Genomic DNA, 106,245 nt, shown 5'->3' on the forward strand with positions numbered 1-106,245 from the left:
GTTTCAAGGTTTGATTTTCTTGCTTGAAAAATGCAGTGCATTTTATTTGTTTTGATGTTAAGAACTGTTTTCGTATTTTGCACCATCTTGTCTAGTATTATAGTATTATACGCCCGCCAGTGTTTAGAATCCTCGTGAATTTGTTTCTAGATAAATTAATTTACCGTGAAATAACGTCAAAGTTTTAGTCTCTATGGTGTTGTTTTCGTGATATAACTTTTTTTTTAACAAAAAGAAATAGCGAGGTACAATGAAATAATTTAACAATAGTCATAATAATTGATATTAATTACCATCGTCAAAATGTCAAATAATATCATCCTTTTTAATCTTAGATATTTTATATTACATCATAACGTGCGTTTTTCATATTTATACGTACATTTTTTTTTATTCATTTCGCCCAAGTTAAGGTGACAACCACGAGTCAGTATTTGATACATCGGTCGTTTAATAAACAGTTAATTGTTACATCTAATTATTTTAGTATATTTCGTGTTGGTCCCGTGTTCTATGGGAGATAGGCATTGTGAAACATCCATAAAAACCCCTAATCATCTCCTCGACAATAAACCGCGGGCTACCCCAGCGTGAAGTATAGTGCATACCTCAGTTATCTACTTACTGCACGTGTAACACTTTGCTGTGTTTGTAATAAATGTGTTGATTTAATCCTAATAAATGACGATGGCGTACCATTATTACTCATTATTAGCGAGTTATTGTCATCGAGTGTAACGAAACCTTTTAATTGGAAATCGATCGGAACTTAAAAACCGCGGGTTTGTGTTTAACGGATTTCTGTATGGCGTGGTTGACTTTTTAACATCATTTTTACACAGCCGGTCTTAATACTTTTCAAAATAATAAAAATCAAAACAATATTCAGTGTGATCTTAGAAAAATTTAAAACACTTGTTAAAAATAATACATCGAAATCTATACACCCATATATCTCTACCCGCAATACCATGGAGTATTGGTGATAGTAAAACATATTATTATATTAAGTTTTTCGTGAGAAAATTTAGTAATTAATCGTTCGAATTTAATTATAGTGTGATATAATAATATAATATTTATATTATACAAACCTATTTACGTTATTTTTGATAAACATATTAGTAAAATATTATAATGTTCTTTAAATACTATATTTAACGTATATATTATGTGTAAAGAACATAATATTAATAATAATTGTTATTTGTTACACAATTGAAACAAAATAATTATCGTTGTCGTTTCGTAAAAGTACTCATTCTATGTATTTTTTATTTTCTTCCACTCAATATTATTATGATGTATTTATTTTTTTTTTCGATACATCGTGAAGTTTTTTAAACACAGGTGGGGGACATTGTTTTACTATTCTCGTGTTATATTATATAGTTATGAATAATTTAATTTAGTTATTAATGTATTGTACGAGGTTACCATTTTTTCCAGATGATAATTTGATGGACTAAATATTTTTCCATTTGATTAGTTGTGGTTATATTAATTTAAATGGCAATAAATTATTACTACGCTGTATATATTATACATATAGGTACTTATAATTTACTATGTATTATACTTTTATACTTTGTTGGTTTTCTAATCATTCCATTGTGATTTAGTATTTATCGTTATTTTTATCGTGTATTTTATAAATGTTATATTATTTTATAATACAAATATTACGTAGGTATATTATTATATTATACATAAATATTTTTATATTATACGTATTACTATGTTATGGTCCGTTCAAACAGGGTTAGCTGCATAGTTATGCACGTGCATTGTTTTATTACGACGTTTTAATATGAAGAATTGGATAATTAAGCAGTTTACGTGTATACCGACATTATGTTAATATTATAATACTGTACATATTTAACTTTTTTATTTTCCAAAATTGTTTTTAATTTATAATAATAATACGTCTTGTCGGTGACTAAATGTTCTTGTCCGTCAATATAATATATTGTAATCATAATATTATTATTATGAAGTTTAGGTTTTTTTTTTATATATATATTATATATTGTTTTTTTCGTTAAACAAACCAAAGTTACCATCAAAACGATTTACCATCGAATAAGTAATTAGATAGATACACAATGCGTTATTGTGTAATTAGTTTTCTGTATTGTATAATTGACGTTCGATGTTACAACGCGTTTGCTTGTTACATTTAACGCCCGCGTATAATGCTGTTGTATATTGACAGCAGAATACGAGCATAAAGTCTGTGTTAGTATTTCGTCCTAGTCTTTAGATCAAAATTATTGTTTAAATGTTTTATTACCAAACATATTTTATACTATGTTATTAAATTCAATAGCGTGTACTTAATACTTATCATATAATATATTATTATATTTAAAAAAAAAAACGTTTGTACTTTTTTTTGCTACCAATTATTATTATATATAGATACCTATATATAATATACTATATGTCTTAACAAATAAAATAATATACCTATGTTTAATTTTTTGTTTATGGTACTTACCTTAACAAATACAAAATTCAAAACATCGATTTTTATTTATCTTTTTTTAAATAGATCTACTCTATTATGAATTGCTTTATAAAATTATAAGTAATATTATTATTTCCAATATACAATAATAAATCGTTAATCATTTGGATAATGATTTTATCAGAATTTGCAGTAATTCTGTATACTTACAATACAATTGTTGGATTAAGTACTAGACATAACACTGCATAGTGTATAAGTTAAATAATACATTTAATTCTGAATAATTAAATTAATAAATAATGAATAATTCAATTTATATTATTGACACATAAGGTTTGTCTTCGTTTTATTATAGTAACTGTAAGAATATCTAAATTTTACATAAGGACACCGTTTAGTCGTAAGAAAGTAAAAGCTGCATCACTTGTTTAGAAACTTTAAGTTGGTGATATATTTTTGGGTTACAATTTATGTGATAATGGAAAAAATATGACGTTAAAAAAACTAAATCTTGCAAGTTCGGAGTTATGGACAGATGCGAGTATAATGAGACGAGGTACGTAATTATAAAATAAACTCATAGTCATAACACTCATAACTACAATAAAATAATTCTAAAAAAAGGTTCGGTGAATATAACATAAATTTACCCGAAATGATTTATATATTAAAATAATAAGAATATGAATGTTTGATTTCACATTATTGAGTACTATTGAGTTATCGAATTTTCAAGGGACAAAAATATTATAGATACGTTTTAAATAATACATGTTTTTAGACATAGTTTTCTTATGTCTATATATTGGCATTGTTTCATATGAAAACTTATTATAAGTAAGGCAGCGCAACGTAAAATATTTTAAGGTCAAATCATCTCAACAAATCCTAGAAGGTCCCCCAAAATCTATAAATACATTACGCCAAACGACGGACATTAAATGCAATTTGTGTACACTTACAGTATATATCATACGTCATAATATTCTAAATAACTTCTTACGCTATACAAAATATAATATAATATCTATGTGGTAATGTTATGTTAAACCATATAATTTAGTGAATATCAAAAAAACATTTACGTCTAAATCATGTGTAATGTGTTTGTATCATGGGTATTAAATAAAAAATTGGGTTATTGATATTGAACTTTTTTCGATTTTTAATTTAATTGAATTGGTTGAGATATCGTTGAAGTAGTAAACAGTAGTCGGGGTAACTATATTGGTACAGCATTAGCAACAACACCATTAGTATTATTATTATTATTATTATTATTATTATTAGTAGTAGTAGTAGTAGTAGTAGTAGTAGGTAAAAGTAGTAAACTGCAGTATCAATTAATTCCTGATGTAAATTAATACATTATTTCAATAATATTTCTTATAAAAAAAAAAAAGGTAAATACTTGTAACACACTTTACATAGCATATATATATATATATATATATATTAAATTAATCATATATTTTATAAGAATAAATTATGTATATGATTAGGTAGAGGATACTTTAACATACTATACCATACACAATAATAAACATATAAATATGATAAGTAACCTAATATTAAGATAAACTTAAGGTCTAGGTGAGTTTATTATGTGTATAGGTAAGTGGCCTAGTTATATAAGTGCCAATGTTATTAAATATTTACTGATCTTTATTAAAATATATAACACGACTTAATACTAGCTGCACTTATATAGCTATTTATTAAAAATACAATTATAACCAAATCGAGTTAAAATATTATTATAGTCTCCAATTATTCATAGGCTATTCGTAGACTTTGTTATTGATATTTTTTTCGGAGTTATAGAAACCAAAAGGTTTTCAAGAGGATTCGAATAACACGACTAATATCTTACACTGTCGATTGAAAATCGAGCATAAGTTTAAGCCGAGAATATTAATAGTTTGAGAGTATAAATAACTAATTATTATTGGTAAAAAGTTAATCTCGTGTGGCGGATATTTTCATAAATGTATAAATAGAGATTACAGTAAGTTCTGATATGTATGTAGATTAATTATTATAGATTGAAACCATCTAGAAAAATATTGATAATTGTATTTGCAAAAGTAGAAGATGTATTTTTAATTATTAAAACCCTGTAAGGCGTGTTGATTTGAACAATTTAAATAGGTCTCAATACCACATAGTATATTCACCATACTTTGTAGGTTACTACGTAACCAGAAGATGTCAGTAGGTCAAATATTTACCGTAATTGTGGCGAGTTTTCAGGAATAAATCCTCAAACCAATTAACCTACAATTAATTATTCAAGGAATTATATTTTATTATCCGAATATCATAATAGGATAATATTAAATTAATGAATCCAAAAATAAATATAAATTTTAAACAATTAGCAATAAAAACAATGGTGATTTCTTTGCTTTGAATTCAACGAGAATTAACTGTTTACGAAAAAACGATTCTGAGTGAAGGAAACGGATATATCTGCAGCATATTTTTTTTTAAGGATAATGGATAGTTAATCATGTTATATTTTATCTATATTATTGTATGCATTTTCTTAATTCAGGAAGTTGAGCTAAGTTTTGCCAATAACAAAGTATATAACAGCAATATTTTTATTAACTTATAAGTTAATACCGATGTACTATAAAGATTGTTTGTAAATAGTTTCGTTGTATAAATAACTTAAAATTAGTCTTAAATATAATATATTTTGATAATTTCATCGTTTATATAGAGTATGATAATTTAACGACCAACAATAAAATGTTACGACGCATACCAGTACCTATAGTTTAGCTTTTATCTCAGAATGGCATTACCAAAAAGTCCTAGTTTCGTGTTCAAACATTCGTCTATTGATTACTATTTTTTCTTAAGTAATTTACAAAGTGTCTGATTTTTAAAATTTTCTATTTGCTTTATTGCTTTTTATTGTTTAAAAATATGTATATGTATTGGTTTATTCTCACTCTATCGAATCAAAATCGATAAAGTTCGTTAAAGTATACTGAAAAATAAATGTATAAATTCGACATTTATGTTGTTGAAAATTGGAAATATATTATGTTTTCATAATCGAATTCAAGTCATTAATGCATTATAATAATCATTCAAACGATTTATATTTTTTCGATAATAAATTATTAAAACAGCCTGTTTTCGAGCGTGCTGTATTCGTTATCGATTTTTAATTCTCTATAGCCAACTTTAAGCACCACCATACCGCCGCTCAAATACAATCGCTCCAGTAAATACAACAGCATTATGTAATCTATTCGAATCAGTAGAGTTTCTAATCAATAATGTTCCTTTTACAGACAATAGTCTGTTCTGTTTGTTCTTATACAGAATCCCGTTAACGGTGGGATATAATTTGTTAAAAATATTTCCAAGTATAATGTAAGACAGTTTATTACAATAATATTTTGTTTTTAAATAACGACTGGCATATTAAGTTGGAAAAATTATGGCTATATTTTGTACTAACTTACGTTTGTGTATGGCGTCTTACATTAAACAACATGTTATTATTACATGAATTTAATATTACATAATTATTATTTGATCACCATATATTCTGTATAATGTTTAAGTACATCCATATTTTATATTATATCATAGGTACATATTTCATAATACTTCATATTATTACGTGCAAGAATTTAAAACTTTATTAGTTTTTTTTTTTGTTTCAACCGACTTTTTCTAAATAAAAAAATATATCAGAATTTAATAAGTGTATTTAATCGATTGTACCAATTATGATATATTACTTATATTATTACGTTTACATAGAGTTTGGTTAGCTATCATAGTATACAAACCAACCTCATGTTAAAAAAAAAAATAATTTAATAAGGTATTTAATGAAAATGTAAGTAATTTTAATTTGATCAAATTGATATAAATAAATATGAATTGTTCCAATCTATAGTTATGCTTATTATATACGAAACCAAAATTGTATTTCACATAAATATTAAGTATAAAAAAATTAAAGCAACCTTACAACTTTTGTGGATTTTAATAATATGATATAATATATAAATTAATAATTATGTATTTTAAGTTATGTTTTTCGTTCCATTGAATTGAATTTAAAATTATTAAATAATGATTTTCTTATGCTATTTAAAGAGCGTCTGTAGGGATTCAAGCTTTTTTTTTTTGAAATTAGATCCACCTTTTTACTGTTAATTTTAAAACGTCCATTTTTTTTAAAGATCTTATTGTTTATAATATATATAAATTAAAATTCAAACGAGTTTAGTTTCAAAATTATAAAAAAAAAATTTTAAATAAACAAACTTTATGGACTATAATTATAAAAGTTAATAGAGATATAATACGGGGACTATGATTGTTTGAAAATTATTGTAATTACTATAATAATTATTTTAAGTATTATAGTATGTTAGTCTTTTATAATTTATAAAAATTGCCCGAGTATTTAATAATTAAGAATTCAGAACTAAAGTTAATAATTCAGAAATTCAGTCGAAAAATCTTATTTTAAAAATAAAAATTAATATGTACTCCTTAAACGGTTTAGAAAATCTAAGTAGCCAAGTAAGTATCTGATACTGTGATCTTTAAGTATACTAAAAAAATCCAAAAATAAATTTTAATAAATGCATTATCAAACGAAAAAATGGGTGAGAATTTTTTAATGATGACTCTGTATAGATCAGAGTAATAATAAATTCTACTTAAACCTGTTTATTTACATACAATTAGTATACTTTACGTTATTACGTTTCCTACGTATTAATACTGACGTCAGATTCGTTTAATATTATGTTAATATTTATTATTATATTTTGGTCAATTATCTACCTGTACTAGCTATAACTGATATTAAACTTATACTATGTTTAACTTTTTAGTATTTATAATTCACGTAACATAGTTATTACTGTATTATTAACTTGGATATAAGAAACTTATATTTAAGTGTAATTATTATTATTAAATATAAATAACCCTTGTATATCTGTATAAAAGTTAATTAAAAATTAAATAATACTCAGTATCAAATAATACAAGCTACTGTGTTATATGACGTAGAATTCACATTAATTTACTTTAATACAAAGTCTGTTTTAAAATTAATAATTTATTGATTATACAAAGTCAGTGTGTGTGTGCTGTTTTTTTTGTGTTTGTAATAATCATTCTTAGAGCAGTTGAAATGCTTTAATTTATAATTCCAAGGATAGTTTCTAATAGAAAATTGAATCTAGTTGGTACTCAATAACCTAATCAAAAGTAAAAATGCCTAGTACTTTCAAAATAACTGGAAAAATAGTTATTTTTATGCATTAAAACCAGATTTTAATAAAATCAATTTTGATTGTTGTAGCTTAAAAATAATTAACTGTAGAGATATGTAATTATGACTATAACCAAAAAAATCTAAATTTTATAAGTGTTCATAAATACAATTTTTTTTTTTTTGATATTTGAAATTTAAATTTAAACGAAGAATTACGATTCTTATATAGTTAGACTGTTGTAATTCAAAAATCTTATTCGTGACTTGAAACTTTTACATATATCATTATGTTTATATACATAATGACATTTTCAAAACATTTAGATTAATTTTAAGCTATTGTCTGTGTATAACACGAATCTATTCATACCGTTCTACTAAGTTGGTATTGATTCAAAATGCAATAATGATGATGTATAATATGAATATTCATACTAATATAATTATTAATAATATAATAAATGTAATTTTCAGCCAAAAATAGTCCATCCTAAATTATTATTTATTATTAATAGCAAAATAAAATCACTATTATAGCAATTTGAATTTTGAATATATATTATAAAATAATAAATATACTTTGTAATATAGTCTGACAGTACCGTATTGTTTTCGCATGCATTGATTTATCATTGAATACAAATTTAACACATACATTATTAGAGTGACTTTTTGAAAAATATTCGTATACTTTATTTCGTTATCTTATTCTTAGAAGATAAAGTTTTCAATCTGCATACAAATGTCGGTTGCAGTGTGATTTCCATATTTTTTTTTATTATTATTACAATTTGTTTTGGTTATTACAATATTTTACAGATATTTATATTGTAATATAAAATTAGCCTATTTAATATTTAAATATTCTTGAAAAAAGAATACTATCATTTTAATATTTTATTGTGTGTAAAGTAAGGGGCATCATTAATTTATTTCAAGATTTTGTTGATATAAGTATTGTTTTATATTATACATGACGCGGTGTTAATTAAATACTTAATGTTTCTATGGTAAACTTTGCTGTTTAAGTTAACTTTATAAGACAATGATAATTTATTTAAAGTGAATTTAGAAACTAGAAATTATATAGTTTGAACTCTAAAGCTACAACTCTGAGAACTTTACGGTTGCCGAACACTTTTTTGTATTCAAATAATATAATAATGGTAAAATATTGGTTAACACAAGACGATTCATTAGTTACGAGTCAGTGATTATATTTCAGAAGGTTATTACTTTATTTTGTTTCCTGCAATTATCGTGAAAATAATTAAGTCTTTTTGAAATTTTTTGAAAGCTTTATGAACCTTCTTTCAAACTGATACTCATAACGTTAATGGCAAAATATCAATTTTAGGCAATAATTAGGCTATACGATAATTATTATACCAGATTTATAAAATTCAATACCTACAGTCTATGTATTGTATCATATATAACAATGGCAATATTTTACTTTTATGTTATTATTTAGATGGTATTTAACACATCGATACATTTCTTGCAATTACAGCGTTCGTGTAATGTTAATAAGTAGACAATTGATTTTGTTTTGCTAAAAATGTATTAAAGAATTTATGGGTGTTTAATATGTAGAAAAATAAAGTACTCTTTAAAAATGTTTAAGTTTTATACTTTTATATATATTGTGAGTTTCTAATATTAATTATTCAATAATAACTTAAATTATAGAATTACTATTATAAGTATTGCATTTATAAATAACAATTTAATTTTGTGTAAGTACTTTTAATTCAAATAGCATGTTATCTTATTGTAGTATTTTTTTATTGCCTATTATACCGCCACCTATCGTGCAAGATTAAATTTACGAAATGTCGTAAAATCACCCTTTTTGCCCAGGTATTAGAGAACTATTAATTTTCTTTGATAAAAGTATTAGTTTTATTATTTATAGATTATTCAGAAAAATAAACTGTTTGATTAGGTACGATTTACGATAGAAATAAAATAATATTACGTTTTTTTAAATACATGTTTGATGATGTTTTATTTATTTTATATTTTGTACGTGAAAAAAATCGAAAAGGTTATGTTATTTAAAAATCAAAAAATAAATAAATCAAACAACGAAAGGCTGTCGGATTTTTTATTTTTTATTTTCACCTCTGTAAGTTAGTATATATAATATAAACTCATTTTCTGCAGGGATTTTCGCGCGCATATCAAAAGCACACCCTTTGTGGTGTATCCCGAGGGAGGTCGCAGCTTGGCGCCGGATGTATTTGGACTTTCAGTTAGCGCGGTGACGGCAACTGAGTCGTTCGATGGCGTTTGGCACGTGAAACTTACGTCAAAATAAAACGTTACAGTTTACTTTGGTAAAATTATTTTGAAATAATAAAACAAAATTGTACTAGTGTCGTAGATATAAAAAAAAATTCGTCATTTTCCCTGTAAGTACTAAATTTTGTATATATTTAAATAATTTAGATTAGATTTAAATTTAAAAAAATATTAGGTTTATACATTTAAATTAGATGCTAAACAGAAAGTTATCTATACGTACTAGTTTTACAGCAGTGTGTTTTTTATTTATATCTAAAGACACTTTGTATAGAATATAAAATACTTCAATAATAAACTTTGATGGTGATTTTTGGATCAAGTATAAATAGTTCCTCTATTTGTCAAAAGTATGACAGTTCCTCTATTTGTCAAAAGTATGACATCTCAGTCATTTTCAAAATAAATGAGGGAAAAACGGAAATGGTTTTGCAAAACCAGATTTTGTATTTTTGTTATTGAATAATTAATAATTGTTGAGAACTTTTTTTTCAACAAACAATTTTCACTAACTTATTATATTCTTCATTTATTTTTTATAATTTTCAAGATATTTTAGCTGTTTTTGTGCTATATATAAATATAAATAAATTATAGTTAAAATTGTTGACAACATTTTTGTTTGCTAGTAAAAAAACTTGAAATTGAACTATGAATTAAAATATTTGTAGTAATGTGTATTAAAGTAAAAAGTAAGTCACACATTTTTTTGCTTTGAAGTTCACGAATTTTAATAATTCAACAAAATCAACAAAATTTTAACGACATTTTAAAATTTATATTTTTTAGTTTATAACTAATTTTAATGTGTTACAGTTTTAATTTTAACACTTAAGGTTCAAATAATGAATACGAGATTTCATATAAGCTTTTAACTGGAATTTTAAAATAAAGTTTAGTTTTAATTCATATAAGGTACATCTTTTTATGAGTGTGAAATTTAAATTTTGGCAAACTGGATAATCACATGTAAAATAACGATTTTTATTATTTTGTTGTTATGTTTTAATTTATATTATATTCTATAAAAAATTAATTATCAATATAAATAATGTTATAAGTTATGAGTTATAACTAACATCTGAAAATAAATTATTTATTTATAACATATATTTTCGATAATGATTAACGTGCTTAAATCAATATTAGAATGTACAATCCATATTGTAACTAAGTAGCGTAAAATATATTGGTGTAGCAGTCTTGGAATATTGATTAAATTAGGAATGGTTTTTAATTTTTTTAATTATAATAAATCTCACTGTTCTATAATGTATTAACAATTGTATAACAGATAATGTATATCGTTTAATATAATTTGTAGTTATATTTGGTTAAGTTGGGTTTTATACATTTTATTTTGTTTATATATTTAAGGTAAAAATAAAAATTTATGAAGCTATAAGTTATTTGTTGAGTGAAATTAAATTATTTGATAATGTCTTACAAAAAAAATATTTTTAGTTAAGTTATGAATAAAAAATTTGCAATTTAGGTACGAATTAAAAAAAGATCCATTATAAATATTATAAATATATAAAAAATAAAAATGCGCCTGCATATTTACGAAATTTATAGTGTTTTAGTTATTTGTAGTGATAATATCTAAATATAATATCTCTGTGGCTATAATTTTTATATTCGTAATTAATTATTAATTATATAAAGTTGATTGCGGAATTTAATTAACCTCTGGTTATATCTTAATTGAAGAACGATTGTAATATTACGTAATATCCAAGAAAATATCGTCAACTTGATACATAATCTAAAATGAAGGTTACCGTGTCCTCAGATAAAACACCAAACTTATTTACACAAACAGAGCTGTCACATATCATACAACAAAATTATTTCGACAATAGAAATTAGCATTATAACAGCTAGGCCACGGTGTCAAGCAAGCATAATATGTAGTGATACTAATAATTCAACTGGCATTTAAAATATATTGTTATACGTGATATGATAGAATATTAGGCATATCTTAATATGGTAAGAACAATTATTGATCTGATTGGAAATAATTTGTGACTTTTTTTGTGATAACTTAAAGTTTTTGTTACGTTTTTAAATATTTTTAAAAGAATTTTAAGAATAAACCTGAAATGTAAATGTAATTTTTATCAAATAAAATATCACTAAAAATATTGATTTATGATATTTTTTATAATATATTGATTGTTACTCGGTACAAAAATAGTTCAAAGTTGATCATGAAATCTGAAATAGGAATAATAATATTTAAGCACCTTAATTAAATTAATGTATTTCGATTAATTTAACATTATAAATAGAAAATAAAATAAATTTTGCAAGCAATTTTAAAAATCACTATTAATATTAATTGAAGGAATAGCTTAAAAGAATGGTGAATTTGAATAAATATTATTGACCCAAAAAAGTGTTGTTGAAATTCGAATGCTTAGAAAAAAAAAATATTGCCTATGCAGTTTTCAAATTTTTAAATCGTTATAAGTTCAATTTATCAGGAATTTCGTATTAGACTCATATTTTTTCACCAAGCCTTAAAATTGTCATCAATATGAAAAAAAAAATGATGACTATTGTCAAAATTCAAACTTTAAGCGTTCATAAAAAATAATGTGGATTTATGCTTAACTTTTTTTTTTTTAATTTACATACAAGAACAACTTGTGAGGAACCTTTTGTTAAATTTTTAAGCTCTATTCGTTTTTAAATTATCACAAAACGTCACTCAAGACACGAAATTAAAGATTGAAGTTTTTTGAATGCTCAAAAAGGTGATTATAGATACAAAAATAATAACACGCGCATCGTTGTAAAACCAATACTTTCATGTGAGATGTGACAGTGTGTACGAGTGTCTTTTATATTCCTATTGGTCCTTTAGTAGGCTGACTAATTTGTTCCAATAATTTCGAAAAACGGTTGTTATTTATTTTACACTAAATCTTGGTGTATGTATAACCTTTTTTCTAGTTACCAATGTTAATATTTTTGAATAAATAAATGAATATCACTGTAACATAATAATCCACGGTAGTTTTTGGCTTATCTACTAAATAATAATAAAACAGAATTTGAAATATTTGTTTTAAAGTTTTTTTTAAAGTCCAAGATAGCCTATTTATAGAGATGATTTATGTGAATATTTGTAAAACCGCGTATAACTCATTTACATTTAAAGTATTCAAATATTATACTTTTTAAAGTTTAGGCAAGAGACGGGTAAAAGAATTTATTATTATATAGCGAGTACAAGAATAAACACAGTGAGCCACCTCTATATACCCTAACTAATAGTCAAGCTTACAAATCTGTTCAGAATTATACGTTTAACAAACGATAATTTATGCGAGATATCGATTCCAGTATAATACTTACCGAATTTCTATTGAATTTCTATTTATGATGATACTATTAAATATTACTTTTATTTTTATTGTGAATTCTACATTTATACTGATTGTTAGATACACATACAACTACTGAATACACATATAAAATATTGATTTTTCTATCAAAATTATACTTCATTTACGTTTTTTGATGTAAGTTAATATTTCTTATAAATTCTACGTAAGCTAGGTTATATAAACGCTGCATCGGATTTATTACTTGTATAATTATTATTTATAAAGCATATTACATGGTGGTGGCGTGCACAGTTGCAACAAAATATATAGTATTATTATAATATTGTACGCACATCGTAAACTTATTATACAATATAATATTATCGTATTATAATCGGTCGTAAAGTTTGTTTGTATTTGTTCAATATAATCTACTTTCGATTCACTCTTAAATACGCGCGTAGCTCTAGATTGATTACGTATGTAGTTAATTCGTCGATTTTGGTTTATAAATGAGTAACAATTTTATTTAAACGCATTTAAACATTACACTTGGTATGATAAAATAGTAAATACTACTTATGTTGCAGTTATACGTTTTTTTTAATGCCTGTTATCACACAAAAATATTCCCCGAGTATAGGACGTTTAGGTCTTCAGATAATGGCGCAAGTATCATAAAAAATAATATCAAACTATACTATATACTTTGAAGCTCTATTAGACAATTGAAGTATTACAGTAAAGCGTCGATCAAGATATGCTTAATATTTTTATGAAATAATTGGCATATCCTATTGCACTTTTTAACACTGTGTAACAATTCTGGTTGATGTCAAGGATTATCTTCGTATATGTATAGACAAAAGAGATTAATAAATAATTTAATATTATGAATTATAAATTTTATAAAAACGATAATACTTCTGTATCTAATTATGCTTATCCTTAAACAATATGATAACGATTTTATATTCTGTATAATTTAAAAATTTTATTAAATTAAATTTAATGTAATGACAAATTCAATACGTATGAAATACATTTCACTAGAACAGTGTATTTTGGTAGGCTATGATGATGACCTATATATTATATACATGCTGGTACTTGAACAGGCGTGTCGAAATTACTAATGTTATATTTTTGTTTACCTTAAAAAATTCACCTTAGATATTTCATTATTTGGGAATAATAAATGAACCCATTGTATATTTTTTTGAAGAAAATAATAATACATATAATACAATTTATGTGCTTTATACGACATCTTACGTCAATGCACGCACACAGAATCATCATTAAATATTAATTCATTCAGAAAAAAAGAGTGAGCAGTTTATTAATATTATTATTCTATACAGTTGTTATTATTCCAAAGAATTTCGTAGTTTGTCACAAAAACGTAAAATCACTATACAGTATACACTATATAGTATATATATATATATATATATAACACAAGTAACATGTACATTGTATAAGTGTGGTATGTTAAAAGTCTGGAAAATAGAAGATTTTTTTAAATTGAAAATTGAACAATGGAAGGACTGCCTAAATTATTCCGGGGTTTCCGTGGCAATTTGGTGCTGAGCTGGTAGCTGGTATTATAATATATTTTGCTCTGTATTACAGAAAGTAATCAAAACATACACGAGTATATTTGAATAAAATAACCCCGAATATTCGATTATAATAAAGATTTATTTTATCCGGCAGGTATAATATGTAGTAGCTACTATATGATGTACTGTCTTGATTAAAAACAAAAAAAAATTATTATGATTATACACGTAATTTAAAAACGTGTTCCTAATAATTACTACACAAATAAACCATTAAAACGTACGAGATTGGCTAATTAATTATTTTTTGTAATGTTTTTGTCAACAATAATTGAAACGCCTAGAAACCTAATGTTTTGATTAAATATTTGTTTAAGTACTATTTTCAAACGTTTCACTCGCGATTGAGTGTCGATTTGTATTTAAAATAATTTAAAATTTTTAAAATAAGTGATTATTAATTTGTTTTTATACATCGACCATAAAATTATTTCATTTTATCGTTTAAATAATAATAATAAAAAAAAAAATAATAATAATATCAATTAATAAAAACTGATTAGAAGACATAATTATATAATTGAATTTAGTTATTAAACATATATTGTAATATATTTTTATATACTTTATGAGAGAAAATTAAAATGCTTACAAACGGAAAAAAAATAAAATACTTTTATTATACTATATTTTCAAATGTTAACTATTAAAATTGAATATTTAATATTTACAATATAATATCTCCGCTATTTTAACGATTTTCAAATTGTGGTTAAAGATAAACAATAATGCCATTATATTATAACACTATAGGCTTTAAGTTTATGCATAACCACATCTATATATTTTTAATTATTTTTATTTACAATAAAGTCAAATAAATATTGATAAATATTTTAAAATGTATTACAATACAAATAATGACTGTGTGAAACGGGTTTTTTTTATTATTTATTGTTTGGATATTAATACGCCATTTAAATTTTAATTACTAAACCTTTTTTACTTTCGTTGTATTAATCAACTGCTTATATATATTATTATTCATAACATATTGCTATTATACGATATCAGCACGCAGCAACTGTTGCAAACAATTTGTACGATGTATACCTACACGTAATTCATCGTTGTATGAAAAATATAATTATATGAACATGAATAGTTATATTTTAAAGTTAATAATAATATAAATTGTAATAGCAAATTCATCAAAATAATATTTAGTGAAAATTATATACCTAACATGAAAGTGAGTTATATAAATACTGTTGCCTGAAATATTTTTTGAAAAAAATAAAACGTTTTTATTTCAATATATATTGTAAGTACAGCAGACTCTGTTTATATTGTTTATAAGATTCACTTTAGGACCAGCACAAAGTGAGCCTTATAAGCAAATGAATCTTATAGATGAAGTGGGGAAAAAAAACAAAATTTTAATTCATTATTTATGAATTTTATTTTACTATTTATATATTTTTTTATTTTAATCTACTTTAATACACATTAGTGGCATATTACATATTATTTATTAGTGAATAAATGAAAAATGAAAAAATGAAAATATTAATATTATTATACAAATTATTATACTTTAATAAAGAATTATAAATTATGTATGTACATTGTACATACTTATTATTTATGAAAAAAATTTGTAATTTTGGCTTGTTTTAAACTATGTTATTTATTTTTTATTTGTTGTACAATAATTAAACAGTATATACACATTATAACGCATGAATTAAAACTAGTTATAACAATATAACTAACAAAAATATGTAATTTTGAAAACAAATTTATTTCTAAATGTTATAATAATTATTTTTCAACATGTTTTACGATTTGAGTCTCGTAATCATAAACGAAGTGGTGAGACTTATAAGTTTATAACCCAATTTTTTATAATACATTTGGATACGTCAGGTCCATTTCAGACAATTTTGAATCTAATAAGTGATTGAATCTTTGGTGAGTCTTATAATAATATTTACTTGATCAAAAAAAAAAATCAGCTTGAAAATTGAATGCAAGGTTTTTAAATAGTTATTTATAAATTAAAAATGTTAATGATATATCATAAATATAGTTTTTATTTATATGTATCTAATGTTAAAACGTTGACAAAATTCATTAAAAAAACATTTGGAAATAATATTTTTGCTAAAAATTTATAAAATTTTTAATTTGTTTAGTCAAGAATTGAAAATTTAATATAAGTTTGTCATAAATAGATCATATTTTAAACAAAAAATCTTAAAAATATATAAACACAATTTTTTTTAAAGAGATTTGAATTTCAAATTTAGTCTATAATGACGACATTATAGAATTTGACGAGGTTCATTCAACATATAGATAGAAGTACAGTACGGCTAAGTGGTAATATTGTTTATTTACTTACATTATAAAAGTTCAACCTATACACAATACTGTTGGTATTATATATTTATATTATATTTCATTTTATTTTCTAATTATTCAACTAATAAAAAAATATTATCCTATTTTGTAATTGTCAATTAGTGTTTTTTGTGAATAAATAATTAAAATTTGCGTTAATAGCTTTTGCTACTGTAAGAAACATCTGACCGTTTTTAGTCTGAAAATTAGGAGCGTAACACGATGTTTGTATAATATACGTAATGATGTTATACAATGTATATAATAGCTAAAGTTTGGGGTTATTTTTATTTTATTTTTTTATTTGAGATTTTCATTTTATGTAATACGTTTTTGTTGTGGTTGACCGTTATATAGCTAATTAAATTTTCGGTCGACCAATGGCACTTGGACAACAAATCAACTATCTATTGATTATATATTTTTACAAAATGTTTCGATTTAACTGATGATATTTACACAATATACCTAATATACACGATAAAACAAAAATAATAAACATAAACAAGAGATGCTGTTAAAATGAAAAGCAATTAGTGCATCAAGCTTAACTGTAGAGTTACGTCATAGAACTTTTATGATATTGATTCAAAAGAAGAAAATATTTATGTTTATATTTTTACTAACAATTGAAAGATTTGAATAAATGTACCTATATGTATAAAACGCAGTCCTTAGAGTTAAATTTCGTGAATGTTATGATATATTTTATACTGCCTTGATTTGATTGCTGCCTATACTATATAGACCAATAGAATACTACTGAAACATTCAAAAATAATTAAGTATAAGCTAATCAAGAAGCGTAATAATATAACATTAGACATATGGATTTACAACAATAGTATTTCAAATGAAGGACATCCAAGGAATCCATAAGTCAATATCAATAAATCCCTCAACTACAAGTAGCACCTAGAGCGTGAGAAAAATCAAATCAAAACTAATATCTACTTAATTTTGAGCTAGAACTAATTAGAGTTCTAAAACATCTGTTTTTTTATCTTTACAATTACTTTGTTGTATATCTTAGCAAACGGAGCAAGGAGTGCTCATTATACAAAATTGAACATTTAATAAAAATGTCATCAAACTATATACGGATAATAACAGGAACAATCAAGTTCTCGTAAATCCGGTGACTACAAATCCTCGCCAATATAGCTCCACTAGTTCCGCGAAGAAACGAGAGTATAGAACTTTGTTTGATAATATACAAAATACTTGATATCTCCCATCGTTAAGGATATTATGAAACACTCTTTGAGTTTTTTGAAATCTAAACACCCCATTTGAATCATTGAATGAAAAGTAGAAAGAAGGAACAAATAACAATAGAAATCATCAAATATACAGACATTTTTTTTTTTTTGGTATAGATGATCCAAATATTAAATTTACCGGCTATAAATTGCCAAGAGTACTTTTGAAACTATAATCCCAAGATGTATATATTGTTCGTGTATTAATCAAACTTGATACAAACACTATTATTATATAGTATTGTAATTATCTAGATTTATTTTATTATCGTCCTCATTCACGCAAATAACGTAAAACAAATTTTTATAAAACATCAAGAATATATAATACCTTAAATATTATTCTTACTTAATGTATAGTGTAGCTATGATAAATAATTACTATGCATATTATACTACGCGTAGATCATGATTACTAAATAATCTCCGCGGTAATGCAATTTTAATACAAATTTAAATTGTTTTAAATGCTAATACTAATTGAAGTGTAAATGTATATATAATGTATGGCAAGTTAATTATTTAAAATTTAAATAAAAAAAAAAACTCGAATATACACAAATCTAATAAAAAAGGAACATTTAATTTTGAATTACTTATAGGTATTTATTGAGGACTTATAAAATAATAATTTTTTTTCTAAAAATACTATTTAGTTTAACAGTCTTTTGTAATTGATATATGTTTGAAACAATATGCAACGAGTCATGAAAACTCGGCAACACAAAAACTATACAAAAATAATAGTTAATTATACATAAAGATCATTAAACGTAATAATATACCTTCGTGCTATTGCCATACACATAATTTTTTCTAAAGGTATAAAATAATTTTATTTTTAACTAACCAAAACATTTGACCTATTTTAATTTTATTTATCATACTGTTGTTTTTTTGGACCGACTTAATAATTAGTGGTATTTTGGGTCAATTCATTGAAGTTTAAAAAATAAATGAATACCATTATTTATTCTTCTAAAAGACTTTATGATTTTAATTATACAATTACATAGCATTAAAATATTGTAGGTACATATATTTTCTAGTTTTCAGCCATGTAAAGTGAAGAATTTTCGTGAACATTTTCGTTTGACGGTGAAGTATACAATTTGTAGTTTGACATTTTTAAATACAATTTCGGTACATGCGCTTGTATAGAATATTCGTATTTATTCATATAATGTTTCGTAAACGGTTACATTAAATGTGGCTATAACAATATTGTTATTATGTTCACGCAACAATGATTGACGATGTATAGATATTATATCAAATATCATCGAAGCAATTATGATACGTATGCTATTATTACAATATATAATATTACATTGTAATGCAAACTTGTATGTGTTAAACTTTGGATTTAATACAATAATTTATATGGTTTGATCTATTAGCTTAACAATGAAGTGTTTTAGTTTTGTATCTGAAGACAGTTTTGGGCTTTTGGCAGTAGAAAAAACAATTAAATCTTTAACATGAGGGTGGTTTTTGGTAGCAAATTTTATTTATGTTGTGTATGGATGTATTTAGAAACAATTAGTTTAATCAACCATAATTACTTTCAAAGTTAAATAAATATGTTTGATGTGTTACTTGAGAATGTGGAAAATTTTTTTGTTTATCGCAACTATCAATCCGTCATAGGTATATTATTATTTCATATTCTATTCAGTGATGCTACAAAAATGAGATAATACTGATAGCTTTTGTTTTTATTTTACGCACTTTTTACACTTAGTGAGAACAATGCATTCAAATTGATCAACATTCAATGAACTACTGACGTAGTGTTTTACATTTAATTTGCATGCTCAGGATAATACCATGAGCACTCGATGTGCATCATCCGCATTGCCGATTTTTTACGTAATACGTATAGTACCAGTGGAGTTTTGGTGCACACTATTACTGTCAAATCTTAAACGGCATAAGCAAAATATATAAATACCGCTACTGAGCTCCATAAATAAACTATCGATATAATATGTAGTTAGTATTCATTGTTCAAAAGTAGAATAATCGCAGTTTTTTTTTTTGATAATTGGAAAAAACTAACAAGAAACGACAAAAAATTATATATATTTTACACACCACTTTTCGATAATACTAATTATAACGTATATAAGTTATAAGTTTATTACTTTTGGTATTTTCTATACACAGTGAAATTTTAAGATATATAACGAACATAATTAGGTACATAATTTTGTAGTATACGTTTGGTACTTAGAATTTATTTATTAGTTGTTAATAATAATTAATAAAATTATATTATAATTATATAATTATATAATGTACAGCATGATTTTGGCTGATTTAATGTATCTAATATGATTACTATTCTTAGAAAAAGATCTTGTTCATCCACCTGTCTCGATCGCTCTAATTAGTTTTTTTTTATTCTTTGATCTATCTTTGAATTTAAATTAAACAATTCATTCTCAGTGACCAACGAATTTGACACTAAAAACATACTGTATAGCGTGTATAAAGTATCAACGCGTAATAATAGTGGTTGAGATTAAAATATTAAATAGAGTATTGCATCAATGTACACGACAATATAATATTAAAGTTACCGCAAGAATACAGGAATATAAGAGAAAAAAGGAATCAAATGAACTGAGAATTTGAAATAGAAGATTTTTATAATGTATAAATAATTTTCAGATGGAATTCATATTAAAATATACATATTAAATATTCAAAAAGCTAATGTAAATATAATCAGTATAGGATAATAGGTATGACTGTATTAGTATTGTTCATGAATATGAGTATCGAGTAGGTAGTAAGAAGATAATGTATAATATAATTATCTTATTAGGATTTTTTCTCTTCTTTTATATTTGAATAACTGCATTAACTATATACATATATACCTGAGTACCGAAAGTCACGTTTATAATATTATTATAAAAAATAATTAACGAATAGGAGTTATGAAATCTAATGGTTATAGCTTAATAATTAAATTACATGCGTTTAGTTTACACGAGTATACATAATTTCGAGTAGTCGTTAGAGTGTACCTACCTATTTAAGTGTTAAATCAAATTTTGGTTGAATAAATAATCTTATAGTTTATCTATTATATAGCGATTAGTTAATATACATTTGATAACATTCGTAATTTAAAAGGAAAATATCTTCTACTATAATTTATTCATGACGATTAATGACATAATTATAATTTGTTTTATTGCTTAAATAGGTATGTCTAATTTGGTTTAGTGAAGAGTAAGAATAATAAATCCACCATTATAATTATTATCATAAAAGTTTAAGATGCACGCAAATACACGTGACATTCCTTTGAGTTTTAACGATATCCATTAGACTACAAGAATATAATATAAAGGACAACTATATAATTACTGTAATATATTTATGATATATTTGTGTATTCAGTGCACTATAGTTATTAAAAATTATTTTTAAATCTAACTTTCATAAAATATTTCTAATTTTCCAAGATAATTTTATAACATAAATAATATCAAATCAGGCGCAAAATTAGGTTTATTAATAATTAATAACAGACATACAATCCGTGCTGTCTCCGTATTTTATATTTTTATCTGACAACTAATATTTAAAAGTCAGGGTAGTGACTAGTGGATATTAAATGATAAATTAAAATGCAATCAATGTTAAACCTAAGGTTAGAGTATTAAATACATACCAAATACCAATACTTAACTGATATAATTATTATTCACAGTCATAAGTATTGAAATTTGAGCACAATTATCAAGCCAAACATGTTTCTTCTTCATAGAAAAAAAAATTATAAATTCATGTATCATGCGGTTGGTTTACCGCAAAATACGAAATCAATATCGGATAAATTTCTTATTCTTCCACACTGCAGTGTACCTGTGTACCGAAAGTCACGTTTATAATTTTTTAGTATTGAAACTTAATTTAGTACGTTTTCGTAGGACGCTGTGACCCATAACACGTTTGTGATCATATAGATATCGATTATTAATTCATATTTTTGAATATGTCATAAGCGATTTTATAAATTAACAAAATGCTACATCTTGGTAATACACATTTTTTAAAATTGACTAAACAATAGTGTGTAATGTAAATTATTTGTTTGAGATAAATAAACCCGCACAGAAAATTTAATTTATAAATAAAATAATTGTCGAAAATGTATAAAACGCAAATTAATTTGTTTGTGTGTTATTGTACATTAACTATGCAAGCTTATATTATACACTATTACTTATTACTAAATACATATATTAGAACAAATTACCTGTTGTTGTCTTATTTTTCTTTTTCTTATAACAGGTATATTTCTATTTAATTTTGTTTATTAACCTCTTATATTTAATTTAAGTATATTATCTGTTATTCTTATTACAAATCGGGTTTTTGCACGCCTTATTCAAATTTCTCGTTCATTATATACGCATCAAACATTTAAATGTAATTTACAAAACTCAGACACCCTTTTATGTATTATTATAAAATGTAGTTCAGAGGTACTTACACTGTAGAACTTGCGCAAGTCAAACACGACTGCAGAAATATTAGAATTACATCAAATTATAATTTTCCACTAAATTTAGAATATCAAAATTTAAAATGCAATATGGTGATTGTGGAAAATAAACTTTGAAATATAAACTCTAAATTTGTGCTTTAAATTAAGAGTATCTAAAATTGACTTCTCTTATCTTATTTTAAGATAATTCTTCTTTGAAGACTATGAAAAATAATTTGGTCAAATAATGTATTACACCTGATATAAAATAATATTTTATTAATACAATAACAGATATCGAACATTATTTTCATAAATAATTAATATGTATATAAAAAAATTATTGTAATTTAAATAAACTCATTTATTTAAACTTTATAACTATTATGTTTATAAAATACAAATTGTATATCTATTATTTATTAAATTGAAAATAAATAGAACCAACTTGAGGGTGTATTTTTGTACTTATAGCTAGAAATCTTGTAAAAATAACTTTAAAAAATACACTTTTAAAATGTAGCTGCCTAGGAAACTGTCGACTTTTATGTTCCCTTTGACATACTGTGTGAAATACAAACGTTATACAGTCCTTGAATTCGTGATTCATAATATAGCGGTTAATATATTATATTCACATCACCGATGATCCGTTTGTTATGAAAACACTCGCAGTGGGCGCAGTTGACGAAGAATACAGTCTCGCCACACGATATGAATAGGTATTTCTAAACCGGTTGCCGCAAGCTAAAAGAACAACAATAAAAAAATATATAATATAATATATTGCAATACAAACGATATTTGATTATAATATGACCTCTAGTAATATATTATAATACTCATATAATGCTTGTTCTTAATTCCGTCTATAATGATTTTAGTTATGACGACGGTCGATGTATTAAATTTTTCCATCGCTCTCCTCAAGTTGGCTTCACGTCGGGTGAAGATATGTGTAGATAAAACAATACATATCAGTCGGATTTAGAGGGTATGTGGAACGTGGAACTACACAGTAGTATAAACATCGATCCGAAATTCCCGAAAAACATCAACATTCTTGTAAGACCTCATTAAAAAACGTATTTTTTTGAGTCTAAGTTTCTTTATAATTAGGTACTTGAGTAAAAAACGATAAACATGGGTATTTTAAATTCTGAGCGGAGCAATGAATGTATTGATTTTACAATGATGGTTGTTTTTGTTATGTGTCTGTGTGTACTCGATAAATAGTTCATAAACTGCTTAAATTTTCAACGTGAGGATGGTTTCTGGAAAAACAAACAAAAAATCAAGGAAAACGGAAATTTTACACTAAATCAGTTTTCGACTGAACTGATTTCTTTGTTTATTGTAATTTAAAAACAAATAACTGTAGAAACTTGAAATAGTCACCGAGTATTTGTTTTATCAATTTATCTCTATGGTAAAATTTTAAAAATACTTTGACTTTTTTTGAGCTATTTAGAGACAATTTAAATTTTTTCTCTTTATTTTTATTTTATTTTTTTTATTTTTATAAATGTTGATCAAAAATGTATGAATGTTTGAAAATGCGATACAAGGTTCAAAACAAGTGGATAATTTTCCATTTAAAATATATTGAAAATTTATTGTCACAAATTTGTTTATTTAAACATTTAAATTTTGAAGTTTGAATACATTTTTTATTTAACTTATGGGATAGGTATAAAATTTTTTATAAATTAATTAACTTAATATTACAAATATTAAATTCAATAAAATTTCAAAAATTACAAATTTTATTGTAGTTAAATATTTATAAAAAATGTTTGTTTATACCTATTTAAGATTTGAAAATTTTATACAGGTTTCTTTATACGTTTTGCAATAAATATTAAAATAAATATGAAAATTAAAAAATATACGAATACAATTATTTTTTATAGATATTTTAAGTTTAAATTTGTACAAAATAACATATTTTAAAGATGAATGTTATTATTTTATTATAAAACAAAAATATTATTCATGGGGTCTTAAAACTTTTACATGTATTATGTTATTATTAAATTTTACTACACGCAATGGCATTTTTTATTTATTTTAAAATATTACCTATTAATTAATACTTTAAACCTATTTTTACTGTTTTATGGTATTTTCAGAAAGATGTTTTTCAATTTTGAGTCGATGTAAATGGATAAAATTTAGTATAAATACTTATTATATTTATAATAATCAAATACTTATAATATTATAGTATTTAATATAATATTTTTGGAAAAAAACAAATGTTATACTAAAAATAAAATTAATGACCTTAATAGATATACCGTGAAATGTACTTAAAGATATGGACAAACACTTTGACACACTGTAGACTTCACTCAGAATCATTTTTTGTATACAATAGTCTATATATTAATAAATTCAAATTTAACACATCCATAACACTATAACAGTGGCCCACTCTACAACTAATGCAAGCAGAGTGGTACCCACTTGCCTGTATTTGTTGTGATTGTTTTTATTAGTTTTTAACATTTAGCTATTGATTATAATAGTGGTTGTAGCGATACTTCCTACTGCCACAAATATATATATATAGTAGCAATATGTATTGTTATATTAGATTTAAATAGCTATTCTAGTACCTACTCTATTTTAAATTTAAAAAACGGTATAGTAATATTGTTAATAATATAGAATTATTAACTTTTATGTGTGTAGTATACTCAAATATTTTATATCGACAAATAAATCTTTCATATTAACAGCCAAAAGATCTGTAATTTTTTTCATTGGTGGGAGGTTTTGAGTAAGAAGAACTAATCTACTAACTTCCAGTTCTTTAGAGGAATCAGAGAAAATTTCAAAGAAATCTTTAAGGCATACTCTTTTCTAAATTATTCAAGTTGTATAAAGGCAGCTAGGTTATGACATTTTCTAAGAAGTTACCTAATTGTTGTACAAAATGACAGGCCTATCCGATCGACCATTTTATACTATAATATACTCAGGAGACATATTCAGAAAATTAATTTTTTAAATTTTCCGATTCAGTTACTTAAGTGCTGATGACTTTATTTTTTTGATTATAATAAATAATAATATTATACGTAATCAATAAAAGATCAAAAAAAAAAAATTTTAAATAATAATTAATGATTTACCCTCACATACCTAATAATTAATATTATACAAAATAAGGATAAACAAACGTGATTAATTTACCATTTAGTCGCAATCGTTTGGACGCCAAAATATAGAAATAATTTGAGTTATTTATATAACTTTATAGTTTTATAACTGATTATTTATAATTTTATTGAGTGCTTATCAATAAAATTTAATAAATATTTCATAATATAAGTAGGCATAACTTTTATTAAATAAATACATAAATCCATTTTCGGTAAAAATATTTTCCCCGTGGATTTGGCTTCATTAACATTTAATTTTAATTTTAATTTTATTTATGTATATATACATACAGGGGCTGAACCTAATATAAAAATGTATACAAATTAATAATTTTATAATACTTATACGACAATAAAAATTCCATATTATGAAACTCAACTGCTATACCAAAACTATAAAATAATTTGTGTGATTGCTTTTATGTGTCGTTGTCAGCTATCTTGTTTTTGATTAATGCTTATATTCTGAAATAGCAAACAAGAATACACTGAATTTCCATTTTTATTTTATAACCTATAAATTGGTATTATATTTATGTGTCATTGCCAGTTAGTTATCTTGTATTCAACTATTGTTTATATTTTAAGATAGCAAACAAAAAATATAATTAATTTATACTCCATACCGATTGTTAAAAGTATGAAACAATCAAAAAATCTTAGCAACACCCTTACACAAATTTCATTTTTGGCACAAATAATACTAACGCTATTGCAATTGAAATGACGAAATATTTTTTGAAGAATATTTATTTATATATATTTTTTTACTGAGGAATTAGGAAATTGAAAGCGTTTTAAAATTTTTGGATTTAAAAAAAAAAATTGATTTTAATGTCTTTGGATTAAGCATGGTTCGAACGTGCGATGACTCGTTGTACTATACAAACCGATTACCTCGACTGATGCTTAGGTGTACAGTATATATAATAAACAAAGGCGTAGGACCGCAGGGTAGGCGCCTAATAATATATTATTACACTACCGCGGAATTTCGGACGGGTAATTTTCAGAAATTGTACTCCGCCGACCAATACTGCCTGAACCCCAACAAGAATAATTAACAAAAGTGGCATTGTAATTTATGATTGTTGGGGAAGAGGGGTAGAGGTGTAACGAATGAAATGTCGAAATTACATATAACCTATCCACATATACAAACGGGACACACACACATGTTGTGAATGGCGAGTAGGGGTGGTCATGCGCTTAGGTTACTAAGCGCAACTTAACCTGGCAAAAGGACGTCACGGGAGTCACGCGTGTGTTAACGCGTACAGAATGCCAAAATACCTCGAGCGGTGTACAACCATCATGAAGAAAATAATAAGTTGATAAAATAGATAAGTGTTCCTATTTTTAAAAGTCTACATTATTAAATTGTATTTTTCTGTGGATATTCCTTCGGTTTTTCAAAAAGTATCTTCGTAGCGTAATTATTAATATAGCAGTTTTATATCAATTTAATTGATATAAAATATATAAAATTGATTTATTAGTGGCATGCTTTGAAGAGAAAATGTTATACCAATAAAAATAAATTATAATTTATACCTAATAATACTATAAAACAATTGTATTTTTAACAGACATAAAATTAATGTAATTAAATATATATTAGGTATATCAATGACATGATTTTTATGTAACATACTGACTAGTTCATACTCAAAAATAAAAATAATATATATTTATTTCTAATAAAAATATGTATCTTATGCTATTTGTCTTACAAAGAACTAATCAAATACAATTCGAACAATTTAATTTAAACGGGATAACATTTTAACAGATTTACTTTACTGCTAGCGAAAGGCCACTCATACACTCGTACACATTTATTTATTACATCTGACGATGGCTTCAATATTTCATGTACTTGAATTTTAATTTTCGTTATAGCGAAAAACTAGCTTAAACACGACCTTGAGCTACGAAGGATTAAATGTCGTTCGTTAATATGTTTTAAACCTAAACCACTAACCACAATCTGTTAAAACCACTATGAATTATAATAGATCAACGAAATAATTAAAATAAAAACAACGTTACAAAAATATAATTAATTATCTCATTAATTACCTCCGACGTCTTATCATATTATGCATTATAATATGTGTTGTATAAGGTTGTATGATTTTTCCCTCAACTGGATATTAAAAACTATAATATATTGATTGTTGTTTAAAATTTTATGAAAATAGTCCACTATCATCCTAAGTGCCTTCGTAGTAATTCAATATATTAGAGTATATTCAAGTATAAACCACAAAATATAATGTACAAATTTTATTGTTTAGAAATTTTAACTAATTAAACAACCTAACCTAAACTAACTAATAACTTTAAATTGTAATAATCATAAATCATACAAGAGAGCTGTGTAGATAGTACCCTATGTAAAATAATGGGTTTTTAAACGAAGTTAGTAGTTACATATTATTATTTTTAGAGTTTGTATATAGCTGAAAAATTTCTATGAATGTTGGAATGTTGATCTTGCAAGTGATATTATATACTTTACACAAGGGTGTAGGTTAAGGAATAAGGATTCGTGCTATGTACTATAGTATTACTATAATACGATAATTTAAATACGTTTTTGATTGTTGCATCAGGGTTTAAACATAAACGTACTTATTATTAATAACATGACTATAATAATATAAGCGATGAATACCTGTAAACCGGCTTATATCCGGTGCTAATATATTATAGCACCTTTATATATTAATATACCTCTCTATAATACTAGTGTGGTCCGATTAAGGTGATTGAAAATCTGTACGGAAATCTGTATGCATTTCACTGATGGTTCATTAATTTTCTAAATTCTAAATTTTCTCCCACAAGTATCTAGAACGTTTGGGGGTAAAATTTTAAAATTCTTAATAAAATAATCGGGGAGGGGTTTGATCATTAAAGATTAAAACTAGGGGTTAAGATTTTAAAATTATTATTAAAATGTTTAATGACCTTGGTTTACTATTGAGTTCAAATATGATAAATCCAAAACCGTGAGATACTCAATGACAAGGTTCACTCAAAATATACTGTAAATATAGCAGAGCTGTTACTGGTTAATTTCTTGATGACCTTTTTATTTTAAACTGATTATTTTACTGAGAATATTCATTTTTACTTCTCAAAAAGTGCCTAATGGATCCAATTTTCTAAAAAAACCTTCTCTCGAAGATATTAACCAAAGTAACTTTTCTACTAGAAAAAGTGTCTTCAGACACAAAAATTAACAAGTAAACACACATCATTGTAAAATCAATATATTCTTAGCTCTGCTCAGAACCTAAAAATGTTAGTAAATGTTTACATTGTTATTTATTTGCATTTAATTGTTATGAAGATTATATCTATATATTTATTTATTGATTTTAGAACAAATAATTCCGTGTTTTGCGTCACTTGTATATTTATATTTTTAACTGAATTAATCGGAACCTAATGGTTTATATTTTTCGCCGAAAGAAAATAATTTTCCTGGTGTTCTACTTAAATACGTATACCAACGTATTTCGGGATTATAGTCGTCTATTATTATTATAATAAGCCTAATGAGTTGTTTACTAATCTCCCGTCAGTATACCTCATACACGTTTTGAAGGATTTATATACGTATATATACCATCACATCCAAGTAAAGTATATAGATTCTAGTGGCTTATGCAGCGTTACTTATATCTTTGATTTAGTAGATTTAAAACGAAATACATTGAAATGACTGCATAATATATACTGCAGAAGTGCGAAATATTCATATACAATTTCTATAAACTTTTATAACTTAAAGTTTTATCCGTCATACTTTTCACACGATGTATTTCGTTAACAGCTTTTCCTAATCTACAAGGATAAATAAATATAATATATATACATCATATATATATATAATACCATTGCATAAGGTGACAAATTGTCATGAATTTGCAATGTCACAAAAACAGATAAACTCACACGTATTTTATTATTAAGTGCATGTCGTACTCGTCTGAGTTGTCTCTGTCTATTGCTAACATACAACAGAATATCTTATATATCAAGAAAAATATATTTTACGCTGTTAAGTTTGGTATTCGAATTAGTTAACCATTCGATAAATTGAAATATACTTTTTATTATTATTGCTATAATTTATACATATACAATATGTCGAGGAAAAATATTCGATTTTGAATTCCCGATTTTTCAGGAATGCGTATGTATTTACAAACCACTATTATAGTAAGTTTTGTATAAGTGCATTAATATATAGTGTGCTAATAATCTAACTTTTGGAGAGGCATTATAACATTTAATATTACTAAGCAAAATATTTAAAATGTGTTTAGTGCTATATAACAAAATAAACTATTACGATGTGAAACATTTCAGTAAAAATGTATTTGTAAATTTAACGAAACATCTATTCGAAAGTAACGAAGTATAGAAAAATAGCTTTTACTCTAAATGTCGTAAAATATATAAAATATAATTTTACAATCAATAAAATTCCCTTTAAAGAAATATATTTTATAATATTACATTTACGAGGGGGGTTATTTTTATATGTGGTTGTAGCAAAGAATAAAGCTTTCAATAGAATTCTTTTTTGATGTTTTTACACGTTTTTTTTTTTATTTTATTATATTATTGAAAGAAATACCATTTAATCGAAAAACACACACTTATCTATGTAATAATATAATAGTTATAGTAATTTGAAAATACATTACCAATGCATGTTTTTTTTTTTTTGTAGAAATTAAAGTGGGATTGCAAAGTTTTATAAAAAACAATTAATAGTTCAAATGTTATAAATTATTATCTTTGAGAATATTAAACACACTTTTTTTTTTTTTTTTTTGAAAGGGAGTTTATAACAAAAGATATTACAGTTAATAATTTCATATTTAAACTGTGATATTTTATATGACCTCCCCATCAAAAAAATATAATAATAACAATATTGATAAGCACATTATATAATTAATTCATAGTTTGATACTATTTATACGGCGTTAAATGGTTAAAAATAAACATAGATATGATACATAATATACTCATATGAACAAATGTAAGTTAATTTGTTTAAGAATTTAGACATATTCGAAAATTCTTTACATTTTAATATATAACTTTTCTTCAAAAGTTGTATAATTTATTATGATGAAACAAAATCGTTGAAGCAATTGTTGTAAAGGTTAATGTTTGATATTATTTTATTAAGTAACAATATAAATGACAAATTTAAGATTTGATTAACAGTAATTTAAATTTCGCGAGATGAATTCATCTAATATTATTTATATAATTTGTGTTTGAAAGTACACAATTGTATTACTTATATATTTAAGTCTTGTGTAAATAAAGTTTTAGAAGTTATAGAAACAAAATCGGGCAAGTAGTCAGTAAGAAATATTGACCAAAATTGCAGTTAAAATCCCATCATATCATAAAGTATCAAAATAATATAAATAGTTATTAATTTTAAAAATGTGCTTTTACTAACTGCTTTATCATCAACTATTAGTATATTAACGTAACATTGTAATATTTTGAATAAAAGGAAGAAAATGCGTAATAATTAAGTTTGTTGTATTATCATTATTATCGGATACTGATAGTAAATAACTAACATGATTATGTAATATTATACGTGAAATAAATTTAAATGCACAGATTCAATATTAGGTTTATTCATATAAATGACCCTTACTTCTTGTAGCCTTTGAATTGTACCCAAATATTTCGTATACGTGTATGTTTCTCTAGTGTTATTTTCACATTTCAAATATTAATTCTCCTTCGTCAAAATATATTCTCTTGTCATCATTGTATGACGTACATCACTTCAACACCAGTCTTCTATTATTTATTTTATGTTTATATTTTAACTTTATATACGTTCATTTTTTTTTTGTAAACAACATTTAACTCAAGACATCCGTCATTTTTCCCAACTGATAGGTGTTTTATTGAAGTAAACATCATTTATAATTTAATATAAATATGTATAGACAGTATTGAGAAAATGTAAATATATTTTATGCAGTATCTGTTTAATAATAAATATATTTTAAATAAGTATATGTCTACGTTACGTGTTTATAATTATACATACTTATTATAACACACATTTTCCTTAATCATTTTATAATGACCTATATAAATTATAAACTAATTAAATGATTTAAGTACATAGACAATTAAAAATGTATTTAATAATAGGTACTTTTCATGACAAATTCATAGGAGATTGTACGTGGCTATAAGGCGTTGAGACGACACTTAGATATAAATAAATAAATAATAATAATAATAAATACAAATACGAGCAATAAAAATTAAACATTGTTCTTTGTGAAAAATCACTAAAAATATTCTCAAAGCCAAACAGCAAACTACCCCTCTTGATAGACCAAATGAAGTGCTAACTATCTCAAACAATGATAAGTTGACCTTGTCTGAGATAATTATTCAAAAATATTTACACAAACTACAAATATATGTCCCAAATCTGATTACTAAGTGATACATACTTGCTTCCTTAGTCGATTACTTATGTTTCTCTTAGCAAAATATACTACCCCAGATGAACTGAAACACATAATCAACAAACTAAAATTAAGTGACTCACTTTGATACAATTTAATTACAAACAAGAGTATAGTAAGTATAGTATACTTACCCAATTATAAATTTAGTTGGTTAGGCAGTTTAGTACTTTTTAGATTTATTTATAATTTCACTATGAAGTTTTCTCACTTTCCTTTAATTAGTAAATTGTTCATAGTTATACTAATATAAAAACTATATAAACACAAAATTCTGCCATAGCCTTATAGAATTATAAGTCTACTACCAATTTTAGAGGAAATTATTTTAAAAATGTAATCTTCAAAAGAATTAGACCATTAATATATATTATCCAAAAGTGTAAGACCCCGCATACTGATCAGTAGTTCATGACAAATCATTCAACAAGTGAACTAATAGCATATATGTAGACATACAAAATGTAAACCTCATTTAAAATTAAAGAATATTGTTCTAGAGCTTTTTTAGACGTGGCCCAAGCATCCGATAGCATTTTGAACGATGGCTTGCTCTAAAAAATTAAATTTATTCCTTCCAACAGCTTACTTATCTAATCTGAATTTATTTCTTTTATCCAAAATGTGTAATTTGATAAGACGAATTAATCAGTTTTTAGCTATAGTATTAGAGTAATGTATAGCATACATAAATAAATGATATTACCGTGTTAGTAATTTAATTTTCAGTACATTGGATTTTAACATTATTTTAATTTTTGAGTTATAAGTATTTAATAATACTCATTACCATGAGTTTAATAATAGGTAAGTACATTCTAATACTAAGCCTAACAGCACAAAACTGGTTGTGGCAAACACAAATTTGCTATTGTAACTACGTTTATAAAGACGGAGAAAACACAGCGGGTGTGGCAGGTCTTCTTAACGATTTTGTGTAATAATATATGTTCATTGTATTGTTCATTTTAAATCCCGTTTGATAATTTACTGACTAAACGATACTTATTATCATTACAATTATAATTTAGTCTTTAGTATATTATCGAATGACGAATGAATCGTCTGAAAGATAGAATAAAAAAATGTTATGTCAGCTACATACAATAATAAATACAATGTTCATGAAATAAATGTATTATAAAACAATGCATCGTTTGTACATTATAAATTTATGATAAATACCTCTCTACGGTTTAATATCTATTTCGTATCATAGTTTAAAATACGTTTTGGGAAATTCATACAATTTTTGGAATATATCGTTGAATATAAATGTTATATTTTTAACTAAAATATTTAATTGAATGTATCTGATCTATCTTTTTTTTTTCAGTGTTTATGTAGATGGCCTACTTCAAGTGCTGAAAATAAAGAAGTCGATTATTTTTAATAAATATTCTTAATTGGATAACAATCAACTACAGTATGGATTACATAAGAGAATTTGACATAAGGTTAGACAAAGAAATGTTTTACGCAGGAGAAATTTTAGAAGGCCACGTGGTTCTAGACACAATTGAAAATTTCAAATTGAAAAGTAAGTTGAATAAAAAATCTAACATAGAAATACATCAAATAGATTTAAAATGAATAAAAAAAAAATTAAATAATAATCTTATAAACTATAACTTTATAATAACATAAAATTAAAATCAAGATGTATTATATCTTATATTATATTATTTTTGTATTTTATAATATAAGTACCTACTTCTATAATAATAGTTATAATAGATACATGTATAATACAGTTCCATGCATGATCCGTGAGTCAAAAAAATTTTATTTTTTTAAAGCTAAAAATAATCAATGAAATATGCATTATGACACTTCTTTATTGAATCGTATTTAATAAAATATATTTAATTGCTTTACTAAATTTGAATTACGTTGATACTTAGATTTATTTTTGATTGAATAAAATATTATTTTAATTTTTTTTTCATCTGAAAGACATTTTGGGGTATTATTTTATAATAACAAGTTTGAAATGTTTGATGTCAAGATTATTAGATTTATAGACGTAAATGTGTATAGATAGAGTGAAAAAGAAAGAAATTGATAATGTTTTAATAAAAGTAAATTATTTACATTGCGCTCATATATATTATTTAACTTTTATCACATATTATGTTGTTAATGTTTGTTGTTAAAATATTATTTGACCATTGATCGAGATGATCTAACATATAATAATTTATCTATTGTAATATATAACAAAATATTTTATTTATAAAAACCAATACTCACATATTATAAATAATTTAGATGCATAATAATTCGTTTTATAATCTAAAATAATTATACATTTAAAAAATGTATATTTAATGGAAGGAGAATATACTACTGAATTTATGACAACTAAAATGTGACTGGTTTTAATCTAATATTATTATGTAAAAGTAATTGTATTACTGAAATCAATTAGTAAAATATTTGAGTTAACCATTTTAATTTATTTCATGAAATGTATATGTCACGAAATTAAAGTGAAGAACTAAAGAGTGGCCATTTTTTATTCTGAATTAAATGTATGTTTTCCGGCAAACAAAATTCAACTAAACAAAAGAGGATATGTCATGATTTTAAAACAAAAATATTATTATGGTACCTACCTACTATTATTTATAAAAGTTTATGTCTTGTTGATAAATGTACAATAATTAATAACATTTTTTGATTTTTGTGTAGTTGAAATAATTAATATTAAATACCTACTATAGTAGGTATACCCACTTCTTGGTTATTATTAGTCATTATAATATATTTTAAAATATATATAATCTATTGGTTTTAACACCAAGTCGACAACTAAGAAGTTCTATTTAGATCACTATTAAATAACAAATTTGCAAAATGTGTTGGTTTAGAACATTTTAGATATCTTTAAGTCGTTAAATAGTGGACTATAATAGTTGTTTACGAGCCTGAACCATAGATCATCCATTAATAACTAAATGCATAATACATATTACCTATATATCAAAAATACAGATTTAGAAGTTTATAGCTCAGAGACAACTAGCAATTATTTCGTTTTACCTATGTAATACACGCACTTCAAACTAAACATTTTATAAAAATAATTATCTTTTAAATGTGCTACTATAAAAATATTGTAATGCCTATATTTTGCTAACTTCTCTATAGTTTCAAACAGTCGTGTACGATAGCAATCACAGCAGCAAGTACCTACCAACTGCTTTTTGGTTTAAACGCTCGTGATTTATGAGTTTAAGCCGAAACACCCATGCTATATTATTCATATTCAATATATTAAATATAGGTATATATATCACAGGCAATCTGAAAACTTGATAGATACACGTAATTTTGTTGTAATCACTCCTCCACTGAACGGGTGTATATAATACTGCGAATAATTTATGTTATAGTGTGCGTTACACTGCCAAAAGTGTGAATTAAGGCACTATATAATAGTTAATGACAATATTTCCCATACACAGAAATACAGAATATAGTTGATTTATGTGATATCGGCACGAAAATAATGTTTATGAAAAGGATTCTCAACCAATATATTATAAGCTAGTACTCGTGTTGTGTAAGCCAATAACATCGTCGTTTCCGAGCTTTGTCAGCCATTACTGGTACAAAAGGCTTGTGTGCCGAAAATTTCGATATTATTTTATATTATATTATATACATACGGTCGCGCGCATGTACATTGTACTTACTGTACGGTATAGTGGTATTACGTTCATAATATGAATTTAGCCCGAAAATCGGGTCACAGCGTGCACAATCACTATACGTCAATCTTATATTGTACTTTATGTACTAAATATTATTAATCTATCAAAACGTCAAAAGTAAAACTATATTATAATTATGGTTGAAACGAGTACGTATTTAAGCACCGAGTACAATATTGACGAATGAATGAAAAATGAAGATTACTGAAATAAGACATTTTATGACTAAACGGATCATCCGCAATAGTAAACTGAAGCCTATACATGCAGGTACCGTACCTGTTGTAGTCTGTACGGTTGGTCGTTTTTGAAAATTACTTCAAAATCATTCAATTATCCTTATTAGTGTTAACTTTATACACATATAACTATACAAGCCACGATCATTTGGTTGGAAGTCGAGTTACAATGGTCGCTGACAATTATATTTTATATCTACTTTATTTAATCATATTTGTTTAATAAGTACCTACAAATATAATATTAAAGTCAGCCGTAAACATTTATACGATAATTATAATAACTCACATATTTTTTTTGTTTATTATTAATTATGGAATTAATGTTTATCTTGGTCACGAAAATTATAAGTATATATTTTTTTACGAGAAATTTCGTCAGGCAAACATGCTTTTGCAAACATTTTATTCTCATTAGATGGTTTGATTTTGGTTTTGTATTAGTTAACATTAAGTATTTTTTTCTTGGTCAACAACTGGCTGACATAGTTACAAATGTGATAATAATCCTCTTGCCTTCACGTTTTAAGTGGTGTGTAAGGATTAAGGACATTTCCTCTTCTGTTCATTGTCACGACATTATCTTTTTCAAAATCAACTTAGTCGACATAATATAACATGCTATGTGGGACACTATTATGTCATTATACTGCGCGTATATATGTGACGTTGAAACAGGGATTGTCCACACTTATTGCTGACTTAATCACATCGATCATTCCAACACACAATTCGAGTACCTTATCTACGTTATACGCTATTCTCACCATCCTTTAGATATCTTTAACAGTGTGTAGAATCTAATTTGCCGATTTTGGAGCTAAATTACTAATAAGTAAAATAACTATTAGGTACATTTAAGTACTTTTATATATTTTGAAATCACTAATAAACTCGAAAATTAGAGAGCTTTTAAAGTGTTGGAAATACATTTTGTTCTACATATTTCGAAAAGCATAATATCAATACCAAACACCTCGACTAATGTATTATGACTTTCATAGTAGCACTTCCAAAATTTCCAATATTATATACTAGCCGTAAAAACACTGTTATCTCTTACCCTATTATTTATTATATAATGAATATTATTCAGCGACGTGATTTGGAATGATTGAAAACGGGTTTAAAAAACAATTATAAAGAGCATGGTAGGACAGAGGATTGTGTCTATGCAGATATAGGTCAGTATTAATAATCATAAAATTAATTTATTTTGGTTCCATTGCCCGCTGGCTCGAAATCTCAATACTTGGATTAATACCTACTATTACCAAATAACACTATTACATACGAATAAAAATTTACATAATACGTTTTATCGTCGAGTACATAGTCATTATTTTTATTTGGATAAAAGCACACTAAACGATTAATTTACCTTTTGATTATACGATTTGAATTTTTTTTTTTATGTATATATAAATAAATATATACTCATAATTACACGAACTCTTGGTCAATTGCCTCTAGACCATACTCGTGCACTCATATACTAACCTAATCATGTAGGAAGAACCTGAAATTATTATAATTTTTAATGAATGATTTTTTTTTTCATTTGATTTAAATTATATTTCATTGTTATGACAATATGTTAGTAATTAATATTTTCCATTAAAAATTTATAAATTAAATTATTTTATAGCTAAAAAAATCATTTTAATTTATACATCACATATTCGTTCAAAAGGAAACAATGATTGTTTGTTTAAACATTTTTATTGATAAATGCAGTTTGTAGCTCTAATTTTATAAATACAATTTTCTTTAGTTTCCTCAGAGTATGAAAGTTGCAGTCTACACTTTTACAGAGCCAAACTATTATCAGAACTAGTTTTAATAAACATCGAATACAAATTAAAATTCAAGAAACAAAATTGAAAAAAATCGTTATTACATAATAATGGTTTGTCAAAATAATTTTTATTTGTATGACCCGTTTTTATAATATTGTGTAAATAATATGGTTTAAAATAATTTGCTCTCTTTTATATTCCGAAACTATCGTATTATTATATAAACTGAACAAAAGAAATTATACATAATTTTATACATTCTTTTTTTTTAAACATTCAAAGCCTAAGTTTGAATAAAGTCCGGTATTCAAGAATAATGATTTTAATGATTTTTTTTGTAATTCAAAAATATTTTTGTAGTGATTTTAAAGTTGTACGTACTATTATATTTTGTATGCACAATGATGTTTTTAAAACATTTAGATAAATTGTATGATTTTGGTCATTTATAATTAACGAGTATAATATTATAATATAATTTACTGTATAACTAATAGTAAAATAAATTCTTATAATAATTATTAATATAAATATAATATTCATATGCCAACGGGCGATAACTGACAACTTGTCTCCGCTCAAATCTTTATTTAAATGCAATGTTATGTATTATTTAATTCAAGTTTAACATGTCCGTTACAGTGACCTATCTAACAGCAGAACGGTAAGCTACTTTCTCCCTTTTTTATAATTTAATCTTATAAAGTTTTCAGCATAAAATTTGATTATCGTTCAAATCCTTATCTGAGTAGCAAGTCAGCCTTTGGCTGTTTTTACAGCTTAACCTATAGGCTTAACTTCATACCTCCCAACCAATGACGTTACGAGGCTTTGACACAAATGAAGCAGAGTTGATGGAATCCATTAAATAATTTTTTTTTTTATAATGAAATCTTATCATTTGAAGTATAATAAAATGTCGTTTTATGAAAGTCCTTAAAGCGTCGGATTCAAATAATGTTGAATCGCCGGTACATTTATGTTTCTGATTTTTATCTTTTTAAGCTTATCGTAAAAGTTATACAAATACAGTGTAAGAAACAATTCAAGTTAAATAATTCTCATCCAGTTATACAAAATAATATTTATATAAACATGATAAATACGAAACACGTTTTAAAATTTCGTTGGGTAGGTAAACCCTAGAATCGACTGTTAAGAGTCCAGAACTATTATTTCGCTTATTCATTAGCATATTATTTATTTATTAGTAACTTGTGAGCTAGAGATGAATTTTTTAAAATAATAGGGGTACGTAATGTAATTTTTTAATATTTATTATAGCTAATAAAATTTGATATTTGAACTTGATTATAACACGGTTATTAACAAACATATATAGGTACTTCCTGAGATAAACATATCTAATTATCTGACTATTTAATAGGTATACAATTAGTAATTTAGTTTAAAATATTCTGATATTAATTTTAATTGTTTTGTGATAATTAGGTAATTACGTGCGTAGGTATTAGTCGGTCAACTATAAAATAAATAACGTGATATACGACTATTACAACTATTTCAATATACACTTATACACTTTTAATATAATTTAAAAACGAACGATATAATATGGAAATCAACCATCATACACTAAAATGATCGTTTATGATATTACATCTAGACTCTTGATATATCTTTTAGATTATTTTTACACGACTTGAACTAACTTTATAATTACAAATAAAATGTTATCAAAAACGAATTTCACTCAGTTTTCTAAGTAAACAAACACTATAACAGTGAGAAATATATATTAAAATTATATCGGCAAATCAATATTCCAATCACGGCGATAGTGTATAGAGAGGAAACTAAACTTGGGGGAATTTCGTAAAGAAGAAAACAGTTACCGAGTTTTATATATGTATGTACTTTCGGGATGGTGCGATATTATATTCACCCCAGAGGCAATCGCATGGATTTATTATTATTTTTTTATATTTTCGTGCGTGTCGTCAGTCGTCACTTCTTCAATTCTCACCGCGTCGTACAGCACGACCGGGGAGTGAATGAGGATATTATATGCTGGGTTTTATATATGCAATGCGCGTGCAGAGCACGAATAAACAAAGTGAAAAATAAACAATATTATCACCGGTCGTCGATGATGAAAATAAATGTCTTCCGGACATGATGGTTTATTCAGCATAGTCTCCTTACATCACAAATTCATAGTTACTTAAACGGAATTTTTTAAATGTGCGCGAGCAGATGAACTAAGACTAAATATAAGAGTTAAAAAGGTCTACCAGCTAGCTATTACTATCCTATAACTTAATAACGTCACCAGTTCCTATCCCACGTCGCTATCATTATATCGTCCAGAAAATTATCTGTATAGTTACGTTGTAAATTTAATCGCTTCACACTGGACACAATGAAATTAGAAATGATCCTATAGCGGCTGTAGCTCGTATAATAATATACCTACTGCACTGTCACTATAAGACGTGTCCGCATAATTGGAGATAATAGATTTTTATGTATCTACCTATTACCTAATAAACTGACCGATTAATTATTAATACACATTATTGCCTTATAATTGAATTTTTGCTTTGCTCGTCATGTACATCTATACTAGCTTTTTATAATAAATAATTATTAGTAACTAATTAAATCTTGTATAACTTACAGTGAATTTTATATTGACATTTACTAAATACAATATCCTACTCTTATATCATTTCTCTACTACATGAAAAATGTTTTATTTTTCTCGATTTAAATAAAGCCTATAAATTATAATAACACAGTTGGTAAAGTTTTTTTTATTATTACTATATGTTTTAAATCTCATAAACATTATACGAATAATATATATACTATATAGCGATTAAAATTGCTTACATTTTATTCTGATAGATACATCAACACAATAAAGTAAAGTGTAATTTTTTTTATTAAAAGTAGAGTGTGATATAAATTAAACCATTTTATATCATTTTTTAAATTAATATAAATAAACATTTTCAAGAGTTATTTATGAGAAAACAATTTATTTATTAGTTTTATAATGTTATTTTTTTAAATTTAATAATTTCAATTTAAACGAAAACGGACATAGATAAAATACCTAAGTACTTTATAATATTGTAGTATTGTATACATTTATATAATTTTTAATTAAATCTTTTTTCCCGAGGAAGATTCTTCTTGTTCTCATGTAAATTAACAAAATTGTGAACCTATAAAATACAGAATTTAAAGAAATAAATTACATATTTTGTACTCTGTTGGTTATCTGCTTTAAAATATTAAAATGCGTATTTAATAAAAACTATATACCATTATAATTAACAAATTCCAAGTATAAATTGCAAATACTTGACAAAGTAAATGTAAAAGTAATATTTCACAAATTTCATTCAATTTTAGGTACAAAAATGTATCATGTAGCCACAATATATGTACGTATTTATATAATTGTGAATATATTATTATGAAAACTTACTAAAAGATTTAAGTTAAAAAATAGGTATGTGTCATGTAATACATATAGTTTGTATTTATTAATGAATTATATCGATTCACAACGTTATTTATAGTCTGCTATTTATAATATTCATAAATCATATTTGAATACTTATACCTAAAACCTATATCCATAGTTGATATACCTATTTTCAATATTATGCGCTTATTTCAACATTTGAATATTACATAAAAACCATTAATTGACACGTGTCATTAATCGATTTTTATTAAGTTTTCAAAATGTCATTAACTCATAATATATTTTATAGATTAGTCAATTAATTTTCGATTTGAATTATTAATTTGAAGTTTGGTGCTAACGTGTATTATAAGAATACATGAATTATTGAAATCATTTTATAATATGTATATAAAATTACAAACACATTCACTAATGGACGTAGCCCATTCGGCTCCCGTTTTAAAAAAAGGTAAATTCCTAAACGGCTCCCATCAAAAAAGATTTTACGAACAGGTAATTACCCAAACGGCTCCGGTTTTTTACAACACAAATTCTTTCCCAGTTCATACAGCTTAGGACTGTCTCAAAAGAGATGTGGTTAAAAATGTATTGGTGAACACTAAGTAAATTATAAAAAAAATGTATGAAAATTATATAAAAGCACATATTATTGTGAGTTACATTTTAAAGTTAAAAAAATATAAAAAAGCATATTAACTTATTGCGTTATTGTGAATTAAATTAAGAATAAGTTTAAAAAAAATGTAAAACGTGTGTATATATAAATATATAAAAAAAAAAATCAAAAATTTAAATTATTGATAAATTTTTTTGGCACAATTTTTTTATAAACTCAATGCGTGTTATTTTGTTTAATGAAAACTCGTCGATTATTTGCGCAATGGGCTCATGTTTTTTTTTTCATAAAATTCGTTTACTTATACCAAAGACTTAGAAAGACTCAAATTAGTTTACCGGTATTACCGTTAGCAGTTTGGGAATTTTCCTGTTTGTAAATTTTTTTTCGATGAGAGCCGTTTTGGAATAAGCAAACAACGGACGGGAGCCATTTGAGATGCGTCGTCATTAATCACTGCTGGAGACAATGTTATTATTTATTACAATATAACATTATATTAGATCTATATATTATTGTAATCGTAATTTATTTTCGAGATATTGTGTGAGTTTAAAAAAAAATATTATCAAACAAAAATATACAAAATAAATAAAAGTTCAACTGTGGACTTAATTACAAAATATTGTTCTCGTCGCGTTAACACACACACACACACACACACACACACACACAAAATATTTATACATGATTTAACTGTGCACAATATGAAATAGTATTTTCAAACTTTTCAGAGCTCGTTGGCATTATGCCATTTAATGATAAAGCTCCCAAAATTGCTTGTGCAAATTGTGGTTCCCTAGAACGAGGACACGCATATCCAAAACGTGTAGAGCTTTCTTATTATAAACAATATAAGCCAACGACAATACAAACCACTGGAGTCTGCGCTTTGCGCATATTATATTATAGGTAATGGGTTTATTTCCTTTTTTCTATTATCGACCTCAATACCCTTTAATATATATATAGGTTATATATAGTTCAAAAACAAAATCTCGGTACGTTTATTTGTTGATAATAATATGTGATAAAAATAGACATTACTTTTTGAATATAATATAAACTGGAGTGCAATGATAAGAAATTTGCGCATTTGATTACTTGTTATAGGTAACCATAGCAATTATAAAAAAATATTAAGTTATATCACTACAATATTACAATAATGAAAATAAAAAAAAAAATTCATACATATGTGTAATAGTGTGTAAATTAGTCAATACTGGAGGATTAGTCGATTATTTCTGATAATTTCTGTTTTATTATTATTATATTATCATTATTTTAATAGCTCTATATGCTCTTAATAATATACGATATGCAAAAGTCTAGTCTATTCAATGGATATTTTTTTTTGAATTACAATCAAATAATTAAAACTGCAGTTAGGCAAAAAATATGACTACCATGTATTCTATTGTTTCTAAATTTCTGTAAGAAATACTTAAAATAGGCCTAGTAAGGTTTTGATATTATTATAATTGCAAACTAAAAACATTTTTACCTTCAAAATAATCTTAAAAAAATAGTGAAAGTTAAATAGATTAAGTAATTATATTATATATTTATATGTACAATATATTTTAGGTATATGTAATATGTATCATTTAAAAAAATAAATTATCGATTTCAGTCGTAACAACAAAAAAATATAAAAACTAAAAACTAAATTAAAAAACTACATATAAATTAATGATATATTTTTTTGGAGACATATGTTTTTTAATAATGTAAGCCATATAAATGCTAATATGAATATATATTTATCATAGTGTTATTTAAGTCTGATGTCGAGGATATTATCATTTTATTATAAATCTACAGTGATATTATTAAATTGTTTGATATTGGTTATTTTTTTGATATTATAATAAGCAAAATTACAATTATCATTTAGCGTAGTTTTAATAATTAAAAATTGTAATGTATTAACTACTAATTTTCATCTTATATTTTGATATACCTATACATATTATATTATAAATAGTAATACACTTTTTTAAAGTTTAGACACCTGGAGACGGATGTCTATAAAGACGAACACTGTGAGACACCTTGCAGTATACAATTATATTGAAAAAAATTAGAACAATTTTTCACACAAAATAAATATGGTTCAACCGTAAAATGTCTAAACATTTAGCCAAAATACGAAATGTACACATTATATATTATACTATGTTTATTTTGTAAGTTTTGTGGCGTTGGTTATTCTATATATAATATTATATAGTCGTTGGCCTATTGTTAAAACCAGCGCAGTATTTGAAGGGGATTCTAGGCCATCAACATTATTTACATTATACACTTATAGGTCATGAACTCATGGCCTATTCGTTTCAAAGCGGGTATGGGTCACTCTGTGTAAACAAAAACTAACCGTATTTTGGTTTCATCCTGCAGTGCTGTATTTAAGAGCGAAAACACCACAGCTGTACGCTGTACGTTATACGTATTGGTACATACACCGTATCGTCCTGTCACTTTTAAAATTTTAAACCGCAAACGCCATTTTAAATACACTTGAAACATTACAAATTCTAAAAACTAAATAAAAAATATTATTTGCATACATTTACAAGCTAATATATAATATTATAGAAAACAAATATGGTTCTTACACCATTTATTATAGCTCATAATTACTCTAACCTATTATTGTAATTTATTATTTTGAAAATTCAATCAGTCTTTTACGAATAATCAATAAAATTAATAATAACTATCAATAACCATAGACATTTATGGCTGAGACATTCAATATATTAAACTATCTCTTGCTTAAAAATTTTAGTTCATAAAGTTATATAAAGCGCTTCCACTGTATAATAAAATTGAAAAATGTAAGTATTGGTAAGTAGTAAGTGTGTAAGTAAAACGTTTTAACTTATATAATATCGTTTAAATATACGTATTTAAAAATTCATCAACTTATGTCAGTTATGACTTATGAACTATATATAATGTATATTATTTAGTCGTTATAAGAGCTTTCTTAAAACGGCAATATCGTAAAAATATGGAATAAACTCAAACTAATACCGCCAACCGTAACTGCAGGACTTCATAGCGTATACCGCATTTACATAGAGATTTTTCTAATGTTAATGTCCTTAGTGTATGCATGTCCCACCTGCGTTTTAGTGAACATAATAATACATACCTAGGTATAGTAGAGTAAGAGTAACTACTACGAAGTACTAAAATCTTGCACGTTTCAACTTCTATATACATACTTTATAAAACTTCACAAACATAAAAAAATTAATATGATAAATACTACGAACGTTCAATTAAAATACACGTTACAATCATTTTTTTTCATAATTAAAAAATATAATATCTTACTGTAAAACATAGGTAACCAAAATAATAATCTTTAGAATCGTTCGACTATTGTAATTAGTTACGTTGATTTCCCAATTTAAAAATTAAATTTGTTTTAAAATACCACTGATTTTATTTGTAACTCTTCAAAAGTACACCTTTTAGGACCCATCCAACATAATGGATAAATCATTTATTATTACCTTTGTAATTAAATAAATAAATGTAGTAATATGATAAATACAATATTATTCGCACCACAAAAAAAAAAAAAAAATACAGAAAAATAATATGTGAAAAAAGTTATTATTTTAAAGGAAACAAGTTGGTAAGAATAATTGAATACTACGTGTATACAAGATGTTGCTAGTTCATAGTGTCATGGGATAATGTCCAATTGCGCTGTGGACGCAACAAGATTATTGTATTCAATAAAAAAATATGCGCAGTTAGATCTGATCGATGATCAGCTTAGATAATTAAGCAAAACTTTGGAACAATATAACTTTAGCCCCAAATTAATTGGCGTGAGATGTTTTATATTTAGTAAGAATAATATATATTATTAGTCATAAATTATAGTTGTATGTTATCATGATTGAAACTTGTCATCGTGTGACATCAATAATATGTAAGAATAAAGTGATACATTTTTATTTTGATAATACGTCACGTCCTTGAAACAGGAGGTATATAAATATTCGATGAACAAATATAAAACAGAAAAAATGTGTCATGAAATTCCAGAAGTTATACCTGCAGTAGAATATAAAATATTAATTAAAACAAACAATATGACGACATTTAGTCACACATACAATAATAAACAAAGTGATATATTTTATCGATTGTTAATTAAAATGAATTTATTTGCATTGGTTATCAGCTTGAATTTGTATACAGTCGCAAATTAGTTCCTCGTCGAAACATACCATTTCAGTGGTTTCCAATGTCAGAATTGTTTCTGCGAATAACAATTTACCTAGGCCGAGAGAATATACATAGCGTATAATAGCAATACGACCGTCATCGTCACAGAGTAGTCTCACAGACCATTACAGTGATAGCGATATTGCTACGGGCAGGGTTGTTTTACGCATACAATACATCCATCCGCGGTTGAATAGGCATTACAAAGAGGAATTGAATTACAAGTATATAAAAATAATAAAGATAAGTACAAGGTGATAATTTTATCACTATTTCTTTTTTTCGGATGATTTGTTGTTGAAAAAATTTTAATTTCAAATTTAATGTCATAACAATATAAAACTTTTGAAAGAAAAATACTTGTAAGTATAATTTATACGACTTATATATTTATTCAATAATCATTTATTATTTTATGTTAATATTTTTTTATCTTTATAATTATTCAAAATTTTATTTTCTTAATTGATAACTTAAACTTTTGATTTTCTATCTCAGAGTAAATATTTTCGTGTAAATTTCGATGTGTAAAATCACATTATAAACTATTAATTTAATTAGTTAAAAGTATTTTAATTTTAGATGAAGTAGGGTGGAACCCATGAAATGTTGGTCTACTATTCCCCTCATTGAAACTTTAAATACTTCTAAGTTTTAATTAACTTATTATACTAACGATAAATAGGAAGTAGTGAAAATATAATCTTTTTCAAAGCATGTTGTTCATAAGTAAAGACTCCAAATTATGTACAACTATAAAAAAATTTCAAAAACTCATACCTCTATATTCTGAGAAAATTACTATATCAATAGCAATATAAAATATCCATCAATGTTTTTTCTTCAGTTTTGTATTTATACAAATTTTGATTTTTTAAATTTTAAATATTGATACTTATAGAGCATATTTTTATATACTAAGACTAATATAATTTAAAGAGTATACTTTATTAAAACACACTTTTTTTTCAAATGATAACCACTTTTTTTAATAATTGAAAATTGTTAGCCTTTTAGTTATTTTTAAAATATGTTTGTGAAGGTATAAATCGAAATTCTAACTTTATTTTTATTATTAAATTATTAAATTGTAAAATATAGAAGTATATGATTACATTTTAAGAAGATTACGGGAGAAGATTAATATTTATATATTTTTTAAATACGAGTAGTCATACTAAACGAATAATAAGCTAAATAACGCATCTAATTTACGTAAAATAATTTTTAAAAACTTTATGCATTTTAATTACTCAAAACCTATTTTTTAGCAATCGATTTATAAAATATCAAAATTTAAATAAACATGTGATTACAGAAAAAAAGTAGCGAACAAGTATGTACTCTGTATAGTGTATATAGAGGAGGCACACTGTCAACGAGATAATATTAAACGAAAGAAATTAACGATGTGTTCGCGATGACTGGCGTTTAAACAGATGCCACTGCGCAATCTTTTACGGCCACCGAGTCATATTTTAAAATAAACGACCTTGCTGCAGCTGAGATATTATTATTATTATTATTAATATTGATCACCGTTGGCGTCGATTATTATGATAAAAAAAAATCGCATGTAACGTTTGTTGGTAAATATTAAATAATATAATATATTATGCAGGTACAGTGGAAAGACGGAAATGACAGTGTACGTTTTGACAATAAAAAATTCGCGACTCGAATAAATCTATAGATATTTCGAAACGAAAACTTAAACGACAATCACATAATTTCGATATGATTTTTCATAACAGTAAATAACTCTGATAATCGAATTTTTTGTGATCGGAATAATCATAAAATAATTATAATATACTCGCAACAGTATGCCGCGCGTGATGTTCCTTTTACAATACTATATAACAACGATGTAACTGCACTTCAAAGAGTCGTCGATGACATTGCAATAATTTATATTATTATTATATTTATCGACAAATTACATCATATTATTTTCGTTGTTGTTATAATTACTATTATTATGATCGGGTGACGTGTATGATAATTTGTGTCAGTGGCACGGTAATATTACTAGACATTCACTACATTATTGTTTTCATCATTATCGTAGTTGTTATCGGATAATATTTTTCTCCTCCTATCATGCCATTAAAATTTAGAAAAAATTAACTTAAGATTATATATTTATGAAAAATCCAAAAGATCATTTAGTTTTAAATGTTATTCTACGGTCGGTTGCAACGTACGTGTAATACATTTTTGAGAACACGACAAAATAGTATAATACGGTTTACCGGAAAATGGATACACGACAGTGGTGTAGCTAAATTGCCTATCTATAACGCCGTGTGATCAAATTATGACTTTTATTGAGCCATCGATGATGACAGGGTGGATCGTTGCACATTTATTCCATAAAATGACGACATAGAAATAACGGAATATTAGATCCAAAATATGGTGCCAACTCTTGGGCCACTTGGTTCACTGAATTTCACTTCTTGTAAAACTATTATCCTACACAAACTTTTTATTGATAAATATAATATTATACCTTTAACTACGGCAACATTAATTCCATTTGCTGACTTAAAATCAGTTTGTGTTTGTGTACTTATAATATAATATTTTGTGTAAATTTGCGTATGGAATTATTTCTGTCGGTCATTGAATTGCTGTTAATAGAACGGATAAAAATGAAAAACGGTTTTCGTTTCATGAAATTTATGAATATTCATCACAAAGAATTATTGATTTAATTTAACTAACAAAATAGGTTTAATAAATATTATGTTTTATAATCCCAGCGATATTGATAATCATTATTACCGTTATTCATTTACATTAAAATTAAAACACAATCGCTAACAAATCAGATTATTCATAAAATAATTTACATTATAAAGAAACGTGTATTATATAGATATAAATAAATTAAATTAATACTCAGAATAAATGTACAAGCTAATCAATTTTATCCGTGTAGTGAAAAACATTTAAATTAATTTTAAATTTTAATAATATAATATTAATTATAAATTTTAATTAATATTGTTATATACGAATACGTTACTGCTATTATGGTTGTCTATTTATATGCTATTACAATACAATATATATTTATATTTTAAATGCACATTTGAGGGGGAAAAGTAAAATAATAATCTAACTATTATAATTGTCAAAATTTGCCGGTTCTATATTGTGTTATATAAGTAATTAAAAAAAAAAAAATATTTCACTCACCCCAAAATAATACTTTATCTACTATTTATATATTTGTTCGCATATTTATTAATAATGATAACAATGTACAAAACCGAGGTACACGGTACCCTACATGAAATTAAAAATGTTGAGTGTATTTTTTTCGTAGTATAAGATTAGGTGTGCTTAAAAAGAGACTTTTTCACCGTATGAAAATGAATATAATACGTAGAATAATACGAAGATACGTTTAATTGCATGGGAAGCGATTTATATGTTGTCGTATGCACGAAAATTCGAAGGTAATCAAACATCGAATTATTCATAATAATCGTAAGTAGGTATCTTTGAATTGAAGTGATTTTCTCTGGTTCCCCTTCACGCAATGACTTAAAATTGGAAGAGAATGTATTATCTGCTATAAAATTAATTTCAACTGTACTATAGCTATAGTAGACAGTTGTTATACTAGTTGAACGATACATAAGTGAATAATAGTTGCTTAGTATTAGCTTAAAATTCATAAATCACTCCTGTGAAATGGAAATTATAAAGAAGAAAAAAATACTATAAAAACCGAGCACTTTTTTTTTTTATTATACATTTATATATTTTCTTCACCAGTAGGTAGGTTATACATGCCTAAGTGTATTCACAGTGTTTATTTTATGATGTTTGCGCATAAAGACCGTTAACACTATACATAATATATATTGTGCCCTTTACAAACAGCGCGGGAGAAAAATTTGAATAGTTTAGTTTGTACTCAACGTTCTTTTTCATCTCACAAAGCTCTCGCAGGCCGTGCAACCCGAAAAACAAACAATCAGTAAATACTCGCGCGATTAATTTTATATTCATGAACGTTTTTTATTTTCTAATACTATAATCATAAGATGACGTACCGTTGTTTTGAATACCGAAGTACGAATAATTTTCGGCGTACGCATTTATTTTAAACGCGATGATGAACGTTCCTGATGTCCTGTCGTCTATTTCTGTAAAAGTGTTCAAAACGTGTTTTTAAAATATTTTTTTTTTTATATTCATAATTTATTAGCTCATTTTATGTGTCACGAAATACGATTATTAGTTGTTGCTAAATAAGTATACAAAATAAAATAATAATAATTCAATAAAAATTACATAATTAACTGAATAGTTAAAAGTAGAGTTACTTAAGCGCATTGAAAAAAATATATATTTTTTTTTAACTAAATTAAAAATTAAATTACATTTTCAGTTGTATGTCTAAAAGGATCATATTTTAGAAAGGTAAATCGATCGTTCCCTCACTATTCAATTGAATTAGTGAGTAGGTGTGGCCTCTAAGCCAAATTTTGGCTTTTATCAAAATTAAAAAGTACCTATTTTAAAAACATAGTACTATACAAAAATACAATGTATATACCTAGTTAATCAATGACATATCATTATGGCTCGTAATTAAATTAACGATAAACTATTTTGTATAATATTTGTCTAGCTCTAAATGAGAAATCATAATATTATAATAAATAATACTACGTTATATGATGTTTAGTTAATTTTTATCAACAAACGACAAACAACAAATCTAATAATTGTCTCCAATCACTAATACGATGTCTGTATATTATATTTTCTCGGTGAACATAATTCAAATTTATGATACATGAAGTACAGTAAAAATACAATGTTGATTTACTCTATAACACTTTATATGTTACCTGTCAGTGTTACAATCTTGGTACTTTTTCGTATAAAATCTATTACCTGCGTATTTTTTTGTTATTATTACAATTTGTAAAAATACAGTTTTTAATAACTGAACTCAATTAAATATGAAAAAAAACTTCGGATAGAAAACAGTACTAAACATAAAAAACATTAATATTTCTGAAGTTACAGATTATAACAACGTTATTGAAATGTTTGCAAAAATGAAAAAAATAAGAAAAAAATTAGTAACCGCTCTGTAACATAGCAGTGATAAATCATTGCTTAATAAAAACAATTCTGAGTGAAGTCAATCGGTCAGCCTATACTACTAAAAATATTTTATGATATATTTATATTTTTGAGTGATTTATTTTACTATTATTAATATTAGAATTCGGTAAGTAAATTAATTTTTGCTGAAAACATTACATTTGAAAATTTCACTGTGTTTATAAAATAAATACCCTGAAATATATTTTTAAATTAGGCACATTAATTTTTTAATTCCAGTATAAATTACTTATAAGAAATATAGTATTACATTTTTAAGCCTTAGCTAAAAAAAATAACAAAAAACTACAAAACAATTTTCGTGATCTTGACAAATGTTAACAAAATTTAAACTTTAAATGCTTATAAAAAAATTATGCCTACATATTTCCGATATTTTTAAACATTTATAATAACATCATACCACAATAATCTAGAATTCTGAATAAACTTATACCATCAATTATATATACCAATAGAGATGAAATTAATTATTCAGTACACGTGCATATACTGACAATAGTTGTATAAATTAACATTTCCAATATCGTGTTATTTTATTGGACTTACATAAGAAGTAACATACTCTAAGGATGTTTTCAAAATAAGTTTGGATAATTCAATAACGTTGTCGACTTGTCGTGACTAATGACAACTATATAATATGTAATCAGTGTAATTTAACTTAGCCTCTAAATAGAAATTGAACACCCATGCATTGTGTACTTATAATATTATGTCACTCATGTTATTATGGAAGACAAAAAACTTCGATTGAATAATGTAATGTATAGTGTCACTGATAAGACATTATGTATGTATTTATTTACAGATATATTTCGTAGATTACGAGTAGGTAAATTTATTTCAAAATTGTACATTTACTTGTGCTTTCGCTTATATTATAGTCTTATAGACACTGTCTTTTCGGTTTACCATTAATTAATGAATTTTGTGTATGGTCTTCTTTCAATTTTGGTTTACCAAATTTTTCTGAACTATTTTTATATACAATTATAATAACATAATATAAATAACTTTAATCGTCCATGGTAAAATAAATATTTTTATAACATAATATAAGAATATCTGAAATCACATAAATTCAAAATTTAAAGTTGGAGAGTAGTATATATTTATGATATGAGTAATGATAGACAAAAATACCATAATATATTGAAAATGAATGAAATCAATAACGTTAAAGAAGGTATTCTTTTATAATTTGCCCCCACACTAACATGTTCAGTGGGGCACATTATTTTCTTAAAGATTAAATAAAAATAAATTAAAAAATTATAATATAATTAAATTTAATGATTTGAAAAATATTGGGAACTATATTACAATTTTAAAATGATATCAACCAGTTACCTGCCTAAGCCTAATGAATTAAATCACATCAATTATACATATCAGCATAAGCTGAATATATTAGTGATTTATACAATCTTATATTAGCTTTCATATTTCAGACTATGGTATGAGTACGAGAAAAATATTTCAATAAGTATAACGCACAATAAACTTCTAATTTTCGGTTGACCGAGTTTTCGAGTACACCACATACTCACATACTCGTATGAAAAAACAATTTAACGAAATTCATCAAAATAAATGATAATATATATTATTGTGTAAGACATTTTACCTTAGTTTAATTATAATTTTTAATTTACTTTGTATTATTGTATCGCAAACCTTTTAAATTTATCGAATAAATTAACTCCCCAAACATATGCAAGGTTTATACAAAGTACCTTTAAACTTTATATGATGTGCATAATACCATAACAGATTAACCATTAAAATACCTATTATATAGGAAAAGGTATTTTTGACGACTAATAATATGATTTTTGTTGTTCGACTCATCTCATTTATCGGAAACCTATACATTAATCTAGTATTGATGTATTTATATAAAAAATATTAAAAACATGCAAAATATAGTTAAAAATTCTTCTGTTTAAACAATAATATTAATTTACTTTTTTTCACTTGCAGTTGAAAATTAGGATTTAAAAAAAATATCTGTATTGTTTTATACCGTATGAATTATATAATACAATTTGTATATCAAATATGTATTGTATCACTCAAACAATGTTGATAGAAATAAAATAGTTTTTTTTTTTTCATTTTAAGTTCAACTTGGTGATATTTTTATATTTTACATTCAGACAAAATAGACATTTTTATAGTAATGAGGGTACGTGTGGGAAAATTCAGTAACCTTGATTTTAAATTGAATATTACCATATTTTTTATCATCATTACAATTTTAAATATTGTTTTACATAATAATATTATCTGGTTTCCCTGATCTCGTTAAACACACCCTCTACAAGGCCATCGAATAAACTATTATGCATATTTTATTTTACAATCTAATAAAATAAATCAAGTCTACGCACAATCATATAACTTGTATAGCAAGTGTATAATATTATATATTTTAATAGCTAGTAGGAATAAAGGATCTTAACTCATGTAGCTATTGAGATTAAACTATATTATAGTAGTGTAATGAAATCGGTGTAAAAAATATTGTTAATAATATAATTCGCTCTTAAAGTTAATCTCAGATAAATATTTTAAAAATATAATCTTTCTTTTTCAAATTTCTCAATACGGTTTTAAGAATTACCACAAAAAATAAAAATAATAGTAACAAAACAAAATGCTTTGAAGCGCCTAATCTATTTGAAGATTGAACAAATTCACGATTTGTTTTTAAAATCATTATATATTATATATATATATATATATATTTTAGGTACATAATATATAGGAATTATATTCTGTTTTCAACACACTAAATCGTTTCTTAAAGTACTTATATTTATTTTGAAAAAAATATCCAAAAGGGTGTTCAAGTAAAAATATCACTTGGTTTACCTTCATCCGGAAATTGAAAATCACTGTATGTTCTTACGACAAAAGACAATTTATAAGATTGTGTACCTACTATTTATCAAGTGAGACTACAATGACGTCACAATGACTTTCTTTTTTTTATTTTTTCACTGACACTTCTTTTTGGTATAATATAGTTCCACGTGTTAAGGTTTTATATTAATTTGGTTTATATGAAATATATTGAATTGAAATACAACTTTAATAAATTTCATGTAATAAAAAAAATAACAATTTATGTTATTTATGTTGTATTATATATTATGAACTATATATATATATAGTGTTTTTTACTGGAGAAATTATTTGAATGAAATTAAACTCATTATTATGCATAAATCAGAATAATTAGTTATACATTTCATGATAGCAAACTATTTGATTATATATTACTTCGTTGTTAATTACACAGTATTATGTATCACCTATATTACAAATAAAATTTTAAAATATTTTCTAGAAGTTTTTAATTGTCCAAATCAATTACTTACTAATTCTTTTATAACTTCTAATATTAAATTATAATTTACAATATAGGTAATTAGATAAGTATGTGATATCGCCAATAATTGAGTTGTTATATTATAATAAATTATGATTGACGAAAATTTTCTACTCAAAATAGATGCTGTTTCCTATACTTTTATGTAAATTAAATTTATATTACATCTTTATTATTTTGTTTTTATCACAAATAAACGGCAATCACTAATAAAACTTAAATGTATTATTTATAAAATATGAAAATTAAAATAACAGGCATTTGGATTGAGAATTTCACCTAACCATATAGTAGGAACTACTTTATAAAGAAATATAGTTATTTACTTGATCGGAAATCTGTAAAATAAAGTGTAATCATTTATCACAATAGCTATGAGTTTAGCTTTGACACAACTTTGTTTTAACCACGAACTTAATACATTCGTTCACCTACTATAATATTATAATTAATAAACATCATGGGCGGCCTAATCTAAAATTAAAATTAAAGTCAATTTTATATAAAAATTAAAATATCTAGTGAAATGTATTGCTGATATCATAGACACAGGTGTGTGTTGTGTCATCTATTTAAAAATCAATATTTCGTTTTTATTAGTTTACCCGAAACTAAACTTAGCAGTTAAAGCGGATTTGCTCTAGTTTTTAAAGGATAGGTTAAGTAATTTAATGTTCTACAATCTTTTGCTATTCGTTTTATTATATAACACCAGCAGCATTCCACGTTTAAATTTCAAACTAAAAAGTTGCGATTTTCTGCAAGCAAATAAATGCAAAGTTTTAACGATAACTTTTTCGTACGCTTCTTCTTTTTTTTCTTTTTGTTTGTTTTGATTTTAAAATTATATTTTCAGTTCTTTTAAAATATCTATAAAAATGTTGATATTTTCCAGACCTAACCGTGGGTAAGGTACTTAGATACGACATACCTATTGTTACGAGTACCTATTTAATAAAATCACTCATTTACCGTTGACTACGTAATATATAAACTATGATGGTAGATGATTATCAAAAATAGTTTATTTACTGTTTCGGTGTCACCGTACATGTAAATAAAAACGTTTTAAATAATATAAAATAATTTAAAATACCTATAGTGAATGAATGAATTAATAATATTTTAGACTTATAAGGTTTAACAGTACAAGAACTTCTTAAACAGTTATCCTTGTATGATAACGTCGTTCCAATCGTTCCATACTACCGGTACTATATCAATAGATATACACATTGGTATTTGGTTAAACTCTATTTTAAATACGAACTCGTATTAAGTCAAAATTTAAAATTATATCTATAAAAAAAAACCATACAGGTACTTCACTGATAGTAAAAAAAAAAAAATCACGAATAATTAACTTAAAATAATAAAGATAATGCTTACGTCAACGAAGCTTATTTTTATATATAGCTTTAAAACAATATGCGAATAAGCTCATTATAATGCGCTTACGGCAGTTGAAAACAATATAAATCGTGAAAGACATCATTTATCGACACCGAGGAAATTACAGACCGGTTGAAAAATTAGATCACGTTTTATACTTATTTAAAAGACCGTAACGTATAAATAATAGTTGCAGCAGGTAAATCGTACATGATATTACAGATTATTACTTCCTGTTTTATACATTTATAACGATCAGTGTTTTTAGTTTTATTAAATGTCAACGTTTTTAATTGCAATAAAATGTAATTATTGTACATGTGATTATTATATTGTAGGTGAAATGTATAATGTATTTAAGTAATTATTACGTTTGACAATTACTTAATAATAATTATATTTTCCACAACATAACACCTGCAGTACATCATCGTTATACCTTATACGCTAAATATAGTGACTAAACAATAATATATCAGGTTTTTTCTATGTTTATGTTACGGTTAACGTGTTCTTTTTAATTTTTATACACAGATTCCGTTTAAAGAAAGTGTAGTACAGTAGGGTGGCAGGCTAACTTCCCATAAGCCATTCATCCTAGTACTTTTAATATTAAATACATTTATTCTTATTAATTTAAATCAAATTGTTAGCTTCTTACTTGTGTACTGCAAGTTAGTTTACTATATATCTATACTCTCGTATATAATTATATGTATACCTTATTATATTTTATCAATTATTATAATATTTTAATATAAATAGTTTGTCAATTAATAAAATTCAAATGTAAATAACATATAATACAACTTTTATAGAATTGCCTATGTCAGGTTGGCAGCAACTATATAATAATAATATTGTACAAATGTGCATCACAATTCACTATAATATAGTATAATAAATTAATAGACGAAGTATATTGTAATTAAATGTTATGTATGGAAAATAAATATTTTAGTGTATATAATATACTACATACTATTTAGATACCTATCTCAATAACTCAAAATGTACAGCATTGTAGCGTTATTCGTATCAATACATCGTGCAACAAAAACTTCACAAATAAATAACCTAACGCCATAACTATAGTATGTGTTACGTGAATAACTAGTATAATAAATATTATTATAGATTAGATCATAAGATATCAAATATTATTTGTATTTAGCAATCAATTCAAGAAATATTAATGAAAATTCACCACACATATCCGTTGAGATATACAATTTTATATACAGGGCGATTCTTTTATCATAAAACATTCATTACTTCAAAAAGTATTCATGTTTTTGAAAATATTATTTTACATAGTTTAAAGTTGTTAAAAAAACGTTTTTATTAAACAATTATAATGAGCGTTTTATGATAAAAAAATCACCCTGTATTTAATAATAATAATAATTATTTTTTTAGAATTTCAAGCAAGTTTAAACACTGAATAATATAAAAACTGTTATAAATTATAATGAGTATTAACTAGGTATTATTAGAACTTGATTTTAAAACGTTTAACATGCCTGATGCTACATCAAGCCAATAGTATTGATTTAGGCAAAAACAGGCCCCGTTATATCCGATAATTTTCACTCGTATTAAAATAATTAAGACTATAAAGGTTTTCAGTCAGTCAAATTTAGTCAGATTGAATTAATCATTTCTAGAAAAAATCGGTTAGTTCGATCATTACATTTTTAATCAGAATCTGTTTTCTTTTAAACATATTATAAAAAGTTTGAGTGGCGTCTAACGCGGTATATATGAGCTATTAATTTTAATGTTGTAAATCGACTATTTTAGCTGTGTAGCTTGAGTACCTTAAGAAAATAAATCTATTTATTACGAGCACAAAAAAAAAATGTATAACAATTTAAAACCCATATTTCAACTAAGTGATAAAAATGCGTATTATTCGACTCTACACAACTTCATAAATACAATACGTTTAGATACCGAGTACTATACATACATTTATAAATAGTCCTATAACTTGAAAACGTACAAAATCAAATATTAACCCATTAAATACCATTTAAATACATGCCACTTGTTATACTGATAGGTTTGCAATAAACTATATCGATTTATTTTCTATGTTTCGAGTATAAAGATAAATGACGTGTAAAATTATTTTTATTAGATCTATGTTATTTCATTATTCGTATAATGTATATATCCACTAAGCCCCTAACTAGTTAACACAAATCTACTGTACAATTATATATTTTAATAAAAAAACACACATTTGGGAAATATTATTTTATAATTATTATTATATAATAATGCAATTAACCTATCATAAATCGTACAGATTATTGAAAAAAATTGCTAAATAATTTTATTATGTTAATTAGGTTATGCCTTAAGCGATTGGGTACCAAGTACAGAATACTGTATACTGTGTAGTATTGTATTGTGATGTAGAATTCTGATCACTGTTCAGTCATTTATAGATTATTCACGTATATCTCTTTTAATCTTTAATAATGTATATTTTAAATGTTGGTGCATAGAATTGTTTATATATTTATTAAGCCATAATTTTAGATACTTAGATTTTTAATATAATTTAAGAAGTGTTTTCTTTTTACTTCTTGTTTTCAAATAAGTATTTCTCTACTTATTTTAAACTGTTAATGACGTATTCACACAAGGCAGTTGAAAGTTCACTCGGACTTCATTCTGAGAACCAAATTTAGTTATTTTAAATTTTAGTCAACGCCCGAAGGATGGTTGGTAAGTAACCAAGTGTACAAGCACTTAATTTCTCATAAAGCAGGCAACCCGATATTTACAAGACAAAAATGACGATCAGGAACGAAGGCAATTTATTTACTTGGGACACACATGAATAGAGTTTAGTTATCGGTGGGGAAGAAGGGAACTCTCTGTTGACTGGATCAGCCTGTTGCAATGATCAACAGAGCTGCCATATAAATTGGACAAATATGTAAAAATTGACGATGGTGATGAATGATGATCAGTGTTGATAATAATTAGCCTTGGAGACCTAGGCGGCCTCTTTCATACCATAGCGTATGCTGGTGGACTTACGCAACGACAACGAGAACCAATCCATCCTGATATTAGGCGACGAAATATCAACTATCAGATGTTTTCAAACGATAACCACAATGTCAGTGTGTCTCAATGACAATGATGATTTGTATAGGTTGTTTTAGCATGTAAAAAAAGTTAAATAAATCACACAAATTACACATACATGGTGGAAAATAAAACTCACGGACTTGTTACTGGCAATATATAATTGTTAATTATTTTTTATTATTAATTTTATTTCAACAGTTTGTTAGTAAATAATAATTAAAATATTCAGATAATAATTGCATTAGAACTCACTTCCACAATAATCTTGATTGAAGTAATAATAATAATCAACTTCGTATTGTCGAGCCGATAAACCAATACGAAAAACAAAAATGCAATGCTTGAAGTAGAAAAAAAATTAATGTTTGAATGATTTTTACGACAAGACTGCTCATTAGCATATCGCATATGTTAGTGTTTAATGTTTATGTTGTTCCAAGTGGTGGGTCTTTTGACACGAACAGTTAAGCATATTATTTTTATGAAAATTTAAAGTTGTTTCGAGTTATTAAACTTTATATACCTATTAAGGATAATTGTACTTAGTAATGTTTTTACATCAATTATAATTTAACTACTAAAATACATACAAAATTCGAATAAGTAAAATTTAATCATATTTTATCAACGAGGTTTCTATAGTAACATAATTATATTATGTTTCAAATGGAAGGTACCTACTACTGTAACGTAAATTTGGTCGGAAAAATAATAGTAGTTGCCAATCCAAAAATATAGCGATATTAACAGAATCGTATTCACTAAAAAAAAGATTATATAGATATAGGATTCTCCTTAAATTGCATATAAAATCCAATTATTTGAAAATATTATTTTTAGAATATTTATTTATGTAAATTTACTAAAAATTTAAAAACCAGTACCTATTTAAATTAGTTAATTATGAAAATATGAAAAATTGGGTCAATCGTACTTATCAAAAATATATAGGTATAGTTCATTAATCACATTCCATTACTTGCGATTAAATTATAATATAGTATTATATGTCATGTTAGGACTGTCCTATGATTTCATAATAGGATGTTATGTTTACCATGGTAAACACAATGTTATAGGCATTAGTTTAGACAATATTTTCATTCTGTACAAATCTGCAGCACGTCCAATATTTTAACAACAACAACAACAACAACAACAACAACAATAACGTGAACCTTGTGTATAATGATAATTAATAATTGTAGAATAATATTACCATCATGTTTTTCTGTTGCAAATGGCGATGGTCTTAATGTACCCAGTTTGAAAAAAACTAGGTATAAACCTTAGGTTAGATTTATTAAAAATAAACACATTAGTATGCGTCTTAAATTCAAGTCTATTTAAAATAATATTCTGTTAACTGTAAAATTATTAATTAACACGACATCGTCAAAAGTTTCTCCCATCTGCCTTACGTAGACTAAAATCCCGTGCACTCGAGTAACTTTATTGTACATAAAATGTTTTATCTAATTCCCTTATATAGTTATATATCTTCCCAATCATTTAACTAAATTTATCTATACAAAAGTTTTTGTATTAATAACGCGACCAATCCTGTTTATACGATACCTAAATATTTTATGCTAACTTTTTTTTAAATTTTGGTTTCATTATGTAATCGTATTACTACGCGGCAAATATGGTAACTTTGATGATAGACAATTTTTAAAATTTTAATTAAATTAATTTCCCAAACAACAGACCTAGGTTACAGCTATATGCCTGTATAGCTATGATAAATAAATACAATTTTAACAAATAAAAACCATTGTAACAGTTGATAACAATTCTTAGGTTTTAATGGATAAATATTCCTATACATTCGTATATGTTTATGCAATAATAATAAACTTATAAACTATAGAAAATACGATAATCTGGCGATGTCGTTTGAAATGAACGGGGTGAGGGGATGAAATGTGTTCTGCAGATAACACATCGTTAGTATATAAAGGTACGTTTTCAGTAAGTGTATTATAGACGTAAATAACATAATATATTATACTGCAAACGTTTTCTGTATTACCTACGCTGAAATGACAACAACATATAGTATTATATTCGCCGGGTTAAAAATATAAGTAACTATTTTTCGTCTCGAATGCTATAAAAAATTGCAACGCGCGCGTAGGTATATATTATATATATAAAAACATCGTATAATATAAAAATATAATGTGTAAAATACTGAAATGTATTGTATGTATTATGTGCAGTATGCACACTGCTAATAAGAGAAAATAGAATAATTTAAATCACATCATAATTTTGTACGGGATGATCCGTTTAAATAGGCAAGTCAATACGCTATAATTTCCAAACTATTATTGTCACATATGTATGACGTTATAGTTAAAGTTACCTATTCAGCGTAGATAACTATTGAGATCTAAAAATTAATAAAATCGACTTAACTTAGATCAATTAGATTATTCATCATAGTATAATATTGGTATCTACCTATATACTAAAATGTATCACGTTGAAAGTAATCTATTTATTGGGATATGGATTTAAAAGTATTAATACCAGCTTTTTTTTGTCATTTACAGCTGTTAGAATTGTCCTCAGAGGCAAAGCCCACGCGGAATGGCAAGTGTTGGTCAGCGGTGATCGTTCAGCTATTAAAGACGATCAATATTTCATCGACAATCGTTCGTTAATCTTCGGAAAAGGTTTGTAAACGCGCGTATAAAATATATAAATAAACTTTGGTTAAATATTTTTTTTAAATACTATTGGTAACATATGAAAAATAATGTTCCCAAGATGAATTCAAATAATGTATTTAAAATACTGTAAAATTTTATTTTATTTTAAATATTAAAAGCATTATAATTATTTCCAAAAAATTTTAAATTTTAACCAACGTTAAAATACATTGTACAGAATTGTTATTTTTTTTATATTAGTATAAATAACTATGATTATTTATGGATCACAATATTAAAATAAAACATTTAATTTTACTAACTACTTACTATTAAAACCAGTGGCGTAACTCTAAATTTGGGCCCCCAAAGCAGTATCAATTGTTGGCCCCCCATATATTTATAATACGAAAATTTAAAAAAAAAACAGTTATTACTTATTATAAATATAGTTGATTTATGTTATATATAAAAAACTACAAAGTAGCTATTCAAAGTTTTTTTTTCTAGCATCCATCTCAGAAAATGTTTTTATCAGTTATTTAGTGTCCATTTGTCTGTTTTCTAATAATATGATAGGTATGTTTTGGCTGTTTTGAACTTTTTTTAAGTATCTACTTCTAACCTAACCTGTCTCGTGAATTTTAAAATGAAATTCAAATGTTTGTAGTTTGTATATCATTTTAGATTCTGAACGGAGTGAGAAATGTATTGATTATACAATGATGTATGTTTTTTTTATTTTTGTGTCTGTCATCACGTTTTGGAGTAGAAATAATGCTTTGATTTTTTATTTCAGCCCCTTTTTGAAAAGCAAAATTAATCTAGTTGGTATTTGGGGTGGAGAGGGGTCAAAAAAATGTCTAGTAGTCTTCAAAAGCGTCAGGCAAAACCTTAAAAAGTAACAAAAAACCGGGAATTTTTATGCATAATCAGTTTTTGACAAAATCGATTTTTTTATTTCGCTATAACTCAAAAATGAATCTTTGTAAATACTTGAAATTTTACAAAATTTTTATATTATGGTTATATATTTACGATTAAATTTTCAAAATATTTTGACTATGAAAGCTTTTTGCAAACAATTGAAATTTTCGATTTTTCTAAATTTTTTTTTTACTCCGATAAGTACAACTTATAATAAACCTTGTATTAAATTTTATTTTAAGTAGCACTTATCGTAGTAAAAGAAAAAAATCAAAAATCGTTAGTCACAACTTTTGTTTATAAGCATTTAAAGTTAAAATATTTACGATATATGTCAAAATCGCAAAAACCAGCAAGGAATTTTGAAGTTGAAAATTCATAACATTTTTTGTGATTTATAACTAAGGTTAAAAAACTCAATACAAGGTTTACCATAAGTTTTCCTTCAAATAACTGTAAAAAAGAACTCCAGCTTCTATATAGAAAACATTTTGTGAGCGGATGAAATTAAATTTTTTACGTAATCACGTAAAATAACAATATATTACAATTTAAATATAGTTAATAATATAATATTATATCCTACTTATTATCCTAGACTGATAAATCATCTCTGTTCAGAATCGTTTTTCGTATACAATGATACCTGTCATTGCATTCAAATAGTGACCTACTCCCCATCTCTACTATACACTATACAGCAGAGCAATACCCACTTGCCCGCGCTTTTTTATAATACAAATTGTATTTACAAGAGTCCAGGACCCCGGGGCATTGCCGTGCCTTACCATCCCATAGTTACGCTACTGATTAAAACATTAATAATAATGCATATTTATTCCGAATAATACACTTGGAACATTTAGCTCGCGTTGAACGTATAAAAAAAAAATAGAAATTGAGAGTGTTATAAAAAGGAATTCTTCGTTAAAGAATTTAAAAAAAAAATGTATTCTAGTAGACCGGCAAGACGGTCCCGCTCCAATCCTGCCGCGCGGAATTCATCACTTCCCATTCAAGTTTCAACTTCCTCAAAGCTCACTGCCGTGTTCATTCGAAAGCAAACCCGGATACGTCAGATACTATATCAAGGTAAGCGCCGAATACACGTAAATGCTGTATAAAATGCACAGAGTTTATATAGTAGACCTAAATCAAAATATATTATATCAATAAATCGTTATTTTCATCATTGGTACTTATATGTATCATAAATTAGTTGCATTTGATGATTTTTTTTTTCATTTCATGTCAATGATGATGTTTGCTAGTGATTTTTGTGAGCTGAAATGAAAAAAAAATAAACCCAAAATGTATTGCGGATGCATTTAATTATTACTCTCCCTGATTGGAAGATGTGTCTTTTCCGCAGGTCACCCTCGATATACCGTACGCGTCGCCTCCGCAAGGCATGAAGTACTTCACCATCATAGGACCACACATTGACTGCATGGACGATCAATATCTGGTGAGTAATATAATATGAACATCTTAAAGTATCTAGTTTAAAAAAAAACGTCTGCTAGTTATTAGTACACACGCATTTTTAAAGTCTGGCTTAACGATTTAATGAATTGAAGTTAAATTAATTATATCTTATTAGCTTAATGCACCAATTTGATTATTTTTTTTTCATTTACTTAATTTTAACTTTATTTTTCCTCCATCTCAACTTGAAAATAACGCGATTCTTTATTAATTTTTCCAATAAATAATTTAGTTTTAAATTTTCATTTCCAAAGAACTAAAATAACCAAATTGAATGAATATAGTGGTGCTATTAAAACAACTAATTTAAAAAATATAAAATATGATATTAGCATATAATACCTATATATTGCATAGGTCCGTTATCTAAGTTTATTGATTTTACAGTAAAATAAAAAAATGCAATAAGGTATTTCAAAATAAAATTTGTTGAAGTTAAACTAATGTTAATTTAATTGGTCGACTCAAAGTAACAATTCGTCTTAACTGTTTAGATTTAGTTAAAAACAATTATCATTGTTAATTTCACCAGCATTGTCCATCATGTTTTCATCACATGATGTACGATAAATAATCTATCTGTCAATACACGTGTTTCTAAAATTTGAGTACAGTGTTTTACGAATGTGTAAGAACGTCGTTACGAACTATTTTAAAGACTTGGACGTACTTCTGTTTTGACGTTTAATGTGATTTAGACGAACGAAGTATAGATATATATATAATTTTATTATTTAAGCAATCACCTTAAATATTTACAATTAGAAGTACAAACTTGGTAAATAATTAAGTTACACGGTTAACATTTACCGAATAAGATAAATATTAATTATTCAGTAATCATTTTTTTTTCCAAAATGTTTTAAAATGACACCTCTAGTTAAACATCTTTACTACGCAAATGTAAATACATAATAATTAAATAATTAATAAATAAATGAAGTTGTAACAAAGGATACCTAATGCATAATAATATGTGTGTTAAGTAAGTATGTATTTCGATCCATAACAGTCATAATTTATTGGATTTTCTAATTTTTATATTAAACTGACTTAAATGTCGTGTATATTATAATTAATCCTTCGCTTTTTACTACCTTAAATCAGTCGATTTTTACAATAAAATATACGTATCTCTACCAATAAAATTTGAATTTTGTTATTATGTTGTTATTATTACTTACTTATAAGTTATACTCTTAATATCTTTAAAATAGTATAAAACTAACGCACTATTCAAAGTTTATAACAACCTAAAATCATAATTGGATTAGTTATTCTTATGCATGTAATATAGTTTCCCAAAAATAACAATATTTACATGTTGTAGTTATATATTTATGAAAAGAAAAAAGGAGTATTCTTAAAAGCTATGTTAACGGAAATATAAACATTTACAGGATTTATTAAAATGTACGTAAATATTTCACCTCTGATTATAATAACTATAGAATTCAACACACAATTTACACATTGAATTTATGGCCAATATATCGTCGATTTAGAAAAAGCAAATGTGACAATTTTACCGTTGTATATATGTACTATACCTACAGAAATGGTCAATGCCGACATTGTTTTTGTGATTTCCTAACAAATATAATACAATATATATATATACATTTTTAAAAACCCTATACTTTTATGTATGTAATTCTATGTACTTACATGTTTATATAATATACAGGTTCATAATACACATATACGCATTATTTCCAAAAAATTGTTTTTTTATTATTTTTATTTTCGTAGTGCGCGTTGCTTAAATTTGTTTTCTTTCAATTAATAATAATAGGTAACCTATAAATATAGATCTTTGAATTTTATATATTGAAGCAAAATATTTCTTGGAAAATGACCATACATGAATATTGAATACAGCGTGGCCGATAGTTTATTTTTTATATGCCGATTTTTAAGTTTAAACAAGTGGAATAGAAGAACGAAGAGCAAACATTCGTATAACCTGGCGGGCTTTTTATCGAGGTTGCTTATAAAACATATAAACCGCGTTACGGGTCGATATTTTTTATACCTTTTCAATTTCGAAATTATAAACAAAAATTTCCTAATAAAACGAATGCTGTACATTAAATATATATACACATATATATATGTATATAACAATAGTCGTAAAAGTTCCAAATTTACAATTAGCATGTACGAAAAGCATTAAAGACACAACACAAAGTTATTTTTACCCAAATACCCATATTATAATGATAATTTTTCACAAAACGTGTAAGCCTATTTAATTAGTAACACGTTTATCTCATTTATGAAATGACGAACGCGTTGAAATTAAAACTTAACGATATCTGCGTATAAATCCTTAATTCTGTAGACCGGTCTGTAGGGCTTTATAAAATGGCGTGTAGGTAATATCTACATCAGAATACAGAATACGCATCCATAAAAGAAATGTTTGTATTATTGTAATAATCAAGCGTATTGTTTTGTATGTAATAAAAATAAAAAAAGACTATAATCAATCACTTTTAGATGTATCTTGTTGGGAGAACTATAAACATATTCAAAACACTTGAAAAATTATTAAGGTTCCGCACGTAATAATGGTCTGATTTTTTTTTTTATGGACCATTTACCTAACCCGACTTGACTTTTGCAAAAGTTTCAGCAGAAGCGGGAAAACCGTTCGCCCAAAAAAAACACACGCACACAAAAAGGGTTTTTATTTTTTTAAGAGCAAAATTAAAATTTAAAAAAGAAAATTAATATTATAAACTTTACCTGAGAAATGAGCAACCAACTATAAAATATATATTATATACGTATTTATATTTAACAAGTTATTAATAATATATATTGTACTTCGTACTTTTTCAGTGCAAATTATTTCTGTCGTTGTGTTGAAAAACTAAACATTTATTTATTTTTTTGGTGGAAACTAGTGACAAAAAAAAAAATTAATGAATTTTTTTTAAATGTTTTTATACAAATGTACATTGTTTAAAGTTTTTCAAACATTTTCACACCATTATTTTACTAAAAGTATAATTATTGATTTTTAACATAATGGACGTATACCTAGCTATTTAATCATTAAATATATACATATAATACTCGTATGTAATAATATTATATTAGAGGATTGTTGCGTGGAGGTTAGTTTGCATATTATTTCATTGTAAATAATATAAGTTAAACATTTTTACTGGATGATATTTATTTTTATTTAATAATCACATTATAGAATAACCTATATATTTTAATCCCTAAATATTATTTTATTATTTTGTGTTCATAAATATTATATAACTGTATGAGGTTTTATTTTATTTAGTTCAAAAAAAAATATTGAACATTTTTTATGCGTATCGTAACAGATTTTAACTAATGTCCATCATTAACAATAGTTAATAATATATTTATTATTATATTGTAAAGAGAGTGAGCACAGATAAGTATTAATACAGAACATCAACTGCAATCTGTGGTCTTTGAAAATCGCAAAATTTAACTTCATTTAATATTACAATTATTGTTTATACGTTTATTTTGTTTACTATATAATATAAATTATTATAATATTTAAATTCAACTTTACATAAATGACAATTTCTTAAATAATACGTACCGTTAGTTTAAACAAATTATTTTTATGTGTATTATTTAATTAATATTAAATCATATAGTTAATTCACTTAAAATCACAATAGGCACATTTATACGTGCGATATTACGGCTGGTCGGTCAGAACATAACTATAATTAAGTAGGTACTCCTATTGTAGGTACGAACGACTCGAAAAAATGCTAAAACTAAAATACAAAATGTAATTTTAGTGTTGAAAAAATTAAAAAATTATTTTAATATCAATTGTAATTGTATAAAAAAAAATTTTATTTTAGTTTTATATCATAGTGACATAGTGCAGCACGGAATTTGAGGAATGTTATTACGTTAGCAATAATAATTATAGACGCGCTTATAATATGTACAATTTACGCCATATTATTAAAAGTAAGTATATTAAACTCACTTTTGTTAAATTACACTACACGATAATGAATTTATAGTAGAAAAAAAAAACGCCCACACAATTTTGTAAAATATACGAAACTATTCAAGGATTTTTTTCAATGTAACCTTTTGATGACCTATGTACCGTTAAATTCTGAAAAAAAATATTATTTTTTTTTATATATAATCCACATTTAATAAATAATTCAAATAATAAAATCATGTTACATAAAAAAAAGACTAATATTATGAGACCGGAGAGAGAATGGCACCCATTGGCAGCAAGCCTCTGGTAAGTATATATACATGAAATCGCCAATATGTCTGCTATTATGTTATACCATAAAATAAATCTTATTTATTTTGCGACAAAAAATTTTTATTGATTTATATATATATTAAAAATAGTTTTTAACTAACAACGGATAGCACACACGCATAATAATGGTGTTAAACTGATGCGGTTGTACAAGTATGAAGGATTTATATGATTAAATCATTAAATAACTGCATATCTATATACTACCAATTTCCAGTTCTATTAATTACTTCCTATCCCCTTATGAGTCTAATGTGTAAATATGTATGTAAATGTGTTATGAGAAATTCAGGGTGATATTATATACATAATACGAAATGAGAATTTCATTAATGTGTTTAGTGGCTATACTAACTTTTATGTCAATTTTTAATTTCTGTAATGGTTTTAAGCAATTTTAAGTAGATATTAGAGATACTTAAACACTAAGATTTTTAAAATATTTATTTTAGTTATTTTTAAAGTATTTTAAAATATTTAATAACAATCTTTATTTTAAAATTTCCTTTGAAATTTAGTTTGTATACTTATGTACAAAGAATATTATGGTAATATAACGTCTTTTAAACAATTTTCCAAATATTAATCATCAATTCATAAATTCTAAAAATAGATTTGTATTTATTTATTAATCGTTAATATTTCAAATCTTACTTAAAAACTCCACGAATATATTCTGTAAAAAAATATACATATTTTTTAATTCGCATAATGGTCCACGATACGATTTACATGTAACTGATATATATATATATATACAAACAACGTTAAGTTATATCGTCAACCGTCAACCTACCTATAAAGTATAATATAAATACTTGTTAACGTGGTTACAGTACTTAATACTCAAACCCCAAACCGTAAAATTTCATGACTAAATATACACAGCTACTCATATAATACATTATTATTTACGCATAGCACATACCATATTATATAGGTAGGTGTGCGTGGTTTATACCGTATAATTTAGTTCATGTGTATACGGGCAGTGACCCCATTAAGCTAAAAATAATTACTATAATATAAACAATTATAATAAATACTAAAAGTCTAAAAGTTGTCCGAATTACCACCAATTTTTAATTTTCACGACTGCCGTGTAGGTTTCAGTTTATTATACATATACCGAACTTCATAAGCTAGTCTACGCGATAATTTATTACGTGCGATGTTATGTGTATATACAAGGCGAGTTCTTTATACCGTTGTTAATATAATATAATGGGACGTAATGTACATGCTAGATGATTGATTAATAAGTTAACACTTTTACATATTTTACATATTTTCAAATCTACGATATAACATATTTTCCACTACACTCCGTTCAACTTACATTCAAATTTTAAATACTTATAACTTTATAACTATTTAATAATTAACGAAAAGATGGTTCAAATTTCGATTTTCTACTAAAATTTTTAGTAAAATTTTAAGTTTGAAATTTGAAATTAAAATCAAATAAACAAACAAAAATTATTATTAGACAGTCGTCAACTGGAAAGTATTATAAATTATGTTGAAATATACACAAATAAAAAAATGAAAAAAACCTGGGAACATTTAGGGCTGTAGTTAAAGAATACCTACAGTCATGACACCAATTAATAATCGGAGATCAACCATAATATATCAGAATTAGAACCAACCCTTATCAACTATTCTTCAGCAAATAATTAACTACAATAATTATCATACATTTATAATATTGAGAGTTTCGTCTTCCGTGAACAGAAAAAATAAACTAAACCCGTGTTCAAGATATACAACACCAAAGGAGAAATCGTATTAACTATACAAATCATCGTGGAACACCTTAAGAACTGAGAAGGACTTTCAGACGGGGACCTAACGGTCAACTCGCCTACAACATGACAAATCGTCGGTCGCGATTAGAATTTCCTCATGATTGATTAAAATTACCCGGTCACAAATCGGGTGGGGTTGTTCTTTAACAGAGCTTACCGTAATATTAATATAAATGGAATAAAACCCAAATGGAGAGAGCTGCACCAGCAAACACAGTGCGTGACGTCATCCACCAGCCACATGATTGTTGTACCGAATACAGTGGCGAAGATACAGCACCAGACAACTATAACACGACAATATGTTACTGAAAATGACGGTAATCCTATTGTAGTAGAAAGAATAAATGATTCTTGTAATAACAGCATTTGGAAGAGATGAAACACCGAGTACAATACAATAATACGTGGCGAGGAAGCACTAGGCGAATGCCATTATCGGAAAATAATACCGACAAAATAACAGTAAAAGATAACAAAAATACATCTCCAAAATCAATTTTGAATTCAATTATTATAATCGGTAACCATGGAGCCATGGAGTCAAATACGTCCTCCCATATATATATACATATATCCAACCCCATCCCAACGCAAAATTTAAATTTTTTTTGTTTAATTATTTTAATATATTTTTTCCAGATTATTTTGAAAATTACTTAAAATATTATATTTTTCTTGATCCAACAAAAGTGCCCCTTCCAAAAAAAAGTACCAACTAAATCCCAATTTTCTACTAGAGTAACCGTCCTCGAAGTTAAATATTGTAATAAAAAAAAACCATTGTGAAACCAATGCATTTATCACTACTATGCCATGCACAATCAAAAATTTATATTTATAATAAATTAATAAACCACAAAAAATTACACGAACTTTACAATTATATAATAACATATTTTACGAATATTATATACATATACATATTTAAGGCTTAAATACAATATTATAATCATTATGGTAAATTAAATTTTACACGCTATTTTTCTGGTCTTATCAAACAAACATTCAAACTGTAGGGCGTAGGTCATATTAAATTTTATGAAATATTTTGTATAGGACAACTGAAAATTACAAGGCTATCGATGCACTTCCAGCAATTATATAAGCATAAATCAGACACAAGTATTTCAATACATTTATTGAAAACTTAAAACTTTGGTAGAATGTTGCGACTGTATGAGCATAGTTGAATCTTTAAGTGTTTTGTGCGTGGGTCTGTCAAGTGAAACTTATTACATCCGATTTCCATGAAAACCATTTCAGATATCCTTAAATAATGCATGTCATTAAAACTAGCATTTTATTGTCAGTGACAATAGTACAACAACAGAACTAGATCTTGTTTAGACCATATTATGTACACTTCTATACAAGCTAACGTATTATATCGTGTAATATAATAAAATATTATAATCGACGTCCGGTAAAAATCGGACTACTGCGTAGTATTATTTTCGTTACACTGTCAATCATTAGAGAGGAGTGACGTAGTCGTTTATGAATAACGTCAGTTACCGGAATAACACGGGTACTTTTTCATTACTATAAAAACCAATTTTTTGCAATATATTTGCTCCGTCTATTAAATTACAGAAACGTCCTTTAAAATTATATCCACTGCTCACGTCGAACCACTAATATACAATTAGCTCGTAAGTTTGAAATTAAAAAAAAATTAATGTTCGAGTTTTAATCATTTTGAATAAATTTTAAATTTCAACTATGCATCGTGTCGTAATAAAATATAAATCCAGGAATTCCCGGGATCAGAATATCAAATAATACAATATCATATTGTACAACGATGAATAATTATGTAAATTAATAATTACCATTGCATGCAAATAACTTATTCCGAATTAGACCCACTTACGGTACACAATGTTAGTAATTAGTAAAATAGTCAAAAAATAAATGGATATTGTTTTTATCTTTAGTTTTGATGGTATACCTACATAATATAATACCACGTAAATGTTTATAAATATATCTACTGAGCTGATGACTGGTTAAAAACGCATACGCACTAATGCGATGATATTATATTCATAGAATGGTTTTTTTTTTTTTATTCAAATGTGTCCTTTAAGTATTCATCACGGTAAATTACATAATAAATCTTGTCTTTTTAATTTTTAAACTGTAAGAATATTATTTTTAAAATCAATGCACTTTGTAGTAATATGGTACTTATCATGTTATACACATTAAAGTGGAATCATACGGTGAGAGCCGAGGGGCCCAATAAGTTGTCAGCAGAAATCTCTACAAGTGGTACTTCATGTATTTTAGATTATGAAAGCAAAGCGATAAATGTATTGATTTTACAATGACGTGTGTTTTTTATTTTTGTTTCTGTCATCACTCATCACCTTTCGGAGCATTAAAAATGCTTAAATTTTCAATTTTAATATTTTTTCTGATATGAAAGTGAATTTATTTGGTCAAGGGTAACTTAGTACTTTTTTGAAAAATAGTAAAAAATGGGAATTATTACGTAAAACCAATTTTTAACTAGATCGATCTTATGACTTTGTTGTCATTCAAAAACAAATAAACGTAGATACTTGGAATGTTATCAAAATGCTTGTATTAGAATTTACTATACACTGTATAATTTTGACAATTTTTAGGCTATTTATAGACATTTTTCAAATAATTATTAATTAAAAATGTTTCCAATTTATGTCAACATAATATATACAATATAATGCATCGTTCCTCTTAAGTTGATAATACTATAATTAAAAAAAAGTTTAAATAACTTTTATGAGAATTTAAAGTTAAAATTTTAACAAAATTCGATATTACTACTCGTAAAATAATGATTTCTCTTCAAACAATTTACTTATTTTGTTGTATTTAATTCAAAAATAAATTACTGTAATACTTGATATGTTCAAAAATTTATGTTAGCATTTTCTATATAGAATATAATTTTCAAAATATATTGATTATTTCATATTCGTAAACTATTCATAAACACTTGATATTTTACTGTCAACACAAATAAATAATAATAAATACGACTAAATTGATATTTTACAACACATCTTACCTTTTACATTGATCCTTGGTATTGGTAAAACTATACTTGACACTTGATTCATAAACGACTAAACTAGAATGCCATAATATATCATTATTTAATATAATATTATATTGTTATATAAGTTATTTTGTATAATTTAAAATTATTTGTAAAAGTTAATTATTTAAAAAACAAATTTATAAACTCTTTCAAAAAATACTGACTAGCCAATTTAAATGCCAAACCAGTCTGAGATACTAAGAAAAATCGCCATAAATTATAATTTGTACTGTATACTAAAATAAAATGCCGTATCTTCAACAATATCTAAGACATTTTTGCTTAGCCTAGTGATTTTACGGTGTTTTAGTTATTAAAATGTTACTTATATTATTTTTGTTCGGAAATATTACAGATTTACGGCATATTCGTCTACACAGACAGAATTTAATCATTTTTATTTTTTTATTTAGGAATACGATGTTTAAACTTACGAGGGAAGGATATAACTATAACATACAAGTAACATTATTAAACTTAAATGTAAAATCCAATTTATAGGTATGTCATAATTATTTACGTTAATACTTACATTTACGGATAGGTATTATGTATATCCGGGTAACAATTTAAAGCCATATCTTAATTCTCAATAATATTATACGTGTATACGTGGAAGAGCAATAATAAAACCAAGTACAATATCGATATGTGTACACGTGAGTACATGACACAAATACTTATAATATTCTATTTCAAGAATAAACATTAATTCAATAATAATTAATATTATGTATATGTATGGTGGTGAAAAGTGTATAACTGTTGCATTGGCTTAGCGCCAAAAACCATAATATGCGTATATACGCAAACAAACATATTGTAATTATATATTTTATAATAAACATATTGTTTATATTATAAGCAATATAATATATCGATGTAAAAATTTTGGTCCAACTTACCCTTCTCTAACAAACTGAGAAACGTAAAATTATCTATTACATTTTAAACACCTTCCTAACACCAAACGAAGAGAGGAAGTAAATATTACTCGTGCTAAAATAGGCCACTCACATTTAACACATTTTTATCTCATGAGAAAATAACCAGCCCCAGTATGCGATACTTGCAATGAGACACTAACAATAGAACATATAATCATAAATTGCGCCAAATACACGGAAGCCCGCAAGATCCTCAAAAACCCCACCACACTTCATCAAGCTCTCAACGAAGAAAATACGGACGCAATCAATCTATTCTTTCATAATATAAACATTAGCCATAAATTGTAAACATACTAAACATGTCATTATTTGTAAAAGTTATAATGTATACTTATCCATATTAATTTAATGCAGGCTAAAGACATTTGATGTCGAAACCTTAATAAATATAAAAATATATATATACCAATGACTATGTATGCTAATGGCTTTGTTTCTGTGCAGAATTCACACCAAAACTTGTCTTCCAACAGTGGGAATAGTGTAACTGGTATCGATAGATAATTATTATCTACCACTCTGTGGTCGTTTTAATCTATAATAACCTTATAAGTTTTAATATATTAAGCATATAATAAATATAACCGCATCGGGTGGGTTAGCTAATAGCTTATATTTTACAAAGTGGTTTTACTTGGTCAATTATTGGTACTAATAAACGCCCTCGACCAAGTTCGATCTAAATTTATAGTCATCTATACAGTTTCTAGAGGTCAGTTTTTAAGGTCGAGTTAGCATTATACGTTAGTAAGATAAATTGATCCGTTCTGTGCTTGTAGGAATTGTAATGAGATTGAGTGCTTGAGCTGGATTCATCGCGGGATTTATCTAAGTATGTATGGACGACACCGAGTAGTGACGCATAAGACGTATGTCTTATGTGACGACAAGGTGGTGGAGGTCGAAACAGAACAAAACGTTACACAAACGATAATATACATATTATGTTTTACAGGAAATGGCTCAGAGCGACTTTTTTTTTGTTTCTTTTTCTTTGCTGTAAAATATTCAAGAATGGTGGGTATATTATAAAACAACGCCCAGAGCCTTATATAAAATTTTTGCGCTTCCAGGCAAACAATATTATTATTATTCCAACCCTAAAAATATCTTACGCTATTATTTCGTTTCTAATGGGCTAGCAGAATAGAGATCCTTAAAGTTCATTTCAATGAAATGTCTTCAAGTTTTCAACTCGCATTATTTTATTCAAACAATAAAAACATTTGGTGTTTAAGATTTATTTTTATTACTTACTCAATTATTGAAAATATCGTCACAATATTTCTGGATAAAATTATATAAAAAGTACTAAATAATATTAATATTTTCATTTTACTTTAAGCCATAGATATAATTTTTAATTACCTCCACCCGTCATTATGCAAACTATACACTGCACTTGCACCGCGTCGGCAAGCAGACTCGTCTGTTCATTTTAATTTTTAAAAATAAAATGAATTCCACGTGGTGTTTAATTCGAAATAATTGTGATTTTGCAGAAACCAATAGGTGCGCTGGAAAAACGGACTAAATGCTGTTTATGCTGCAAAAGCAATAAAGTAGTATTGCAATGCTTACTAGAAAGGTCGGCATACGTGTGCGGCGAGGCTCTGAGACTTAAAGCCAACATAAAAAACCAAAACGAAAAGGACATCAGACTTAAAGTCAGATTACTGCAGGTAAATTTTTTTTAAATACTTTAATAAATGTTTAATTAACGACAATCGCTACACATTGAGTTTGTGCGTATAGCATTGGAAAATACATTTCTTTTTCTATAAAAAAAAATTCGTTATAATAGACAATTATTGAATCTTGTTTATAAAAATTAAATTCCACCGATATATTTTTAGGTATACTAAGTCTATTAAATAACATTCATATAATATTATATTATTCATTACTAACTAATATTGAATGTCATCTGATAACAAACAAACTTAGTACTACCATAGATTAATATACTATTATATTTAATCTATGGTAGATACTACCTATTACCCGTGTTAAATTAATTATCTACTACCTAATTTAGATATTAAGTACTTATACCTCGCAACCGATAAATTATATAACGATGGTAAAACTATAGATTTCCAAGAATTCTTGTTTAAAAGTTGTCGTTATTTATTTACGTAGATGTCGTATTTTTACAATATTATTATTATGATTCAATACAAAACGATGAACAATATAAATATTTTTTTTAATATACTATACAATGTTTTATACGTTGAAATATTATATGCCACAGCTATAGATAGATAATGGTATATTAATTAGTAAATAATTTTACTAAAAAATTGCCAACTCCATTGTAAATATCTGTCTGTATAAGATGCGAAAATAAAATTGATTAAAAAGAGTTACATAACATATTAAACATAATCCATATGGAAAAATACAACTCAATTTATGTATAGGGTGAATTGACAATAGTATTATGCGTATAGCGAACTTTACATATTATATATACAAGTATACAACGAATTAATTTATTTTTAAATTTTAAATTAGATTACGCTACGTCGTTTTAAATTGGTTGATGTATAATATACTAAATTAAATCTCAAATACAGCTGTATAATATCGACTATCATTCGTATTACACACAACGCCATTTATACCTCCCATCGGACACATAGAATTCGTTCATTATTCACTCAGATTAATCGTTCACAACCTAAATTCATCAAAACGTAAAGGACGTGTCATATTAAGTATTTCCCCAGTGTGTACCAAATGCAATTTAACTAACCCCGGAATTACGACATTATTTGTTTGTTCAAATATTCAACTTATATAACTTAAATCAATACCAATAATTATTGATCTAACCCACATCGGACCGAAACTTTAAATGCGATGTATATACCTTGAGCGAAGCGTAGACTAATGTATTGGTATAACAAAGCTGTTTTTTTCATCAGAATACTTTTTGTGGTTGCAAATTTTTTTAAAGTTTCATAATATACATATTTAATGGACTGAAAATGTTAACTCAATAGTATTTTTAAACGTTTAGATATATTTAGACGATTTTTAAGGTAAAAAACACCACTGTTTATAATCAATAACGGTAAAATGTGTTGTGTTAACTGAGTGTGGTCAAATAGTACGCAATAACAACACCTAAAATAATTACCAAATAAATAAAAAGGTACCCTAATTGGATAAATACAGATAAAAGAATTTATTACCATAGTCGAAAATTAAATGTATATTTATATATATATATATATATATATATAGGGGAAGAGATGACTTAATTAATCCTAATTTAAACTTATTCTTATTTTTTTATTAAAATGCAATGCATAGATAATATTAATTCATACAAAAATATCAATTAAGCCATCCCCAAATCATCGGCGATAAATTTGACAACAACTTATACACTCCTCAGTGACCTTAATTATAAAGACACATAATATAGTCTGTATTTAAATCTTAAAATATAAATTATATAAATAATCGAATAACTATTAGCAACGCGCCAACGAATAATTATGAGCATAAAATATATTTGATCATATTATGATCTACAAGATATATATGAGACTAATAAAAAGTCAGTCAAGAATCAATTTTTATTCAAATCCGTTGTTGGCAATCTCGACTGAGATAAAATAAATGACTTCCATAATAACTATAATATTATAAAGTCTTTTGCCAAAAGATCATAAACAAATTTAACGATTTAATGCGGTAAAGTAAAAAAATAGATATGTTTTATTGATGTTCTGGAAAATTATAATTCTGGTTAGGTTACACAATACACACTAAAGACTAGAACTTGTACCATTTCACTTAACTCTATCGTCCTTTATGGACTATATTACGGTATGTTTAAACACTTTAAAACTTCCACTATATAATTGGTTATTGATAAATATTACATGTTATGCATAGGGGCATCTTTTACAACGAACGCCTACATAATTTTGAAAAGTATTATACAATCTACTCTAGAAATGTTCTATCTGGAAAATGTAAAAGATACGCCTAATTTTGACATTTTACATCACTCGAATAATTTGTTGTTTTTTTAACTTTTGATTTTATTGATGACAACCTTTATCTATAATACCATAACCTAAAGCAGAATAATTCGCTAAAAAAATGTAATTTATAAATATTGACTAGATCAATCGAATAATTTTTGTTATTAAATATGCATAATAGATGCGTATTTAAAATTTAGACGTGTTTATATTGAATATAATATTGGATTTATTATTTATCGACCATAACGAATCTCAATATAAAATTGCTTATTGCAATTAGGTACCACATGGAAGCGATTTGAAGACTTCAGTAGAGATTAGCCTCATAATTTATCCCATTAACAGTTGAAATATATAAAATTCATATTTTATATTAATAAATTCATATGTGCAATAAAAACATTTTCAAATATTTATACGTTTTTTCATTGAAATTTCGCACCTGATCACATGAACAAAAAATTATACGAATATTATTATTATATTATTTCCGTTTTAAGTATATATGAAAAAATATTTATCGAACGATGTATATTTTTTAATTTAGTGATTTAAGCTTTTAGAAAAAATATGACAAAAATAATACTATACGGTTAATCCAATCACAACATTTCAAAGAGAGAAAAAAATTGTGAATTAATTGTATAGTGGCGTAAGCTAGTCATGCTATACAAAGTTTTTCAAACACAAATTTATTAAAAATATCTACCTAAAGGTTGAATTAACAATAATAAATGCTATTTTTTCTGATTTATCAATATACTTACATAATTTGTTGTTTATAGGTAAAAAGAAGATTAAAATTGATTTAAATAAATTATTGATACCGGCAATATATAAATTTAAATGTTATTTCAAATAGGTATTAAATTTAATAGTTTATTTCAAAAGCTTTTAAATTAATATAAACACGTTTACCCTTGTGAGATAAAATTAATAAAAGATTAATTTCTAATAAATTGTTTTTACAAAATCACTTTTTTTTTTCATTTAAACCTATAAATTCTCCCAATATAATATATTTATTATAACGTTAGAAAATTCGTTGTTTTAATGTAATAATTGAATAAATAAATATAGATATATATAATATGTATAATGTATATACATTCTATAGTTGAAATTAAAACACACTTCATATTTCTATATTTCTAATTATATGTCTGTCATTTTTTAAAGTATAAATTTTCACGCAATCACTTGATTAAGTATGCTCGAAACAAAATATTAAAAGTAACATAAATATTATAATATATAGATACCTTTTAATACATTTTAGGCGACAATACTTTATCATTTAAAAATACAAACTTTTAGTAGTATTGATTATATCGCGGAATTTCCATCAAACATCATTTGACTATTTCGCATCGTAATCAAAATTGTATAATCGCGTCTAACACTTACAAAAACATTTTATAACATTTATCTCTATATTTAAAATATACATATTATCATTTATCTTTTTCGGTGCTTTCGACTGTTGATTTATGATTAACTAGTATGTGATAGGTTAGTGCAACCCACGAACATTTTACTTGGCTGAATATCAGATATCTAAATGTATATAATATCTTCACTATTAAAGTGTATGAATATGTTTTTTTTTTTTTTAAAAAGTATCATTATGAATAATAAAATAAAAATCCTAATAATTGTCGGTAATTAAAAGAAGCACTGCCTATCACAGAGGCACATAGTTAAGTATGAAGCGCGTACTAACGTAGTAACGTCTAATAGACTAAAACATAATATTATTTCGGTTGTGAAATCTGAATAAGATATTAGTAATTTAAATCAATAAAAATTTAGAAGAAAGAATTAGGAAATCATTTTATAGATATAACTTATATAATATTATTTTAGTAAATAGAATGATAATTTACATTTTTCAGTTAGTATAAAACCATAATATATACGTACTAATAATAAAGCACAACCGATAACTTTTTAAGTACCTATGTCCTATATGTGTGTATTTATTAAATAATTTATAAGCCTTAAAATATAAATTTTTATATTTTTATAATGTTATTATTATTGTTAGTATAAACGTGTAACGTTTTAATGAGTTCATACATTTTTTGTGTATCCTTTCTGTGTCCTGTTACTGCAAAACTCGTATTTATAAACTTAAATCACTGATGATCAATAGATTTTATAATACAACAATTTGGTTAAAACTACTTTACAAACATTGTTAGTAAAATATTTTTTTGGATTAAAATTGTTAACTTAGCAACATATAGTTGTGATATATTGTAAGACGAGTTTTTTTTTTTTTTTATCTTTTTGAAAACACAAAAAACGAGAATGTATGAAAAAATCCCCAATTACCGACGACAGCGATATACTCATTATTATAATTAATAATAATATTAATATAGTATCGTATTTTATTTTATTTTCAGAACGTACATTATTCAGTAGAACGCGGCATGCTAGGCGTTCAAAACCAAAAAGACGTCCAACACTCGGTGTTGGAGTACATCGGCGAACCGATACGCACTGGGTGCGAATCGCAATGGGATTCCGCCGACGGCCTGGTCCTGCCAGTGATGCCACCTACATTGATCGGCAACTGCAGGCTGTTGCAAATATACTACCTACTAAAGGTGACGAACGACAGACATTGCGTAGATATTGTGATAATTATTATTTATATCCGAGTCTCCGAGTTTGAGTCTCTATTTATTCAGGTCCACGGTTTTTTTTTTTTTTTTTTGTCACATTGACATTGCACGAAAAAGAAGAATCCACTAGCTGTAGTATTTGTGAGATTCTCGTTTTATTTATTTGTTCGTATCTTAAAATAAAAATTGAAAAGGGAAGATTTTTGAATTACAAAATTACATATTTTACAGAGTGGTTAGGTTACTGATTAATTATATACATATTGAAAAAAAATGCAATAATTGTTTCTTCTTCTTTTAAATATTTTTGCATAATTTGCACTACATTCTTTCAGAAAAAAATCCGATTGTTTTATGACAAACTTTATCTTCAATTCAATTTTCAAAAGAAAACTTTTCTATACATTTTAATGGATATTAAATTTTAATGGACAAGTTTTTTATAAATTATCATTTCAAATTTAGATCAGTGAAGTAAATAATAATGTTCCTTGGTCGTGTAAATAATTATTTTTACTGTGGAACAATCACATTTTTGTAAAAGACCAGAAAATCATAATAAATTATGACATTGACATAAACCTACATTAAAAATGACGTATGCTTTAATTGGATTTTAAATTTCAGTAAACGCCACTAGTTAGACTAAGTTAAAATAAAATAGAAATTCTTAAATAATTACAGAAATATAAAACTCCATTTTACATAATATACATAAAATATAATACATTTATAGGTTTAATATTGTTTGGTTTTAAAAATGTATACATTTACAAACAAGTACATAATTACAATATAATAATAATAATGAGTATATAGGAAATATATATTAAAATTTAATCATTTTTAAATTAAATTTAAATTATTCCAGGTTTTTAAATTTAAAAAATATCATTATTTAACTTAATTCCCAAGTACCTACATCAAAATATTAACGGGAGAATAATTGTCAATCATTTTATTAGTGTTTTCTATGTAGAATGGGCTTTCTTTCTTGTAATAACTGAGTATACTTTAAATTAAATTATATTTAAAAGGTCTGGACAGTCTTAACAGTTATTATTAATGAGATTAAACTAAAATATTAAAAATCTTCATTTTTCTTCTATACTTTAATGAATCTATTTTAGTATAAAATGTCATCATAACCTAAATGAAGGGATCTCTGAAAATTTCACTTAAAAATTAAATAATAAAAACGGTAGAATATTATTTTTTACTGACTCTAATTTATGGATTTGGGAGACAGAAACATTGTACCAGATTAGAGAAACATTTACAGGAAAATCTCGAACTAAACATAAGTAAATTAGTTTTATATATTCTACTAATCTAAATTTTAAATGCCTATTGTTTATAAAATGTTAACTTACAAAACATAATTATTTATTCAATATTAATTGTACATGAACATTTATTAATATAATTCTGCTTCTGATTATGAAATTAAAAATATATTGTAGACATGATTCAATAAAAAATATGTTATCCTTATTAAAAACGTAGAAACCTATTTTAGTATATAATTTTAAATACAAATATGATGTAATAAATTATAAAGGGATATACGTTCAACTGTACGAACCACTAGGCTTACACATGGAATTATTGTGCATATGTATAAAATATATTTTAACCTGCTCTATAAACATTGTAAATAGATTTCGGTCCCATACTGCAGCAAAACATAATGAGCAATAGGTATATATTTTCAGAGAAATATAAAAAAAAATGTATTTGATCTTTATTAAACAAAAATTAAAAGAAATAATTATTATATCTCAATCATTATAATAATATGATTAATAATAGTCATATAGAAAACAAAAGAATAAATAACGCGTAAAGCTCATATTATATTGAACAAAAAAATATTAAGGAAAACGAACCTTGAATCCAAACGTTTGTAATAGGTACCTAATAAAATAATATTCTAAAGTTTTTTTTTTATTATTATTTTCATTGAACATCTTTATTTAACTTCGACAACTAGGCCATTGGCGTCACATATAATAATACTATTAACAATAACGACAATAAAATAAATATATAGAATATAAAAGTAATTTATATGAGTTCATAAATTATTATAAATGTCTATATTTCTATAGATTCAAAAAGTCTATATACCAAATAAATGAAGCAAATATTTGAAGTGGAACATTTGGAGTTTGTACTTAAATATTTTAATACACCTCATTTATATTACACGTACACCTATTATTCCGAATGTCGTCATGTACAAATACGATTAGAATTATCACGCAGTCACAAAAGACTTGTCCTACAGATTTATTTTTAATGAATTAGTAAATGATTTAACTCATTAGCTGCAGGATTATTTCTGAACCCGAGGTCTCAAAACATACTGGCACTTTGCCTGTTGACATTTTTTAAAAATCCTATTCCTAAGCATACAATTTATAATATTTTTCTGAAAATGCAAGCATAATATATAACGTAGAATTGTTTAGCGATTAGTTAATGTTGATCCACTATTCATACTTCGTACTTACAGGATCATAGGATCTTAAAACACTTACTATACATATAGTTAACGTGAGTCGTAAATGATAATGTCGATGAATAAATAAAATCTAGATCCTTAACCTGATTTATTTGATGCAATATCACGTTACCAATAAAATAATCATATTGAAAAATAGAGTGGCTTCTGGAAAATGAAATAACTTTTAACTTTTAACGATTATGCATAGCTAATTTAAGACTAAATGTAAAACACAAACGTACTAACTTATTTAATGATTCTTGTAATAAAATACTATCATTTTCATTTTTAATACCTAGTATAAAATAATTATACCTTGTACGTCATCGGCAAATAAAAGTAAATTTCAATCGATTGATCCATAATACAGAGTTGACATAAATATTAAACAGAAATATGGTGATAAATATATATTTTATTTATACACATTTCATTTAAAATAGTAACAATAACCTCTAAAAAATTATGTTTTCATTATTATTCGAACACATTTTCTAGTTGAACAAAATATAAATATTCGAGTACTTACACAACGTTCGATCATATAGGTACTATAACAAGTAATGCGATAAAACTTCAAGTTTGAATTCACTACAATGTCAACGTCATGTGGACTTTTTGCCACAAGTTCTACAAAAATTAAGAATGGGAATTTTTCAATTATTTTTTGGTATTTACAGCGATAGCGTGGAAAATTAATTTAAAATAGATTTTTCGGTGAATATTTGAAATTTTGAACCAATTTTTAAAACTTTTATCACATACCGTAACTACTTAACTTATTTAAAATAAAATAAAATATCAAACCCTGCAGTGGCGTATTTATGATGGGGGAAGGGGGTTATGGGGTTCTCCCATAGGAATTGATAATTTAGCAAATATGAACAGAAAGTTTGATTTAATTTTATAATTTGACTATATTTGTACATATAAATATATAATGTACCTAATACTTAAATACGCCACTGATCAAACCACTATAAGTATATTATAAATTAGGCATAATACTATTACGCATAGGCATAATGCATGCAATAGACCTGGAAAATCATCACTTCCGATGAAATATTCCTCAATGTACTTAAATAATAGACAAATAATTGTGTATTCTTACTTACAGGTCTGCGTGGATTTGGGAAAGGGAGACGAAGACCTCAACATAACGTTCCCGATAACAATAGCCACCGTGCCATTCAGAATACCAAACTGTAACAAGACTCCTCAAATATTTTACAGTGAGCATCTACTACCTACAAATATTGTATACAACATAAGTTTAATTGACAATAGCTGATGGCTATAACCCATGCTGTATTGTGTGAGGGAGTAGTTTATAAAAAGATACGACTCCCTACTTGGCCATATTTTTTTATCTATTATTTTAGATGACGTTTTGTTATTTACTAAATATTAATCAATGACCTATCCAGTGTCGGCCTGGCTATGGCCGCTAGGACGCGAATGCGGCCGCGGCCCCTCCGTTTTAATTTTCGTAAATTTTGTTCTTGGTAGGTATATAGAGAATAGAAACCCCGTAAAGTATTTATCGAAATACTACGATTTAAATTTTAAATTTAGAACAGATTAAATGGACTGGCTATATAATGTTGTCCATTAACAGAATATTACAAAGTTGGCAAAATAATTAATGAACTTAAAAGAAAAAAAAATTAATCACAAGTGATTATAAATTTTTAAATTACAATATTATTTTTTTTTAAACAAATTTTCGAGACATTTTCAATACTCTTTAGTGCTTAATTTTGTACACATTATTTAATATCTCCTCTCTTGACGCTAAGTCCAATAATACGTCACTGTCGTTAACGAGATATTAAGTTTAATTTACGTCTATACTTATTAATTAATTATTTATAAATACTTACAATTTCAGAACTGTACATTTTTGTTTGATTATTCCAAATTTATTTAATTTAATGATATTACATAATACAATACATTATCCATGAATTTAATTCAGTATTCAAAATAAGTAAACAAATTTGATTCTAGGCATTACCAATTCTAATTAAGAAATTTTATTATAAATAAATATTTTATTAATTTTAAATTTTAATCATTGAAAAAGCCCAACTTCCTGTCGTGCCTTATTTTAGTCATTACCTAATGTTCGGTGCAAATTTCAATTGAAATCACTTTGGCCAGTTTAGCTATTATAAATACAAAATGAAGAACCGTTTTTGCCGCAATAGCTAATTTATAAATACCATTTTGAATTTTTATCATTGTATCTATTTATTGATAAAGATTGCATAACCATAATAAGCAATGCAATACCATTTTTCCATTGAAAAATAAATCAATAAAATGTCAAATGACTCGTACTAGAGCATACCCAATACATATTATAATATATTGTTAGATGTTTTAATGTTTGTCATAAGACTCATAACGCACATGTCGGCGTATTAAGTTAGGTATGTAGGTACCTATAAATATGATGACGTGTAATAAAAACGTAAAAAACGTACATTACACACTTCACAAAAACACATTGCGCATATGGCCAGCTATAATATGTTATTTTCACATTATACCTGTGAGGAAGGGCATACTTACTTACTCTACCAATCAATTAAAATTGTTCAAACATTTATTTTGCCTTTTATATTAAAACACATTTTAATCAGGAAAATGTATGGATCTGCGATGGAAATAAAATTGCGTGCATCCAGAATATAACAATTAATATTAATGTAATATTTGTATTTAACGTTACACAGGTGTCGCGTGCGATCACGTGGAAGGCGGTAGGTATATTGGTCCGGAGTTTTTGCTAGGCGGTCATGTTTACGACGGGTCGCAGACCGAACAAATCGTTCTGTACCGGCCGGTGTACGTGAGCGTACGTCATCCGAACTGCAACTCTACGTCGGTGGTGGCGACGGCGACAACGACAGCGACGACGACGACCGCGTGAACGAATGCAAATTCGACGGCGGCACATTTACGATATATTTTATTGTTATATTTATTGTAGTTTATTATTTCTCCGGCTAACAGTAAAAGACGATAGAACCGTTGTGTGCGCGCTAGCGTGTATGGGTGTGTGTGTGTGTGTGTGTGTGTGTGTGTGTGTGTGTGTGTGGTATTACGGGAAGGAGAGAGGAAATGCAATTGAATTATTACGATTTGCCATCATCTAGCTATTATTATTATTTTATAATTCTGTATCCGAAAAAAATTCATATATTAAATTATGTTTGCTAAAATTTTTTATAAAAAAACAGAGAAAACATACCTAAAACTAAGTTATCTACCCTTCAATACGGCCAGTACTGTAAGACAGGCGCGTAGCCAGGGGGTGTTATAGGTGTTACAGCTACAACACAATCCCTCAGCCGTGGTATACTCATAGATTTAAATTTTATTTTTATTCATAATAATAATATTTAAATTTTTCTCATAAACCACTATCTATTCACTTGTAATGCGTAATACGTTTGTACAATAAAGTATACGTAAAGTTATTAATTTTATGTGTATAATTTTGTCAATTAATTTTGAATAACACCCCCCTTTGAAATTCCTGGCTATGCGCCTGCTATAAGAAACGCAAATCAAAAAGGATCGATGACTATAATTTATTATAGTACTTATCTATAATTAATACCTATTCAATAAATGAGAGACCTGCATACATGTAATTATTTAGTCTGCGCATGTATACTCGTCGATGTGTTTCGGTTTTAGAGTACTTACCTCAGTTGATCGCGGCAAATTGGCTTCGATGTACCTGATTTCAACAACTAATTCAACCAAAACGGGAAATCCGCCTGTAGTACCTGGTATAATTTCGAATGTGGTTTTAACTCTGCAAACTTTCCTGATAGTTTAGTGATATACTGATATCTCTAAGAACAAACTGAAATTATCATCAAAATTGGTCGAGTAATTATAAGTTATATAAACTAGAAATATACGAGCGCATTGCATTTTGTTGTTCATTTAAATAACAAACGATTAATGAAATATTATTTTATTTATTTAAAAAAAAAATCCCAAAGGCTACCCGTGGGCTTGAATCTATAGTTTAGCACACTTACAAATATCGACTTCATTGTTTTTGATTTACGTAGTTCAAAAATCAGAAATGATAGACGATAATACAATATTGCAATCATAGTTTGTAGATCGAACTTATTTGAGGCCTATTTTGAAGTTCGAATTTCCAACTAGCAGTACACACACGCGGTATAGTGGCACGTGCATAAGTATACTTATCGATAATTTTAAAAATCCACGAAAGTATTAACAATTATAACGATAAAAAGGTTAGGTATAAATTAGGTAAACGATGTTTTGTTAAGCAATATTTCTTTTAAAAAATAACATCACAAACTAAAATTATAAATATATAGGCTTAATTAGCAGTGGGTGGAGCTAATATAACTACTAACTAAATTATTTTACAAGCATTCACAAAATTCAAGAGAAAAGGGTAGTTACAACTGTTACAAATAAAATGTTAAATTGTATTTTATATATCTTTATTTAATCAAATTATTATGATATGATTTTACATTTTTACATTAAGAATTGTTAGAAATTATTTTCATTAGGTACTGCAGTCATGGATAATTGGGGTACATAAAATACAATTTAGGATGCAATTGCTACCTATTTAATACCACCACAGACTAAATTAAATTACTGAGCACTATTATATTAAGTACCTGTTGAATGTTCATTTGATTGACACACATGATATAAAATTATATATTAAAATTATTAGTTATTATGAATATTTATAAATTTACAGTTATTTATATATTATCATACAAATATTGGCGAGCAGTAGCGGATTTAGTATTTTTTATTTTGGAGGGGAGGGGAGAGAAAGCCATAATTTTTCATATTATTATATATTATTATGTTCATATCATATCATTTTGTTAACACAATATTTAGGATTTGATTTTAGGCCTTACATATATAATATATAACTGTTAAGGAACCAAACCCCTCAAGCTCTCTTGATGAATCCGCCACTATTACTGAGAGTCAAAAATAAATTATAACGATAAATATTATCCTTGCCCCTTACGGTTCTTTATTACGTTTAATTTGCATTATTAATGATCGTTTAGATCCAACGTGGACAAACCAAAAACAATACCTACCTAGTTTTTTGTGTACCTTTACAACTACAGAATTTAAATTCAAATAAACCAAAAAAATGTGTTATTATTGATACAACACGATTGGCCATTTTCACTTGTTCCTTGTTCGGCATTCAATTGATTCAAAATCCACACACGTCTATAGAGGCACTAAGTATCGACAATTTCCTAAAAAAAAATACTACGTTTGGGTTTTGGCATTAAAATGAAAGAGTAAATATATTTTGTTAAGAACTTAAGAAATATGTACCTACCTAAACATTATAAACCAACCATATGTGATATGTCCATTTATGGCATAAAAAAATATATTATACTATAATTATAGTACTTTTATGGTTTAATAAAGACCTTTTAAATATTATTCAGATCCTTTGCCGCGACCATTGTTACGCCATCCATTTGACTCTGTCAAAGTCTCAAAAATCTGTGGTGTATGCAGGATTTTCTCAAGGAGTGAGGGGGGAGGTATAATATGACTAAAATTGTTCATGTCAAACGTCCCAGCATTTTATTACTTACCTACTGATAAGGTGATAAATGGAAGATACACAACTATAACCATATAAATATTATAAATATAAATTGATAGGTAGATATACTTAAGCTAAAAAAAAAAAGTAGGTACCTAGGTCAATGAGGGAAATATATATTCCTAATCACATTCCAAAAAACGTGAAATTCAACATGGCAGTCTTTATGTACTCTGCCCATCCGTCATTGTTTTAGACGACATAGTGGTGTTTGCTCTCCGGTATCCATTTGGTTATCTACTTATCCAATTACCTTTTCCCGGTTCTGAAATACTACGTCCTGCCTAAATTATTCTTTTGCTTTTTATTATTACCACTACGTCTGTCCGAATCATCTATTAGATTCTAACATACCTACTTATTTCTTCTTCGTTATTATTGTACCATATCCTAGTTTCATTTAGGATCAACAATTTGTCATATAATAAGTTGCTAAAAATATGTATGATAATTTAAATACTTATAAGAAAATCTGGAAATTGTATTACCTACATCAAACTTGTATAACAATCTACAATCAATACAATAATAATATAAAATTCTATAATAGTAATAATAGTTCAAAGATTGTATGGAATTGAGGGTGGGTTTTCCATATTATTTATCAGTACATCATAATTATTAACGTAGGTAGTAAGTCCAGCTTCAATCATGTATAGTAATTACTAATTACGGCGACATTTGCATCATACGCTTACGGCTTAATAGTTTTATTCATGTTCATATGTATTTTAACTTGTAAACTTCTATTATATAAATTACCTACATAAAAAGTATGAAGCCACTTTACAGTTTACATACTTAAAAACTTACTAATATTGAAACATAAAGTGTAGACTAAAGCGCCCAAACGTGCTAGGTAGGTAGGTACATAAAAAAAATAGTGCCCAGATATTGTATTTAATATACCTATTATAACTTTGTGCCCACACATGCTGCGTTGTGGAATGACATGTCCAAACGTGTTGTAGCCGTTATTAAATAATTCTAATTTTGATCGAATCTTTGAAACGTTTTCGCCCTATTTGTGTGCCAATGTATACATAGAATAAATTGTACCAATATTATAAGTATTATAATTAGAGCAAAACACTGCAACTCCAATACTTGTATAGACGAAAAATTAACATTTTATTGTTTATCAATTATCATCAATCAATTATTATATTTTTAATTCATACAAATTCTATAAAACGGGTATAACTATCGACCATTTTTACAAACCCGAAAAAATGCAACAATAATTGAAAATTAAAATTTTAAAATTTTTAGCGTTTATGTTTGAGAGTGTGTATGTATGAATAATGAGTAATGAATGTTTAATGAGCTAAATCTCTATACAACTTTACGTAATGTTATAATGATTTATTAAATGTAAAATAAAAACAATTTATTTGATATAAAATAAATATGTATCTTGTAAATGTATATAATTCAGAATACTATAAAAATAAATAACAACACTAATGTATACACAATTGCGATGTGAAATGTGAATATATTATTAAGCCCAAATAAATAATGTGATTAATTTGCAATAAAATATGTTGATCAATAATGAAAACATTAAATTATAAAAATTAATGTTATTCTGTTCTGCATTAAATATTATGCCACAATAAGATAAATCGTTGAGAAAAAAATTGACCAATACATTTTGAGCAACATTTTAATAAACAAAACAAAAATTGTTGACTAGTACATTATTATTGCTAACAAAAATATTACAGAGTAATAGATTGGATAACATGGTAAAAAAAAAAAAAAATACAAAAAAAATATATCTTACAACAATAATTACATCAGTAATAAAGCAAAATAATTTGTTCTTGAATGTTTTACAAAGATATCAAGCCTCATACTTGAATATCTTTATAATACAGTTCATTATCACCTTCAGTATTAATAATACTGATGTAACAAAGTTATACAATATAACTATTAGAAGATAATCAAACAAAGTAAACACACAATAAGATATTAGGATGTACAATATAAGATAATTATAAGATAAATAATATATAAGACTATTTTTAACTTAAATGTAATGTGTTAATGTTATATAAATAGTTATAGATATTTTTTTCCAACAGAAAATAATTTAATTAAACTAAAATTTTGATAAATTGTTAGGTATTAAAATACTGTTCAAATTTCATAATTTAAGCTAAATGCTGTTGTTATATTGGAATTGGTTATTAAAATAAATGTAATTACCATTATTTTTAAACCGTTATTTGTAATTTAAATTTAAAAAATTTGTATTAAAAAAAGTTTGAAAAATATAGAAATGTAATAAAGATCAAGTTTAAAAGGAAAGCAATTTTGGAATCTATGTTCATTACTATTAGTTAAGATTAATAAAAGATACTGGTGAGATCCAATGTGTAATCTACCGTTAAAATATATCTACTAAGTTATTAGCAGTGTAAGTATGTGACCTAGAACAATCACAAATTACATAATGCAATTCCCATATGTTACATATCTGATATAAAAAATATAAAGCTGTTAAGATAAACTATAGTAAAATATTTTTCTTTACAACTTTACAACCTACAATTCAAGCAGAAGCAGAAAATGGTTCAACTATCCATCACAAAGAATGGTGTGCATATACCTATTTAAATGTGACCACAGACAAACAGTATATACCCGATGGTAAATCAGCAAAAAAAGTTGTAGACCCAAACACATACACAAAAAACCAAATATTATGGAGTGTTACTAAACAAATTTAAAATTAAAGCTAATGTTGCTACAACATTTTTCACAAGGCAATTTTAGGGAAAATTATAGCATTCCTTTCATTCAAATAAGGATGATACAATCTTTGAAAAATATCTTCATAACCTTAAATCGACATTTTATTATCAAGGTAAGTCAAATTTTAATGGTATGTCACATACTAGATAATATAGAAATATTAGAATTAATAAGATTATAAAACAAAAATTATTAATAAGAATTCTGAAGTAAGTTGAAAAATCCATTTTCGAATACTTTTTTTAAATTGAAGTAATTGCTAATTATTGCATTTTAGAAATAAAAATATATTTTAAAGTCAATAGAAGTATACAAAACTAATACAATTTATTAAAAATAAATGAGTGTCAACATTTTATCTAATTAAAAATCCAATAAGTTGTTCAATATTAATTGAATGCAGCTAAAACAATGTTTTGTTTAAAATTATAGGCAAAAGCGAATGAGTAATGTATTTCTAAGCAAAAACACATTTTAAATGTCAAACTTTACTAAGCATTTTATAACTTGTTTAATATTTATATACAAATATGAATAAATAAAATAATTACCCTGTACAAAATATTGCAAATTTATTAGTTTATGTGTTCCATCAAAATGCTAATTGAACACATTTACGCTGTTTAACATTAATTAAAGAGTTAAATACAATATCTATGTCTAAATGTTCAAAAAGTTTAGTCAGATAAAGATGAATAAATCAAAATATATTTATTTACTTAAGTAGTGAAATATGAACATTGTTTTTGTGCAACAAACATATTTATTTAATATCTATTAATATAATACAATTATTTTTCATAATTTTCAATTAAATATTATGTAAACTTTTAATTATCTAACTTAATTTTAAAAACATTTAAAAATGTTTCAGTTCATGTACATTATTTAAACCAAAATTCAGAAAAATACTTTTTAAACATATTTTTAATGAAATGAATTAAAAATAGGTTTGACACAAGTAAATGTGTTCGAATGGTAACATATAATTTTCTAATGAAGTTGAAAACAAATTATGTAAAAAATCTTATGATAGACAAGTTTTCCGTGAATATTTCTATCAATCAACCACGATAAATGTATAATTTTATTTTATCACAGAATAATAATAAGATTTGAAAAACAGTTACCAAAAGGATATTCAGACTGTATGGGACACACTTTTTTCACTTCTGCACAAGTTAGTAATGTTAAATTCTATAAATATAAAATAATAACTTTTTTTTTTTTAAAAAGATACAAAAATAATTTTGTAAGTAATTTACTAGTTTTTGAAAAACGAAAAATAATGAAATAATTCATATTTTTTTAATTATTAGTTATGCTTAAAAAGTACTATAAAGTCGAGTAACATTATATTTATAGTAATAAGTTATTTAACACTCATAAATAAAATTGTTTAGGAGCAACTAAAATATAAATATTTTTGTTAAGGCAACTAAAACATAAATAGTTTATTAAAGGCTTACTATTTTCTTATCTCAACAAATAATTTTTAATAAAAAAAAATGATTTGAGAATCATGATACTTGACAAAATGTTTATTTATTTTGTCTTTGTCATAATAAATTAAAACCTCAAATTTCTTTGGTGGTAAATCCTGCCCAAAAATTACAAAATTTAATTTAAATGATAATTTAAATCTAAAAAAAATTGTAATAATTTACATGAATGATTAAATAGAATTTTTAAATGCCATAACAACTATATATCAAAATAGATGACTCGTGTTAAAACATAAGTAATATAATAACTAATAATTAATACAATCTGAAAATGTAATTACAAATAACATATCTCGAATAAACATAAAATACTTAACTTTCAAAACCAAAAATATCATTAGGCACTTCAGTCCATAGTCCATTCATAAATAGCAGATATTTTAATTAGTTTACATAAAATGATAGATTTTGTGTTAGAACAGATGGTTTTGCAAATATGTAATCATTTGCTAATCGATCTTGCCTAGTTACTTTTCCAGTAACTATATACCCTTTATTTTCCAAGAACGTTCTTATACCATCGTCACCTTCTTTTACATGGAAAAATTCCACTGATAAAGTCTATAAACAAAAAATATTAGACAATTTTTCTTAATATAGATAGTTACATACATAATAGTATAACTAAACTTACTCTTATATCAATCTTATCAAATGGAATAGTTTTTAAGACATTTAATTCTGATCCTTCAACATCTAAGCTGAAATAATCTATTACTGTTATGTTTAATGCTAAAAGATATGTATAGAATGGAAAACATTGTACATTAACCATTGGTAAATTCTTTTTCCCAATATCATTTAGTCCTACTAAGTCTTCTACAACGTCATCATATGCTATTCGGCCCATATTACTACGTTGAAGAAAAGAAACCTAAAAATAAAAAAAAATTAAGCATATTATTTAAGACCTCATTAAAATTTAAAAAAAGAAATAAATAGAAATTCCTAAAGCATAAAAATTAACTAATTTGTTGTACTAAATTACAATATTGTATATATAATATTATTATATTCAATGATGGTGGTTCTTAACTTACAATTTCAGGATAAGGATTAATACTAAGACAAGAAGGTGATAAATATGCTCTTCGTCCTTTTTTTAACATTTTCGCAAAATTTAAAGGATCTGCTTCTATGAGTAGTCCCGTCCATCCATAATAACGTTCAAAGTATAAAGTATTAGATCTTGTTTCACCATCCAAAGCTCCGCATTCAATAAAAAAACCTCCTTTCTAAAATAAAAATAAATTAAGAGGACGCTATACCCGCATGTGTTGTCTCTGTCTTATACACGCGTAACATAGTTAAAAACTGTTTTGCGCGGGACAACTTCACTCTCTCGATATTTATATCAAAATTACCAAAATTATAAATCCCATTGGGAAGAACTTTACCTGTGACATAGCGTTTTAATTTTTTTTAATAGTGGTAACCAATAATTTTTAATAATTGAATGAAAAAAACCTAAAGTTCTCAAACTGATAACTTTAATTGCATTCATGTTATCAAAAAAATTAAAACGCTACGTCACAGGTAAAGTTCTTTCCAATGGGATTTATAATTTTGGTTGTTTTGATTAAAATATTGAGGAAGTTAAGTTGTCACATGTAAAACAGGTTTTAGCTATATTACGCGTGTATAAGACAGAGACAACACATATGGGTATAGCGTCCTCTTAATAATAACTTCAAATTTAAGTATTAATTTATTATATATTTATTATTTATACACAATAATAGATTATTATAAATTATTTAATTACTGTATAATCAATGATCTTGGCTATTTCAGCAGCTTGTCCCATTGAAGGATCTATTAACGACATATCAACTAAATTATAATGATTTCGATGACCTTTATTTTCTTTAATAGGTTTGACAAGGAAATTTTCTCGCAATTTTTTTACAAGATTTGAATCATCCATGGATACTTCTGGACCGTTCAAATCACTATCTAAAAATATTAAGAACTATGAATAAAAATATGAATTTTATTTAGTTATTAGATTTCACATATATTATTTAAACAATATAAGCTAAAGTTTACTAATACTATTTGTAAGAAATCTTGTTTCATAACTATAAACTATATTTCTTGTTATAATCAAATTAAGTATAATAAATTAACGAAACCAAGAGTAAGAAACCGAATAAATTTCTAAAGAGGTTTCATAATTATAGCAATAGGTACTAGTAACTGATAGTAACTTATCTAAACATTAAATTTAATATAATTTAATTTATGATTGTATTAAACAAAGTAATTTTTACCTTGAAAGTAAAATAAAAACAATGAATTTTTGAGTGATAGTAATCTTGTGATTTATTATATACTATATTTTTCTTACCTTTAGAATAATTGTAATATGTCTTGAACATTTCTGAAAAATTTAAGAGATCAGTATTAATAATTAATTAATGGACAACTTCAACATCGGGTCCTTTTACAAGACAAACCTACCATCATAGTGCATGAAATTGTTGTCACCGTTTTTGGACGTCAAGATATTAAACAAGCAAACCACAAGGAATGCCAGTACAATATACAAACATAATTTTTTCGACAACAGTTTTTTCATCGTGAATGTTATTCGTCAACGAGCACGTACAGTCTAGTTACTTGACTTCAAATACATAAAACGCTTCTAAAGTCGAAATTTTCAAGAACATACCGGAGTTTTGTGAAGTACAATACTGAGTTCACAAGACTGTACCGACAAAATTTAAAACTGTTAATCAGACGATGGGGAGATGATCGATTTTATTACCTATTGAGTACTGTGTGACTATGAGAGTTGAATATTACTGTAGATGAAAAAGAATATTAAAATACTATGTTTTTTGTAATTGTGATGACTTTTTTTTATAGAAATGAATAGGTACTAAATGATTTCGTAGTAGAAAAATAAAACATTAAAAATAATCACTTATTGTGTATAATTTGTGATAACAGCATTGTACACGATTTGATAACATCAGTAAAATGCATCGAGTTTACAGCACGTACGTCGTAAAGTAAATAATGTTACTCTATGAGATTGCGACACGTGCATTATCACAGTTATGGAAATTGGAAATATTTTCTCTAAAAGTTTAACTAAATACTATAAAGGACGATAGTAATTTTTATAATATTCGGTTTATCGTCATTCGTTCATATCCTTCATGATCACGCCCACGTGCGGGCCACATAAGCTGACTGTCTAGGTGGCTTGGTCTGACCAATTTTTTTTTAATCAATTATTATAGGTAGAGATGCCCAATGCCTATAGCCTATTGTATTTTAAATAATTTATTTAGTTTTAAATTTAAGTAACTTTTACTTAATTGGCGGGTTGCGTTTTAGTCAAATTTTCTACCCAAAGAATGAAAGAAACCAATCCTATCTAAGTCAAATCGATTTACTTAACTTTTTCCCTGAACCATATAAATAGGAAGACAAAACTACAAAAGGAAGGACAATATTATTCAAATGATCAACTTAGATTTATATCGTATGCCGGTATGGCAGTATGGTACTAATAATAATAGAAAATTAATAAATAGACACGAAATAGGACAGAGAGGACAAGATTAACGATGGACAACTTCAAACGAAACTAAGAAACCAGTAACTCGATCTTACAATAATTTACATAAAAAGCAGATGTACTCGGCACCTAACCATTTGACATAGGTATTCTATTTTCTTTTTCTATAAATGTCGATGAAAATTATTTTGCTCAGTCAAAAACCTTGAACATCTAATACATAAGGTTTCATTATCCGAAAATAATTTTCGTTATTTATAAATATTAAAGTTACATTTGCACGATATTTTTATTTTTGTGAGCATTTATTGAGAAATTCAATTTTTTTTTAAATTTGTCATATTCATGAGAATAAATAATAAATTTAATTATTTTCTAGTAAAAAATGTATTAAATGTTTAGTTTGTATAACTAAGGCTTGATAATTTAAAAGGTAAAAGGTCCCTCTCCCTCATGACTCGTTTTTACTATAACTAAAAAATCAATAAAATATAGGTGCAAACACAATTTTATTTGTTGGCATTTAAAGTTAAACAAAGAATAATTATTTTAGATATTTTGTTGCAATATAAAAATATTATTCGTGAGTGACTATTCAATTTTTATACTCGCAATTTTGAATTAGCAAAGCGGTTACTTACCTACCTAATTTTTTTCAGTTATTTTAAAATGTAATTATTCTAAGAAATGTTTACTTTTTACACCCCCCCCCCCTCCCACCACTCAGATATACAAAAATGAAATGCATTATATTATAATTATAACCAATATATTCATTGCTCCAATCAAAATCTAAAACATACATAATACAATAATTGTAAAATTAATACATTCATCGATCTGGGACTCCTCTTAGAATTAATACTAAAATCGTGTACGACATTGTCATCTAGTGATTGAATCGTATAACAACCGTCTGTGGTTAGTATACTCGTTAAAAAATGAAAAGTGCAAAATGACAACGGTTGAACGGTAGATAGTGCTGCTATTATCATTCTGACGCATGTTCGACAAATTTACTTGGTCAATATGTTTTAGTGTTGTGATACAAAATAATAATAAATATTAAAAAAGGTATTACTAAAACAAATTGTAAAAATAAATAAAAATATTATGCTTACATATATTATCATAATAAGAACACCATATAAGATGCCACTATTACTACTTATATGATGATCTTCTATTCTCGAGAAAATTATATTTGACTGCCTTAAAATTTGCTTCGTCATGGATATATTTAACGATTTTTTGGGTATAAATGCATGATTATTTTATAGTCGTACAGGAAATGTTTCCTGAAAATCAATAATTAGTAGGAATAATTACTATAAACAGAATAATTCATATTTATAAATTTATACAAATTGTATGTTAATACAATTTTTAAAAAAAATTATTTAATTTTGTTGTTTTTTTTATCAATTATAAAAATAAATTTTATTTTTTATAATATCAATAATAGTGTCTTCGACATCAGTATTATTCAATATATTTTTCTCTACAACCATAAGTAGGTGGAATGCCTTTGATTGTTATTTGTATTAACTGCCCGCAACTCACTTAACCACCCGAGATTCATCGGGAAAAGTCCCAATATTATCTATCCTTCCGACAAAGTCCACCTCTGTATACATTAATACATAAATAAGACATAGCTTTAAGATATAATATGAGTGAATCAATTCCGTGGCCAGAGGGGCTTCAGGGGTCAAGCCCCTCCCCCCGAAATGTCAGACGACAATAATTTTATTAATTTTATTTACCGTTTGTGATGATAAAGTAACGCCGCTCTTATCACTCTTACTTGATCTTTATTTGATAATATGTATAAATATATGAATTATATTGTCAGAAATACCTACAGTGCAAACTTAATATTTTGTCATAATTGGTCATCAAAAATTAAGTCACCGCACGGAAAAAATCCTGGCTTTGGAGTGAATAATAACCACGAATATTCAACTTTAACATGAGTGTACTTGATTGGTGTTTTCATCATGTTTTAGTACCTACTGAAGTACTGATAAGTCTATATATCTTTTTCTTTGTTGAAGATGACGTTGATTTTTTTTTTTATAATTGAATGCGCTGCAGATAAACATACCCTTGTTTTTCCTTCATGTATTATAATTAAATCGTTGCTTAATAGCCAATGTAGGTTAATTACGATTTTCAGATCGCGAGGCAGTAGACTTAGCTGATGAATGTTGAGATTGATTTAGGATTTTTGATATCTAGATCCATCTCCCGACTCCCGACTTCCCGAGTGTCTGGATATTGTGTATAGAACATAATAAAAATACGTAATGGTTAAGTGACGTAAATACTTAATTAGCTCATAAAATCATAAACCTTGGAGGAGGAGAGGACGAAGCTTGAGTCTCATACCATATTCCCAATGTGACCCATGGGTCTATCTGCATGTAACTCCCTATTGAGCCTATTTCCATATATCTTTACAAAATAAAATATAATAATTACACAGGTAAACAAATAAATAATAAAACAACAAATTGCAAATGTAAATGAGAGTTTTCCTCTTTTTAGGAAAAATGTTTCCAATAATTGTATTGGTATCAATCATTCTTGTCGAAGGAGAAAGGAAATTGATCAGTAATATGAGTCGTCTTATTATGGATCACACAGAATAATTATATTCGAATATTCTGTCTTCTCAATATTTCTTGTATTCTAAAATCATAAATAATCTGTAAGTAGGTACCTAGTTACATTGATGATTGTGAATAAATTTTTCGATTTTTCAAATAAAAAAAGATTAATTATTGGTACTTTACTTATCTATACCTAGCTAAGTATATATTAATTTTAACTTTTATCTAACTAAACATTAAAAACTACAATATAAAATAAAATTATTAAAATGTTTTTTTTTTTCATTAATTTTTGTTGATAGTGTCTATAAAAATTGGTATGGTTTAGACAATCCAAGAAGGGGTATATGCTCTCTTCTTCTGTACTCCCTATATAATGGCGCCCCTTATAATTGAAATAAGTTTCAAGTTCTTATAAATATATTATATATTTTTTTATATCATATTATATAGATATAATATAGCATATTAAAATAACTAATATGCATCCATGGTATCGTCCACATCAAACTTGGTATAATGCGTAAGTGAAAATAAATATAAATAATTGTAAATTGTACCCATATTTTCCTAAAAGCTTAAAAATTGAAAAACCTTAAAACCAGCATTTTAATGTAATAAATAATCAATTATATTAAAATTATAATATATATATATACCTAATATGTTATAGATACGAGTTTATTATATTATCATGTGATCGGGTATGCACTATCCTCTCTTACAGTCGGATTAGACGATCGTGATGGAATAAAACATAATATAATTTAATATAATATGGGAGGAAACCAGTTCTGCGAGCCGCACTCGTCCATTTATACATGCGTATGTATAGTATTATGAGCACGCTACCGCGATCGACAAAAACCCGTGTGCGTTTCGTATATTTTATACATATATAAACCGATATAATATGTATACTATAATATTATTATATATTATAGAATACGCGTGTGTACGCTGTGTGTGCGCTGTGTATGGTACAATCGATGTGACACCTGTCATTCGGACGGTTATCGGCGGTGAAGTCCGAGGAGAATGAGGTTAGTTAGGCACGGCAGGCGAACACAACGACGAGCCGGACCCCAGACACGCTGGAGCCGAGGATATACCGCATGGCATGGGTCGGTCGGTCGTCTGACTGTCTGTCGCCGTCGCACAGCCATCTCCGTCTCTCCCCACTCGTTCTCTCTCGGTCGCACACTCTCTCTCCTTATCGATCTATCGATCTATCTACCCAATACCCATCTCCCTTTATCGTTTCCGAACAAGCATATATTATACACATAGGTATATCTTTATCGTTTTCTTTCTCCGTCTTTGTCACCTGTCCCGATCGTTTATACACACACACTCGCGCACGCACGTGAGTTTTCGAACAAAGAAGTATATATATATAAACTATCTGACCAACCACTCTTCATACATGCGTATAACATACGACAGAAACCTTGGAGCCTATCGGAAGGAAAAACATATACGTACACGAAAAAAAAGTAAAAGAAAAAAGAAATAAACGTGCGTCACACAAAAGACACCAACATCGCGTCGTTTCCCCCGATGAAAAAAACGTGAGAAACGTCGTTTTTTAATTTTTTTTTTTTTTATATATACAAATAGAATAACAACTAGAAAAATTGAAGCAAATTGTTCGACAGCGACGCGTGTGCAGTGTGTATAGTCGTCGCGTACCTACCTATCTATATCTATACTATATACGCATCGTTATTAAAAACTCTCCTGGCTGACACGACGATAATAATAAAATAATAATAATAACAATCGACCGCGCGCACGATTCACACGTTTAATAACTATATAATATAAATATATATATATATATATATGTACGTATACAATAGTACATAATAACACATACACGGATACACGAGTATTATATAATATAAAGATATATTTATCTATTAAAAAAGGTATAGCTATAATAGCTATTCTTAAAAATAACTATAATGTATGCGAGAAATGAGAATTTCGATTCCATTATTATAATTGCTGTTCTATAAATATTACTTAATTTCACGATAAATGTTATATACGTGTATAATTCATACGCGTTTTTAAAGACGAGGACAGTGCAGTGCTATGTAGGGGAAACAATGTTTTCGGCGGGTGTCAATTTTAAGGGGTAAAAAATCTTGATGTGTGTTTTTTAGTAAGTAGCGGTACCGATACCGAAATATGCTACCGAGGGTATTCTAATACACGACTTATCAACCTTTTTTTTATTATGGCGACACATTGATAAAATATTTCATATTTTGCGAAACACAATTTAAAAAATAAAAATAATGAGTAATATTTAATATTTAATTTTAATTAATGATATAAAATTAAAAAAAAAAAAACAAACAAAAAATATGACATAGGTAATAAAAGTAATGGCATATTTAGATAACAGATCACTAATTTTTAATTATTATAGAAATTAGAAATTATATCAAGGACCTATTGATTTTTGTAAATTGAGTCAAGTGTTTGGGAATTTTGTGTCATTTAATAAAATACTACGTGAAATATTTTGATTTATTCGGCGATATAACATATACTGGTTAAGATACACTGTTCTAATAAATAAGTTTACTTTTTAAATCTAAATATATATCTACCTACTCTACCTACACAAGCGTTTTGTGATATGTAAGGTTAGGTGACACTGAGTGACACCATATACAATTTGTTCAAGGTGACAAATTTGTTAACATAATACTTGATGGAGAGTTTAGAATGTTTAGGCTTAACACTACTTAAGTCACCTCAAGATCTAAACAAGATGATATTTTATTCAATTTCGTCTTAAATATAAAATATTCAATTATAACTTTTTAGTTTTTTCTTTTTAATACGAAATATTAATTTATATTCAATATAATAATACATGATTGCTGTACGTGTACATATTGTGTCTACGATTCCACAATTACAGAGGATTTATCAGTGATAACTGTATATTAAACATTTAATTCTATATGCTGTTATAATTTTTATGAAGTGTTGTACCTAGATATATCATTTTTATTAAAAAGTTACTATTAATTATAGTATTTTAATTTCAATATGGTTGTTTTTTGCTTCACAATATTAAAATACTTAAATACCTAAAATACCTTAAATACCTACGCATAAACATAGTCTACTAGCTAATATAGACTAGATGAGATGAAATCGACAACACATAGATATCATCGTTGCATTTATTTCGTTAATATTTTATTAGTTTAAAAATAAATTTTATTTTGAAAATGTATTGGTATATAATTAAATATATCTTTTAAGTTCTAATACATTATATAATGCTTAAAAAAATAGCGTTTATACTTGTAAGAATTAAGATCCGCTGGCTTATCTACAGGAATAAATAATCCAAGTTAAGCTGCTAAATCTGCAACATCGAAACTACTGTATGACGGGGGATGGGGTGGATTCTATTTATACAACTGTATGTCTGTACCTATAGTGTTATATAATTAATGATGTTGATAAAATTATCTACTAAATACATACAATAAAAATGTGTCTGGCAGATAAGCGTTTTACTCGATATCTATAATGATAAGAAATAAAATACATTATTATTATACCTGTGCACGTATAACTACGCAATAGGTTATTATAGTTTAACTTTCTTACAAAAACTGTTTTTTATAGTGAAATATAAAATAGTTGACAATAATAATTAAATTATTCAGATCAAATCCTGAATTAATAATACTAGGTAATACAAACATTTTAGGAAGTTACCTACAGCTTTAAGTTATAACCTATTTATTAATTCTATTATAATTTAATAATATCTAGTATGCACTTAATAACTTAATACTTTTATGTTACTAAATACAAAAAATAAATTATAACCCGTTAGGTATAATTTTGGTACTTTACATAAGTACTTACGCTGAAAAGTTAAATTACATTTATATGCAATATATATTTTGGTTATATTTATATACAAAAACATAGTATTACAATAGATAAAATCAAAATCAATCAATTCCATCTTATTCGAGTAGGATTTATATTATAGTTACTATATTCTGACCTTTATTCAATCTCAAAGCCAAAGTCTGGTAAAAAATAAAAAAGTGTGCCAGTAATTGTATGGTTCAGAAAAATACTTGACCATGTTTTCCATTAGTTGTACGAGCGTTGCCCCCCCCCCCTTAAACCCAGCCATTGCCCCCTAAAAATATTAAAAATATTAGAAAGACTTTTAGGTAGGTATATATAATGCCCCCGCAAATATTTGCTTTTGCCCTCCTGAAATTTTGGTCTGGCTACGGGCTTGATTGTACACCAAAATAAACACACCAATAATAATAAGTAATTTTAGATTCTGAGCAGAGAAATTAATATACCTATTAGTTTTCCATTGATGAGTTGTTTTTTTAAGTGTGCGCCTGAAGCAACTTTGTACAACTAAAATAAAAATGTATCGATCTTCAATTTTGAATGATGTTTCTGGTAGCTAGAATCTTAGTACTTAATAATAAGAAAAAAAAAAATACGGAAAATGGAAATATTTACATAAGACACAATACCTACCAGTTTTTGACTAAATCTATATTTTTTTTATTTTTTGGCAAGCACTTGACTTTTTCACCAAATATTTGAAATATCTATACTATCGTTTTCTAGACATGATTTACAAAAACTTTTTTGAGCTTTATTATTAAAGATAATATTTAAAATTGTTTACTTTTATAATTTATAATGATACAATTTTTGTTTATAAATAAAAAGTTTAAAAATTTAATAAGTTTTCCTAAATTAAAAAACTATTTTTTTATAATGTAATAACAATAATGCTTGATCTGATTCGTTATTTTTAATATAAAATGCTATAATGCTATAAAGTGACCACTTTACATATAGCAATCAAACTGTTCTAGTCTATTATTCAGCAGTAATTGACTAGTTTTTTTTCTTGTTAATACTTAATATAATATACCTACGAGTACATATTAATTGTTATAAGAAAATACACATTTTCAGTAGAAAATTTATGTACACTTGAAATTAGAATGTGTAAGACGTATTTTCTTAAAATGATAAGAAATTCAAACTTTGTTCAAATAATATTTAAATGGGTTAATTTAATCCATTTGTGTACCTACCACAGTAAGCGATTCCATTTAAAATATATATATATACATTTTTTTAAATTAAATTCGAATTAATTTTAAATATAGGTATGCTAATCGGTAAATTCTATAGTTCTGGAAATTAGCCAGCTTCTATAATATATGCGAATTTTGATATGCACGTAGTATATTTTTATTTAATAAAGTTCACTAGAGACACTACCATGATAATATTTTTTGGGATGAAGACATTTTATTAAGTACTAAAAAATAATTACCTCTACTTAACCTACTATTTTCAATAAATTTTCATAAAAATTTATTGTCACAGGTATTTTTACGATTTTTAACAATTTTAAGTCAGACATTGCTTTTATAGTTTTATGATAACCCAGCTATGTACCTATTAATTATCATATATTAAGACTAAAAATGTATAACAAATAATAATAGTGATTAATTATAATCTTTACCTTCAACACAAGCGTTACTTACAGATAATAGATAAAACAATTGTTTATTATATTATTTTTTGCAAAAGAAAAAAATTCATATAGAGTTATGCAAATATGATAATAATAATAATAATGATAACGATAATAAACTTCGCACAAATTAATTTACGGTATTAGCTGTTACCTAACCATACACGA

At 25.7% G+C, this 106,245-nt stretch overlaps 2 protein-coding genes and 1 long non-coding RNA gene across 5 annotated transcripts; 2 read left to right on the plus strand and 1 right to left on the minus strand.

Annotated features, from left to right (window-relative positions):
• The first annotated feature begins 10,021 nt into the window (after positions 1-10,021).
• On the plus strand, positions 10,022-89,251 carry LOC113549550 (arrestin domain-containing protein 3-like). Of its 3 annotated transcripts, none has more exons than XM_026950905.1 (9): positions 10,022-10,162; positions 34,191-34,394; positions 62,578-62,700; positions 64,562-64,695; positions 64,976-65,071; positions 76,752-76,931; positions 81,671-81,874; positions 85,522-85,636; positions 87,146-89,251. In XM_026950905.1, exons 2-9 carry the CDS (start codon positions 34,283-34,285, stop codon positions 87,340-87,342), a joined length of 1,161 nt encoding a protein of 386 aa, XP_026806706.1. In that variant the 5' UTR covers positions 10,022-10,162; positions 34,191-34,282; the 3' UTR covers positions 87,343-89,251. The 3 variants fall into 3 exon arrangements, with proteins under 3 accessions (XP_026806706.1, XP_026806708.1, XP_026806707.1); XM_026950907.1 differs by having other exon boundaries at positions 64,565-64,695; XM_026950906.1 differs by lacking the exon at positions 10,022-10,162 and adding an exon at positions 24,067-24,201.
• A 4,635-nt stretch (positions 89,252-93,886) lies between these two features.
• LOC113560897 lies at positions 93,887-97,198 on the plus strand. Its single transcript, XR_003406137.1, has 2 exons — positions 93,887-94,024; positions 96,706-97,198. It is a non-coding gene; the product is annotated as an uncharacterized LOC113560897 (long non-coding RNA).
• LOC113560896 lies at positions 93,902-97,246 on the minus strand. Its single transcript, XM_026967018.1, has 7 exons — positions 97,120-97,246; positions 96,813-97,059; positions 96,700-96,732; positions 96,115-96,305; positions 95,390-95,584; positions 94,984-95,223; positions 93,902-94,910 (listed from the first exon to the last, which is right to left on the minus strand). The coding sequence occupies exons 2-7, from the start codon at positions 96,928-96,930 to the stop codon at positions 94,734-94,736; spliced, it is 954 nt and encodes a 317-aa protein (XP_026822819.1). The 5' UTR covers positions 96,931-97,059; positions 97,120-97,246; the 3' UTR covers positions 93,902-94,733.
• Between the last annotated feature and the right edge of the window lie 8,999 nt (positions 97,247-106,245).

Source organism: Rhopalosiphum maidis, chromosome 4, assembly GCF_003676215.2.
Source record: "Rhopalosiphum maidis isolate BTI-1 chromosome 4, ASM367621v3, whole genome shotgun sequence".
Taxonomy (NCBI): domain Eukaryota; kingdom Metazoa; phylum Arthropoda; class Insecta; order Hemiptera; family Aphididae; genus Rhopalosiphum; species Rhopalosiphum maidis.

Excerpts from the sequence above, each read along its gene's own strand:
- LOC113560896 (XM_026967018.1), bottom strand. The coding sequence starts at position 96,930 with ATGAAAAAACTGTTGTCGAAAAAATTATGTTTGTATATTGTACTGGCA. Across the intron at positions 95,585-96,114 it reads CCAAGATCATTGATTATACA|AAAGGAGGTTTTTTTATTGA; the intron begins GTAATTAAATAA and ends TTTTTATTTTAG. Across the intron at positions 95,224-95,389 it reads TTAATCCTTATCCTGAAATT|GTTTCTTTTCTTCAACGTAG; the intron begins GTAAGTTAAGAA and ends TTTTATTTTTAG.
- LOC113549550 (XM_026950905.1), top strand. The coding sequence starts at position 34,283 with ATGGATTACATAAGAGAATTTGACATAAGGTTAGACAAAGAAATGTTT. Across the intron at positions 34,395-62,577 it reads TGAAAATTTCAAATTGAAAA|CTGTTAGAATTGTCCTCAGA; the intron begins GTAAGTTGAATA and ends TGTCATTTACAG. Across the intron at positions 65,072-76,751 it reads GCATGGACGATCAATATCTG|AAACCAATAGGTGCGCTGGA; the intron begins GTGAGTAATATA and ends GTGATTTTGCAG.